This window comes from Dromaius novaehollandiae, chromosome Z (assembly GCF_036370855.1).
Source record: "Dromaius novaehollandiae isolate bDroNov1 chromosome Z, bDroNov1.hap1, whole genome shotgun sequence".
Taxonomy (NCBI): Eukaryota; Metazoa; Chordata; class Aves; order Casuariiformes; family Dromaiidae; genus Dromaius; species Dromaius novaehollandiae.
In genome coordinates this window covers 59,404,269-59,548,447 of record NC_088132.1, presented here as the reverse complement: position 1 = coordinate 59,548,447, position 144,179 = coordinate 59,404,269, and the positions used below count along the sequence as shown (strand labels likewise).

General features: G+C 40.8%; 2 protein-coding genes across 4 annotated transcripts; both read right to left on the bottom strand.

Annotated features, from left to right (window-relative positions):
• Positions 1 to 42,257: 42,257 nt before the first annotated feature.
• On the bottom strand, positions 42,258 to 89,527 carry LOC112987062 (cardiomyopathy-associated protein 5). Its single transcript, XM_064502207.1, has 15 exons — positions 89,367 to 89,527; positions 80,765 to 83,140; positions 79,965 to 80,119; positions 69,223 to 78,515; positions 66,752 to 66,847; positions 65,870 to 66,103; positions 64,144 to 64,166; positions 62,016 to 62,137; positions 57,262 to 57,411; positions 56,132 to 56,278; positions 52,892 to 53,036; positions 45,431 to 45,564; positions 44,523 to 44,622; positions 43,286 to 43,462; positions 42,258 to 42,881 (listed from the first exon to the last, which is right to left on the bottom strand). The coding sequence occupies exons 1-15, from the start codon at positions 89,504 to 89,506 to the stop codon at positions 42,629 to 42,631; spliced, it is 13,545 nt and encodes a 4,514-aa protein (XP_064358277.1). The 5' UTR covers positions 89,507 to 89,527; the 3' UTR covers positions 42,258 to 42,628.
• A 667-nt stretch (positions 89,528 to 90,194) lies between these two features.
• LOC112987040 (poly(A) RNA polymerase GLD2) lies at positions 90,195 to 140,129 on the bottom strand. Of its 3 annotated transcripts, none has more exons than XM_026106696.2 (15): positions 139,889 to 140,129; positions 137,284 to 137,472; positions 136,524 to 136,649; positions 134,034 to 134,283; positions 132,820 to 132,934; positions 132,608 to 132,699; positions 131,523 to 131,589; positions 124,436 to 124,505; positions 120,737 to 120,813; positions 117,222 to 117,350; positions 113,130 to 113,173; positions 106,557 to 106,693; positions 100,654 to 100,745; positions 96,063 to 96,142; positions 90,195 to 94,604 (listed from the first exon to the last, which is right to left on the bottom strand). In XM_026106696.2, the coding sequence occupies exons 2-15, from the start codon at positions 137,436 to 137,438 to the stop codon at positions 94,530 to 94,532; spliced, it is 1,509 nt and encodes a 502-aa protein (XP_025962481.1). In that variant the 5' UTR covers positions 137,439 to 137,472; positions 139,889 to 140,129; the 3' UTR covers positions 90,195 to 94,529. The 3 variants fall into 3 exon arrangements, with proteins under 3 accessions (XP_025962481.1, XP_025962482.1, XP_064358609.1); XM_026106697.2 differs by having other exon boundaries at positions 136,524 to 136,640; XM_064502539.1 differs by lacking the exon at positions 139,889 to 140,129 and adding an exon at positions 139,239 to 139,273.
• Between the last annotated feature and the right edge of the window lie 4,050 nt (positions 140,130 to 144,179).

Genomic DNA, 144,179 nt, shown 5'->3' with positions numbered 1-144,179 from the left:
AGAAATACACATATGGTACATTATTCAGCACAACAGCTTATTTGAGGGTGTAACATATGCCAAGCAAGATGACATCAGATCTCAAGAATCTAGATTACACATTGCTGAGCTGATAAACATGACAGTTCTGAAAAGTGGGAGGAAAAGGATAAATAGAGTTTTGAGCAGAGGGTGGCGAATTAATTCCAACAACTGGAATATAAGAGAAGAAAAAAGTTTACTTGGTGAAATGAGGGAACTCAAGTAGTTGAGAAGGAGTCCCTCCTCTCTGGCTGTCAGGAAAATGCAGGCATCTAGAATAGGGCCTGGCCACTGTAGCAGAAACTAAGCTGTATGTTTCACTGGTTGGTTTGCAGTGAAGAGATACCTCATTTCTTATGCTTAGCGTAAGTCCAAGTAATTTTTCCAAGAACTAAACATTTACTACTAATAAAATCTTGGAGCTGTTATAGATTTCTGCCAGGAGCTGCTGGTATATTGAGTAGGACACTGTAAGCCATGCACTATATTTGACAAATGAAGTATTTTCCAGTTTTGCTGGCTCGTTCCCTTCGGCATGTATTCATTCACATTGCAATCTCAGTAGTGATGGTAATAGCTTCCACTGAGATGGATCCAAGTATATGCTACAAAATATCCTTTCACCCACCACCGGGTGTGAAATAAAGGAATTGTTCAAGTGTGTGAAGTAACTATTTAAATCAGATTTGAACATGAAATGAAAAATCATTCTGTAGCCATCTGAAATGGCATGGAAAATTTGCAGAGGTAGATGGTAACTGCCTGGCTTGGAATCTAGCCAGTAAATCCAAGTCAACATCCTGATGCAAAATCTTTACTAGAGAGAAGGATGCTTCTGAAATAGGAACAGCAATAAAGAGTGAGGACTTCTCTTTCCCATCTCATGTCAAAGCCAGCATCACTTGCAGCACATTCCCATCATGCTCCTTCACATCTGATTGTGCTTAGTCAGCCAGTACCACCACAACCTGTAGCATGCAAGTCATCCTTGGAGATGTCCCATCCAAATACTGTCCTGCTTCTTTTGCAAGAGATGACAAATGATGGATTGGTTAATATTGACATAGAGGCTTACTATCTCATGTAGATGCAGACCAGATGAAATGGTTTGAAAAATCTAACAGGTCCCACTCTGGAGAGAGAGCTTGGATGGAGATGCTGCCTTGGGGGCAGCACAACCTGAGGAAGTCTGTACGCGGCAGATACAGCTGGGCTCACACACGACAAGCTGTCCGAAAGCGGCCACAGAGCTCCTCAGGCAGCCGTGCGCTGCTGCTTACCAAACATTGAGCTTTTCCTTTCTGGAGCATGTGGCATGTGAGAGTGAACCAGTCTGAGAACCATTTACAACTGTGTGCTCCCGCAGAGACTCAACAGGCCAGACCAGCAGGCAGCCTCGGATATCCTTTGACATAACAGTGGTCACGTTACTCCCTGTAAATCGCAAAGGCTGAGACAAACCCAGGCTTTCCTCTCACTGAAACACTGAACGCAGGTATGATCATGCAGTGTTTGCATACTAGCTTCATGACAACAGAGAGACTCCCACACAGAGACTCCCTCTCTCTGGGCCAGCCTGTCTATGCTTCTGCTAATCATGTGGAGCCACAGTGAGCACGCAGCTAAAATCCTTCCTAATATGGGTCTGGATACTGTTGCTTTTTCCTCAGCTTCATCTCATCTCTGTTCTAATTGTCTCCCTACACCGGCAGTGGAGACATCTAAGTGATACCCAGGTCAGCAAACACAGCCAGTATTTGTGGCCCTGGGAAGCCCGTATCAGCTTGTCCATGTGGCTGTGAGCCACGGGAAATACCACATGCCCTGGGGAGCTGAGGGACAGTTAAGCTCTGGACGTTGATCACAGAGAGAAACGTGACCTAGTGGCATATAATCATTTAACACTAGTCAGTGGTCCTAGTAATGCTTTTTCTACAGGCACTGCTGGTCCACAGCATCAGCCCACAGTTCCCACTCTCAGCACATGCTCCCAGGACCCTGGGCTCAAGCGCACTTGAGGCCAGGTAAACAAGACTGCTGGTATGTTTTAGAGGTACCTCGATCTATAAACTTGTAGAGAAAGAAATAAAAGAAAGAAGAGGGTTAAGAAAAGAAATGAGGAAGACTTTATCATCAAGTAGAAAGACAACTTCTCTGGGACAAATAAACCATATCCCTACTGAAATATTTTGGAAACCAGAGCTCATTCAAAGCAAATAGAAGGTTTTTTTTTTTTTTAATGGAAGTAATGCTTTGCTTACACTCATATTAAGAAAAAAGAACAACTGCCATGACACCTGAACTCTGACAATTCCCGGCTCCCCAGGTGGTCCTGAGCAAAGCAAACATTTTGAATTTCCCCTTGTCTACCTGGCCCCTTCTGTACTACCCCACACCGTTGCTGAAAGCTTGGCCGAGAGGCTTGGGAGGCTCTCATGCTCCCAGGGCCCAGTCCTGTGCTTTTTGCAGCTAGCTGAGCTACACAGCCCTGGCCCTGAGAGGAGCCAGTTGGTTACGCCAAGCAGACTTGCATTTCCCCTCCAGATGGGGACAGTGACCAGCTCTGGGGCTTTTCTGTTCTAAGCATCTCTGGGGACAAAATGCTGCTGTTACGACAGCACTTCTGCCAGCCTCTGAAAAAGCAGATGTGCCATCTGAGCAGGGCTGATTGTTGTACAAACACTCAGCATTTTCTGACAAAAACACCCTTTGCTTCCTCCTAAACAAAACCATTCCGCTGTGTCTCTGCCGCAGGCAAGAACATCAAACTTCTCAAACATCAGCAATTTTAGAAATTTTGGAAAGATAAAACTAACTGAAAAGGCATCCATAATGTTTTCATGAGGTGATCTGAAGTATATGCCTTTGCATTGTAAGCCCTTGTCTTCTGTCTCACAGAAACATAGGCCAGATTCATTAGGACTACGCTATCTTCCCAGTCTAGTTAACTTGCTGGGACACTGAACTAAGGAAAGAAAAATACTCTTCTGTCAGGTCAGGATTGCCTTGGACACCATTGCAGGGAGTTCATAAACTGTGGAGCTAGCAACTCGCCCACCAGCAAAGGAAGGTGCGGGCAGACCTGGCGGTGTCCTGCCGTGTCTGCCCGCGACCGTGGAGCCCTGCAGCAGGCCTCGTCCGGTGCCCGGCATGTTCCCTCCTCCCTGCCCCGGATCTCCCAACCCCTCTCGCAGCAGACGTGCTGTCTCCACTGCCTGGAAACATGCTCTGGAAATGGCAGGATTTGTCCCGTTGTTCCTCACTCTGCAGGGAACACTGGGCTTGGGGATCAGCGCTACAGCAATTCGATTGCCTCCTCACGCACACCTTCTACCTAGGACTTTAGGTGTCAGAGCAGAGAGCAAAACCTACTGCAAATCCAGTGTGCGTGGTTTGACCAACTGTGGATTTAAAATAAGAGCAGATGGAGAAAATCTCCATATTTACTTCTAATTACTTCTCATGTTGTTAAAACCCTTCATAGAAAGCTAAATCAGAAAAGATGGTGAGAAACATGAGATTTTAGATTTTATAAGACAAAATGATCGTCTTCAATCAACACCACTATGTGACAATCACTTCCATCTACCTCAGCATTTAGGGAAAATCACCTCTTGAGCTAACCTGCTGCTCCATGACCTACAGTTTGGAAATTAATATAGTAAGAAGACAAAGACATACCTGGCTACTAAAGCTGGCTATGCTGGGCCACTTGCTACTCTCCTTTATACCTGGATTCCTCACTAGCTCTGTGAGCTATATTTCATTTGTCAATACTGTAGCTAAAGAGTTTCACCAGTATGAAATTGGCCAAAAATAATAGCAAGAGAGTGTCTATTGTCAAGTATTGTCATACTGATATAAGTTTCCACATACTTGAGATACCTCAACAAGGGAGTTCATGTCCTGTCAGCTGGCATTTCCTCTTGGAAGTGCTTCTGAAGAGATGAAGACCCAGATAAGCCACTCAGGCAAAGTCAGATCCCCATTTTCTCCTATGTCTTCAAAATACTCATCTGCCTTTTTTTTTCCCCATTTGAGGTCAGGTGCATGCTTTGTGTTGCCCTCAGCAACTCTGAGCTCCTTCCTAGATCGTGTTACAAGGGCTAAAACTGACTTTGTAAACTAACCAAGGCCTTTCCAGACCATCCCTATACTGGTGCCACAGTAAATTAGAAGCAGGTCAGGGGAATCCTCTACCATCTCAGCATTTCACAAAGAGAATGAGAAGTTGGTCATGAGCCCCTGTTTTAACAGTACTAAGGCACTATTGAAATAGCAGTTAATATTGATAATTGCTGGCTGTAGTGATCCCACCCTCTTCTGTCCAACCAATCCTTCTGCTCCAAGCGGTGTAATCTAGAGAAGAGACTCAAACCTGGCAGCTGAAGGTAGCTAGCTCTTGTAGCTCAGTGTTCAGGCTCATCCACGCCAGTCTTGGCTCTTTGAAACAGACCGTCCTTCTCTCCATCTTGCCTTAAAAACTCACTCCTCCTGCAGAAGCTGACTGTCCTTCATACAGTGAGCCGATCTCCCTTTTGCTTTTCCTAAAAATCCCTGCTTTTCTCAGATCCAGACATATTTCCTGGCTCTGCACCAGAGTGGGCGTAGCAGGACCACACTGATGCTATGGTGCTCAGGGGGAATGATTCCCACATGGCCAAGTACCTCTGACATGGCACCTGCTGATGGCTCAGGTCTGGACTAACGCGCTTTCAACCACCTCACTCAGCCGGGACTGGGCACTCAGGATGCCCGTCCCTTTTGTTGGACGCAGCCAGCTGATAGCACAGGAGGCAATTTAATAAGAGCCTTCCTCACTCCTACACAGCTCCTTGGTGTTTCAACAGTCCAGTAGCTGTGGAAGATATTTGTTTTTCTTAGAATTAATCCAGCTGAGAGCTGGATTAACTGACACAGAGGCCCCTGATCACCACCAGATGTTTGTACGGTTCCCAACTGGCAATACGTATCTGCTTTTAAATCTGGTCTACATTCCTGGGGAAGAGGAAAGGGGCAAACAATTTGACCAGTGTTGGATTTGTGCTGTTTAGATGACGGGTAACAAATTTTTGTTTGTGCAGCACACATCCAGAAAGCTGGTCCTTATAATATATGGCTTCTTGAGGTTTTATTTTTTTAACGTGATAGACAAATCAGGGTCAGAGTCTTTACTGATGGAAATCTCACACAGTCTTAAGTAATGCAAAAGCCCTGGTACTGGTTTAAGCTCTGGCAAAGTCCTGCACGTCTTCGGATGCCTACCACTGCTTCTCCTGCCCTTTAGCTGGTTATTTTACCTTAGCACAGCCACTGATTCCGTTATTTCTGATCGCAGGTTTTTGCCTACCTTACTGAGATCAGTCCCTGGCAATGTATTATTACTTGTAAGCTGTACCACAGAGGACACGCATGGGTTGATATGGAAAGATATGATACAGTTCCTACTGACACCAGAGGGAAAGTTCCCCTTGAGTGCAGTGGGAGAGGATCAGAGTCATAAATCCCAGGGACTATAATTTACTGTAGCTTTGTGTAAAGCCTAGTGCGCAAGGACCCCAACCTAGCAGATGCTTAAGGCATTATTGCCATGAATAATGTTGTAACAGCAGGAGTTTCTGATTAAATGAAACAAATCCCAAAATAGACAGGAGCTTATAATGGAGCTAGAGTCTTTACGTGGCAATGCTTCACCCTCCCACTGCTGATGCCAAGCAGCCCAGCCTGTCTCAGGACACCTCTTTCGAAACACCCCCCGCCTTGCAGTCCAGCTAGGGGAGAGCAGGGAAGGCCTGCTCCAGTCACAACAGTTGCTCTCAGAGCTAGGAAGAGGAATGGGATTTTCTTTGCATTGGCCTCCCTTAATCCATCTCTCATTATCTGTTCACTTTGGATTTACAGGATTACCTGGCAAACCTGTACCACTGCTGTATGTTCTTAAATAGCAAAGGTTGTCCACTTTGGGATGCCAACGTCCTTAGCTATTTGAGATTATCATTGAAAAAATTTCCCCATTAGCTTGCTTTGGAAAAAACTCACTTTCATTCTCCACCCGTAACTACTGTCAATATACACAGTGTAAAAGCCATGTGGTTTAACACCGTTATTTTAATATTGATTCAACATATGTCAGCTGGGACTGGATCTCTATCCAATTCATTTATTTGCCTGTCTTATCCATCTGTCTATATCTCTAATTTGTTACGCAGACATTTCATTCCAATATGATTTTAATGTATACTATGAGAACAGCCTTTGCTGATCCGTGCTCCAAGCAGAGAATAGCACTTTTCAGAAGAGGTTACAGACAGCAGGGCAAATAATAGAGAACAATTGCTAGAGGATCATAGATGGACCAATACCTATACACAACAGTGGTTAAAAAGTTTTCTTAAATCTTAACAGAAATGGGGCTGTGCAACATTCCAAGTTTGGCTGTTAAAAGTCTTACATGTATTTCCATTCACTCTAATACAGTCTTCCTTTAATATGTTATGATGGTAGTGATAGCAATAAAAAATGGGAATAGTCCATACAGTAACACTTTCCAGACTAGATCTCTGAGACATTTTATTAGCTCTTTTAGTAGACCATTACACAGAATACAGAGTGAGTTTTCAAAGCCATGGATTTAGTTAAGCAGTTGTTGGAAATTTTAAAGGAAGAGAAACAGTAAATGCCTAGCTAGCATTCTTCAGACATAATCCCAAGAGATTTTAAAAATAAGAGCTATACCAAAAGCTGGCCAAAGATTACTTGAAAGAGTCAATAAAACACATGGTAACATTAAGCTATCCAATATTACCATTTTATGAGACTGAAACAAATTTAAAAGCTGGGAATGTAATGTGTTCCTTCTTCCCCCTCCCTGGAATTAAAATGATTAGGTTATTTCTAAAAAATCATAATAAAAACAACTCTTAAAATCAGATTTGTAATAAATACCAGTTCAGCTCTATCTCTTTTATCACAAATATAGTTCTCACAATATAACCCCCAAATCTATCACACATCTTTGTGCATACAGCCTCTCCAGCACTTGTTGACAGAAAAAGGAGCAAAACGTGCCTGTTAGTCTAGCTTTAATTAGCTTAGGTGAACAACACATCCACAGGATCATTTTAAACAGTTAGGGATAGCAGCTTTTTGAAAGAAGTAAAGCAAGGATGACATTTGAAAGAATAACAGCCCCTAACTCTCTGGAAACTGAACAGGCACAAGCAAGTTCATATAACTAGTTCTGCTTTCCATAATTCTTATGCTCATGGCTGATAATAATTAATTCCTTTGGTTGTCAAAAGGCAAATGAGAAATGAAATTGATATACATTATACAAGCTCTAATTCTGCAAAGTGTTTAGTACCTTTCAGAATAAAACATTACCAACCTGGAACGGCCTTTGAATATATAACATACAATTGAGAATGTGCTAGCTGCAGAGACAAGCCAGGATATTGTTAGTACAGCAGTCATGGCAACCTAGAACTTGCTAAAGAGCCTGGCGAGCATTGCAGTGGTTAACTGCCATGGCTAACCTGCTAGCTAGCTTAAAACTAGCTCAGGTGTTTCTATGCAAGATGCAGCTGCTGCAGCACAAAAGAATCAAGCCCAAATTCTTCAGCTGGGCGGAGCAGCCAGCTCTGTGTTCATACAGAGCCTCCCTCATAGACTGCATGGAGGTGAGAGTAGCAGGGACACTCTGGAGCAGATCCCACATGCTTATGTCCAGATTCACTGTAAACCAAAGCACTCTTTTCTCTGTTTGCGTGACTGCACTGTCCTCTTTTGTAACAGTCCTTATGTTCAGTCAAAATGGCAGCAGCTACATTTACATCATGGGAGAGAGAGAAAGAAAGACAGAAAGGAAGGAGCTGAAGAGTAGTCACCCTCCCTGCTGTTCCTGGACTGAATAACTAATATTCTTTTTATATTCTATCACATTGCCTGTTAGCAGCACAGATGGTAAAAAATACCCCCAAATGGAAAGGAGTGCAAAATAAAGATATAACCATGTGGAACCTAGACAGGCTGACTGTGTGGGGTAAGCAAATAAAGTACACTTTAGTACAGCCAAACGGCAAATCATCCATTGAAGAACATAGTCTACAGTGTGTGTTTGCAGGTTAAGGGAATCCATCCCTGTAATTCCAAGAAGGATGCGGGGTCGTGGCAGGTTTTTAGCTGAACATGAGCTCCTTGTGTGACACAGAGCACAAGGACTCTAGCAGGATATGAACACAGGCCTGCATCCAGAAGCAGGGAAGTCACCACATCCCTTTCTTTGACATCCGTGCGACTCCTGCAGTGCCAAGCCTGTTTCTGATGCCTGCAGTTCAAGAAGGACGGTGGTGAATTAGAGGATGACAGAGCAGAGCTGGGGAATGATTGAGAGAGAGAAAATGCCTTCTAGTAAAGAACTGGAGGAGCTCAATCTGTGTAGATTAGCAGAAAAGAGGGGTTCAGATTTGCTTGATGACCATCTAAGAATACTCGCATGGGCACAGAAATAGGATGTTAAGTTTCATAATTCTGGCAGAGAATGGTATAGTCACATTTAATGGCCAGATGTTGAAGTGTGATAAATATGACTAGAAATATGGCACTGTATTCTTAACAGAGAGAATATTTAATTCTTGGGACGTCTTTGCAATGTTGTGGTGGTTCCACCTCCCTGGAAACCGTAAAATTGAGAGGGGTGCTTTCTAACAGATCTGCTCGACCACAAGCAGGAACTAATTCAGGACATTTCTCTGGCATGTGTTTTAGGAGAGCTCAGTCTGGATGGTTACAGCATCTCCTTTGGGTTTTCAATACTGAGACATTTGTATTTTTTGTAGCCTGGCCTAACATCTTCCTTGCAATTATAGCTCTTCTGCATTTGCTAGGCCTACTTTACAGCAATACACTTAGGGCTTGGTCCTGGAAGGTCCTGGAGGCCTTGGGGAGTGGTAGGCAGCTCAAGGGAAGAGGCCTATAAATAAGAGAGGAATCAAAACGTTTCAGTGCCTGAAATCAGGTATTACTGACTGTAGCAGCATGTAGCTTGTTTGGTTATGAGCTCATTAATCCTTCACTCTCTGAAGCTTTTGCCTTTGAGGTTAAATAAAAGCTGTTCTCTGAGGAGAATTCCTCTTCCTTGGCTGCTTTTCTCCCTCAGGAGCGAAGATGGAGCCTGTACAGGAGACAGAGTTTTGAGTCAGGAGTTTTGTTGAAGAGGGCAGCTATGGCATTCCCTAGACATCCCAAGGGGTGATTATCATTGTCTTATTTCTGATCTCAGCTCCTGACAGACCTACGCTGCTTAGGCGGGTGGTCACTGGACTTGCTCAGCAGCTGGAGGGGAGCTGAGTCGCTTCCATGAAACCGCTCTGGTCCTTGCCCGCTAACCCTGCAACCTGGGTGGTTCGCGAAACTGTGAGTGTTATGGCACACTGGGAGCAGGCCACGCAGGAATAAAGCCATGTGCACTGTGGACACCACTGTCGCTCTCTACCATGTCCAGCCTTAAGGGGAATCTGTGTGAATGTCTACAAAGCCCTTGCCGGGATTAGCTTTTGCATGGGGCCCCTTTTTGTGCTGAATGTTCCTTCCTGAGGCACTCCAGAGGCCGGAAGAAGCCATAGGAGTTGGAGTCTAGTCACGGGAGCGAGACTGTGGGCTCTACAGGCCCAAGGACTGCAGAAGGACGGGGTAGATCTACTGAAGATCTGTAGGCTGAGAGCTAAACCCCTTACCTATGTTTCGGTGGGCGAACCCTACATGATGGCTTCACGACTCCCTAACAACATACTCGTGTTTCCCTGAAGGGGAGGTTTCTGGCTCTAGATTTGGGGTGTGGGAAGGAGAACAGTTGCAATGCTGTGATGGGGAACAACTCAGCAGTGAAGACCTGACCTTTACATTGGGGTGGAGGAGGGACTGGGAGGCAGTGGGGGGGAAAAAACCTCAACTATTTTGATACTTTAAAGGTGGCAGGTGCCTATTTTCTGACACTGTTACACAACCATCTTACATATCTTTTTTTTCCCTGGCCCTCAACATATGGAAAGAACATTGTTTCTTCCTTTTTTTAAAACAGATGGAGGCTGCTGGTCGCCACACTTCTATTGAAAGTCAGTTCACTATTTGGAATGTACACGGACTTGGTAAAATATATTCCTCTTATGAACTGGCAAATCTTTGAAATTTAAGTTTCCTGAGTTTCCTGTACCATCTTCAAAGAAAATCAGTTGATGCTTTTTCCCCCTCTTAACATCATAGTACAGAAGTCAAATAACACAGAAAACAGGAAATTAAATGAATTACTGCAAAATCCTGCAGATGATTCTAATTTTGTTTTTACAGCTAATAAAGATAATATGTTTCTATACAAAACCATAAAATAACTACACTGCTAGAATTTTTTTTTTGCATGCAATTTATTTACTTACACTGTACTTAGTGTCAGATATCCTTTTTCCATAACCCTTATCCATAATAAAAGAAAGCAGGTATCAATTATGTAAGGTTTTTGGAGTGCATGCCTCATAAGGACTTTATCATGATGCTCTTTAGAAATTTGGCAAAAATCAGATCTTTTGAACTTAGCGTTCAAGAAGCATGCTTTTACACATATATTGGCAGAAACTGGAGCAGTTTCTTAGATAAAGACAGGCCCAGTGACAATTCCAAAACGACTAAGGCAAGAGACAGAAAAGAGGAATCTTTCTAAAGAATGAAGAAAACTCTGCGAACAGATTGAAAGTATTACCACTGTCTGTACTACTCCTGCGTATCAGTTTGCCAAAAAATGATCAGCATTCCCTCACTGGGCTGGAGGCAGCTTACACCACAGCGTGCCTGTCTTTCCAGGGACTGTTGGCTTAGGTATGCAAAACGAGTTTTGTTGGTCTCAGCCCAAGCAGGTCTCATCTCAAAGGCAGCCATTACTGCTTCGTATCCTGTCTGAAACCTTAGCAGAGAGCCAGTCCTGAATGTACACTGAACCACCCCGAAGTGTGGCTTCCTAACGGCACGCTCATTTAAATTCATTTTTGATTGTTTTTTGATATAGACCAAAATCCTCCGGGCCTTGCACCTTCCACAAGTATCAGGAATGTATGGCTTCTTAAAGAATAAAAGGGGTATTGGCATTAGTGTGTGTTGTGGGTCTAAGTTTAGTTAGTGAGAAAACCCACTGTATGGTATCCTTTGAAAATCACCGCCCCCAAGCTATCCTGATACCTATTGACAGGTGTAGAGATTTTCAACAGAAATATTACAATTTCTAAGATGCAATGTTAATGGAAATATGTGTGTGAAAGCATGAGACAAAGCAATAGAGCAAGGGTCAAAAGAATGGCCTGTATTGATAACCAAGGACGTGACTGTGAGCAATTAAGCTGGTAAATACAAAAAAAGTGTTGTTTACACCAAGAGGGCAGGGACTGTGCTCTGATAAGGCCACAGCACGGATGACTCATCAGCAGAAGATGTGCTCTGGTAACAGGCAGATGACAACAAAATTGCAGTTTAGTGCATGTGCTATTCTTCTTCCACCTTTCCAGCGGGACAACAGACTACAGTCACAAAGACACCCAAAATGGGGAAACAAAATGGGCAGGAGATTTGCCTATGGTTCCTGCAGGCTGAGGAAAGCAAGGTCCTGAGACAAGAGATTGCACCAAAATAGCATCTGAAGAGTACAAAAGACCTGTCCAAAATCCAGCTCATCACTGTCACCAAAAAGAGGAACCTAAGAGATATAGCGAGGAGTCAACGACTGGTGTCCCTTGTCCTCTGCGGGCACAAGTGATCCTGACAAGACTGCCTGGGCGCACACATCTTGCAGCTTGTGTATAAGTCTGGGTGAGTATCAGTGGGCAGAAGCAACTTACGCAGAGATTTGTAAAATAAAATTCCCCTCCCCTCCCATGAGGTCATGTGCTGAGTCTTGATGCACTTATTTCCTACACAGGCAGTAAATAGTGGTTTAATCTGCAGCTGGGAAATTCAGCTAAAAGAGCCCATCCCTGATGTTTTGTGAAGAGGTACTTCCCCTTCTCACCAACATTTCACCAGCAGTTCTCCAAAAATAATAATTGACAACACATTATACCCAGAGGCCACAGGAGCTAGCTCCCACCTGCAAGACATTTTGATTGTCTGTTGCTTGAAAAGGATGACAGAAGATGAGTTAAAAAAAAGCATATTTGCACTTTCAAAATGTCATTAGTCAAATGGCTGTCTAGACCCCAGTGCCCATTTGGGAGCTCAAAGCACACACTCCTCCCTTTTCACCTTGTAGAAAATTGTCAGAAGCAGTCAGAAGGAAAACTCCCTGCTGCTCCTGACCTGGAAAGGATGCTGGGGCTGAAATGCCATTGCCCGAGGCGCATACAAATAGCTCGGGGGAAAAGTCAACCTCACTGCGCGGAGGGGCGGGAAAGGGGACAGGATGCGATAGATTACTGCAATAGCAGAGCAGAGATTCAACAGCACAGATTTCCGTTCCAAAAGTTAAAGGAATTGGTCACTGAAGGAAGCGAGACAATAAAATGCCCCAAATTAAGCTTTGTTCTTGACATGCCTTGCTTGAAGGAACAAAAGGACAGAGGAGATTCTTTTATAAAGAAATGGGAAAAGTGCCATGACTTCAGAAATATAAACACAAAAGTCTTTGCTAACTGTGAGACAGGTGAAGTAAGGAAGTAGCTGCAAGGGGAAGGGATCACTCTGGGAGAAGTGAGCACTGAAACGTATGCAGAGCAAGTGCTCTGCACCTGTGAGCAAGAAAGAGGCAGGTATTACAGAGAAGAGCCCAAGAAAGGCAAGGTCTGCCAAGTGACTGGAAAAACAGGAGTAATCTCACTGGAAGAAGTAGATCAAAGCAGAGGAAATAGATCCCAAGCAAGGTGAGCAACGGATCACTCCTGCGGTCACTGCTGAATCTCAGAATTCCTCAGGAGAGCTGGCTTCCATAGTGCAATATTTGCAATACTGTTTTTATATTCAAAACCAAACTTACGCCAGTTGGATTACAATAGGAAACTTTTCCAGTGACGAGCTTTAACCAATGATTGGAACAGCTTGAGGTCACTTTCCTCAGTAGCTGGAGCGGCAGATAATTCACCTAGGATTATCTGAAAACCTTGATGGCTACGAAGACAAGGAGAATGCTAGCCTTGTATGAAACCCATACAGATTTAAATAAAACCAGCGAAAAAGAATGGAGGCTTACTATTGCCCCTTCAGCATGAATCTCACTGGTGTACAATATTAGTCTTATCGATAATTACAATAGATTTAAGGAAATTCTGCCTCTGCCTGACAGTGCCAGCTGGTTCCACAAGCACCCAGGAAATAGCGTGCATGACCTTTTACTGAGTATCAGGAGGGATCCAGAAATTTTTCAAAGGAAAATGAGTGCAATCTTATAAAGCCAAGAAGGGACTGGAACTGTGTATGTATAACATTTATGTAAGGGAAACCAACGCATCAGTAACGTGTAGTTAGAACACAACTGAGGCTGCTGGACCAGAATTATATGAAAGAAATACACATGATCCAGAAAGGCCAGCTACAATTTTTAGGGCCTATGATTGATATAGGAAAGGAATGGCAGCTCCAAAATGGGTCAAACCTGAAATGGTACCACTGAAAGTATATGTTAGGACTGGCCAAGTCCCCCACTGTGATACACTTTCAGAGCAGTATCATGTCTAACTTCACCTCAGAAGGATAGTTTCTTCAAAGAGGACCCAGAAATGCTCATGAGGATTTTTCCTGACCGCAGCCTGCAGACTATGTTCGATGTCACTTCCAAGTCCACAGGCACTGCAGTGGATGTCAGCAGTTTTGGTATTGGTGAGTACAATACTAGTTGAGCAGAGGTAATTAGAAGTCTGGAGCAAATTGTTCAGCTGGTTATCAGGCACCAAAGCTTAAGCAAAGGATGATTAGTGGGCCCACACCTGTAAGACACTTGCTGAGCAAGTGTAGACTCTCAGTATCTTCATCATCACAGCAGGTCACAAGTACCTTGTGGACTGAATAGACAGGAGGCCTCAGTAAGTTGCCTCTTAGAGCCCAGAAGTGGTGCTTATTTTGTATCACTTTCTTCTAACCTCCTATAAGTAAATGGGCTGCCAGGGAGAGCAATGCACATCCACAGGAAAAGAAAAAAAAATCAACAATCCAGAGACTCTCTGTTGCTTGCCAGAACAATCCCTCCTACCAGCCAGCATTATAGTGCCAGCTCAGGTGCTCATGGGCTCAGAAGATCAGAGCAACACTGAAAGTCTTAGAGGTAAATCCTCATCCTGTAGGTAGCTGTGTTTAAAGGCTGTGAGGCAGAGACACACCAAATCAGTCATTTTTAACTGTCAGACAGCAGAGTGAGACCTACCCAGACTTAAACAGATTCTGATTGGTCATAAAAAAATATCAGTCAAGATTGGTTAGCAGGTAAAACACAGCTGAGTGTGCAGTATGAGAGCTGATGAGGAATTTTCTGAATAAATGTCTTCTCTCAAAACCTGCCCACTTCAGAGTAGCCAACAGCTTGTTGGTCCAAGCTTTTACCCAGTAGGACTTGAAAGATGAGAATTCAGCTGCCCGCTGTTCTTACAATCATAGTGTCATCAAACAATACCGACTGAAAAGGACTGCTGGAGCTCATCTGGTCCAGCACCTTGCTCAAAGCAGGGCTAACTGCTCAACTGTAGCTCAGGTTGAGGGGTGTCCTGTTGAGTTTTAAATATCTCTAAAGTCTTGAAATAGATTTTCCTACCTCTCACTGAGAGCTGTGACAACTCCAACAGTTCAGTCCTCTGGACCTATCAATCATCTTTTCTTAATGCTGTTTAGATTTCTGTAACTAAGTGTCCCAGGGACTAGAATTTCAGACATATGGCTGAGCTAATGAACTCTTGGTTATTCCTAGGGGCATGAGACTCATTTTCATGCAGAAGATCTTGCTTTCACCCCAGTGTGGAACAGGAACACCACTGTAATATTTAAAAAATTTTGTAGGATAAAAAAACTTTGTGTCTTACAAGCAGCACAGGGTATAATAGAAATAGAAGGCATCTTTACCTGGTTCTAAATACAGTTGAATGTAACCCAGCAACAGTCTCACAGACTTAGCTTAGGGAAGATTTTGAGAAGATGCTTATAGACTTTAATCAGACACCTTCATGATTTGATAGTTGAAAGACAAATGAAAATCCTCCTGAGTGCCAAACGATTAGATCAGAATGATGGGTGAAGCTGATGATTCATGGGAATCTATAAACTATTTTAAAATATGGGCTCCTATTAAAGACTGCTCACCCTCTTCACAGGTCTCAGCAAGTAACCAGTCAAAGGGGCAAATGCATGCCCTAATCCTGGAGCAGGGCTCTATTTTTGCTAGATGATGTACAAATGCAGACAAGAAGGCAGCATCAATGTCAGCATCCACTGTCTGTGCCCTTGACTTTGCCACAGTGTGTCCTGTCATACATGAACTCCAGTACCCCATTTGACTAAGACTGCTTTTTTTTCTCTCTCAGCTACAAGTGCATGTAGTGTGTCCATTCCTAAAGACTCTGTCTAAGTTCCACTTCTTCCAAATGAAACTTATTTTTTAAAGGATCAAGGTCCGACTTAGAGGAATTCGTAGAATGGGGGTCAGACAACCTTCCCAGGGACTGTCTTGCTTAAGAGACACAGAACCAATAGTGCATGTCCAAAACATCCAGTGTCCCTTCCCTGAGATGCTGCGAGTTTACATATCATTATTAGTATCAGTTCTGCCCCTTGTGAACGAGAGCAGCACTGGGGTTAAAGTTGTTTAAAAGCAGTAATATTTACATGCCATGAGAGAAGCTGAATCTTTAGTGGTAGTTTTTAAAAATAGCATATTCTGTCCTCCACAACATGACAACTGAAACAAACAAAACAGAATTAAATGCACCCATGGTCTGCAATAATCTCACCGTGCATATCAGACGTCTGCAATCACTACCAAGTAGTGGGCCATGCTATGGCTAAATGTCTCAGCAAAGTTCCAGACTACAGTCATGGCAATCTCCCAATTTTTCCACGAGGTGCCTACCAATAAAACCTCAGCATCTGAAAGACAATCCAGATTTAAAATCAGGTGACACATATTTTTCTAGTATCTTGTAGTACCTGGAACATGCAGTATCTGTGGGACATGCTTTGTTTGCTGCTAGACCGACACAGTTAAACTTCAGCTATATTAGCCTTTTCATACATGTATTACCAGTAAGAAGGCAGAACTCAACCTCTTGGGGAATTCCTGCATATTTATATTACACAGACTATCTTGACCATTTTGGCCTTTTCTCAAGTCTAGTAGAAAAGCTAGCTACTAGACTGGATTGAGTGCAAAAAGCTCATTCTTCCTTGTCTTTCTGATATCTTCTGCAGGTCTTACAAATCTGAACTGCAGAAAATTTCCTGTTTCTCAGTCCTCCCACTTCTCTTTCTCCATAACATCAGTTCAAACTACTTGAATGAAAATTGACACCAATTACTATTGAAGACAAAACCCATTTATCCATACCTTTTAGGCCCAAAATAACTCCCTCTCTGCTTGCCTAGACATGTATCTTTTTACAATACCTTCGCATCTCCTCTCTCTGCTAGGCTCTAAATCCAGGTCATTGATTTCTCCTATGTTACCATCTCTCTGCAGGGGTTTACAAGGCAGCTAGCATACTAGTAGGACAGCACTACATTTTTAAGGTGCACATCCAGATGGAGTTCTACACAGTAAAAAGCAAAAGGCAAAGGCAAGAAATCCAGTCAGAAACCGGCTAATGACTGAGAGAAGGGAATATTCCTGCAGGGAGCAAACTACAGGGATGGCACAGAGCTTGTGCTTGCTGCCACATTCCTATGGAGAAAGCCTTGGTCAAAATGCCCTTGAAAACAAGAAGTAAAAGGTTGAAATGTAGACATAGAATACATTTAGGACTGTATCCTAAATGGGCAACAAATAGAAGATGATGATTTTTAATACTTTTGGGCATGCTCAATTCTAATACAAATTCTACATAACGTGAGTCTGAGCTGGTGCCCGTTCCATGGTACAAAGGTTTGCAGGAAGTTTTAGTTTTCAGGCACTCTCCCCAGCTTGTGCTCAGAAAACAGCTTTCCAGCAGACCATACTACCTGCTGGCCATGGCACAAACAGGTGAAGAGCAGGTCATCATTTTGAACGTTTTGGCTCTGTCAGGCTGGTGTCAGAAGCAACAAGCTATCCAGACAGATGTTCATCCCTGGCTGTTGGAAAAGGTGAAATGAAATTCTACTTTCCTCCTAATTGCAAACTGTGATCAGAATATTTTCCTAGTATGGACTGCAAAGTGAGGTAAAGGAAAACAAAAAAACCAACTGCTTAGTTTAGGCAGATGGGTAACAGCTAAAAGAATCAAGTGACTGCTTCATGCTGACTCAGCAGAGAAAATCTGCGTGCACCCATTCCTCTGTTCCTACTTTTGCTTGGCTTGGGTGGACGTGACAGCAAGGGCAAACCACAGCGGGATCCAAGTCAGAAGGAGGTCTGCGGCAGAACATCTTTCTTGGCATAAATCAGATCCAAGCAAGCAAGAAAAAAAAAATCGGAGCTCACAAGGGGGATTCATTTTTGCAGAAGTAGAAAAGTGAGGAAGCCCCCCCCCCCCCCCCCATTCCATGTGCGCAGGGAGATGTTCCTATCCAGAGGCTCCCTGTTGCCTGCAGAGCTTTGTCAAACCACAGGGGCAAAGAGATGAAGAGCTCTGGATTTTAACAAGGACCCTGGGGCACTCTAATTCAACATTATAGCAGCACAAGGGTTTAGCTAAAACAGGGTACTCATAAGCTGAACAGACTAACCAATCTGTGCTAAGCATCCTTACCATGATACTCTCCCACTCTCTCACCAACTGTTTATCAGGCAGTTCTCTCTGTTGGTTCCCTGCATGGCCTCCAATGTCTCTTCCCGGGGAGCCACAGCGGGAGCTGGTGTGTTCAAGCACATTTGCTCCTCCATCCTTGCTGCAGTCCTGGCTTCACCTATTCAGTCCTTGGTATGTGATACAGAAGCATGGGCATCCAAATTACTTTCCAGAAGTAAAAGCTACCCACCCATTGAGCTGTTGTGCACATGCAAACAATTATCCAGTCATATCAAATATAGTTTAGCATCCAGGTCATTTATGTCTAGACTTCAAAGATTACTCTACTGGGCAGGGGACATTCAGTGGTCTCTAGAACTAGTTATTTAAATGCTTTCCTTTGAATGATCTCATTTGGCTACTACAAAACCATGAACTAAAATGAGACAGCTGTTTGAAGCTGCTACATCCCCACGCTGCTACAGAAGATCCAGCTTTACTTCTCAGCATGAACTCCTAGCTCACATATTTTTTGAAGGTCGGTCATTTGGGAACACATGCAAAGAGGAAGAGCTTTGTAGACTTCTGCAAGCCCAGGAGTATTACCAGACTATGAACATCAGATTTCTCCACTAATGTACAGATCTCCAGCCTGATGGCTCATGGGAAGCCTCAGGTGTTACTTTGGCAAGTACTGGCTTCCATGAAAAAAATCAGAGTTCTTTTCTGCAATGGTTCAGTAATGAACAGCACAAGAAAATACTTGGTAAACACATTATTCATGTGAAGGAAACAGCTCTTTCACATTTCTGGGAAAAGGAATGATTTAGTCTAATTTTGATGTTGGAGTCTGCAGACAATCGCTCTAACATAGTTCCTTTTATCATCATAATAATATGGTTTCCTTTCCTAGTGAGTATTTTTCTCCCTAGAAGATATGACGTATTATGCTCTTGGGTTTTTTTAAGAGCTCTTTTTCTCTCTCAGTGCTGGTTTCTGAGAGCACTCTTTTTTATCCTGTCCTCACTTTACTGTTTAAGCATTTCTAATGGCTTAGTATTCCATCTATTTTAACTGAAAGCTTAGCCAATCCAATAAATGTCATTTTCTTTCTATTTAGACTGATGATGTGGCAGGACTAGAATCTGATCCAGGCTACTATGGGGTAACTGCCCCATCTTGGTGGGAGAGCTGAAACTCAATATTAAATCACCCTTTAATGATAATAGCCCTGCAAGAAGAAAACATTCCAAAGCCACGGCAGATTCTTCACAGTGCTTCCCACTCCAAACATCCTCATTCCCACTGGAAAGAAAAACAGTATGGAAGGGTGACAGTCCTCGTAACCTGTGTGACTAGAGCAGGGGACTCTCAGTGGAGCAGCCCATGAGCGGCCTTTGGCTCCACTGCCTGGCATGTGATATCCTTAATACTAGTGAAGCTAGGTGGAGGCCCTAGCGGCTGTGGGATGAGGACTTCTCCTGCTCCTAGGTAACTGATATGAGATCCCTAATGTAGTGGTGCAGCACTCATAGCCCATGCCAACAGAGGAGCTGCCACTGGCAGTTCTCACTTTTTCTGCCTGTCTCAGAGCTGAAGCAAGCTGGAAAGCTGGTGTCAGAGGAGCAAAGACGGGAACCTGCAGCACCAGCAGGAACGGGAGACAAATAAAAGCCATAAGCAGCTGGTCTTCCCATTTGGAGGCATTACTGCCCCATTAAGCAGTATTCTTTGCTAGAAATAGCACTGGCCTTAAATATCTTCCCTTGGGAGGCATTCCGATTAGGAGCTTTTCCCAATTAAATGAGGAATGCAGTGTATAAAAAGTGCCCAGTCTGGGCAACACTCAAAAAAAAAAAAAAAAAAAAAAAAAAAGAAGTGAAATTGGTGCAATTTGAGCTGGAGCACAACAAATAAATAAGTAAGTACAATGGAGAGCATTTATTCTTTTTTTAAAAAAACTGTTTCTCCAGAATAGCAGCTTTCTGAAAGCAGAACTTTTTAAAAGAGCCTGCTGTATATTGTACCAGTTCAAAGGGAGGAAATGGGTGCTGTGTTAGCTGTGTTACCACCACTCCAGTCAGTGTCCCCAGGGAAGATGGGTACATTAGTAGTTTAGTTGGTATGCTGTGATTCAGTAAGAACAACAGTTTGGAGAGTGCTCGGCATTCGGAAAAGAAAGGTTATTCAAATGCTACTGCACATCTAGCTCCAGAGGCACTCAGTGTTTAAGAGTGTTGTCTGAAGGTGTTCAGACAGACCAGTCTGAGGTTTCACCAGTGCCATGTTGCTCAAGTCAGGTTCTGATCTTCCCCAGAGCGCCCACTGTTCTCACTTGGAGGCTTAGCTTGGCTCTGTGTTGTGGGGTTTATTCTGCCCTTCAGAACTGCCCCAAATCCTAACTCTTTAATCCACTAAAGAAGGTAAAGGAAAATAGCTCTCCTTCAAATATCCCTATTACACTTTAGCTGACTTCTGAACTTCAGTGTGATATTAGGTAACCAAAGTACCTAGCCTCAGGTATCCAACATATTGATGTAGTATCTTTCACCTTTCTCTGATTAAGTTTCCAGATGATCAGACATCCTGGACATAGTAAATTCAAATTCCTAGAAGCCAATCTTCCATTTTCCAGGAGAATTTGAAAAATTACCTTAGGTCACAAGACTTAAGACATTCCTCCTGCATACTGAACTTCATCATTTAGAATAGAATTAAAACATATTTCAAGCCAGATCCTCTTGGACAACAGGCTTGACCTTGGCCTTTTCCCGATGAAGGCTGCTGATAGACAAGCGGTTATGTCAACGCATTATTTTTGTTAACTTGATCATGCCTTAGCTTCCTTTGTCACTCTTCCTTTTTTTTTCTGAGCAGTTTCTCCTCAGTCTGTTTGGGCTCCCCACTTGTCTTGGTACTAAGATGCAAGTTTCTTAAATTACATATGGTGCCTGCATTCCTCCCATCTCTCAAAATGGCCCTCTTGAACAGAAAATGAGTGTTTTTAGTAAACAAAATCTTTTTGCCTTCTGGGGAGAATATACAAAAAAATCTGTTTATTGTTATTCATTCCTAATATTTTTGCAAAAGAAAACCCCAGTAGGATTCCAGGTCCACATCTGTGAAGCATATACACAGAACAGAACTGCGCTACCAAACAGCGAGCTACCGGAATAACTTGCTTGCAACATTTTCTCAGCACATTAACGCATTAGCTGTTATAAAAAGCTTTCCACCTAACCTGGACACAATCAATTGCGCTATCAATTAAAACAAACATCATTTTTCCATTCAAACATAATGAGTTAAGGCAAGTCCACTCACTTCTGCTTAATAAGGATCCTAAGCTGTTTTGCAAGGATGCTGTTTTTGTCTTAAATCCTATCAGTGCAGATAGGCATGAACCAATTAGCAATTTATTAGTGTGCTAAGGTATTAGTAATTCTTATTATATAATGAAACAATGTTCTTGTATTAACCATCAGTCACTGATTAAGTAATTCACTAAAGCACAGACTTAACTCCAATAATGAGAACAGTCTGCTGAAATCAGGCATGGGTTTAAGCATGTAAATTATAAAATGTACGTCATGTTCAGTGTAAGAGCTACAAAATCAAAGGCACTCTGAGGCAAGGATAAAAATTCAGGCTGACACGTTTCCTACTGTTGTAGCATTTTCAAAAGGTACAGATATCACCTTTTCTGCTCCTGCCCCTACTGCCATGTTGTAATTTAATGGTAAGTCGATCCAGACTAGTTTTGCCAGGAGAGCAATGAAGAAAATTGCCAGGGGTCCTAGTACAAGGCTCTAGGTACCAGTGCAAAGCACCCAACTTCACGATGAGAGAAGAGAGGGGCCGAGGCCTCGTGTCTGAGAGCTGAGCTGAGTGGTGCCCCGCGTGTAGTCGTGACTCTGGTCGATGCCAGGCTGGGCCAGGTGCTCTCCCGTGGACCCAACGGGGTTGACCCGCGATGGCAGGGCCGGCCGCCCAGCCCCTTCCGACGCGCGCAGCACGCCTGCTCGGAGGGGCTGCTGCTCTCCCGCACGAGCGGCCTGTCCATAGCAGGGAAGGGGGGAAGCAGCCAGTGATTCAGAGCCCAACACTGCCAGCTTGCAGTTGTCTTTTCCTTGTGAAAGCTGACTGAAGCAGGCAAGTATTACTTTCTTTCAAAAAAGAAGAGACAAAAGATCTCATCTCCCCCCCTTAAGTGATTCGTTTTGGCAGGTGTCAGCCTATATGTAATAAAAGTCCCTTAAAGATAGGTAGCATTTGCTGTATCAGAGACTTTGATTCCCTTCCCTTACGGCACTACCACTTCTTGGAGTGCTCCTTTATTGTACCAACCAGTGGTCTAGTAAATGGTACCAGATTAACGAAGTACAGCAAATTCACTGCTTTAAAAACCCTGAACTTGCCAGAAATCCTTATCATGGAAGCAGAGTAACACATTTTAAACTAAATAACTCATTTTAAGCATGCTTTTCTCATGCCAGTGAAAGGTAGTTCCTGTTAGAAAAAATATATATTTTGATACAATTCTTTTCCAGTACTTTCTCTGTGAGCTGTCTGTGTCAGCTCCATTTGCTCACCTTGGTATTTCTGAGGTGGGAGAACTTGTCTCCACTACTGCATTCACTGGAGAACTTGTGACCTAGCTGATGTTCTCACGAAGAGGGAAAAATGTTGTGTCTAAAATCAAAAGTGATTCCCTCCGTGTTTCTGCTGAAGGCAGTATTTATGGTTTCTCTCATTTTCAGAAGAAGGTGGACAAAAAGAAAGTCTGCTTGTCCCCTTAAGGTGTGGACAGTCTTTTCACTCATCTAGCAAAACATGATACCCAGGACCACAGAGTTCATCATGTCTTACCTTCTCGCTGGACTGTGAAGTCCTTGGGGGGGCTCTCACGGATGCTCCTGCTCCCATGGAGATTAAGTGGTTGAAGCATGCAGTGCCTGTGCTCCCCAGAACCTTGGTGTCAGGCCTGTGCTTCTGAAATTTGTAGGACTCCTTCACAATGGGTCACTAATCCTGCTAAAATACATTTCACAGTTAACATACTCACTGACTTCATCCGTAGGGCTGGCAGTGGCCATAGGCATGCCACAAGCAATCACTGGGATGCCACGTTCTCTTAAACTCAGCTATAATTTCAGTCCATCTATCAATAAACCACAGGTGAATGAGCTTCATAGTAGCATGATGCATCTCTGCCATCACCCACCCCAGAAACATCAGCTGATTAGCTGCAGATCTGTAGTCATTTGGGTCTGTAGTTTTTGAATAGTAGCAACAACATGTGCAGGCATGGGCCGCCTCAGGCATGGGCGGTGCTGTTGGATGCGGGAAGCTGTTCACACAGTCCCTGGAAGCCTGCGCCAGGCAGGAGCTGTGGAGCTGCTGGCTGCTGCCCTGTGTCCGCCAAGCAATGAAATGCTGCCACTTCACGCCCACCCTTGCCCTCCAGAGCTGACACTGACCATGGCAGTGTTGCAATGGAAACACATCTCATCTCAGTCACATCTGCTATGCATCGTCTCAGACCTGTTTGGCTTTTATTCCTTGGTCACCAGCACCCTGTGGTTTGGCAGGACTAGGTGGAGCCAAAAGATCCCCTTCAAAGAATCTTTTTGGTGTGACTGTCCCATGACATGAGTGCTCATGCTCTAATCGCAAGGACCTCCTCACCAGATCCATGCGTCCTTCCTCCTGTCACTATCTCCATCCACTAAGCAGTATGCTACGGAAACAAAGACGTATTATGTGAGGGCACCTGCCGTGCCCACTGCCTCTATTGGCAGCACAGGAAATACTGTTAGTTGTCTGCCTCCCCTTCAGGCCAACATTGCTATAGGCACCTTGTATGCATTTTTTTTTCCAGCCAACTATTTTTCTCTCATGGACTCAAAGCAATTGCTTTTCTTGACAATAAAGCCCAAAGGTGGTAAGATGCTTATTAAATATAGAGCTGGTAACAAGCCTTAGGAGGCTGATGGGCATTGCCATGTGGGATCTGCCACAAAGCCATTCACTCTGTGGCTGTAGCCACCTCAGGATGATCTTTCCAGTCAGCAGTCAGAATACCCTCTGTGGATGTCTACTTCAGTGCCTCAGAGATTTACTAACTACCTCCATTTTAGGAGCCATAATTTTTTCAGGAGTGAGTCTGAGACCCTGGAAGTCGCTCCTCAGCCATGCCAGTAGCTAGAGGGCATCTCAAAGCTCAGTGCTATTTACTCAAAGTGTAAAAAGTATTTTTTAGGATTTGCCTTCTCTAATGTAAAAACACGGCAAAAAAATAAAGCAAAACAACCTTCCCCAAACAAGCCCCAAGAGCTTGCCAGAACATAAACCACCATCATACAAATCTCTCCTTTTGGCAGATAGGGTGACAGCATGAACAATACCCCAAAGCTGATAGTTTTATTTTTCATCAATTCTGGGTGTCAGAGCAGCACAGAGCAGGTTCAGACGCAATGCTGAGTCTGTCTTAACTCCCTAGAGGAAGGTGGTAAGATGGATTTTTGTGCAAGCATTCACATCACGGTGGCCTGAAATTACCATTTGTATTCACATATAAATGATCAATATACTCTGGGAGGAACTTACACAGCCTAACTTCAGCAGCTATTTTAGTGCCTGAATTGGAGACTTAGACTTGGGCTCATCTCCTCCTACCTTTAATTGTCTGGCTAAGGAGGTAAAGATGGAAGTATAGGTACTCTTAGCTCCCCAAAAAGTCACTGGAGAGATGGGGGAAACCTGCAGAGGACAAGTGGGGCCAGCTGAAAGCTGTATAAACCTCTCACCTACCACCTCTCCCCACTCACCCCACATGTGTCTGAGGACAAACACACTTCTACCTTAGGTACCGCAGTTGAGTGGGCTAAATCCAGGCCTTGCATCATCCATATAGCTCTGTATAGACAATAGTGATGTACCTATATCGCAATAGGGATATGCCTTTAAGTGCTTACACTTAGGTTTTGGGATCAACACCACTAATTTATGCCTAAACCTTAACCGTTACTGCACATTAAATCTGACAGATGCAAGTCAATATTCTCTCACTAACAATCTCCTTCTGCTAGTTGTTGATATGCCTTCCCTATGGTCTCCTAAGGCTGGAATAGATTAAATATATACAAACCATTTCCAGATAAGAAGCTCTGTGAGGAAAAAAATTAAAGCCCATAATACTGTGGCAGAACATATATATCAGCTGTGCTTCATGCAAGCAGTGAGCTCATTGCTGTGGGAGGCACAGGACGGCAGCAGCTACTTGCCTTTCATATGAACAAAGTGTAACGAGCGTAGGCTCCCGGGCAGGACCTGGGACAAGACACTCTCTGGAGTGCCGAGCCTCTGCTTCCAGGGACCGCAGCGCTGAACCTGAGATTTAAGAGAACGGCAGTATGAGGACTAGGGGGGTTTAAGGCACTTTTCGAAGCGAGAGAGCAACCAAAGGTTTTGGAAAAATATCCCATAGGTTGATTCAGAGCATCTAATTTGGGATCTCTTCATTGATTCTTCATTGACTTTTTAGGGAACTCTAAGGGTCAAGTCTAATTTTAATCTGGGTGAATGTGCTTCCCTATACATTCACATATCTCTGGAGTATCCATTTCTCATGTGAACTTTTTTTTTCCATCTCATGTTCTATGATCTGTAAAAGATGGAAAGTCCTTGACTGTTGGGCTCCACTTGTGCTATTTCCGCTCCATGGATATATATGGTATGATATTTATGGATGCAAGCTTACGTGGATGGGAAGTCAGCGGCTGGGCTGAGGACACCTGCAAGTTTTCCCTTCTCCAAGCCCATTTCCTGCCTACAACCCTTTCCCCTTCTGGCTCTCCCCTGATGATTTCACTCTGATACTATTTTTGCTTTTTAATATCTTCTCTCCCCTTTCATCCACTCCTTTCCTTTCCTTTCCTTTCCTTCACCTCTGTTTCTTCTCTGAGCTCCTTAAACACCTCTGTTTCCCACACAGAGGTGGCAGTATAGGGGTTGCTTGTCTATTTTTACTTCCTTTTTGATATTTTTTTGCCCTCTCTCCAGTATGTTTTTCTTCTTTTAGTTCCCCCTTCTGAATCATTTTTCTGTTTTGGTGTTTGCAGAACCATTATCCTCTGAATCGTCTTTGCTCTTGACTATTCAACACCCTCTGGGCTGACTCAGCCCAGGCTGTGTGGGAACTGATTGGGAGTGAATCAGCAGCTCAGTGCTCAGAAGGGAATTAACAATCTATTTACTCTCAGATGATTCCTGTCTCTCCACCTCCATCTCCAGTGACCATTTTCCAAATAGAGCTATTTATAATCCTCAAATACATGAACAGGCAGAGTGGAAGAGAGGGGCTGGAAGAGTTGCGTTAAGGCAGTAGGTGGCTGAAACCATTAAAAGTTTCAAGTGGCAGCAGCTAAAATTAGTCCAAGTGGAGAGAAGATTATTAGCTAGGAGACTTAAGGGTCCTACGCAGCAGGTGGTCTGTTTCCAGAAATCGAAATGTTCTAAAAACCAGTAAATATCTTTCACATTCAAGTGTTATTTTTATTTAACTCTAATTACAAAAATGGTCTTTCCTCATGCTTTCCTCATGCAGAAGTATCACAAACAGGAACAGCAATAAGTACATATACAGGGTGGAAACTTTTATAGTATATGGAAACATTTTGTGATAACATTTTGAAGTACAGTTTTTGAACACTTCAATTTGAACACAAAGGCCCTTTTCAAACATGTACTTGGTGCAGCTAAAGAGTGGAAAAACCACAGAACATGCAGAAACTATTCTTCGGCAGAGCCAGACTCCTCTACCTCTACCGCTGGGGAAATGCTCTTGCTAATACGATACTTTCTAATTCTTTTTCATACTTCAGTATTGTTGTACTGCCTGCTGCTCCCAGTGAATTGGATGCCTGAACATGTGGGAATATATTTACTGTTGACAGTGGCTTAAATCAGGAGCTAGCCTATGAACACCACAGTCTTACAGGGGCATAAAGGGAATACAAGTGATCGGAGGACTGATTCTGCGAAAGGGGAGGGAATAGTTTCTGAATGGCCATTTTTCTAACGGCTTCAGGCTGAATTTGGCAGGTGCCGCTAGGTGAAGCTGTGAGGTCTTTCCCTTCTTTCCCTTATTCGTAACGTGACTGACATGAACTTGTTTTGTTCTGCACCCCTCAAAATGACTGTGACCAGTCCAAGTGGCTCAGAAGCGATGAGAGAAAAAGCAGCACTTTGTCATTTCCCTGAGTTTTAAGGCTTCTTCAAAGGTCAAGCAAGACTCTCGTGCTTCACTCTCCATGCTTTGCCCCAGCTGAGCACATGTCCATGGCTGGCCTGTAATTACAGTACTGTGGAGTGAAACAAATTGAAGGGAGACTACAAAACATAATGCTAAAATTGCAACAAAAAGCGCTTGCATTTGAGGAAGCGTCCTTTGATTTGTGAGAGGAAGGGGCAAAGCCCTTATTTAGGAGGAAATGCCTCAAAATAGTCTCCATTTGGGCATCTGGTAAACATTAAACTTTTAACTGATCCAATCTGAAATGGGCTTTGAATGTTGGTTGCAGAAGTAATCCTCCTTGTAAATACGCTGTCATAGGCCTGCCACGGAAGATTGGCAAGAGATCAAAGACAGTATAAATTGCTAATAACCCTATTACTTGCAATAAAAATGTACCACAAGAGGACCGCTTGCTTAGCTTCTACTTTCAAAATGATTCCCAGGTGATTAGAAAACAGCTTAAGAGAGCTATAAATACAGAAGAAAAAGAAAGCAAGATGTTTTGGACGGTTCTCCAATTTCATGTTGCCCACTAGGGCAGGTAATATACTTACTTCAGTAGAAGTTTAGCAGAGAGTTCAAGGCATTACTGGTCCTTCAGTTATCACTTGTGCATCGTTAGAGGCAAGGAAAGAGAAATACTAATTTCTTGAAGCAGACAAATCACTTTCTTACAGCTCAAATCCATTTTAAAAGGTTTTAAATTTAGGAGGCTAAGGATTTATTTAATAACAACTGAGCTCTATAGAGCCACCCCTGGAAAAGAACAAGCCAGCCATTCAGTAGCACACTGCCCTGCTAAGGAAATGTTTGGAGGGCTGGAAATGGAATATATTTTAGCATCAAGAAAACTAGAGAACTTACTCTTTGCCTCTTCTTCCTCTCTAATTTACTTGAGGAGCAAACCCATTACAAACATCATTACAAAGAAATTGTCTAGCTCTTGCACACATAGATTATTAGTGAAGACGAACCCTAAGAAGGCAACCTAAACTTTCCTACTGACAGGACTTTTCAAAATCACATAACATGGGTAGTACAAAGAAGGATGTGATTTTGTCACAAACTGGTTAGTAGGGAAAAAAAAGAAAGAATGAACTCTGAATTAAAAAGCAGAGCTGTTTCCTCTGCAAAGAGAGCTACCAAAGGATGGACATTTCCATTTAACAGAATAACCAACTGCATGAGCCTCTCAGCTGCTCAGGTCCCAGTGCAGCAGGAGCAGGATACAGACTCACTCTAGACTCCTTTCTTCTGCTTGAACTTTTTTTTTCTGGACCATCTGTTCTGCATACCCAATTTGTAAGGAAAAAGTCTTTTCAGTTTTAGAATTTTAAATCATTTTACTTCCCTCTTTCCTTTTCTTAGTCTTCTTGTTAGCTCTGGTTTTAAAGATATATTTGATCCTGGAAGTCAGGGAGTATGTTGAAGTGAGGAGTTGTTTGGCCACTTAGGGAGACCATATACACTTAGGTAAGAGTTTAAGGATACACGTTCAGACCTGAGCCCTGTAGTGCTTGTAGCTGTCCCGTTATGGTTTGCCACGCCCGGAGCCACAGCAGAGGCAGTGTGATGGAGGGCAGGTCACAAAACCCCACACAAGGCTGGGAGGGCTTCTGAGCCCCACTGTCACAGATCCCGGGTGGAAGCAGGGACGTGTGTGTAGGGTACTCTGCATCTGACTAGAAGCAACCCACTAAGAAGCAGAAACTACCTACATGAAGTTTTACTGGGATGAAAGCCGTCAAGCTGGGCAGTGCAAACGTGGATCCCCCATCTCTTCCTTAGGGCTCAGCTTCCGCCAGCACGGCGCCCGGCTTGACTAGAATGTGCGTTTCTGGGGCCATTCAGTGATGAGTGGAATAAGAAAAGAGTCAAGCGGAGAAATAAGTCTGAGCTCTGCTGGTGGGGACTGCCACTGCCTAGAAAGGAAGTGGAGCACAAAAGAAAAGGAGATTTAGGCTGTCCAGAGGGGAAAGGACAACACCATGGAGATCAAAATGTCTTTTTATGCCCCTGCAGCACTGGGGCATAAAAAAGTCAGCTGCTGGGTGATCCATCCCAAGCCCAGGGAATATGTGTTATGATGCATAGCAAGACCCCCAGCCTCTGCAGTGGCAGGGAGTTACTGTGAGATCACTCCTCTCGCATGCTATTTTTCAGCAAGGGAGTGAATTCTTTTTTTCCCAAAGAGATGATCAGGACTGACTCAGACTGCCTGGTATTTGGATAATATTGGGAAGCTGGCCTCTGTAGAAGCTAATGACTTTAGTCATTAGCATAATGAAGGTATTTTTTGCTACTGTTCCTGGCATGCATTTAGAAACATTACGATACCACCAGAACACTTACATAGTACAATTTGGTCCGAGTGGACTTTCAGATGACTGCAGCCAGAATCAACCAAAAACTACTAGATATTCACTTAATAGGTACAGTGCCTGGCCTCCACTGTCACTGCCTCAGCTAAGTAACCCATTTGGATACTCATCCAGACCTTTCAGTCTGTGTCTAACACAAAAGAGGGTGAGACTGCAGGGGTCTCCTCTACTCCATACGTTCTTTCCTTCTGAAACTACTGTTCAGCTTCTTTTCTCGCACACCACACATTATATGCTTTTCTGGATGGGAGAATGATCATTGCTCTAATCTAACAAAGCACAATGTAAACTAATTGTACATCACTGGAACACACAGAGGACCACACTATTACTTTTGCACCAAAAAAAAATTGCAAGCCAGGTCCAGCATTGTCAGAAGCCCTAGGAGCCACATACAGAGGAGTGCTATTGGCAGTACAATGCTGTGTCCCACTCAGAAACTACAGCACAGATAGAGGAAACAAGATATGACCGGCCACTACCCTCTGGCTCCTCCCAGCTGCTGGGTATTAGGGGCACCTGGCTACAGGGCTGCTTTATTTTACAGGAAGGGTCAGGCTGGTCCAAGAATGGCAAGATCACACAGAAGCTGGAAAATTACCTTTCCCTCTCCCATTTCTATACAGAGCACTGCAGTGAGAGTATAAAGCTGTACAAACTTCCAGTGAGCTGGCCTAGACTTCCCCTTCAACACCAGTGAGAGGATATTCCCCTTGTGATCTCCTTCATTTCTGATAAACTTGTTTTTCCAGGATTATATAACTCCACCTGAGCAAGATTTTCATACTAATTCTTCAGTGCAGCACATCAGAAAGGAAAAAAAATGTTGTCTTTTGTTTTCATCAGAATGACTTTTTTCCATCCTCTACAGGAAAAGGAAAGTTTAAAAAAAGAACAACTACCCTAATCAAAGGCCATATACGTACAAAATGAAATCATCTCCTCAACAGCCATCAGGCAGAATACTGTTTTTGAAAACATTAACACTGCAGAGCTGGGATCCTTCAAGTGCCCTAAGAGAAAAGAAGCAGAGATGTTCCAGTGGGAAAAGCAATGAAAACACTTCATCTTGGGTCCTGAAAGCAGTTTCTGCGCAGTTCAGCAGCTCTGGTCTTCTTGCCATATATTGCCCCCTTATGGACAACAGGTGACCAGAAACAAAAACAAAATGGATTCTTAAAAAACCTTGCTATTTGTAAATTACTTATGGGGAAACATATATTTCTCATCTCAGAAATACCCAGACAGAACATAGTTCACGGGCAGAAGTAGGAAGTGAAGGCCTGGAGAGGGACACCGTGAGGCCACTGCTACTCCCAGGCAACTCCAGGGGCTTGGGTGCTGGCGTAGGAGCATACTCCAGCAGTCAGGAGTCAGTCAGGAAGGACAAGAGCCTGTTGGGAGACAGAATCAGAGCTCAAAAGGACCTTAACAGTTGGAAGAGGCTGCAGCTCCTGAAGAACAAATACAAATACTCTGAACTTTGGCAAGAATAAGCTGTTACACGTGCATAGGTTGGGAACAATTCATTTTGCAACAGTATTTCAGGAATGGCTCTGTAGTTCTTGTTGGATCACAAGATGAACAACATTGTGTTGTTGCAAAAAAGGCAAAGATTTTATTGGGCCATGTAAACAGAAGTAAGACCTAAGGAATAAACCCTCTTCTTGACTTAATACTAGATGGCCTCCCTTTCTTGTTTTAGGCAGTAGACATCCAAAAAAAAATGTGGACCAGTTGGAGAGCATCCAAAGAAGGAAAAGGAGATTGTTCAGAGGTGTGGAAAATACCACTTCTGAGAAAATAGAGTAAAAATCGAGGTTAAACAAAAAAAAGACTACACAGAGACATGATAATGTAAAAGGTATCTGCAGACTGGAAAGAAATAAACCTTTCTGCATGTCACTTGTGAGAAAGGTCACTGCTTTTAACATAGCAAGGAACATTTACATTTGGCACAAGAAAAAAAAAAATGGAACCACAAGGAACATCAGGCACTGGGCTGCTTGTCTGGGAGGTGCAGAATTTAAAATCTTATTGGACAAGAGAACCTCCTGTAGCAAAGTGATGATGAATTCTGCACACCAGTCTTCAAGACTATGGGCCTAAATATAGCTTCTTAATGTTGCCACAGAGACCGTATAAGATGCTGGTTAAGACTGCCTTAGTTTTTACAGAAGGAACTCTTCTACGGCAACTTCTTAATATTGACAGAAAGAGCCCTAAGATGTTGCAGAGCCATGTAAATCACACATCAGAATGGACCTACTGAAAAATAACAAAAACCACAGAAAAACTCAGAGGTGTGAGGTAAGTTAGCTAGGATGCTCTCAGAGATTTGGAGTCAGCTTTTACATAGAGAATATTTGAAACACAACTGAGAAGCACATTTTTTCCTTTTGTCTTCTCTCCATATACAGTGTCTTGTTTTCTTGGCAGGGAAGGATGCAGAAAGTTGTAATAAGAGGGAAAGAGAAAGAGCACATATTCTTTATCCTCCAGAAGAGGAATAAAGTATGAATGAGTTCAACCACGGGCTGCTTTGAGTAATCCAGGACAAGAATCTCTTTGCTGGTGATCCTGCAGCTGGAACATACTCTGTACTGTATAGACTGTGTCAGACATCTGCAGACGTGCCCATCACTCACTGAAAAGATAACCATTGGTCCCAGTTTAGCTCAGCAATTGCTCCTTCTGTCTCTCTGCAAGGCCAGTTTTAGAGCTCTGGAAGATCAGTAGATGCTGTTACTTCCAGAGCAAGCCTCCTATGGTAATTTTGAGGGTGACTGGGGAAGATCCTCACTGCACCAAGTAGTTATTGAGCCTCAGCTGGCCCCAACTCCCCCGTAGGTGCTTGGCATGTGTTTCTTAAGGCTGGGATAATGCTACTCAGACTGAGAAAATAAATGCTGAAGCTTATAAAAGATCCCTGGTCTGACTGTATGAAAGGGACATTTCAGAACAGCCTGGGTTCTGGCAGCTGGACTCCTGTCTCAGACCAATAAGCAATAACCTTCCTGAGGAAAGAAGAGAGCCATCGGCATGTGCTCAGAGCACTGGGGAGCCATGTGAGACCAGAGGGTGCACAGTGGCTGGCTCTGAGCTGCACCAGGTTCAGATAAGTGACACAGATCACGGTATGAGGAATAAAGCCATTGGCATTTTCCTGGAGATGAACGTGCTGACAGCCACTCACTTCACACAGTTTCAGCTCTCCTCCTCCTTCCTGGATGGCAGTCACAGCAACCAGCTCCCAGGCTGCAAAGGATTTTCTTTCTCCTGAAGAAGCTCCTGGTTGCTAAGCAGTAACTATGTGGGCATTAGACCTCCACAAAATCTTGGGGATCTGCTTCACCAGAATGTCATGGTGAAGCTCAAACATCCCACTGAGATGTGATTACATGCAAAGTTTCCATTATGAAGCACTAACTCTACCGCAATGGCTTAGAATAGATTTTTTTTTTTTTTTTTTTTTTTTTTTGGTAAAGGGGTTAGGGAGAGGAGTTTTGTTGGACACGGGCAGGTGGATTCAGGTGAAGAGGCCTTTAGACTCATAGACATTTGGAATTCAAGAGGAAAAGACACTATTTTCCAAAGCAGCCACATATAATGAAAAAGATGGACCTATCACATCTGAGTTATTGAGTAACTCAGCAATAGAAAGGAAGTAAAAGTATGTGGCTCAAATATTTTGCCCTATCACCTGGGGTGCTTCCTGGAAGTCTCAAACAGCTAGTCTTTCTGGAAGTGAAGTACCCTTCCTCTCCCCTCAGTCTCAGTTACAAGGACTGGTGTGTTTGGCATGAAGTTGCTTAAAATCATATCGGGGGGGGGGGGGGGGGTATCATTCCAGGAGTGAGATCAGAGAAAAGAGAGTGTTTTCAAAATTTGATCAGTCCTTCTCAAGAAGCCATACTTGTATGATGTACTCCCACACATGCACACTTTGACTCTGTGGACTGAAGTAGGAGAAGTGAGAGAGCGTCGCACATTGGTGCACTTGCTGAATTAGTTGCTTGCAAAAAACAGAATTCAGTGCTGTCATTACAGGCTGCAGGAGAAATGGGAGACAAAATATGCTACTTGCTATGGCTGCTAGTGAACTTGCTTGTAGATGCTACAGCCTCACTTTTAGTGGGTGCAAGCACACTCTGCAAGCAAGATACACACATTTTAAGAGTATAAAGAAATTATATATTGGCTAACACACACAAAAGGTGGATCAGATATGCTACTAGCCATTATTAAGTATTAGTGTGCTTGCCACCCTGATAAGCCACCCAAAGAGCCTTTGCTAGCCAAGCAGGCAGCAGCCAGGAGGGATGGATTGGCCTTTGCAGCTCCCTAAAACAGACCCTCACTGTAGCTGAGCTGACATCTTCCACTGGCTCTGATGACCCCAATGAATGGATGATTCCTGACCAGCATCGCTGGGGGTTTTCTTTTAGGATGTTGTTTCCATAGTGGTGTTTGCACTCCTGAATCCTTTGGTAGTAACCTGTCTGTAACTAATTCTGTTCTTAATAATTCTGCTTCTGTCAGATGTTTACCTTTCTTATTTCTCTACAGATTTTTTTTCAGCAGTCTGAGTCAAGGTAACACAGCCGTACTACTTCAGAGCTGGCCTGGATTTCTAGTACAAAGAAAAGTAAACCCCTTGGAGAAAAGGGGGAAGCTCACAGAGGGGATTACAGAGAGTCACATATAGCAGGTCAGGAATTTCCTGATGAAGCACTTTTTCATTTAAAAAAATGCCTGCTTGTCAAAACTGAAACAATTCACAGAACTGTGCAAATTTCAGTGCGACTTGCACGGCAATAATTCCTCTTTTCTAGAGTTACAGCAAGATACACACAGCTGTGAAATTGCTGTGAGCGGGGTACACATCACGCATAGCTAGCATTTCAATGGTGATGTTCAACACTGACCATTTCAAACCTGAGGTGAAGAATCTCCGATGCTGTGATTCACAGAGAGCATTAGCAAACTGAGAGATTTCTGGACATGACCGACTAGGGCACCTCAGCTAGGAGGAGAAGCAAGGCTCAGGGGATGTGGAGAAAAGGCCTTTTTGCAAAGAAGGGAGAGCCATCCACCAAGAGAAATGCAAGAGGGCTGGTAACACTCCTTAGGAAGCTGTGAAGTCAAGGAGCTGATGGCATCAGATGTTGAACAACCCTCCTGGGAGCACTGGGAAAAAGGAGGACTGGACAGGGACCAGCATACCTCACTGTTAGGGGGTGAATAGGCCGCTTGGGATGATGAAACTCCAGGATGCTCCACTACCAGGTTACCGCAGGGTAATGCAGCCAGAATTGCCTCACTGCAAACCTTGTAGAGCTCTGGTGAGCAATCTGCTAGGCATGCAGCTGGAGCACAGACCCACACCAGGCTCATGGTTAAGCATGACATGAACAGCAAAAGTAGATAGCAGAAAATGATCTAGAAATAGAGACAGGGAGAAAAAAAAATACAGAAGGACTTCGCATTTACTATAAGATGGACTTTACACAGTTTCCTAGGCTGAGGTATTTTATGATCACAGCCTGTGAGACCCTGGGCACCTTGCCTGAGAGTTACGGGAATGCCCCCTCTCCCTGCACCCCACTGCTTACAGGCAGCCAAAAGGGATGGCAGGGTTCACGCTCCCGCAGGTGTCCTGCTGGCTGTGCGCGCAAGCCACAGGCGCTTGGGCAGGGTTGCAGGCTTCAGGCTGCAGCTGTTGATTTGTCAAGACACGCAGTTTCAGGCATTGACCAAAGAAAACATCTTCCGTATTCTTTCTGCCACCTGATCTGAAACTCGTCATTCTGTCATTTCTGGTTTTTCATTCCCATAAGTGTAAAAGCCAGGGGCTGAAAGGGGTGATTTGGCAGCTTACCCTGCTGCGTCTCTGCAGGGTGAAGGCGGCACCGCTACACCACAGCATCACTGCCCTTTTCACTGGTGCCCGGGCAGCAGTCCTGAGGAAGCAGGCACTGCTGGCAGCATCGGTCTTTGCTCTCCCTGCTAGCCTCATTTCTGCAGTTTTATTTTCCTCTGTCTACAAACCAGACTGGAAGACTCAGCTGAAACAAGCCGTGAATTAAGGACTGCTGTTCTACAGCTAAGCTGCACAGAGTATCCAAGGAGCTGGATTACGTCAAACAGTATTGTGGGAGCTGTTGTTCTGGATTTATTTCTCCGTGTTACGAGTCTGACGTACGTAACACTTGTTTTTCCAATGTGTATGCATGTGATCCATTGGATTCATATAAAGTGTAATTAACTATACATTAAAAAAGTTAGATATGCTGTTGCGCATGGCTGACAAAAACAAACTTCTTTGGTCCTAACATGCAGCACATGTCTTTCTTAATTATTCTGCCATTACTGTGTGCAGTAAAAAATCAGCGTTCATGTGTTCCTTGGGTTACGATTCTCCACATTTCCAAGATTTGCTTCCCTGGGTTAACATACTGCCTGCTACACGTGGGTGGTGCTGGTCACGTTCTTGGACCGGCTGCTTTATTAGCATCCTCTGGAGGGTTACAGCTGCAGTGCCTTTTTCGTTAGCCCAGTACTTCATAATCTCTAATGTCCTGCAAAGCCTCTGCACCGCAGCTAACAGAGCTTCCATACTGTTTCAAGAGGAGATATGAGTAGACCACATGTACCATCTTAAAACACAGACACCTATCTATAAAAGGCAGATAACTATTCTAAGCTTGAAAAGTTTAAGCCAAGCTGTTTAACTTAAGATCAATACTGTATTCATTAAGGGAGAATTTCACTAATGTGAAGGACTTGACTTAATTCTAGTGTTGTTTGGAAACAGCAGCATAAAAGCGATGACAGAGCTGTGCATGACTGCTCGAGACTTCCTGTAACTCATTTTGCTTTCAGCAGAGCTCATGCCTTTTTTAAAGATAGATAGAACAATATGGCAAAGTGGCCGGAAAGTGAACATTCAGTTTTTTCTTCTGCTGGGCAAGTAGCAGTACAACGAACATTGCCTTTCAGTGGGCCACACCGCTGTGTTACCCAGGGGGGTAACAGGGGATGAGGCCTGCCTTTTTTGTCTGGTAAATTGAATGCGGTCTTCCAGGAGCAAAGTTTAAGTTCTCAGGCAGTAATTTTTAAACAAAAAGAATGGGGTCCAAACCTTCCTGCCTTTGTCCTGTAACTCCAGAAGATGTATTTCAGGCATGATTAAGGTCCAAAGCAGGCTATTCCAACATGCACATTTTTTCCAGCAGAGATTTTGTTCAGTTGGAGCTGAACTGCTGGGTTTCTTCCTTGGGAATTTCTGAGGTCCAGCAGCCCTGGGAGAAGAGTTACCCCAGTCAGGATTTGGGATGTGAAATTTCCCACCATGGCTGTACAGGTGCCCTGGGAATCCCACACTGAGGAAGTGTCTGATTTATTGCTCTTTAATTGACTGGCTGAGGACCATGTAAGCTCGACTATATGGGCTCCGCTGAACTTACCGAACATACGCAAAAATAACTGCAGTCCCATGTACCAAAGCTGGTTCTTGCTGCATTGCAATCACAAAATGTAGCATAGATTTCTGTTGGAGATGCATTTAACAGATATATAGGGCCCTGAGCTAAAAATATTAATCTGAGCTTGCGCTCAGTGACACAATGGGCATTTTTTTTTTTAGCTCCCAGAAATACCCTGGTTTAACCTGCAAAATGTGCTTTTATACTCCAGAGAGTATCCTTTCTGTACCTCGGTAGACTATTACTATATGTTCCTATGTAATTCTGCTATTGACTGAACCACAGAAAATTATTTATCAGACTTTCTGAATACACATTCCTTGCTTTAAAAGGAAAGAAAAGCCCTGACTCTGTACATTAAATATTGATACATGGTGCTTCCTAAGCACTAGCGGTCATTTAATATGCAATTAGCAGTGTAAATAACTATTTATAAATAATATTTTTATTAATATATGTTTGAGAAGAAAAAAAAACTTTGTAGGTAAGTGAATGACATGACTAGTAGATACTGTGTTGCCAGTATGGGACCCCGACACCAGTGAACGCTGTTGGAGTGGCATATAAAGCTCCCTCCCTTGTTCAAGAGCATGCAGAGTTTATTCATTATTTTTTTCTGAAGGCTGTACTTATTTTACAAACATAATTTTTCAGTAATTTTCCCTTTTTGGGAAAAGTAGCAGGAAACAGATACATACTTAAAACAATTACAGAAGCAGGTAAAATAAATTCTGGTAATTTTACTTCAAAATGTGGTTCTGTTCTTCACCGTGACTATAAAAATACAAGTTGTGGGACTGCATATGCACTGTGCATATGTATATGCATATGGCCTAGGCATATGCGTATGGCCTTCAAAGCCAGGCCTGTGCAGTACCGTGCAATAGAGCCTTGCAACCTCACGACACTGGGCTACGGAAAGTGCCCTCTGGCTCAAGGTCCCCGTTTGCCAGCCCCAGCGTTGAAAGCCCCCGGCTTCTCCCTTGCTCCGCAGAGGCCAGCCGAGCACCGCACCTGCGACGGCCAGGGCAGCTCGCCAGCCCCGTGCTCGGCGGTGGAGGCCGGCCAAGTCCGATAGCAATAGCACAGGATAAGCAAAAGGCAACCTCACTCTCTGCTTGCAGCGTTGTTTCTTCAGGGATGACGAGATTACATTTTAGAAATAGTGTCTCTGTAATACAGGCCCTGAAAAGGAAGGTGTCATTTCTACACAGATATTTTCCAGAACTGCACATGAACTTACACATTTTTCAGCTGTTGGCAAAAATCACTGTGGCATCTGGGTAGAGATCTGCTGCATTTCCTTCCAGGCTGTGCTCGTGTAGGAACTGCGCTGAGGAGTGGTCCCTAATCAACAAACGCTACCTTCCAGTACACAGAATACTGTGCAAACACAACATAAAAATGCAAATATTTTCTAGTTCAGTCCCCCCTTCACGGCATGCTGCTGAGAGCAGAAGAGACACTCCCACTTCTTGCTGGTTATGTAACAATCTGAGGCTATTCAGCTTCTTGAGAGCTAATAATTCCTTTATCAAAAATGACGGAAATGTAATAACGATGCCACTACAGAATGTAGTTTTCCAAATCCAATTCAAGCCTCAACACAGCAGAAGTCCTATTTATTGTTCTGAAATGAGGGCAGTTCGAAAAGATAAGAACTTCATATTATTCTTAAATCTATCTTTATATACCTATTCAAAACCCTGCAGTGCTGATAAGAAAGTGTAATTCACATGTATATCACAGACAATATCACATGTGGATTTAGCAACAATTTATTGATCCTGTGCCTTACTGGGGCTGTCTTACAACAGGCTCAGTGATTACATGTAAGTAAGTTTTATAATAACAGTGTTTGGGGTGGCAGAGTTCTAATGTATGCATTTCTAAAATAAGGTGTCACTAGATCATCTTCAGTAAAAACACAAATTTTAATGAATTTTCCTTTATAAAAAGGGCTAGCAGAAGAGCAAAACTATCGTCCCCTTACACACATGCCTCGCGTGCTCTGTGGCATGCAGACATGTTGCCAAGTTCCTCAGCCTGACACCAAACGGAAGCATTAAACTCTTTCTGGAGCAGAAAGACCGAAGGAAGATTTGTGGATCAATACTACTGATACTAGCAGTATTCCAGTTCAGCACTGTTTTGACAGTAGAAATTAATGTTCCTCTCTTACAGTCAGGCCTGCATTCTCATTTCAGTGCACAAAGGTTTATGAGCCTAATCCAAAACCCACTCAAGTGAAAAGAAATCTTTCCTTTTAATGCAATGTGTTTCAGACCAGTCCAAATATTTATTAATAGTACTTACAGTGTTAGGCATAAATTTCTGTACTTTCAGGACAACAGTACACCTTCAAGCATTGCTGAATCCTGAACTCTTTTACTGTTTTTTTTTTTTAATCTAACTCTTAAAATGTACCTGTGTAATTATAAGCATGGAATGATGATCAGACTGTATACATATACTACATAATCCTGTCAGCATTTGTACAAAGTCTTAGTTACTGTCAGCCAAATTAACAACTTTTGCTGAAAAATAATTCACAGCATTTTTAATGCATTTCTAAATGCTAAAATCATCAAGCACAAGAAAAATGCAATACCAGGAATTTTTTGTCCTTCCTCTTTCTTTCCTAGTGTATAGTTACAAACTACAATATCCAGAAAAAATAGATGCAACAAGCCTCAAAATTTCCATTCATCTGAATGGAAAGTCAGACTGACTGCACTGTGCATTCAAAGCTACACGACAGCTACAGTCTGGAATGTGAATTCCAGAATTTGATTCCACTTTGTGCCCATCAGGCAAATAAAAGGTCACAGCAGATGCACCTCTAGACTTTCCAAGGGCAATAGAACTTGCACCGTATATGGTAAGGCCTAGCAGCTTGATTGTGGCCTTCAGGATCTGCTTTCCTCAGTAACAGAATTTTCTCCCTATACCAAAACTAGTAAGTCTTGTATAAAGCTTTTTGCTTAGTCTGCATTTTGTTCCGTCTGTCCAAACCAGGATAGTCTCTCTAGACATTTCTTCATTCAGCGTGACTTAATGCAGACCAGATTTTGACATTCAAATTGGCACTATTAAGACTGCTTTGATTGATTCTGAATAGTTTATCCAACTTTCATATAAACAGTAAATACACTTTTTGATGCTGCCCAATCTAAAAGCTGAACTTTAAACAAAAACTGGCAAGAAGACATCAGGCAGATCTTCAAAATACACTCAAATATTCCTAAGAATGGGTGCATTTCCAAAAAAACATTTTGCCTAGCTCAAATGTTGCAGTAGGACCTGAGTAATAATGCATTACTATAGATGAGGCTTTAGCTTTTCATGTTAAAGCAGCTATTTACTGACATTCAATTGCCTTGGACAAGGCAATTGCTTCCTGCCATAAATGAAAAAGACACCCAAATAATTTCATGGCATCTGTGCTCTCCTTAGCATTAGCTGTCCCCTTGGCAATACATCATGTCCATGTTAGCGAACCAATCCCGCATGTGGGACAGCAAGGATCAGGGTGAGGAGAACGCAGATAAAATCTCCCCAAAGCTGGGATTTTCACGTTTAATTTAAAGCTGCGCATTACGCTCTCCAGACACCGAATCTCTTGTGAGCTGCTGAGGGAGCCTGAGGAACGGGCACTGCTGACACCGCTGACCTGCCTCACCATCCAGCACCATCTGCTCCGTGCGAGTTTCCAGCCTGCCTGCTGCCTCCTCCTCCTCAGCCTTCATGATAACACTACCCCCAGTACCCTTTCTGTCTTTCTTCTCCAATTAATCTTGGACCTTTTTCTCATCATCCTCCACACCTCTGCAAAATGCTTTCTTGAGCCAATAGGGCACTACCCTACCTTTTTGTTCTCTGCTCGCTTCCCACCAGAGATGCAGAAATGGCACTCTAATTGAAACGCCAGAAAGTGCTCTGGCTTAAAATAAATGGCCACGGGATCTTGTTTATCTTGCCTCCACCGTCCTGCCCTAGCCTGCTGCGACTTGTAAAGAATGCGGCTCCTCTGGGACTCGGAGCGTGCCTTACACAGCAGGCTAACGCAGCAAGCACATGGCTAGGTGGTATTAGGTCATAAATAAAACAGCAGCAGCAGACACCTCCTCTGAGCATAAAAAGCCCTAATTGCAACACATTTAAGTTCTCTATTCAGAAGCAAACCCTCTCCATTAGACTCCCGAAATCTGCTTTACTTCAGGGAGTAAAGCTCTTCAGCTGAGCTCAGCAATCAGTCTGGCAGAGCAATCCCCTTCGGTAGAAACTGCCAGAGCAGACACAGCATGAAAAACATTGCCCATCCTCCTTAAGATTAATTTTTCCCCAGCACTCCCTGGCATTCCTCGGCACCACTGGCATTCCTGAGCTCAGCCCTTGGGGCAGGAGAGCAGGGAGCTGTACCACCAGCTTGTGAAGCGCTTTGAAATACTGTTCCACTGTTTGAACAGGCCAAGGGGAAAATCAGCATCCTATTCCTCTGCTGGCACATATCATGTTTAGCCTGCCTATTTTGATGGCTCTGAAACACTGCACCTTGCTCGTACGGTCCTGGTGCTAGCATAGACAGTGGGACAGAACAGGGCAGCTGCAGAAAAATAGCCATAAGCCTGAAATTAGGAGCATCAAATCCATAAGTTCAAAGGTAAAAGCAGTGAGGGAAAAGGGGTTATCCACAAGAAGGCAAGAGGTGGTAGATGACAATTTGACTGTTCTCTACAGTCCCAGGTGACAACTTTCCTTTCATCATTGAAACATCTACCCAACATTTTGGGATCAAAAGCACAGGGGAAGACTTTTAACACCATGAGGTTTTCTCATACATTTTCTTCGTGAGTACGTGTTTACAGGTATAGATATTTCCTGACACACACAGCCTCTCAGCCCAGCGTGAACAGGGTAGGCAGGTGCTGTACACTCAAATTTTACATGACTGGTATCAAAACTAGTCTAGGACTCACTCATTTTGCAAAAATACAGATTTCTAAGTTTCCGAGTTATCTCGATTTGGGTATTTAAAGAAAAGAGTTGGCAAACAATAGGAGAAGATATATTCACCTTCAGAATGTTTCAACTGTAAAAACTTCTGGACATTTTTCAAACACATCATCTTGGATTTGGGCTCTGACTGTCCTGGCAAATGATGAAGTGATGGCATTTTCTGACAAAAAAAAGTCAAGTATTGCAGTGAGAGATGCATTTATTTCATACACAGGCTCATCATCAACTTAAAAAAGACAGCTAGTACTGTCATTTTTTTCACAGGAAAAGTACATTTCCCCCCCTCTGAATTTTCAGATCTAACAAACCTTTTTTTCCTCTTAAGTATTTCTGTGTATATCATGAGGTGTGCACTCCATCCAAAGGAGTCGATCTTCTCTCCAGGCTCAGGGTGATTATGTGGCTGGGCACTAATTACAATTACTGACACTGTGCGGGGGGGGAGCTGTGCGCATAGTGCTCATTAGTGAAAACTAGACGTCTCTCTCTGACACCCTCTTCCCCTCCCTGCCCTTAATACTGTGATTGTCGGTGTTGCCAAGAGTCTGAGGATTAGCTGTGCTTCACAAACTCGGGCAGCTCCATTCCTGTGCGCAGGGTAAGTACTCCAGCCTTCTCCAGAGCAAAGGCCGGGTGAGCAGCATCCGTAAATTTGTGCCTGATAGCGAACAACACCAGTCCTCTCTCTGCATTGAAGAATAACAGTCTGCCACGGCTATAATCCAACAGGATGCCAATCCTGGCTGGCTGTTCTGTCACCCGGACGTCGCTCATTACACTGGTGTGAAGAAATCTGTAAAGAAAACTGCAGGAAAATGGAAACCAAATTACAGTGAGCATTCTCATTGTCATTTACCAGAAATAACTTATCATTTAATTCCCACCTATTAACAGGTTGTTGCATATAGCAGCGTATCATGTGGCAATAGGGTTTTTCTCAGTACATAACCCTCCTACCTGAGCAAATGCGGCATTACTTCAAAGCTCTTGTTTGAGACCGATGTTGAGGGGTTTTTTTAAGGTGCATTATAAGATTTAATAAGTGCAGGGTGTCTAAAATTCTTCTATAGTTGCTTTTTCCTTGTTACTGAAATTTGCAAAAATGAAGCAGACAAGTCCTCTGTGCTTTCACGATTTTTGAAGCTCACCAATTCTGTTCACATGAAGGGCAAGTAACTTCCCAAGCAGACCAGACTGATTCAGCTTTACCTGGTTTGTGTAGGACAGCAGCGCATGCACCAAGAAGTATCATTCAGCCCCAGGACATTGCTCTGTGAGGTAGCCTCATAGCAAATTCCAATCCTGTAGTTTCTGCAGGCAGAGACAACGGTTTCCCAGTAGTGACGGCCCCGAGCAGGCAGCAGTTCACCCAGAACTGAAGGAAATCTATTTGTGGAAAGGTATACAGCAATGTGAGTCTGGTGGTAGACCGACAGTGTTGTGATATTTCTTATAATCACATCATGCAGCATCATCAAAAATTACTAACAAATTAAACTCTGTTCTTCTATTTGCAGATTTTTATCAAAGATTTGAATGTTTTCCCTGAAAGTCAGGTCATCTTCATACTGAGATGGACTCACCTTGAGGATTGAAAACTATGGAACTTTACCCAAAAGTAGATGAAGCTAGCAAAAGGTGGAAAATGTGACTCTGGAGTCAAATAAGATCTTGGATTTACAGATTACATTTTACCAGGCTTGTTCAAGCTGGAAAGCATGCTATTTTAAGTAGACACAGTGGCTGTCGTCTTATGTGGATTCGCTTCTAACAATAAAAAGGTGCTTAAACCAGTAATACTCCATTCCATTTTAAGAAGACATATGAATATAACGCAACTGCGTACAAGTTGATCTCTGTTTGTAGTCAGACTGATACCAGTATGCCAAAAAAAAAAAAAATCATGTTTCCAATGGACAGAACTAGTCTGGTACAATTAATCTAATATACCCCAGGGGCTCTCCCTGAATTCTCTGAAGCCACAAATGCTTTTGAAAATGTTACCAGTAATGCCCTAAGCAAAAGAGCAAAGTAAAAAGACTGATTACTTCTAGCCACAATCAATTCAAAAATAAACCCACAATTCTGGCCAGCCTGGGAAGCAACAAGTTGCTTCAAGACTAAAGTTTTCTGAAGGATTAAACAGTGACTACGGATTGAAGCAAACCCAGTTGTCCCAGTATGTATCTCCTCTCTGACTACTGCCTTTGACCTTCTGTGGATGTTCCTCAGTGCAACATCAAACTCCTTCCAGCACCTATATCAGTGCTGCAACAGGCATTATTGAGGGGTGTTGAAGGCGGGGGGTCTATCCCATAATGTCCAGGGGCTGCATGATTGAAACAATTTGTTTTTTTAAAAAATTAGTTAGCACCGAGTGAAAGCTACACATAGACAAAGGTGGAAGTTAGGGACTTACGGCTGTGCTTGGCGTGCAGCTACTCACCCAGTGAATCGGGCTTTCTCGGGAAGGCGTATCACGGTGCCATCAGAGGAGATTTGCAAAACGGGATGAGCTGTGCCATTCAGTACATGAAATCTAGTTCCTGGTACAATTCACGACAAAGAAACACTAGTTCTGAGACACTGGCAAAATTGACTTCAGATGAATCACAAAATGTTAAGTAACAATTACTACCATTTTTGTGGGACAGTTGTACTTGCTGGCAGGTAGGAGTGACAGAAAATTGAGTGAGAATGCAAAGACTGTTCCAACTTGTGCCCATCTGAGATGGCAGTCTTCTGGCAACTAGGCCCAGGAATCATAGCAGGTTATATTATTCAGAAAACTAATTAGGTGATAAAGAAGTCTTTGGTATTAAAGAAGACTGAATCATTTTTAATCAATTGCTTTTTCAAAGTAGCAAATATGAATTTTGAGGCTGATTTGGAGTCATACACAATTTAACACTATCTATCTGGAAATCTTAAAGTTTAAATCAGTCATTACATTTTAAAACATGCTCTGCTTGGTTCCTCATCCCTGAACCTCAAAGTCGGTAAGTTTTTTATTGTTTTTTAAAATCATGAAATCTTTTATTAGAATGTGTTCTGCCAAACTCAAACAAACTGAGATCCCTGAAAAATATTTAACCATTTCATATCTCTGACAGCATTCAACAGCTTTGCTTCTGAGCTCACACCAGTTTTTACATTCACATAAATTTACCAATTGCAAATGAAGTAGTCCCAGATTGTGCTAACTTCAAGCAGATTAAATCTGGTCCCTTTTATCTCAATAACACAGTTATTTCTGTATCTGAAAGTTCACTTATAATTTCTGGAGAAAAATGCCATCTCTGACTGCTTTGTCCCTCCATCCCATTGTTTTGATACCAGAAAATGGTGATCTACCTTTAGTTGAGATGAGGGCAGCTTCACTCTGTTCACTTGTCCCAGATGCGTTGACAGCCCTCAAGTAGAAGAAATAGTTCACGTTGGGCTCCAGGGATACTTTCAATTCAGGCTTCTTTATTCCAGCAAAAGATCTGCAAATGGAAAAGATTTTCATACATGAAAATGCATACAGAAATCCAAACTAGGAAAGAATAATTTATGCAAACAGCTAAGCCACCTAACCGCATTGTTGACTACTGAAACAACAGGCACCATAGGGAAACTCCAATTGGGAAAGGTGAGCATTGTTTTCACAAACGATCAGGTTATGTAGGAGCTTTTCCATTTTACCTGCGGCATCCTCCTTAGTCTGATAATTTTTCAGGCCTTTGTTCCTGCACTGCCTTGTCACTCAGTGCAGTCATTTGGTGCAATGCTCACTTTATGTTCATTTTGCAGTATAAGTCATCACGCAAAATGCAAGCAGCACAGAATCAAATTCTCATCCTCCACCTGTAAAATGCCTGCAGTACAAAATGAATAAGCTTATGAAGAAAAAGAGCTCATAGTTAATTCAGCTGCACAGGAGTGAACCTGCTTGCAGTGCTGGTACTGTCTGGGCGCATGTTCCAAATCCACAGAAATGGATGCTCTTATCTGAGACTGCACAGAAGCCGTGCACTTCCTACTATGAACTCCTTGCTCACAAACTGTTCGTTGACACAGTCTTGGCCTTGACTCCCTCACTGTGTCGAGCTCTCCAACAGGCTGGTGTTGCAAGAGGCAGCAGCAGGGGAACTGCCTTTGCACAGTGCCCTGCTTTGACTAAGTCTACTCTTTGCGATGCCTCAAAAGCTGCGGCCTCACATCCTCAGCCACTGATGCCTTGACACACTCCAGGAAAATGAGAGTCAGCACCCACTCAATCTGCTTCACAGGCACTTTGAAGTGACAATGAAAGTACTTTGGATGCCTAGAAATATGCTGAATTTTTTTTTTAATATACGGTTGTGAATATGAAAGACTGGCTTAACAAATTCTTATACACAGGATCCTGGTTGTCCTCATTTTTGCCTCCTATAATAATGGCTAAGTTAAAGAGTATATACCCATTGCACTGTATACGAGTAGGTAAACACGGTTTATCTCTACAGACCAGACAATTTCCCCCCACAAATGCTCATAGGAATCTTCAGGGCAAGTATTTAATTCTCGAGTGTAATGCAGGTCTTTTGAGATAACCCCCTGCCCTCCAGGTTCAAAGAAGATAACCTCAGTGGTACTGGGATGAGCTGAATGCAGGAGTCCTGCTCTGCTCTCCAGCAAATTCACAAAAGGGACACACGTAGATACAGCTGTAGATTTATTCAAACACAGATCCAGACCTAGGGCTGAGGCACAGCACAGCCTCTCGCCGTGAGCCGGCAGGCAGGCTGGTCACAGAAACACCTTCTTGTTTTGCGGGTTTGCTGCGGCAGGCAGAGGAAGACTCCTGCGGCAGACACCCGCAGGGGCGCCCAGCCCCGGGGCCTGGATGCTGAGCAGATGAGGGCCACGTCTTTAGAGAAGGAGAAAGGCAGGGACAGGCGGTCGGAAATGGAGCCCAGGAGGGTCTCCCTCTCGCGGATAATGTCTCTGTGGGAAGCTCGATTAAACAAACCACCTTTTCCACCACTAATTACTGTGACCCCACAGGAGGTAAGGCAGGCAAGTCGGCTAAGATCATTGCTATTCATTTACAGTGACTGTTTTTCCCCAGCTGTCCCACCAGAGAGCAGTACAAACTGGAGAATAGCCTGTGCTCACCCATCAGCATTTTTCACAGGCCTGCCTCTGCTAACAGATGAGGTAAAATCCCACAGCCCTACATATTCCAAATTCCTGTTAACTCCACGTAGGGCGCTGTGTTTAGGAGGATGCCATTCTGGGAAAAGGCTGGGTGCTTCATCTTTCTCATTAGTCTGTAATAGGTATTTTGTAATGACAGCTGTCATTAAAAGTGATTTGAAACACTCAAAAAAAGCGCTAAGTGCTTTTGTGATCTTTCCAATTTGAAAGAATTTCACAGCATTTGTCTGGTGCTAGAATTGATGCAAGTGGGGTTGTCCAAACCTGGTAGCGATTACACTGTTTGTTTCTCTCCTGTGAACAGCAAAAGCCCTGATCAAGAAGCACTTCAGCGAGGCGCTGGGAGTTAGGCAGGCTGGTCCATTCTCACTGAGAGGTTCAGGGAAGAGGGGCAACCAGAGAGGTGATCTCCAGACATATAAGAGGAAAAAGGCTTGTCTGAGTATAGAGGGCATGAGAAAAAGGAAAAATGAGAGCAGAAGAAAAATATAAGATGGACACTGAGCAAGGAGGCAAATAAAAAGGAAGTAAGAGAAAGGACAATGGGGATGGAAGCAGAGACATGGGAAAAGAAGAGGGCAACCAAGCTTTGAAGAAAATTACCCATACTTCCTAGATAAGTCTGGGTCATTCTACTGTTTAATAGCACCACTCTGACATCTTTGGGTGAATCTGAAGCAGAGAACACTGCAAAGGGGTTTTGAGCAAAAAAGTGAGATAAAATAAAGATATACTAAGCTATACATGCAAAACGACTTGTGTCAACAGGTAGATTAATATATCTTAAGCACAATAGTGTTCTCTATGTAGAATCCTCTTCTGTGTCTTCTGGAAAATGCCACACAAGTCAGTGTCCTCCCAAAGAATTTAGATTTTCTCTTCTCTTTCACTATTGACTATTTAACTGATAACTATTTAATAAAACAGAAAATTGCCTCTAAACTTAAGTAGACAGGTATATATGTTGATGTCTGAGTAGATCTGGGGCAGTCGTATCCTGGAGTCTGGATCACAGAGTCTAGGGATTCAGAAAAGATTTGGGGTCCAGCCAGTTGCAGAATAGGATCAGCCAAAATTCTGACCTGGTTCTCTTCCAAAACTGAAATTCTTCAAATCAGAATTTGGTTGTCAATTTAAATCTGAGAGCAACAGCATACCTCTTTTCAGCTTTAATAGCAACACAAAAAAAGTCTGGACTTTAAGCAGATCCGGTCAGTAAAACAGTGATCAGATTTTCCAATAACGTTCTCTGCTTGGTAATCTGTTTTAGTCAGCTTTAAGCTTCCTAAGAATAAGAGCCCATCAATTTTAGCTACAATTAAGGCTTAAAAAATAGTCCTGCTGCTGCCAACTAATGAAACAGAATATGCCAACAAGAAGGAATTTCATTCGCAACAGTCGGTTTCTCTGAGCCAGCTCCAAGCTCACAAGAGGCTGAGTGCAAAGAAGAAACAGGTCTTGCTATTGCCTCTCTTTCTGTCTAGAGAATACGGTGAGGGGGAAAAGTGAACACCGAGGGCTCCCCAGGCTCTCAGCAATCACTGTAGTTGGTCATGCTCCAGGTTACTGCTGCAATCAGTAATAAAAACTTAAGAATGAAGAGAAAGCATAAATAGAGCCTTATAGATTGCTTAAAGCAATACAGGACAAGCATGTGAGAAGGGAAGGGAAGATGCATTTATGAATTCCTGACTGTGTTGGGGAAAAGCCTGTTTCATTTCCAAGTTCTTGTAAGAAGCATTACATCTAGATCTTCCTTGAGTTAGCCTGAAACAGTTAACCATGTAATTTCCATCACGGAAGGAAGAGAAATCCAACTGCAATTTTTTTTCACCTATTTCCTACTTAAAATACACCTGCCTACTTTATAGATGAATGGAAATGCAGTAACATTACTGTCAAAGCACAATGCATCCTGGCCCTTAGCCAGAATGTTAAGGTTTTCACACTGTTCCCACAATATCTTGGTATCATTATAGGAAGTTCAGAGCATAAAGATTCAAGAAACATTTGAAGATGAAAGTTTTATGTATTTCCTCTTAATCCTTCACTTTATGGAGAGCTCAGAGAGGAATCTGTAAGTCTCAAAACCCAGTCTCCAAAGTTCAGATACTTTTCTGTTTAAACCAGAGCAGGAAGAAGGTGCCTGTTCCCTCACCTTTAAATTGCCAAGCAATATTATATCAGCAATTGTCTGTAAGACTTGCGATTTACCTGGTTTCAGGGAAATCTGATGCTATGTTTTGATGTACCTTTCTCTCATCAGCATTCCCATCTAACGTCAAGAAAACAACACCTAGAGAATATTTTTTAGTATTGCATGAACCCAGCAAATGATATATAGTGTTTCAAAATGTCCTCTGCGTTGTAATTGTTATTCCTTCTCTCCACTATCCCACTGAAACCACACCTCTAGACCTGTACTGATACCACTGATGTCAAGTTAGAAGTGAAAGCATGCAGGCTTTTCCAGATATGTGTGGAAGTACACAGAAGGGCTGGAAAAAGCTCTTGAAGCTAAAAATAAAGAACAAGCTGCTCCAAGTTCCCTTCCAGCTGTGCCACATCATTCCTTTCCTCTGCCTGTCCCAGGCACGTAATTCTGCCTGCTATGGGGTTAGAGCACCAAAGCACCGCCTACAGTAGCCCTTGTTGCTATCTTACATGGCAAACTCAGCCGAACAGAGAGGATGAGCAGTTCCTATTTTCCTCACATTGCTTCCTGAGCTGGAAGGACATATGGGCAAAGCAATGTGAGGGAGGTTTTCTCTCCTGTTTCAGGAGTCAGACCTGTTCCATGGGTAGATGGAAAATTTCAGTCGCAAGTGGTGCCAATCTCACATTGATGGGGAGGATGACACTCAGTCGGAAGAACCCACACTTCCACTTTTATGAATTCACCTCACACTGTACTAATTTCTGCCTCCCTGAGTCTTACAGATTTCTCATGCTGTGATACATGGTTTCCATCTGAGCAGCCCACACAGCTAATCCCTGGACTACATTTCTCTCAGTTTTCCATCTTCCTCCCACAGCTCCATTGACTTCTCAACACAAAGAGGCTGAACAGCAAGCACACAGCAGAGCTCTGGAAACTGAAAGAAATATTTCAAAGACTCCTAACCTGGAAAAAGAATCAAGCTGTGAAGGAGCTTTAAAATCACAGCAGCAGGCAAGGGATTCATTGTTGCAGAAGAACTAAAATGATCTTATGCCGAAACCATGTCCCTCACGTGGCAGGCTGAAAGAAGGAGAAAATCCAGAAGGAAATCCAGAAAATCTAGAAAGGTGGTTTTTTAGATTTTTAGATGGTATCGGAAAGGCAAATCTTCATGAGGATTTATTTCCAGAGATTCCTCAAATTCTCTCTCTGGGGAACTGGGACTGCTCCAGGATATGCAAAAGGGTACAGATGCCTGACCCACACCAGGGGCTCCTCAAACAGGCCCAGCTGTTCCCTGGGGGGACACTTCTCTCTGCCTGGTCCCTTGGCACTGTCCCCTTGCCATTGGTGGGCTCCCAGCATGATAGGTGCAGAAGAAGCTGTGCAGTTTGGGATGGCGCTACTTTCTCCAGGCAAATTTGAGGAGGTGACTGATCATCTTTGCCAGTACTTCCCTCAATCTCCTTCCCCAATCTCTGCTTTCCGCTGTGGGATCTGTGTTTGGCTGGTCTCCAAGACTAGCTCAGGAAATCTGCTCCCAGTCTCTCTTCTGGGAGGACAGATCCAGGCTTTCAAGGAAAGTGGCTAGAAGAAACTGTAGTGTTTCCAGGCCCAAGTGCTCCTAGGTGGTTATAAAGACACAGCTTTATTCTACATAATATAGGTACTCAGCATGGTGAGTCTAGGCTCTTTCCATACCAAAAAAGACATTCAGGCAGTTCCAGAAAGCAACGCAGCCTAAGATCTCACTCACCATCTGGAGCTATTTGTCTCACTTTATCAGCTACATACGGAATTGATTTCTAGTCCTAACTTCCACTTCAGGGGCGTTACATGGGGGAATACAGGCAGTATGCTCCATCCACCAGTGGTCTTTTTTTCCCTTGGCTTTGTGCAAAAATTAAAGACAAATCTTAAAAAACCTCTCTCCTCTCATCCTGTGCTATTACAGCATGCATTAAAGGTTAATCTTAGGCAGGTTGCTTTCGGAAAAGGAGAGAATCATTGTTTTGAGGGAAAATAAGTGGTAAAAGGAGGTCTTTGACACTGAGAAAAGAGGTGAGAGACCTTCTACAAATACGGAGATTTCAACTGAAGCAATTCTGAGAAAATTCGTAATTTTGTCCTGTCTGAGTTTTTCACACTTGTCACAGCAAAAGGCCAGCTTCTGCCCACAGAAAAGTCAAACGTGTCTCAGTATAGTTATAAACATTTTTGATTTTGCACAGGCTCCCTTGGAAAAGGGAAAGGGTCAGTTCTGACAGCTTGTTGCCACAGTTTTTTCCACACAAGCAAACTGCCTGGTGTTAATGCCACCTTGCTCACAGATTACAGAAAGCAGCACATTTTCTGTTTCAGATTTGGGAAGAAGCAGCAATCCCAATTAACAGCAAATAAACTTAAGTGCTAACACACAGCACAGGGTTTGGGAGCAGCTACATTATCCCTGACTAACAGCAACTTTGGCAGCTTGACAGGGACCTGATGGCCTCATAAAATATGCATGAAAAGGAGCAGATCAGAAAGCAGGAGAGCTGTACAAGACCCCCCTCCTCTTGTTTGCTTTATCATAGCATGCTGATGCTGGGTGGAAAAAAGCTCTCCCAATACTGCAGAAGTCCTTTATTTCAATTTCTCACCTACTTTTGTAAGGAGCAAAGCTCACACAATTGCACTGTCACAGGTATCTACTACAAGCTTGTGAACCCTTTAGTCTCTCGTAACTAATTTTGATCACAAGGGGTAAAGCTCTTCCCCAGCTATCAAGTTTCTGTGAAGTTCATGTGAACTGGCCCTGATGAGGGAAAAAGACCTCTGTTAGTGCCTGCGGGGTGGGAAGGAGAGGCAGAAGTCAGCTAGGCCGATGCTCCCACTGGGGCTCATATGCCAAGACATCTCTGCTCCCTCTTCTCAGACCTCTTCAGCTCTTTTTTTCCTCTTCCAAGGCTCAGCTGTGCCTGGGACGGGCTCTGCTCACAGAGATGGCAGGTGAGTCTCTGCTATCGCTCACATTGCGTCCCAGGCCTGCTCCTGTCTCGGTCCCCAGGAAGCGGAGAGCGAGCAGAGCGCAGGCTCCTCCGTCCTGTCCCGTCCCACTCCGCACTGCAAAGCTCAGCTGCCCTCTGCCCTGCCGGGGGCTGTGGCGGCTGCGGAGGGGGGATTTCTCTTCTGGTGAGCACAACTCTGCAACTTTCGGTTGATCACAGACTGCACAAAGTCTTGAGGGCTTTGGCCCCAAGCGCAAGGCACTGTTCAGTTATGCAAAATAAAAAGAAAGTATTTTTATGTCTCTCAGCCTAATCTCATAGATTAGTATCTGGCCTCTGAACTCCTCAGCACACAGAAGCTGATTTTGTCTTTGCCTGGCTGAAGACAGAGTAATCTCTTACGTAACAACCCGCTATCTGGAGAGTGCTCCTTAACGTCCGCCTAATCTCCCCGGGCTGCGGGCCGCGCTCGGCACTGACCTGAGGCCCTCGCTTTCGGGCGAATACTGTCGGCAGTACTCCAGGGTGAAGGACTCGGGCGCCTGCGAGCCGGCGCGCCAGCGGACGGTGGCCGTGTCCCAGCACACGGTGCAGTCCTCTGCCCTTATCACGGGGGCTGCGGGTGCTGCGGACACAAGGACATGTTAGTGGCACTGCGAGGAGCGTGCCGGCAGCCGTCTCACAACAAAAACAGTCGCTCCCACAAAAACAGTAGACAAAGCTGGCACGGAAGGTCATCCTTTCTCACAGCTCGGGGTAGTTATTTTTGCCTGTCCAACAATAGTCTGTCGCTTATTTGTGGTTCAATATTATTTTCCTCTGTAGTTCAATGGCAGAGGGCAACATTAGAGAAGAAAAAACACACCGGGAAAGTCATTGTGTGTATTTGTGCAATTCTGCCCATACTTAGAATATCCATGCAGATTTTTCTGCCCCTCCTCAAGCGCGTTTGCCCATTTCTGCCATGCTTCAAGGAACAGAGCACAGAGGCAGGACTGGGGCAGCTCTCCCCAGATTAGCCCCCTCCTGCCCTCGGCAGTCCCTGCGTGAACTGCAGCAGAAGCAAACAGGATGCTGCAGAACCGAGGCTGAAATGGTGACTTGTCTGCTTAATTATGCCCCGCTTATTTTTGCAAAGCAGCTACTAAAATTTGGACCTATAATTTCTCCTTTCTAAAGCCTCAGTTTAAGAACTACAGGCCCAACTGCAAAGATAGAAAATGAATGTAAAACAGCACACTGAATGCAAGTAATCAAAGCTATTGTGTGAAATAGTACATCAGACACTGAAGCCTGAAAATGGATTCGTTATATTCACATGCTTTATCTCTTTCCAGGGAAGAGCAACATACATGAACTTCTTATAATGTGTTGTTGATACTCATATAGACAGCCTTAACATCAATCCCTAAAATAAATGTGATGGATTAAAATAAAAAGCCATAGGAAGTTATTTTGTTTTTAAAGAAATCAGGTTTCAAATAGGATGCCTAAAACAAAAACAGAAATTAGACTAGAGAATCTTACAGAGCTGCAACCAACCTTCAAATTACATTCTGTTTTGTAGCACAAATAATTTGTTATTATTAGAAAAGAAAACACGCATAAGCTCATATGCACTTTCCCGGTTTAGTGAAAATCAAGAGGTTAGCAGTTCAGGTTAAATTGTACTTGATATTTTACTATAGGAACAGCCAATCTAGATATTCACCAGAACAAAGAACCCATGGGACAGATTTTCATCTAGTAATAAATCTGTGTAGCTCCCTTGGCAATAATTCTTTAACTCTCTTTTGACGTATTTGATTATTGTCCGTTTTTAAATGCATCTGTTTCTAGAGAATGAAGAATTAGTACCTAAATCCACTAATACCTGCACTCAGAAACTGACACCCATACACCTAATTATGTATGTACAAACAATACATCACATTTGGATATTCCAGCAAGAGTACAAGTATTTTATTTATTTGAAATTATCTGTCTAAGGAGTAGATGAAGTCAGGATGAGAGCGCCCGCGGTGAGTTTGGAGGGGTGACCAACACGGCCCCCAAGCGCCGGTGGCGCTGAGGGAGCACCACGTCCGCTCAGTGGCATTCCTAGGGGAAACGCTATGGGGTGCATTTTTCCCAACACGAGGAAAAGATCCAGCTTCAATCCACTAATAATGTATATATGCCCATAACTGCATATATCAGCAAAGTATTTTCTTGTATGTGCTACGTTTTCAGTGAATTACTGAAAATAAACTCTCTAAATTCTTTCTTCTGCATTCTTAAATACTGGTAACTTGGTTACTTGAAGAATCAGAGTATTCCAGCTTAACATCAAAGTAGCTGGACTCCACAGCAACACACTGAAGAACTGGTTTCTGTCACTATTGCTCACTTTTCCACCCTTGGTGTTAAGGGGACATAACAGTTTTGTCAGTGCTTCAACAGTGTTCCCACAAATCTACCTGGCAGCTTGACAGAGGGTGTTTAATGAGTTTAATTTGCACTAGCTTGTTTATTTTCCTAAAGAAAGAGGCCAAAACCAACCAAAGACTCTAAGAAATTAACCTCTTCAGAAGGCTTCAGTTTTGAGGAAAAGAATGGTGAGTCTGATGCCAAAAGGCAAATACAGTTCTTAAAAATAATAGCTTCAGAGAGGTGAGAACCTTTTTTAAACTATGATTTGTATATTAGAAATAACTCATTAATTATTTGACCATTTAAGAGGATTTCTACACTGTGCTCTACATTGTTGATATATAGTAAAATCTGAATTTCTGCTTTGAATTCTTTGGAAAATCATCTTCGCTAAAAATATGAACTACAAATTGAATATCAAAGAATTATCCAAAAATCTGATGTCCAGTGGATTAAGTAAAAGACTTGAAGCTATGGTTGCTGCCAACTGATTTCAATAGTTCACTTGGCGCTGTACAGAGTTACTTCAATATTAAATTGTTAAATATCTTTGTCCATGTTTTGTAAATTCATGAACCTAATGATTGTTTTTACCCTGCAGCACTAAAAAAAATCATCTGGCAAGAGGTCTCAGTCAACGTCTAGAATACAGGATGCTTCACTCTACTCATAATTCAAGAAGCAACAGTTTTGTCAATACAAATTATTTAAGAAATTAAATCTCAGAAAAATTAATCAGTCAAGTGAAGCTCATAAGAAATACTTGTCTAAATACTCATCATAATTTATACCACTTAAACAGCAGCAGAGCCTCTCAGCCACACCTGAGATTTGTGCCCCACTGGGCTGGATGCTGCACGTAACCACTATAAAGCAGGCCTTCCCCTGAAAAGTTCATCATTTAAATCAATGCAACGTAGATGTATTTGGAAGGATGGCAGAGAGGCAAAAAATGCAATGATCTCCCATATTTCCCAAAGGTGAGGCGGCAGCACAGAGCAGGCGGGTGGCTTTCCTGGAGCTGCCTTGAAGCGTTGCGGCACACAAGGGAAATTCATAACGTGCCCTTCCAGTGCTGCCTGCACAAGGCCCAAGATTTAAAACACGTTCAAATCTGAATACTTTCAACTTTCCTCCTAGGAACAATTACGCTGCTATCTTTTCACAAAAAGGCAAACACTGTGAGCTGCCTATGATCTGCCAGATGGACTAGACGAAACAGTTTCTTCTGTTTTAGTAACAGTATGACCTAGAATTTGTTTAAGAACCTGAAACCCATAATAATCAAATGCCAGAATATATACATACCTGTTTTAAAAATGGCTTTTTCACTGGGTAAGCTACATCCTGTGCAGTTCACAGCCATGACCCACACACTATAACAGCGATCTGGCTCCAGGTCCTCCAAAATGCAGTGGCTCTCCTTCACCGTCACTCTGTACTCTTCCACCAAAGCTAGGAGAAACAGACACGCACACAGGCCATGATACTCACGCACTTCATTTGCAGGGCCTCTGATTTCTCCTGTCAACTAATATGTAAAAAAAGAGACAGCTAAAAATTCAGAAGGTGTTACTAGGCAAGATCTCAATGTTTTACTCAAAATCAGTTTGGACAGAAAGTTTTTGACCTGCCCTTGAGTTCAGTGCCCTCAAATCCCATTGAAGGCAAGGGGAGAGTAGTCTTCAATATGATAGGCTGCAAACTTGGGACATACAATCAAGAGCTGTCAACTTTGTTTTCACCTCTCTAGAACATAATTTCTCATGATGGAATTTATGTCCGATGCATCCTTCAGTACACAGACACACACACGCACGCTTTTAAGCAGAACCCAGGTGCTTTAAGTGATTCTATGATTAGCCTAAGCTTTCAAATGAGCAAACATTTCAATCCTCTTTTCTCAATTTCCATATTTAAGAATTAAAATATCTTAATGTCATTTTGAAAAAATCTGTGCCCATACGTGGAAATACTGCATTTCTGATTATCCTTTCTTGTCCTAGTTCATTAGGACACATTTCCAAAGTACATGCAGGGCCCTAAATTCCTAATCAGACCCTTCCTCTTGGGAGCTCTGTCTCCGGTTCCTGTCAGTACCAACAGTGTGATAGGGACACATCCACTCTGACAGTTGGGCCACTTCCATAAAAGTGCCTAAACAGAGATGCTGCTTCCCTGGAAGCAACTGCCCTGCACTTTGTGGACCAAAATATTTACCTTGTATTTTGGGGAAGGAAGGGGAGGACAAGGAATGGCATCCAGCCTGCACTCTCCCGCTCAGTTACCTGTCCTTAGTCCTATGCAGAATTTCTTCACAGCCCCTCCTATCACTGAGCTGTGTGCACCTCCCCTGTACCTCGGCCTCCGCTCTGAACGGAGATCAGTGCAGCAAGGGCTGCTGCAGTCACAAAGGTGGGAGGCAGGTCGTTACACACCACTTTGGTCTTTGTTAGCTTGAGGTTCCTCCATACAATAGACCTGGAAGCAGTCGATGGCATCCCCTTCGCTCACAGTCCAGTAGACCGCGATGGAGGTACTTGTGGCTGAGTTTGGTTCCTGAGCTATCAGAATTGGTGTCTGCGGAACTGAAAGAAAAATCTTTAGCTGTTTGATTCACACGCCAGTATTTTGAGCCAAATTAACTACATGTTAACTGTGAGACAACCAGATCCCTTATTTTCACTCAACTACCAATATTTGAGATGAAAAATAATTTAAGTGAACAAATATGGCAAATATTTGGAATAGGGACAACACTGGTGCAGGTTTAGAGCAGTATCTTCATCTAAAATAGGGAAGAAAAAACTTAATTGTTCAGCATGGGATTCTGATTGCCCACTTCCCTCACAGTATGGCCAAAATAAGAACCATTACTGGGATCACCCAATAAAATAATCTTGAACCACAATACTTCGCCAAGCGCCTAGGCTGGACACTACAGATTGAAGGTAGATGAAGACAAAGGTGGGGCCCAGCGGCGATCTGAGGGGAAAGGAGCTTGCTCCTGCATGAGGAGGGCAGGGAAAATGCCCATGCTTTGCCTGGGGCAGGGTGACCCCAGCCCTCTTGACCTGTCCAGGTCCTTCCTCATGGGGAAGTGCCGCCCCAGCAGCAACCAGGGCTCTCCCACGGCAGAAGGGAGACCTGCTCCTTTCGGTCACAGTTGGAGCTTTCCAACTTAGTGCTCCACTCGGAGGCACACATCCTGATGAAACCTCAGAAGATACCTAGCAATTTCAGGCCATGTCCTCAGAGAGTCCATCTCCTGCAGCACAGTGCAGGCTGCTCTGGGGGACTGTCCTCTCCATTATTTAATCTTACCTTGCAGCACAGACATTAGAGTGAGAGATCACCCTCTGGAAAGGATGTGAGAGAAGAAAGCAAAACGCTTGCTCATAGCAAATAGCATAAGATTGCTCGCTGGTGGGAGGGGAAGCTCGCAGAAGAACAGAGTCTCCTCCAGATGCGGATGTAACTGATCCCCAGAAAGGTGGTCGGGGAAAGGACCCTAGGCACTGGGGGAGAATAGTTTGTCAGACCCACAAAAACCTTGACAACAGCAGGGGTGTGAAAAGAGGTAGGAAAAGGAAGGCACAGACTTCTCACACTTGGACTCTCACAGCTGGGGCAGGGGCTGCTGGGGAGCAGGTCCACCACCTGCAGAGAGGCAGGCTTGTGCTGCAGGTATGGGAACAGGACTCCTGCCAGCACAGCCGTGGTCCCCTGAGACCCAGAGGAGAGAAGGTCCTCTGCGGGCAAGTGAGCCCAAGCTCTGCTTCAGCTAAAGAACCCAAACCTCATCAGGCATCGCACACACATTCCTCACTAAAGTGCCTCAAAGCCCCCCAAGGCCCCCTAAACTTCTCATAAACACCCCAGACTCTGCTGATCTGCACATATCCAACCCAGATAAGACACTATCCCCTGCTAAGGTCATGGCTTAACAGAGAAGGAGTGGAAAGAAGGAAGCAACCCCCACACCCCCCATGTTCATTGTTAAAGTGATTGCAGGGAACAAAAATATGGTTCTCTCGTCGCCCAGTAAATTTCCATATTGCACGCATTCTGGTACGATCTGAGCAGAATGCTTTTGCTTTTTTCAGTTATCTTCACAGTAATGATGATGATCCCCTGTGGCACGAACAAGGCAAATGCAGATGCTGGCTGTTTCCTTATGATTTATACAGAGAGCTTCAAGTACAGCAGGATTGCATCTGCTTCCCATTGAAAAAGTTTTCCTTTTCATTGCTAAAAACAATCTACATTTTGTCTCTTGACTGCATCTAGATTTGACCAATTTAAAAACTGATCATCTTTAGGAAAGGACTTCCTTTCAATGAACCCAGTGGGTAAACCAGTTTTTTTCCTGTGAAGTTGCCTAGAAAGTGTTACTTACGATTACAGAAATCCCACAACTGCAAAAATTATTATTCCAAAACTGAACAGAAGATTTCTTAATGAATGAAACTTCTGAAAAAAAGTTATACATCAAAATTCAGTTTGGAACACTGGAAAACATTTGATTTCTAATTTCTGTTTGCATAATATGAAATAAACTTTTGAAAGGAAGCAATTTATAGCAAGAAGTTGACCTATTTTCTTCAGAAACAGAACATTTCCCTGAACAACAGGCTGGTCCCCTTTTGAAATGAAATTTAGTCAAAGAATGGAAACATTTGCACCTCAGGTTTGTTTGACTAAATGACATTTTCCAAAAGAAAAGTGGGTCATATTTTGATCAGCTTCAGTTTTCACTGAAGTGCTGTGGTATAAGGGAGTTCTTTCCTTGTTGTACCTGATCTCCACAGCCCCCAAGAGAATAAAACAATAATCCCAAATGTTTTATAGAGATATTTACACCTTGCCAGAGAAATGAGGAATAACATTTCCTTGGCTTTGTGGACTTGAAGAAGGAGAGCAGTTACACTCCTCTATGACTTTGACGGAAGATGGTGGCCATCAGCAAAGGTCCTCATCTTCTGGTATAAATGGGCAGGACTCATGGCAAGATTTGGAAATAATAATGTTCTGATTTTGAAATTATTCCCACCCTTCCTGACAGAGCCTAAGTTCTATTATGTTTAAGAGTGTGCTGCAAGGGTTTTTGATGCTTATGAATTTGTTAACAGGGCTGCTTATAGGTGAAAAGAGGAAGGATTTGAGGGAAAAGGACTTTTTTGTGTGTGTATGGAACACTGTTGGAAATGGAAAGTATTTTGACGAAAGCTGTTTCTGAAGTGGTAAAAATAAAGTTCTATGAAATTGTTCAAAGAGTGTTCCTTCTGAAGGAAAAATGTGTGGACTGGGGAAGCATGGAAAATTCACATCTATTTCATCAAATGCTTTCAGTCAAAACAAATTCTGAGAAAGGTTGACATTTGCCTCCAGTATTTGATAAATGATGTACTCAAGGTTTTCAATTCCAGATAAAGTTTTATGTATGCATTTACCTCTTTTCCTTCAGGAAAATAGGCAGGAAAAGGACAGAAACTTGAAAAATTGTGTATTTTTGATTTACTGCTCACCGAAGTAAAAATAAAAACCACAAGAGCAATTAAAGTACTTAGTAGTGGAAGAGAAGGATGAAAATCAGGCATTTTAAAAAGAAAAGAGAAGAACGTATAAAGGATGAGGAGTTTTGAAGGTCAGTTGCTAGTGGACAAACTCATTCATCTACAGTTTGTCAAAGCAAACCCAGTCTGGAGCCATGTGGTGTTCAAACACAGCAGCTAATGCAAATCAAACTGGAAAGCATGATCTCAGCAGCATGGGGAAAAATATCTTGAACTGACCTGTGGGAAAAGGAAATACAGAATGACAAAATGTGTCTCTCAGGTATGACCTTACCAGGAGGTAACAGCACAGAAGGAAAGATTGGGACTCACAGGACCCATAAGACTGCAAGAGGGAATCAAACCATAATATGTAGCACTTTTTCACCACTCCATTTACAGAGGCTGAGAGCAGGTTACGAAGTTCTTTAGGAAATCGGACTAAGAGACATGAGACTGAGATGACGCTGTATGCATGAGCATCTATGCAACCTCACCTGCTAAGTTCTGAAGCCCTCATGGAAATTCAAACAAATTTGACAAGGAACCAAAGGTCTGAGAGATATTCAGTACCTGTAAATCTAATAAAACTAAATGACTGTGTGGAGGAGAGAGACTCCAGACGGAGATACTGCTGCATCCCCTCAGGTCGTATTAGACTGCAGCGAATCTGCACAGGGTGGTGCTATTCCCAGCACCCTGCTAGGCACTAGGCAATCCAAACAAGAGGCAAAAGCCCGTATGGAAACAGATGTTGTAGGTCCTCTGCTCATGCACCAAACTTGTCGGAGGTATTGCTTCAAAGCCAGGAGAGGGACAGCGACAACAGGGCATGTGTGAAGGTGAGTGGGAGGCCATGAGCATGGCAGTGTGATGCAAGTTCCCCAAGCAAAACATCTCTTGAGAAACACTGAAGTGAGACCTTGCCATAAGGAAAAGCCATCCACAGCTTAGTGTTTACAAACTCTTCCTTGACAGCTGTCCGGATCCAAATGATTTCTAAAGCTACATGCACGGGCATAACAAAGTCCACGCAAATAGGCTTTTTACAGGAAATGAAATACGAGATAAAGACATGAACATGGCCCTTTAGTGGTAACTTTTATCACTGGCTGCCAGAGTAGAGACTCTTTCCAGCTACAGTAATTGCTCCCCCCTCCTGTGGCCGCGTGGAGGGGTTTGAAGGTGCCTGTGCTCATCCAGCAGAAATGCCATGAGCTCCTCCGCCAGCCCCAGCTCTGCTGCCCACACCAGCTCGACGGGGCTGCCTCCCTCCAGCAAGCAGCTCAGCAGACCCCTTCATTACCTCATCTCTTCCTGCCCACAAGCAAACAGCAACTTCTTTAGCCTCCAGAGGTTTACAGCTAGAGACCTGCTGTCAGTCTGAGGTATAGGTATTTTAAACGATGCAAGAATCCCACATTTTAGCACTTTCCCCTCTGCTACTCATCTTAATGTCCTACTATAAGCCAAACACTTGTGCACAATTAGACTTCATTTTACATTCAACTCTGATTGCTAATTATATGGTTTGCAAATTTATACTTCTCAAATAGATTCTGTTTTTAGCTTTCTAAAATTTCCAAAGCATTGCCGAAACGTTAGCTTTAACAAAGAAGATATTCAGATATTCTTACCAGCCACATGATTTAAGGAGTGCTGGTTGCTTTTTCCTGGACTGTCTGCATAGTGTTCAAAAAGTGAAAATGCACTGGGCACCTTTTCTAAAGACAGAGTAGTATCCATTGCGGAAAGTAACCTATTTGGAAAAAACACATAGCCATATAAATCTCCTGTGGTACTGCATAGTTTCCAAAGGCCAGAAGCAAAGAACATGTGACATACACATCTCTAAATACTTCTCATGAACTTGAGGACAACATGCAAGGAGAAGCTGTTTTCCTAATTTTGAATATTTAGCACATATTATGATTTTACATAAGGAGCACAGTGAGAATGAACACAATCTGCATATGCTTGATCCATGAGAACGTGAGGATTTGAAGTTCATAGCAAAATTCCCAAGAATACAGTGGCTGGACTTACTAACACAGTGCCTTTAAAGGTTACAAACGTTAGAGCTAAACTAAGGCAGCTGACTCCAGAGACATAATGTAAAGCAGCTGCTTCTGACAAGCAAAAAAACAAGAAGGGAAATGGATTCCACCTAATTAGCCCACATTTTCTGAGTTCATTATAGGAAAAAACCAACATATTTTTAACTTTGAGGCAGAAGCATCTTCAAGGAAATGAAAGATTATCTTTTCAAAGCAACTGAATTTCACCCCCTGCCTTTTTTCAATCACTGAAGTAGTTAATTGTGTACAATCTTAACAAAGCACAACAGATACAGAATATATTTTCTTTAGAAAAACATGCATTGCTATAGAGATCATCATCTTAACCTTTTTTAGAAAATCAGGTATTATCAAAATAAAGTAATATCCAAAACCATGCGCAAAACAGAATAAACACTAAGTTTAGTGTGTAAGTTAATAAATAAAGATCAAGTATACAGAAAGTCTTGAAAATTTGTTTTGTCATATTATACCTGTTCTAACATTTTATTATGCAGTAAACTACATGCAGATATGTGGCCAGACTGTCACATCTTGGCATACAACAGGGAAATCCAGCTTTATAGCCCTGATTCTGCAAATTAATGGGAACCATAAAGGGGTGTTTGGCACAGGCTCTTCAGACCACTCTCCTGGAGTTGTAATTTGACCACAGACTGGAACCCTACTGTCATTTCTATACCCCCATCCATCAGCACACGTAAGCAGGCATGCGCTGTGATGAGGGAGTCAGCGCTGGCAGGGGTACGTTTGTTATGCACCGTGCAACGCCTGGGCCCCGCTGGCGAGGTCAGCAGGCGTTTCGGCAAACGGAGGGGACTGGGCAGGATTTCCCGCAGTGTGGGTGCTTGCACAGGAGGAGCCTGGAGCCAGCCGGTCTGAGCATTCACAGGTCACCCCAGAAAATTTATTGGGAGAAAATGAGCTTGTAAGTGAGCACTTCCCTCATAAAGGTTGGGTCTCACCAAAAAGACTGTTTGGAGGCAAACCACGCATGGCAGAGAGCTGTGTGCAAGCGCCTCTCTGTGCCGGTCAGTGCAGGTGGGGCAAGATGCAGCTGCAACAAGGCACAAGCCCTGCGACACGTCCTGAATCAGGTGGTGCTAATGGGGGGGGACAGGGACAAGGGGAGGTCCTGCCCCTTGATATCCTGGTAAGCTCCTGAAGAGAGCAATGATGGAAATTGTGGTTAAAATAGCTATTTAATTTCAAATTTTTCTGGAGCTGTGTTCAGAATATAGTCTGGCAACCTAGTCCAGCCATGTGAATAATAATTTGCATTATGATCTTTCATGGAAACCACATAATACAGAATCAGGCTAGTGAAAACAGGACATAACAGTGATGTCTGAGAGATGCAAGCATGGTCAAAATGTTCTACAGTATATGTTTGTGTATTAACTACAAAGAACACCTGTTTAAGAATGTCTGTGTAGAATTTTAAGGTGAGCCGCCATTTTAAAATGCTCTTTAATTGATGCACTACAGAACACATGCAAAACACTTCAAACTAGTCAGTTACAGTAAAAAGTATAAAACTTCGTCCCTTAATTTTATTATTTGCAAGGTTTGTATAAGTAGCTACCATACTAGCAGTGTGTTTCCAAAGCTCGAAAACAGTAAACAAAGCATACAGCATGCTAGGCCTAGTACTCACTACAGTGCACTTAATGACTACTTCATATACCTTTTATTCAATTCTTTAGATGACTAAGGAAGGAAAAAAAGAAATGTATTAACAGTTTTTAAAAGCCTGAAAATATTGAAGAGCCACTCATCTAACAATTCTCCATAGACATAAAATACACACAGCTTTATTGACTCAGTGTTGGCTGGGATTCTGCTCATTCACACCAGCAGAGAATTTGGTTCCTTAAGAATATTCCACTTCAAAGCTCTGACTCAGCAGGCTATTAAAGTCTATATTTGGCTTTAAACTCCTGAGGGGGCAATATTCAATATCTAGGTATAAAGATTCGCGCACAGTCAAATGCTTCTCTAAATCAAGGCTTTTACAGAAGGAAATAATTTGTGCATTAAGAATACTTTTAAATCCAAATTCTGTCTGAAATCTTCTTTATAACTTCTGATTACCAGATGCTGGGTGAGATTTGCAGCCATGGAGTCAAAGTTTCTCCCATACTCTAAATCTTCACCTAACATTTGCTGGCTCATAGAAAGAAAGGCTCCCATACTGTATCACTAACAGAAAGTCTTCAAGGTTGTGGGAAGTCATTCTTCTCATCCTTTCCCCCCTCCCCCCAAAATAATTACAGATTACAAAGATTTCATTTTGCTAAAGGACTGCTCCAGTACCTAGTGAAGTACAGGAAAATATGATGTATTTTTCATCCCTCTCAAAATAGCCCATCTCCCAAGGCATTCACTTGGTTACAGGACACTAAGTCCTCGAGTAACTTGTAAGAGTGGGGAATGCCAAAGACGGCCCACTGCTTCTGTAACTGCTGGTATATGAGCTGGGAACTTCTGCTTGGGGAGCTGTTTTGCATGAATGATTAGTCTTTAAACAGTAACATGAACTTTTTGTTTCTTACAACCCAGGAGAATTTCTGCAGCTTCCAAACTACTGTCTAACTCCATAATGGGAGAAGACTGTTGTCCCAGAAATCCCATCCCCTTCAAAACTGCTGATACACTTCTATGGAGAAGGAAGTGCCACAGCTGAATTAGAGACAATTCCTGCAGCGCAAGAATAATCTTGGAGGCCTCAGGCCATTAATGTTTAACCTACAAGACTGTGAAACCAAGCTCAGGATAAGACTGACTGAGGATTGTATCAGCCAGGTAACTCGAGTCATGTAGATTCACAAGAGATGTTTTCTAAATCCAGAAAAGACCATTACAGACATGCATGCTACCTGCACGTTCCTAAATCTAGCCCATTTAGAAATTTTTCGGTAGTAAACTTTTAGTTTAGCCTCAATAATTTGAGTGCATAACTACACTTAGTGTCTGCTCATTTAAAACAAAAAACAAAAACACCCACAAAAAACTCATCTTCCAATTTTGATAATTTTCAAGTACACTTTCTTGTTTCACCTTTCTTTCCTACAGTAAAGTACCTTCTACTATGACATTTCCTACTCTTGAATGGCTAATTCTAGCTGAATTATCAAGCTGTCTCCTAGCCCTCTCTTCACTGGGCAGAACAGAACCCTTCTGAAGGCACAATGCATGTTCTCACCCTATGCATCACCTTTGCAGTCCTCTGAGCATTCACATGACAAAAGCAAACAATGTAGTGGTTTCAGAGTGGAATAACTGAGCTTGCAGGATTTAGCTGTCTTCAAAAAACCCCAAAGATAAGTAACTTGTTAGCAGCTTAGGTCCTGTATAAATGCTTTCCTAACTAGTATTATAAAAGCTGCAGTGTTACAGTCACTTATACTTACGTTTAGGAAAACAAATCCATCAAGTTCTTCCATTTCCTTTACTGTCGTCTCCAAGGTTTCCTTTGCTGAATCAATAGTTTGTTGAAAATTAACCATCTGTTCATACAGGTATTCCATTTTCATCTTTTTCACTTCCTCCAAGTTCTCTGATTTCTCATCATATTGCGCAACCACTTTCTTTATCATGTCTTCATTCTGCTTTTCCAATAACTCTGCATTTTGCTTACAGTTTTCCTAGAAAATAAAAGCAGATGTAAACTGATCTGTAGAATAAAATTACAGCAGTTAATGAATACACAGAAACTCTCAACTGCCCATACATGAGCCATCCACCAGACTCCTACTGGCATCCTGACAATAAGAGAATTTTATTTCTGTGAGCAAGCTCATCTAGGAGAAATAATGCTAGAGAAATACATTAAAAACAATGGCAGATTTTTTTGTATTGTGTTTAAAATCAAACTTCTATAGCTAAGCATAGAGACGGGAAGTCTGATTACAAAATACCTACAAATCCATACATCTAACTGAAGTTAATACAGTCCTCGAGGCTTAAGAACTTCTGGACATTGGGTAACATTCAGGTTTAACACAGGACTCTAGATATAGACACAAAGAGTGTAAGCTTTTTATAAATGCAAACCAAATTAAGGGAACTTTCTCCTCCAGTCACATATTCCATGTTGCAATAACATACAAAAAAGCAAATGTTTGCATCTTTATTCCCCTCAGTTAACTACTTCAGACAGGAGAAGTCAGTTTGAGGACTGGAGAAACAGCCCATTTTAGTGGAAAAAATGACACTACAAAACAAAGGAAACATATCTTAGAAGCAATTTTGTGGAGGGAAAGAAAACTAGCATGATAAAACACTGGACTTACCTCAACAGAGTTAAATAGAGATTCAATTTCACTCACGAACCCTTCAATCTTCATTGACTTTTCTTCCAATGCTATTAGCAATTCATCTAACTGATCCTGAAATTTTAAAAGTTTCAGTAACTATGTTATTTTATAAAGTTTTTCTACAAAACATATTTTAGATGAATACTTTTGTTTTGCCATGAGCTGCCATTGGAATAATTGCTAAATTAAGTTCAAGCGTCTCCCTGGCTACAAAGACATGCACAGAAATAGCAACAGAAACAGTCACAAAACTGTTTCCAAACCAAAAAAAAAAAAGAAAAAAGAAAAGGAAAAAAAAAGAAAAAAGCTCAGTTTAACAAGGTGCTAAGTGCTTACGCAAGTTGTTGAACACTATGACTTTCAAAATAGCTATGCTGGAAGTCAAGGGTACTCAGAGCCTTATGAGGGTCCTCAAGAGATTGTAGAAACAGGCACATAAAAAGGAAGAAAATGCAGGTAATTATCAGGTTAACAGCTTATGCAGTAAAATCCCCTGCAGCAAACTGAACATAAGTCATGATTTTTTTTTAATTATAATTTTAAAGATACTTCTTATAAACCAGAATCCTGAACTGGCAATGCTGACAGCCAAATCTCCCATCGAAATCACCGGTTGAATTAGAACTGCAAACAAAAGAAGTCCTAGGAACAAAAGGCACCAGAGATGACACAGAAATCGCTCTTAGGCAGTAGTCCTTCTTGACCTTTCATGAAAGCAAGCTGGCCATCTGCTCAGATGCAATTTATAAAAATACTTCATTTTAATTAGCTGGCATAAATCTAAAAGGAAGGCTAACTTGCTTTGGTAACACCTTCCTATTAGGGCAAACTTCTACAGCTAGAGCTGCTTGAAAACTAGCATATGACTTTCCCTTAATTATAAATGTCATATTGGACTGTAAAATTGAAGGTTGCATTTATAAATATTTAGGGTCAATCACTGAGATTCAGAGACAAACTTCTGTTTGTCAAGATAACCGACATAATCTGACAGATGCCATCCATAGCTCATTTCTCTTATGGTGAAACTGTGCTCCTAAAGTTAAAATTCAGGTGACAAGCGTTTTGCTGTCTTAATGTTTTCTCAGTAATTATACAAAGGTAATAAGAAACATACGAATGCCGTCTTAAAGTAACTGGAGCCTCGAGTGCTAGAAATCATGTGAAGCCAAGCCTGCGTTGTGGCCAGATTTAATTACTGGCTCCATGTCCAAGTTCCACAGCCAGCGAATGATATCATAGGACATTTATTTGTGGTTTAACTGGACTCGCTGCAATGGGGTTACATTCGAGGGATGGCTGGTATCTGTGACTTTATTACTGATTTACTGTTGGCTAATTACCACTTCTGAGTGAAATATGAATGGCCATATACAAAACGTGATAACATTGTCATACCTCTGCACACCATGGAGATATTTTGTAAATATTGATGTTTGAAACTGGTACCTTAACTTCTCCTACTTGTAATGTTTGTTTCTTACCTATGAGTTAACATAAAAATAACTTAAAAATCAGTGACGTAAGCCCTTCCAGAATTTTAATGAAATTATAAAATCTCCATTATCGGTAACTGTATGTGTGCCAGAAGAGAGCTCACCTTTCAGACACTGGGGTGAGATTAAATAGCTGATAATCAAGGAAGAAACATCTGTTCTTGGACATGAACAAATCTGATGTGGCAGAATTGAGATGTCACAAACATGCCCTTTTTGCAAGCAGAACAGCATTTTAATGAAGAATGAGCTTCTACAGAAATGAAAGCATTTTCACCAGGCATAATCCAATGAAATGGATGGCATGTCTATCTTTTAGAATGGTACAGCTTAGAAATAGTGGGGAGAAGTAGGAATTGCTAAACCCTTACCTGCACTACACTTGAAATGCTACCAGGGGAAGCTGAACATGAACTGAACAGAAAATGAGGACACAGTTATAACAAAACTGTGTAGTGTAAACTGTGTAAATACTCTGATATCTCCAAGCAACCAACACATGTAACTGGGACGGGAAACACTTTATGGTGATGTTGGTACCAGCATATGGAGGTTTCTGTATTTTGTCAGGTGAAATGAGCTGCTCTTCCTAAAACTCTCTCTTTTCATACAAACATCACTCCTCCCATTTCTCCCTCTATGCATACAAACCAGACAAACTTACACAAACTAGAAGGCTAAAAAATGGGAAGTCTATAAAAGCCACATACAAATAAAGTCATTCAAACATCCGAATAAATAAAAACATAATCTTAGCAAGCTTATGACTCTAGAAAATACCTTAATGATAAGAAACTCTCTCTTCCAGCTCTCTCACAGGTTTTTAGGGAAAGCTTTCATTTTATATACTATGACTTAGTCTCTACACTACTCTCTGAAGGCCACTTCACAGAAGAGGTCTAGAGAAATTAGCCTCAGTACCTCCTTCCCCTTACCCAAATGACTTCTTACCTTCATCTTGCTTGCAGCAGCATCTAGTGTTGAGACTTCATGGTCTTTATGTTCTCCAAAAAGCTTATCAATAGCAGATATCGGGTACTTGCAGTGGTAACAATATGTATCTATTTGCGCTTTCTTCGATTCTCTTTGTGGACTCTCAACTTGAGGTATGTTTGTCGATGACTTTTCAGGATACATCACCACAAAGCCTGAATCTTCAAGTTCAACAGGTGTTCTTTGCTCTGGCTCATCTACGAATTCATAACTCTCACCAATATGCTCAAAAGAGTCCCTATCTTCAAATAACAGCTCCTCATGTGTCAGTTCAGAGGACATTTCATCTTGTAGAAGTTCTTCTTGTGTAATCACATCATAGTCCATTGCCTCAGTGAGATCTTCACAAATATCAGGGTGCTGCTCCTCTCTTTGCACATCTGGCTTCTCTGTTGGCTGAATGGTTGGGACATGTGAAAGATATGCCTGGGCATATTGATTGTCTTCACTATCTTCAACTGGTGTCCTGACATATGGGATATATTTTTCCATTTGATGAACTGCCGCTATTTCATGTTGTTCTTCCTGCTTATTGGCTGCTTCTTGAGGTGCAGCTCCCTGATAATCCATTCTTTGCCTACACTCTGGGTGACTTGTTTGCTCTGGTAATTCTTCAGTTGTTTCTACAGGTAAGTTTTCTTCTTCTCTTTGTTCACTGGTAGCACTTCTTGCACTTGAAAGATTTACTTTGCTTCCAAAAGGAATGGCATGCATTGGTTTACATATTGTTGCTTTAATGTCACTATCGACCTGGACTTTCTCTCTCTCCACAACCGCCCTTTCTGGAAGAACCTTAGTTCTGACAACTGAAACATCACTAGACCACTGCTTGTGTTTGTCCCTTGAGCTCTGAACTGAAATATCTCCACTAACAGGCTGATCTTCTGGTATCTGATCCTTCTGAGGATGGCCTACAGCCTTACCAGGAATTTCATCTTTAAGAATGTATTTTTCAAAATATATTCCCGTTCCATCATCTGTGTCTGAATTTCTACTAGGAAATGATGCATTAGAATTACCACTTTCCTCATCAGAAGGAGTCTCCTCCTTTGTCTTTGCTCCCACTGCTTCTGCATAGAGGTCCTTGTATAAAAATGACAGAGCAGGTGGCTCCTCTAGAAGCTCTGGATTAATTGCAGCAACAGTGGTAGGAAATAATAGAGATCGTTCTAACACTCCTTCTTCTGAATCAAACAGCGGGGTCCCTGGTGACTTCTGTTCATCTTCTACATTCATAACTTTTTTACTGCTAATGTCAATTGATTTTTGTACAGGAAAAAGTTTTGAAACACTTGCACAGGATTCCATGCTTTCTCCTTTTACGGTACCGTAAAAGACTTCATCCAGATCCTCAAGCAAGGAAAACTCCTCTTCCAAAGTATTTACCTCAGAGCTTTCTTTAAAAGATGGGGCTTCTTCCACAGGTTCCTTAGGATTTGCTGTCATAGAAACCAATGAACTTGGTCTTTCAAAAGTTGGCTTAATTGGAGATTTGTCATCAATCAAGGTATATTTTTCAAAATAATCCATATCAGCCATGCCATTATTAGGGTCCAACACTGTGTCATCATTATTTTCTGGCAACACCGACTTTTCCTTTTCTGTTTCTCCAGTTTCCACAGCAGCAGTATCTTTGACTAATTCTTTTAGTTCATGATTTCCAGGGTTTTCCAGCACTGAGCTTTCTGAAATTTCAATGGTTGTTCCAGAAGCTAAGGCTCTATGACCATCATCTGCTAATTTTCTCTTAAAGGAAGGATTTGTTTCCAGGTATTCCAGTTTATCTGGCATGTGTTTACTTTCTTCTTGATCCACAGAAGAAATATGTGTAGGAGCGTGAATATTCAGGATTTCATAACCTTCTGAAATTATATTAAATAGATCTTTTTGTTCAGTAGGTTCTGGAGCATGTTGACTATCTTCTACAGCTCTCACATGCTCTATTTCTTCCTCTTTTCCTCTTGGGTGATGTTCAGGTACTTTGTCTACACCTGGCTGTTGCGTTGCTTCCATTTTTGTAGGGTTTCCAATGCTAGTTTCATTCTTTGGAACTTTTTCTGGACCTGGATTATCTCTTCCCAAAGATTGTAAATCATGCCTTTGAATTCTGTGACTAGTTTCTGAGGACAATCTGTAGGAAATTTCACTTGATACTACATCAGAAACTCCAAATATACCTGGTTTATTCTTTAAAGTTCTATGAACTGTAAGTTCTTTGCAACTTCCAGCTGGGAATTGTTTTGCTCCAAAATCAGAAGCTTCATTTGGAGAAAGCTGAATTCCTTGCTTGTCTACATCTGTAGCTCTTATTGGAGTAACTGAGCGAGCTTTCACCTCTTCTGCCAGCCAGCTAGCTAGCCCAAAAGAAGATGGAATATCTGGATTCTGCTTTTCATCAGAAGAAATGCAGCAAATGGACTTTGACTCTGCTGAAGAAAGGCTGCCCCCTTCACCAGAATAATGCTGAGGTTTGTGTGTCACAGTTTCATAAATAAGATCTGATGAAATAGCTTCTGGTTGCTCTGAGGGTGTGCATTTTTGCTCTGTAAAATATGGTTGCATTTCATGTCTATCCTTTCCTTCATTATAACTGCTTGAAACGATGTTTGATCGCTTTCCAAGCATGCCTACTATGCCTGATAAAGATGATGGAATATTTTGTTTCTCTTCATCATCAGTGAAAACCACTGACATTGACTTTTCAGGCAATGCATGAAAAGGTACAAATGAATCTGATGACACTGCTTGGTCTGCTACAGCAGCTGCCTTTGACTCCATGGTCACCAACCTTGTCACTTGCTGCACATCAGGTTGCATTGCTTGCTCATGCTGCTCAGCAGTGAATTTGAAGGGAATTCTTAGCTGCTCTGACAACAAATATTCTGTGTCCAATGACTGATCTTGAGATCCTTGCTTGCCTTGGTCTGGTGTGTGCATTAGACACATACTCTCTGACAGTGCAGTCTTCGATCTTGCTGTTTTAGATGAATATAGCTGAATTTGTTGCGGTTCTGTTTCATCATTTGGTGTAATTATATGTTTACACTCTGATTGTGCTGTTTGGGGAATATATGGCTGCATGCTTTGCTTTTCTTCTTCAGCAAGGGAGTATGTAGGAACCAAATATTCAGAGGCAGGTTTTGAATAAGATGGAATTTCTTGCTGATATGTTTCATCAACTGAATAAAATGTAACTGAGGGTTCGGACTCCAGTTTTGAAGGTACAGTTAAATAATCTTGACTTTCTAGGGCTTCTGCTTTATCTATAGGATATAATAGATTTAATTGTTCAGATTCTAATTGTGTAGTTGCGTGAAAGAAATGTGGAGGTTGCTCTCTCCCTGTCTCAGGTAAAATTGCATGTTCAGTCTCTGACTGTACAGCCACAGGTGAATGTAGATCAATTTTTGTATCCCTTGCAAAAAAGAAACCTGACTCAGGTTGTATCATTTCTGACTGCTGTGTTTTACAGGGGGTGTAAGACAAATCTGAGTGCTCAGGAGACAGGCCTGCAGTTGCAGGTGAAGACTTCTGACTTCCTCCCATTTTTGTTTCAGAAACAGAGTGTGAGGCACCTAAAGGTACAGACACTGATTGTTCAGGAAGAGATGAATAAGGTTGAATTTTTTGACTCTCTGCTTCCTCAGCAGGAAAGGATAAATCTTGTTGTTCAGTTTCCAACTGAGTAGTTAGAGATGAAGTAATCTCAGAGTCTTGCTTCTCTGAACATCCTGCTCTCAGCGGGGCAGTTTCACGCTGTTCTACTTTGTCAGTAGAACTTGATAAATCTGATTGTTCAAGCTCCACTTGTGCAGTTTCCTGCTCCTCAGTCCTGCCAAAGGCACATGATACAGAAGGCGTTTCTGGTTGCTCTGTTTCACTAACAGAGTACTGCAAATTAACATATTGCAGTTTGGGTTGGGCACCCTCCCTCCGCTCCATTTCTCCTGCAAAGAATGATGTCTCTGTATGCTCCAACTCCAGCTGAGCAATCTGTGGCTGCTCTGTTTCACCGTTGGAATACAATAACTCTGGTTGTTTCTTTCCATGAGTCTCTACTTTGTCAAGAGAATATGACAAATCTGCACATTTTGATTTTGGTTGTTCAGTTTGCAATTGTTCTGCTTTCCCCATGGAATATGAAACATCGGAATGCATGAACGCTGTTTGTGCACTTGCCTGTTGTTCTGCTTTGTCAAGGGAACATAATAAACCTGGTTGCTCCAAGCCCACCTGTGCCTGTTTCTGCTTTTCTTCACCAAGGGAATGCAAAAAGCCAGGATGGGCCATTTTCTTTTCCTCTAGATTGCCAAAAGCCTCCAAAAACTCTGGTTGTTCCAGTACTACTTGGGCAGGTTGTGAATGCTCTGATTCACTAGCTGGATACGATAAATCCATTTCTTCCACCTCCAGTTGTACGATTTCATGGTGCTCCAATCTGCCAAGAGAATATGACAAATCTTGACAATTTGATTTCTGATGGCCAGCTTCCTGTTCTACTTCACTAACAAAATAAGATAGCTGTGGATGTCCCAACTCCGGTAATACCCTTTCTTGTTCTGTTTTGTCAGAAGAATACAACGAATGTTCCAATTCCCCTCGCACAGTTTGTATTTCACCTGTCTTAGCAAGGGCATAGGATAAATCTGGTTGTCCTAATTCCAGTTGTGTAGTTTCTTCTGGCTGTGTTTTGCTAATGGAATATGATAAATCAGGAAGTTCCCACTCTGGATGTGCCATTCCTTGTTGCTCTGTTTTTTCAATGGGATGTGGTGTTACAGGCTGTCCTGATTTCAGCTGCAGAGCCTGTGGCTGCTCTACTTTGCCAGTGGAATGCAGCAAACCAGGATGTTCAAATTCTGGTTGTGCCACTCCTTGCTGTTTTGTTTTGCTAGTGAAATGTAGCAAGTCCAGATGTTCTGCTTCCACTTGAGCAGTTTGTGGTTGCTCTGTTTTGCCAAGGTAAGATGATAAATCCGGTTGTCCTAACTCCAGTTGTGTAGTTTCTTCTTGCTGTGTTTTATCAGTGGAATATGATAAATTGGGATGCTCCAACATCTGTTTTACCATTTCTTGTTGCTCTGTTCTGCCAGAGGAATACAAGAATTCCTGGACTTCCACTTCCATTTGGGCACTTCTGGGCTGCTCTGCTTTGCCACGGGAGCGTGATAACATTGCTTGCTCTGGGTGTAATTTGTAATTTCCTCTTTCTTGTTGTTTGAACTCCAGTTGTGCAGTTTGCTTTTCTTTACTAATGGAAGAGGACAAATCAGGAGGCTCTACTTTGCCCAAGGAATTTGAGACGTCTGGATATTCAGACTCCAGTGGGACAGCCTGTGATCCCTTTGTTTTGACAAAAGAATGCAACAAATCATATTCTTTCAACTCTGATTGTGCTATTTCATGAGGTCCTACTGTGTCAATAGAAAATGACAAGTCTGCAGATTCTGATTTCACTTGTGAAGTTTGCAAGCCTTCTATTTCCCCAATGGAGCGCTGCAACTCAGGCTGATCTGACTGCATTCTTGCACTTTCTCTTTGTTCTTCTTTGCCATGAGATGACGAAAAATCACCTGGCTGTTCCAGTTCTGGTTGAACCTTTTTCTGTTGCTGTACTGTGACAATGGAATATGATAAATCTGGATATTCCAAATCCAGCTGAGCAATTTGTGGTTGCTGCGTTTTGCCAATTGGCCGTGATAAATCCATTTGTTCTGCCTCTGTTTGTATGATCTCATGGTGCTCTAATCTGCCAACAGCATACGATAAATCTGAATGGTTTGATTTTTCATGTGCAGTTTCTTGTTCTGCTTCATGAACAGAATAAGATAACTGTGGATGTTCCAGTTCTGGCTGGGCTTTCTCTCGTTGTCTGGCTTTGTTGAAAGAATGCACGAAGCCCGATTGCTCCAGGTCCTCCTGAGCAGTATGTGGTTGCTCTGCTTTGCCAGGCAAAGATGAGAGATCTGGTTTTCCTAACCCCAGTTGTGTAGTTTCTTGTGGCTGTGTTTTATCAAAGGAATATGACAAATCAGGATGTTTTGACTCTAGTTTTGACATTCCTTTTTGCTCTGCTTTTTCACTATGAGATGAAACATCTGGACCTCCTAGTATTGCAGCTTGTGGATGTTCTGCTCTACTGACAGAGTACCTTGCATCAGGGTGCCCCAAGGCTCTGTGCGCCATCCCTGGCTGTCCTGCTTTGTCAGCAGAGGATGACAAGTCTGCATGGCCCAGTTCCAGATGGGCGGGCGGGCACTGTTCTGTTTTGTCATGGGCATATGATGCATCTGGTTGTGCCACCCTCAGCTCTGCAGTTTCCTGCACTTTGTCAGTAAAATATGCTAGACCTGGGTGTTTGGGTTTCAACTGTGCAGTTTGCAGTTCTCCTGTTTCGAAAAGAGGGTAAGACATATCAGGATGTCCCAGCTCTGTCTGTGCCACGTCCTCTTGTTCTACTACACCCACAGAACCTGCCAAATCAGGATGTTCCATTTCTGGCTGCACTGTTTTCTGTTCTGTTTTTCCAAAGGAGTAAGTTAAACCTGTTTGCTCTAATTCTAGTTGTACTCTTTGTTGCACCTCTGTTTTGTCAAGAGGATATATCACATCAACATGTTCCATTTCTGGCTGGGCCATTTCGTAGTTTGGCTTGTCAATGGGAAGTGATAAATCTGTTTGTTCCAAGTCCTGTTGGGCATGTTTTAATTGCTCTGTTCTGCCAGCAGAATATGAAAACGTCGTTTGCTCTAACTGCTGTTTTGTGTTTTGCTGCTGTGTTCCTTTGTCAATAGAAAATTTGCTATGTTTCTGATCCAACGGTACTATTTCTTGTTGGTTTCTTTCATCAGTGGAATGTGACAAATCAGGGCATTTCATTTCCCATGGTGCAATTTCTGGTTCTTCTGCTTTGCCAAGGGAATATGCCAAATCTGGATATTTTGATTCTATTTTTGCAGTTGCTGGTGGAACGCTTTTTCTGGTCACTTTAGGCAAGTCTTGATGTTTTGACTCACACTCTAGAGTTGCTCGTTCTTTGGCACTACCCAAGAAACATGATAAATCTGGATATTTGGCACCTAATTGTGAAGTTTCTTGTTGGTCTTTTTGACCAACAGAACACGGCAAATTTGGATATTTAGATTCCACTTGCATAGTTTCATCTTGTGCTGCTTCAACCAGGGTTTCTAATGAACCTAAATATTCTGATTCTTGTTGTGATTTTCCTATGGAATATGCCAGCTCTGGGTGTTCTGACTCCCTCTGTACAGTGTCTCCTGGTTTTGTTTCACTGATTTCAGGTGAAATATCTGGATGTTCTATTGCCAAAGGTTCAGTTTCTCGTTGCTTTGAGCTAAATGGTAAAGTTGGATGTTTCAACGTCTCCTGCTGTTCTGCTTTGTCAAACGAATATGACAAATCTGGATAGTCTGACCTCATTTCTATTTCCTGTGGTGCTGTTCTTTCAGTGGAAGATGGCAAAAATGTTTGCTCCAGCTCTGGAGGTATTATTTCTTGTTGCTCTATTTTGCCAGCAGAGCGTGAAAAATCCGGTTGCTTTGATTTCTGTTCTATCATTTCCTGCTGCATTTCTGTACTTATGGAAAATGCCCATTCTGGATATGCTGGCTCCATTTCTATTTCTTCTCCTTGCACGTGTTCCCCACAAGAATATGACAAAGGCAGATGTGCTAACTCTGGTTGAGCCATTTCTTGCTGTCCTTCTTTGTCACAGTAATATGAGTGGTCTGACTGGGCCAAATCCGTTTGTTGCATTTCCTGTGGCTCTGCTTTCCCACAGGTTTCTGACAAATCTGAATGCTCCAGTTCCATTTCTGTAGCTTTTTGTTGGGTTGTTTCCTGTTGTTCCAACTCTCGTCGTACTACTTCTCGTTGTTCCATTTTGCCAAAGGAGTACAGTGTATCTGGCTGTGCCAAATCCAGTGGTGTACTTTCTTGTTGCTGACTGTCAGCAATGGAGTAGAAGGGAAGTGAATGCTTCTGCTCTGATGGTGCCTCTTCCCGGGGCTTTGCTTTGTCAGTAGGACATGAGGGGTCTGAAGATCCCGACTCCATTCCTTCTTGCATTGCTTCTCCAGTAGTAAATGAGAAATCAAGATTTTCTGAAGCTAATGGTACATTTTCATGTTGCTCTGCTTTGCTAATGAAGCATGTCAGTCCAGGACCTTCTAAATCTTTTTGTACAGCTTCTTGTGTTGCTTCTCCACAGGAATATGGTGAATCTGCTTGTTCTAACTTTGGTTGTAACATTTCTTGTTCTGTTTTGCCTGTGGAATATGATGCATCTGTTTGTTGCAAATTCAGCTGTGAAGTTTTATGTTGCCTTTCTTTCACAGGAGAATATGATAAAACTGCATGCTCTGACTGCAGTTGAGTAGTTTGTCCTTCCCCTGCTTTGTCAAGGGAATACAGCTTATCTCTCTGCTGTGAATCCTGCTGCACTTCTACTTTGACACCAAAATACGACAAACGAGGATTGTCCAAATCTACTTCGGCCATTTGTTGCTGCTTTCTTTTATTTGTACGATATGGTAAATCTGAATGTTCTGATTGCAGGTACTCCGTTTGCTGTGTCTCAGCTCTTCCAGTGGAATCAGATACATCAGATGCATACACCAATTCAAGTTCTGTACTGTTTTCTTTCTCACCTTCTTCCATTGAACATGATAAATCTGAAGGATTCAACATGAGCTGTGCCATTTCTTGTTGCTCAGCTTCTCTGTGAGAATAAGAGAACTTTGGGTGTTCCAATTCCAAAGGAATAGACTTCTGTTTTCCTGTTTCTTCCCTGGAGAAACAGAGTTCCAGATGCTTGGTTTCCACCTGTATATTCCTCGATTCCAACATTTCTTCCCTGGAATATGAGAAATCTGGATGCTCCTTCTCTAGCTGTGCACTGTCCGATTCCTCTGTTTCTTCCCTGGAATATGAGAAAGCTGGATGCTCCATGTCCAGCTGTGCACTCACCAATTCCACTATTTCTTCCCTGGGATGTGAGAAATTTCGATGCTCTGTGTCCAGCTGTGCACCCTCTGATGGCACCATTTCTTCCCTGGAATACAAGAAGTCTGTGTGCTCCATCCCCAGTGGTGCACTCTCCAAATCTTCTCTTTCTTCTCTGGAATATGAAGAATCTGGATGCTCCTTTTCCAGCTGTCCACCCTCTGATTCTACCATTTCTTCCTTGGAATATGAGAAATATGGATGCTCCGTGTCCAGCTGTGCACCCTCTGATTCCACTGTTTCTTTCCTGGAATACAAGAAATCTGGACGCTCCGTGTCCAGCTGCGCAGTTTCCAATTCCAGTGTTTCTTTCCTGGAATATGAGAAATCTGGACATACTATCTCCAGCTGCACACCCTCTGATTCCCCTATTTCTTCTCTGGAAGATGAGAAACCTGGACACACTGTCTCCAGCTGTGCACCCTGTGATTCCACCATTGCTTCTCTCACATATGAGAAATCTGGATGCTCCATGTGCAGCTGTGCACTCTCTGATTCTACCATTTCTTCCTTGGAATGCAGGAAATCTGGATGCTCTTTCCCCAGCGGTGCACTCTGCAATTCTTCTCTTTTTTCCCTGGGAACAGAAAAGTCTGGATGCTCCGTGTCCAGCTGTGCCCCCTCTGATGCCACTATTTCTTTCCTGGAATATGAAAAAGCTGGATGCTTCTTCTCCAGTGGAGCACTCTGCGTTTCTTCTGTTTCTTTCCCTGTATATGAGAAATCTGGATGCTCTGTGTGCAGCTGTGCCCCCTCTGATGCCACCATTTCTTCCCTGGAATGCGAGAAGTCTGCATGCTCCATCCCCAGTGGTGCACTCTGCGATTCCTCTGTTTCCTTCCTTGAAAAGGAGAAGTCCAGATGCTCTGTCCCCAGTTGTGCACTCTCCAACTCCTCTCTTTCTTCTCTGGAATATGAAGAATCTGGATGCTCCATCTCTGGCTGTGCACCCTCTGATGCCACCGTTTCTTCCCTGGAATACGAGAAATCTGGATGGTCTGTGTCCAGCTGTGCACCCTCTGATTCCACTGTTTCTTTCCTGGAATACAAGAAATCTGGACGCTCCGTGTCCAGCTGCGCAGTTTCCAATTCCAGTGTTTCTTTCCTGGAATATGAGAAATCTGGACATACTATCTCCAGCTGCACACCCTCTGATTCCCCTATTTCTTCTCTGGAAGATGAGAAACCTGGACACACTGTCTCCAGCTGTGCACCCTGTGATTCCACCATTGCTTCTCTCACATATGAGAAATCTGGATGCTCCATGTGCAGCTGTGCACTCTCTGATTCTACCATTTCTTCCTTGGAATGCAGGAAATCTGGATGCTCTTTCCCCAGCGGTGCACTCTGCAATTCTTCTCTTTTTTCCCTGGGAACAGAAAAGTCTGGATGCTCCGTGTCCAGCTGTGCCCCCTCTGATGCCACTATTTCTTTCCTGGAATATGAAAAAGCTGGATGCTTCTTCTCCAGTGGAGCACTCTGCGTTTCTTCTGTTTCTTTCCCTGTATATGAGAAATCTGGATGCTCTGTGTGCAGCTGTGCCCCCTCTGATGCCACCATTTCTTCCCTGGAATGCGAGAAGTCTGCATGCTCCATCCCCAGTGGTGCACTCTGCGATTCCTCTGTTTCCTTCCTTGAAAAGGAGAAGTCCAGATGCTCTGTCCCCAGTTGTGCACTCTCCAACTCCTCTCTTTCTTCTCTGGAATATGAAGAATCTGGATGCTCCATCTCTGGCTGTGCACCCTCTGATGCCACCGTTTCTTCCCTGGAATACGAGAAATCTGGATGGTCTGTGTCCAGCTGTGCACCCTCTGATTCCACTGTTTCTTTCCTGGAATACAAGAAATCTGGACGCTCCGTGTCCAGCTGCGCAGTTTCCAATTCCAGTGTTTCTTTCCTGGAATATGAGAAATCTGGACATACTATCTCCAGCTGCACACCCTCTGATTCCCCTATTTCTTCTCTGGAAGATGAGAAACCTGGACACACTGTCTCCAGCTGTGCACCCTGTGATTCCACCATTGCTTCTCTCACATATGAGAAATCTGGATGCTCCATGTGCAGCTGTGCACTCTCTGATTCTACCATTTCTTCCTTGGAATGCAGGAAATCTGGATGCTCTTTCCCCAGCGGTGCACTCTGCAATTCTTCTCTTTTTTCCCTGGGAACAGAAAAGTCTGGATGCTCCGTGTCCAGCTGTGCCCCCTCTGATGCCACTATTTCTTTCCTGGAATATGAAAAAGCTGGATGCTTCTTCTCCAGTGGAGCACTCTGCGTTTCTTCTGTTTCTTTCCCTGTATATGAGAAATCTGGATGCTCTGTGTGCAGCTGTGCCCCCTCTGATGCCACCATTTCTTCCCTGGAATGCGAGAAGTCTGCATGCTCCATCCCCAGTGGTGCACTCTGCGATTCCTCTGTTTCCTTCCTTGAAAAGGAGAAGTCCAGATGCTCTGTCCCCAGTTGTGCACTCTCCAACTCCTCTCTTTCTTCTCTGGAATATGAAGAATCTAGATGCTCCATCTCTGGCTGTGCACCCTCTGATGCCACCGTTTCTTCCCTGGAATACGAGAAATCTGGATGGTCTGTGTCCAGCTGTGCACCCTCTGATTCCACTGTTTCTTTCCTGGAATACAAGAAATCTGGACGCTCCGTGTCCAGCTGCGCAGTTTCCAATTCCATCATTTCTTCTGTGGAATATGAGAAATCTGGATGCTCCGTCTCCGGCTGTGCACTCTCCAAGTCCTCCGTCTTCTCCCTGGAATACGAGAAATCTGGACGCTCCGTCTCCGGCTGTGCACTCTCCAAGTCCTCTGTTTCTTCTCTGGAAAAGGAGACATCTGGATACTCTGTCTCCATCTGTGCTCTTTCTGATTCCTCAGTTACTTCATTGGTATATGAGAAATCTGCATGTTCCATTTCCAGTTGCGTACTCTCTGTTTGCTTGCTTTTTTCAGTGGAAATAATGGGGTGATCCAAATCTACTGCTGTATTTACAGGTGAAGATTTCTGAGTTTCCTGTGTTTCTGTGTGAACTGGATATGAAATGCCAAAATACTTAGATTCTATTTTTTCAGGAATATGTAAATACGGTTTAATTTCTTGCTCCTCTACTTCCTGAATGAAGGGGGGAAAGTCTTGTTTTTCAGACTCTGGCTGAGTAGTTACAGAATGAGTCTGAATACTTTGCTTCTCTAAATGAACTTTTGGGGGATCTGGTACTGGGGTCTTTTGTTTCTCTGTTTTTTTAACACAATACAGTAAAGCTGAATGCTCAGTTTCTGACTGCGCAGTTGCTGATGAGTGACACTCAGTTTCTTGCTTCTCTGCTTCATCTACAGAATGTGATAAAAACACATGTTCAGGTTCTGACTGTGCAGTTTTAGATGGATGCAGAATCACATCCTCCTGTCTTGTTTCTGATGGAGTGGAATATTTGGATTCAGCTGATGGAGCACTCGGTAAGTAAGACTGAATTGCTGACTTCTGCACTTCTTTCTCAGGATGTTCTGACAGAGGTGCTGTAGACATAGGGAAAACAGTTTGGGGAGCTTGTCTGTCTAATTCATTAATAGAATCTGCTGGAACAGACTGTGGCTGAATTTCCTGCTCCTTCAGTTCATCCAGAAGACCAGGCGCAGTCAGCAGTGATCGGTCTGGTTTCTGGTTTGGAGTCTCAGCTGAAAGAAGTGACATTTTTTTCTCTGGTTTATCACCAGAATCTAGTGGAACAGACGCTGACTGCTGTGTTATTGCTCTTTTGGCCACAGGTGAGTGTGCATAACTTCGCTGCTTCATTGCCTCTTCAGGAAGGCAGGACTCCAGTGACCGTCCCAATACCTGACCTGGAGTCTCAGATAGAGATTGCCTTTCTTTTCTTTCTTCACACTGAAGAGTTATTTCTGCACCAGAGTTTGAAAATGTGCTAGGTTTATCTTTCGTCTGAACAGGTTTAATATTTTGAGATGAAACGTCATCTTTATTAAGAAGCCGTTTCTCAAGAGGCACTGTAGGTGACGAATAGCTTTGATCTGTTTGTGATGCGAGCTGCCGTCTTTGCTCTCTTCTTCTCTCTGATGGTGTTTCAAGATTTCTACTTCTTGCTTTCTGAAAAGGTTTTGGATGTGTTCCTTCTGGAAATGAAGTGAACTTCTGTGATCTTTCTCTTACTGATGTTTCAGGAAAATGTTCAGATTCTCCTGAAATTGAACTAGATCTCTGGATTCTAGTTTTTTCTAGTGTTTCAGGGAAGGGCCCAGTTCCTCCAAAAATTGAATTGAACAGCTGGATTCTAGCTTTTACTGGTCCTCCAAGGATTGGCCCTACTTTTCTCAGTTTGCTTTCTCGAAAAATTGATCTTATTGGAGCACGTTTTACTGGTTCTTCTGCAATGTTTTCCAGATCTTCTCTGTCTTCTAACATTTCCTCATCTGTATCTTGTGCTTCCATTTGCTCAACATTTAACACTGAGCCCTGCACATCTGCTAGAACAGTTCTTGTTTCTTGCCTCTGCATTCCAGTAAAGTCACGTTTTTTATTGCCCTGGCCTCCCTTCAGATTTGTAGGCATCATCGCCCTACTTGAAGGTTTACGCTTCCTTTTCCGAATAATCTTACCTTCATCCATAATAAAAATAACTTTTCCTGGAGGAGAACCTACTGGTGAACTTTCCATACTATAAAGATCAGAAGTTGTACTAGTTTCTGAGGTCCAGGGAGTAGAACATCTGCTTGAGCTGGTTTCCCAGGTTATTCCACTATCTTCACTTTGAACTGTTACCATAGAAAAGGAAGGGTTATTCATGATGTACTGCAGCTTGGGTTTCACATCTTCGTTCTGGATAAGAGCCTTTAAACTTTAAAAAAAAAAAAAACAAAACAAAAAACCTGCAGTAAAATCCAATGCATTAAAGTGAAAATAGTTTTCAAACTTGCAAAACTAATGCATATGCATGAATTAAGAAATATGAGCATAAACAATATTATATTTCATCTGACAAATATATTTTAGGTAAATTTTTGTAAGACTTCATGTTGCAAGGTTATTTCAATTAAGTGGAGATGTGTAAATGCTCTTGAGAATGCAGGAAAAACAGTCTTTGATCTGACCTTGCTTTACCACTGTGAGACTGAACTGATTCTGGGGCCCTATTCTCCAGTGCCTGGTTATCTCACAGTATAATTTAAACCTTGCACTAAACACACATAAGATACTGTCAGCGTTTTAACAACACTCACACTTGCTTTGCCAAAGTGTAAGCAATTATACAATGCGCAAAGCAGTAGAGTATCCACTACTTTGATATTTTCCCTGTGTATGTTTCATTCTCAAAGCACCCCACATATTTAACAAAGTAATTTATAGTACACTCAACAACGAAAATATACTAAGCCCCCCACAATGAAATAACCATATTTTATGAAGATAACTTTAAACCTTATAATATGCAACCAGTATGCTATCATATGCTGCAATTGGATCTGCTCTCAATTAAAAAAAGCTGGAGAAACATTTCTTGGGAAGCTTTAGAAAAAAAGTCTTAGAAATAAGAGAGTAAAAGAACGGTAAAAGCAATTAAAAGACAGTAAAAACACAGGATCACTTTTAAAATAATACTATTATAGTTAAAATACTTATTTCAAAAAACATAGAAAGGGTAACCCGTAACAGGCTGAAGCCCCATATTCCTTGAGTAGATAGTAGTTCATTTAGGGAAGCCACGTTAGCAGCTGACAGAGGGAAAAGCAGGGTATCTGCCGGCAAAGGCAGAGGCTTCAGCAGAGGGGAGCCAGCGGCGCAGAGGCGACGCCTTGGCCGCTCTCACGAGGGCTGCAAACCTGCGGCCGCACAAGGTCCCGCTGGTCCCACTAACCAGAGGGAGGGGTCGCTTTCTATGTGATTAAGGTAAAGCACTTCCTTAAAGAAAGGCGAAGAAACGCGGGCTCCTGCCTACGGGATCCGAGAAGCCGAACCGGCCTGACGGACCGCCGCAGGCCGGCGCTCCGCTCGGCGAGGGCGCTGCGGACACCCGGCCTGCAGAGGTGGGGCAGACCCCGACGGGGCGCTCGGAGCCGCTGCGAAGGGCGCCGAACACGCGGTGTGGGACAGAGGCCTCCCACAGAGGAGAACAGGAAACTGAGCAGAGCCGCAATGTCTAGATCCAGCAAATTCGTCAAACTGTGAGACTCTGTGAAGAGCAAAAACTGCTTGGTGTCTATCGGAAGAAAAAAGCACTTCTAATGCCAACGCTTCGAGCGCTGCGAAGGCTACGTTTCTGCGCCCGGGGGACTTTGCTCGCAGGAGTGCAGCAGGCAGGAGCTGCGCGGGCCTGGGCCAGGCTGAGGTCCCACAGCCCGTCCCCGACGGCCTGGCCGGCCGCGTGAGGACAACGCGCTCTCCACAGCCCAGCGACGGGACTGGAAGCCAGCTCTGCTGACCAGGCTGGCCCGAAGACTGTGCCTGGCGGGACGGCCTGGGCTACAGCCCACAATTCAAGGCAGGTCTGACAGTGCAATACCAAATAATGATGTCTTAGCCAAAACGACCCCCTACCTCCAAACAAAACCAAAGCCAAAAAGCCTTGCTAGCTCCAGAAGGGAAGATAATACAAAGCAAATAAATCTATCTCAACTTTGCTGCTAGTTCTTCCTTAGCCAGTGTCATGGCTTGAGATTAGCTTGACTTGTGCGTACCAAAGAAAAAAAAAACAAACCAAAACACCAATAGCATTAGTACTGAGGAAGCTATCAAGGTTTATTTGAGTCCACTCTAAGAGATGCCTGATATACATATACTTTTTTTTTCTTTTTTTTTTAGGTTCTTTAACACATAGATAGCCTTCACTTTTTTTAACCTACTTTTCCACGCTACCTGGTATAACTTAAAAAAAACCAAAACCACAAACCCATGCAGAGCAGGGCTCCTACTTCAACTGATCTAACTATTTAACCTTCCTCTGTACCCTCTGATAGAGAACAAAAAACACAGCCAGGCTTTTCACATGTTTCATTCATATATATAGTGCAAAACATCTCTGCTACCTGTGATTACAGGTATACATTCGGCCTCTTTGCTTGAGATGACTGAAAATTATTACGTGCGTAAAGTTCAGTCCTTCATAAACAGTTATGGCGAGAAATACATACTTGACCTGCTTTTTCTTCAGGAAGCACGCAGAGCTTCAAAGTATAGAGTGGAGGGTTTTTCCCAAGTGTTTCAGCTGGTGAGTTTAACTAATCTGTGTGATAGAGCATACAAAAACCATCGCTACCTCAGCAGCACCCAGCCTGCCAAACGACACGTGTTCCCGTGCGACATGCTACTTCATTCCTCATCTTTGCAAAGATGCTGCTTTAACCCAGTTCAGGGTCTAGGAGAGAAAACTGAAGTTAGACACCCTTTCCCCACATCTTTCTTACTTCACTTTGGGGAGGGTACAGCAAACTTTTCCTTGTAAACGTGAGTCACCAGCATGGCCCTTCCCACCCCGTTCATCCCCACCACCCACCTGCTAGCGTGCGTCTCCTTCGCTCGCTCGGACGCTGCAGCTTCCCACGCAGTGTGGGCAGCCCGCTTCTCCGCTCGGCCTCCCCTTCCATCCATTTCACTGCTTATCCCAAGCCAGACCTGACTCTAAAGCCTCCACACCTCGGATCCTCCTACGGTTCCTTTGAAAGGACTGCTTCATTTAAAAAAACAAAACAAAAGACAATTTCCAGAGCTCCTGGTTTTTCTCCCCATTTCCTGGTAGGAGATTATCTCTAAATGAATAGATAAAAGCAGCCCCATATCCACTCCAGGCCAGCCAGCTACAGGGAAGTGCATATAAACTGGCTGCAGTGCCATTTTAATACAAGCCCTGTATACAGACAGGTCCTGACACTTTCTCACTGAAAAGGAAATCAGTTTGGAAAGGTATAAAAGACAGAATCATTTAACATGAGCTGTCTTGTAATGCAAATCAGCTAAATTTGAGAGAGAGAGATATTCTAGTGGATAGGTAAATCAGTTCGGCGTTATCCTTCTACAGTTGGACTTTAATCTCACAGTTAACAATACAAAAATTAAAACCTGTTAACTTCATACTCATGTCTGCTATTTTCCTTAAAATATACAACACTTCCTTCCAAAATATTTTCACTATTTAAACTACTAACGCTACGTGGCACTAGAAACAATAGACATCTGTCAAGATGATCATCTCCCACAGCAAAGTACCCAAAGGCCAGAACAGGCTGCACAAACCCTCCGAACATCGGAGGGGGGTTATTTATGCAGACAAGGACACGATGCCTTATTCCATCCTCATAACCCATCCTGACACCACATGGTAGTCTGTTTGTAAGAAAAACTGTATTAGAAAACGCACAATGATTTAAAGATTACATTGAAAAGACTGATAAAGACATAAATACCCAACTTTTCCACTCTTTATGGGCAATTACTCTCATAATTATTGGGCAAGTCATAAGCTCTGCTGCTGCTTTTTTTTTTTTCCCTCCCCCCATACACTCAGAAGAAACTTCTGGACTGTGGGAGGTTTCCTAGAGGAACGCACTTTCTCAGCTGGAAGTGCCCTGCGTGGGGGGCATTGCAGCCCCAGCTGCAGCAGAGGGATGGGAGTAGCAGCAGCGCAGGCCAGCCCGGGGTCTGGCAGTGACACAGAGGGAGCAGGGTCTCGGGGGCCTCTCTGGGAGGCTCCTCTGACCCTGCCCCGCAAGCACTTTCTCACCTTGGGCCTGCCACTTTGCAGCGTAATGCTTTTAGAAAATAAGAATGGGAATATTTAGCATGCTTGAGAGAGATTATATCCATTTCAATGGAAATAGAGGGAGGCAGCGAGCAGTTTCCTGCTGGTCGCAGCGTTGCAGAATCAGATGTTATTCAGCTGCGCGGAGAACAGAAACAGCAAAGCAGCAGGCAGCTCAGAGGTCTTAAAAATAAACCAGTGACATCAGGGTCCAGCACAGACTGTCTTTAGCCAAGTTTAGGTACTGGTCACATCTCCTCTGATATGTATTTTCAAACCACTAAAGAAGTTCTGTTCTGCAATAGGGGTTTTAAAACACGTTTATAAACTAATAATTAAGTTACAGACTGAACGAGTACATCTTCTGGGCTTGGCCCTGTATCCTTACTTAGCCAACACTTCCTTGGAGTTCTTCATGGACAGCAAGCATCAGAGAAGACCTAAAGCTCAATAACCATACTGACATTTGCAAAATTTAAGCATTAAAGAATCGGTTTTATTTAACATTAATAGGCTATTTCTGAGCTCTCAGTACTGCTACTATATCTGTGCCAAAACTCAAAATTTTACATCTTCATTAGACTAATTAAACTAATCAAAGTTCAATAGTATGGTTAAATATACTCGGTTACCACAGAGCACAGCTGTTTAGAAGCCTCTCTAGCAAACCCTGACCTATCTTATTATCAAACTGAGTATGGACAGATAATGAACAGTATGCAATTCTTAGCAATACCGAGAGCTAAAGGGAACGACTGCTATGATTTGGTCAAACACCAAATTTAACATCCCTGCGATGCAAGGCTTGAGTTTGCGCTGCAGAGGCTCCCAGCCAGAAGGTCTGCAGACAGGCCCCAAAGAAAAGCCACCGTCCCAGGAGTGGCAGGGAGCTAACTGCGATGGTGAGCACACCCTGTAAGGGAGATGTCAAACACTCCTACCTGTGTTCTAATTTTGAATAGCAGTATTTGCTATTTAATTGTAGACAGCATTAAAAATACCCAGTTGATTAACTGTGTTTTAAGTGTCTGCAATGAGTAACTCCTTTCCGTTGGCTGCAGTTGGTTTTCATTTATGGTTATAGTTACACACATGTGCAATTAACCTTTTTAGTTATGTGGTCCATCCTCTGCCAGGATGCAGCTGAAAAGCGAAACAACCCTCAGAAGAAAATCAGCTTTTGCTTTTGGGAGCGTCCACCCATTTCTCTGGAAAACTAGCTCTTCCTTCTCGCTGCAAGGATGTTCTCCTAGTGTCCTGGCCTCCGCTTTCCTCCCCACAACTCTCAGGATGGTTTAGGATGTGCAGAGTCCCACCACCTCTTTTCTGCCCCCTTACTCTTCCAACAAAGATCGGTAAAGCTAGAAACAGCTTCGGAGTGTCACATACTCAGAAGGGCTGTAAATAAAGGATGGCTCCACAGCACTTAGGTTTTAGGAATTGCATGACTCAAATTTCTTAAGAAAAACATTAATGTTATTGGTTTTGGCTCTTTCTATGGTATCCACTTAAAACTGACAGGCTTTGCTCAAGATATGGAAGAAGTCCTGCAACATGATACACCCAGGTGCACTTTCAGGCCTCCCTGTCTCTTCTGGACGCCGGCACCGCTTGTGCAGCCAAGGGCACCTGCCTGCCGGGATCGAGTTGCAGGCGGCTCCGCGCAGCACGGAGCCCGATCCTGCGTCCTGCAGCCAGCCAGGCTCTCGCCACGCATTTTCCTTACGGTAGGACAACAAATGGTTTCTGCGCAAGACTTATTAAAAATCAAAGCAGTGTAATATGCCTCATTCCAGCCCCCAAATCAGCCACACACATCCCAATCTGTGGCAGAGGACTTTTAGAACATTTTTTTCCTTTTTTGGGAAAGGGGAAGAGGGAGGGACAAGCGGGAAGGAAGAAAGGACAGTAGAAGGAACAAATTAAAACGCACCATTCCAATATTCGACTATTTTCTCACTGACAGGCAACTCTCCAGAGTATTTAAGACCAATATGTGACAGGGAACCAGCCAGAAAGGGAGGAGCAGAGGGCGATGCCACTTGAGCTGGCATGCTGAAGGCTCTTTAAATAGAAAGGCTTTTGGAGAGCCAAGGGCAGGCATTTATTGCACAAAACTTAATTACAGCAGTATTCATCAGAAACACCCCCCATTAACACCACCCACGCATTTTAGTGGTTGCAGTCAAAAAGAGGGAAAAGGAAAAAGGGGGGGGGGAGGGAGGCAAGAAACCCAAACCAGGCCCAAACGCGAGCACTCGCCCAGGGTCGCGCTTTGTGCCGAAGCAGTTGGCTCCATCCGAGGCCACGCACCTCTCCGGGGAGGCCGTACCTGTTAGCCAGCTCCTCTGCTTCCTCGGGATCTACAGCTTCCTCCTCTTCCTCCTCCTCCTCCTCTTCCTCCTCTTCATCCTCTAGGACGGACGAGGTCTCGGACGCCCTGTCGCACTCGGCGCCGTGGTAGCCCTCCATGCCGCTCGTAGCTCAGGCCCTCGCCGGTGATCTTTACCCCCGACCCTGTCCTCCCCAGGGTTGCCTGAAGCAACTGTCATGCCCCGCAGCGCCCGCTCCTCCTGACTCGGGGCAGGCTTTAAATAGCAGGCGGCAAAGTTACAGCACCGAGGCGCTGCTGCGACGACCCTGGGTCCTAGCACCAACCGGGTGCCCGCGTGGGTGGCAGAGCCCACGGCCAGCGCTCCAGGGGCCCCCCGGGGCCGCCCGCGCCGCTCACCGACCCGCGGAGCTGCCCTGCAGCAGCGAAGGAGCACGGCCCCGGCGGACCTGCCCCCACCGGCTGCGAGGGGCTCGGGCTGCAACACACGCGGTTATCCCACGTCCCCACAAAAAGGTGGATGTAGTACGCTCGAAAGCACGCTGCAGCCCCGAGCCCACGCGGGGATCCAGGCGGCTTCGGCTGCTTAGAAAGGTCAGGTACAGGTGCTGGCGGATGAGCCCAGCACACACGTTTAATAATTCATACAGCAGTGTAAGAGCTATCAGATGCACTGTAATTTTTAATGACATGCAGGGAATGTATCTGAACTCCTAAATTTGCTGAGGCATTAATTCACAGGGCATTTTGAATTTCCCCTCCTCCCCTTCCAACGGGCTGGAAACAATATTAATTGGAAGCAAAGACAAACAATATCACTATCCAGAGTTGACAATAAGTCACCTTTGTCCTTTATTGTTCTCCATTTTCATACAAAATTCAGTGCTTTTCACAGATGAAATGGAAACATTTCCAAACTGTACTAACCAAAGAAATCCCCCCCCCTTTTTATTTTTTATTTTTAAATAACAGACACAGACTCAGATTATAAATAAAGAACTTCCAAATGTTTTCAGGTATAAAATATTGTATACACAGTATAACCCTATTCCCATTTTTCCTCTTTTGGATCTTCAAATAAATGGCTGATTGTAAGTCAATCAGCAAACCCATCCTGGAATTCTAAGAACGGAAATACCCGAGCTGTTATTTCCAAGCACAAGCTTTCCCTGCAATGCAAAATTAAAATTCTACTGACAAATTTACATGTTGTAAAATATTTCCTAAACAGCATGTACAGAAAGAAAACATTTTTCCCCAACCTACCCACTGGGGCCTATAGCACACAATTTACAAGGCGTACTCTACACCAAAACATAATTTCTTAAACAAGTGTGCTAGAAATGGATACTAAAATTAAACTCCAGATTTTATCATGAGCACAGCGACAGGGAACACAGCACAATGGAGATTTTGCATTTAAGGTATTCCTTACATATGGAAGACAACAGTAGTGCAGTCTTGCAGAAATGCTTAAAGAGGAAGAATATGTACATGACACAAGTTTTGATTCAATCTTCAACACAAGAGGAAGGTGACAACCCTTTTACCAGGATGCATTCAAGTTATTTTCAGAGCTGGTGTATTTCTCACAACTTAATTTGTCTTGTAAGTAGACCAAAATAGCATGCTCTTTCATGCTCTTCTTACATTTATTATACAGAAAATATGATGCTTGTAAGAGTGGAAGATGCATATCGGTACATACAAGGATTAACAGATCAACAGGATTCCTAGTGAAAACAAGAACTCTACAGAATATACATGAGATCCCCAAAGCAAGAAGAACAGCCCATTGGATCAAGAGTGACATTCTCTGATAGACTTAATTTAACACCAAATATACCATGAATTGCGTCCAGAAACCTATGTTCAAGTAAAGCATCGCTTCTAAACAGGCATCCAGAATGCTTTTCACAAAGGCTACTTTAACTTAACTACAGTTCCCCTTCTATCTATTTACTATGGCTGCTGGATAAACGTTTCACCCTATATCTTCCAAATCACCATGTTAGCCTTCAGTTTCTCAAAACCATTATACATTGAATTCTTTGTAAAGGATTTCTTAAAAACAACCTCTCATAACATCAAAACACCTTTACATACAGACTACATTATGTATGCTTCATTTGATGCTATTTTTTTCCCCAAGTTGGTTCAAAACACATCTAAGGAGAACTAAGAGCAAGAAATTGGTAAGATAAACTAGGTTTCACAATACACAGCCTATGCCAATTCTGGTACTACAGTTATTAAATGGGATGCTCTTGCTCCCAAAGTCATTTGGTTCCCCCATACAAATCTGGGCCTCTATTAAAAGCACAGCTAGAGGACAAAAGAGAGTTCTTAAAATCCTATATGAGACATTAGCAAGTTCTGACATCATATAAAGTGAGAAACAGCACATGAAACAGATGCCAAAGCTGCTCCTAAAAAATAACAGAGCTGAACTAAAGCATTTTTCTTCAAGTCAGTGAGAAGCCTCAGAGATGCTGTCATCTTACACAGACACTGAGACCTCGGTCAGCCATGAAAAAAACAGAGCTTTTACAGAAGGTCTTCCAGAAAACTATTCCTAAGTCTCTATATGGAGTACACCAAGGTTTTTATTTTGAAGTTGAGGAGAAAGGGAAAACTTTGCATTAACACTAAGATTTTATGATAGCCATTAGTGGATTTCCTCACTCTGGTTACCTGCCCAGAGTAGATAAAAACCTAGATCATTAAATTTTCTTTCAACATCTTCAGCCTATGTAGAACCTCCACCCCCATCCCAAAACAATTCATTTTGTGATATTCTATCTGATATTTTCTGTCAAAAGTTACAGCCCACTATGTAACAAGTCTCAGGAATATGGCAGTACTCTGGTGGCCACTCAGCTAAACCAAGACACATCACCTTGCATTCGTCATTGGATAGTACCTGCAGCTTAGCTAACACACTGTGAATTACCAGGAGGTTTTCTGTCCTTAGACAGGATATGATGAACACGCCTGTCCCCCTACATTTGGGAAAATCACCATCTGCACTTCATGTTTCTGATTATAGAGCTTATCAAAAGTACAAGAATTTAAGAACAAAATTGCAATAAGATTCTTTTTAAATGCACAGGCCATTGTAGTTACAGATCTTGGCTTGTATTAAAAGGAACACCAAGTTGGTGGGTCTATAGGCCAACTTATCACGTTACAGGAAAATGAGAGAATTATTTTAAAACAGATGTTAAGAAGCAATTTCAAACATAGCACAATAATTTAAAGTGTGGGATATGTTAACTCCTTAGGTGGCATTTATTTTTCTTTCTGCTGCGAAGTTCTCAGATGCAAAGTCTTGTGGGATACACATACATATACAGTTTCATACCTCACATCCGGCTTGCTCAAAATGCAGTTTTTCCAAGTTTGAATATGCATGTCCCTGCCTAGTTATCTTATTTAGAGAGCGTTTTGTAGACAAAGAGCCACCACCTTTTAAAGAGAGCATATTATAAAAATCCATCTAGGGCTTGCAGAGCATGTTAGAAGCCAGGCATCATTCTGTACTAAAAACTTTGGTTACATTTTACATAAAACAGGTCATTTATAAAGTGAATGTTTCATTGAGACCAAGACTACCACCTTACTAAGAGGGGTGGGTAGAGGGGGGAACATATATACAGAATGAGAACATTTTTGTGAATTGCCAGAGTCCGATAAAACCAAGACGACTGTTTAAAGTGTAGAAGGAAGCTGTTTTCCAAAAGCAAGCCAGAATACTAGATAGACTAGATCACAATCAAGTGCGAGTGCTAAGTAACCTCACAGTAGGCAAAAAGTTTACAGTTTCTAAACTTTAAATTCAAAAATTTGAAAAAAATTAAAACTTAAAATCTGCACAAGAAAAAACATTGCTTGTTATTTTACATTGTTATAAGGGCTTTCAGAATTTCATTAGAAAGAGCAGTGGATGAAACGTCTACCTGTACTCAGGTGCAGTGCAAAACAGCCATACAGAAGTTTGAGTTTTAACAAGGACCTTGACTTATACGTAGCATTTCCTTTTCTACACAGTTATAGGAAATAGCAAATATTTAAAATATCCAATACAAAGTAACATCAAGCTAGAAAAAAAGAGCTGTATTTTCCATATAAACTTTATTCCACTGGACACCATACAAAATATTAAACTTAAAAAAATGAAAATATGAATTTGACATCAATGATAAGTACAGTTTTAACAATGAATTGGTCTTCAATAACAAATACATGAGAGGCACAAACTGTGCTACAGCAGGTCTAAAAGAAGTTTCACAACTTTTTTTGGAAAAGCTAAAATTCTCAAGATTATTTAAATTTAATTTACAGTAGCTGACCAATTTACAAATATTTACACAAAATTAAAACAAAAGCCCGGCTTATTGTAGCGGGGGGGAGTGTTTGTTTGCAGACATTACTATTTCAAATATGTAAAAGGAAGCACTAAAAGTTATCTGGACAACTCTGTGTGAATACGAAGTATTTACATATATTGATTTGTCATTTTTTATTTCAACTTCTTTGTAGTAGATCTGCTGCTTGAAAATTCCAGTTTAGATTACAGTTCCTGGTATCCAGAACACTACCAAATATAATCTAGTTTAATTTTCATAAACTGTTGCTTGTTGTTCCATGTAAAAGGGAAATAAAATTGGAAGGTGCCAAGTTGAGCAAAAGTGCATACTGCGTTAAGCAGATGTAAAGCACAGGCTGTCTGTTCACTAAAGTGTGTATTGTGTGCAATGCCTTAAGGATACAGTCAGACTCGCACATTGTTTAGCTCTGAATTCCTTTATTTCATGGTTAAATGTGTCTGAATTACTGATTACACAGATTATGGAAACAACTAGTCAATATATTCCAATATTTTCCTTAAAATGGATTTATTCCTGTGGGCTGCTTTTTGAGTCACAACGGTCTCTTCTAGAAGTCAACAATGTAAGCATTTTCAGAAAACGTATCTTTGAATGAACAGCTGTATTAACAAATGTCAATAATAAAATATGCAATCTTTCTTATAAAGATTTCCTTAACAAAAGTTTAAAGAGAAAAACACGTCATAAAAAAACCATGGGGTAACTGCATCTTGATTTTGATACTGTTCTTTATTTCAGCAGGATCCAATAAGGAGGAAATGAAAGAAGTCGGTTATCTTTTCTGTATTGTTGTTCTTAAAGGTAATACACAGTTCAAGTCTTTCTTGTCTCGTAATATCTGCCAAGACTGGGAAAAAAGTAGAAGGTTTTAAAAGGCTAAATCATCTTCTTTCCCATTAATGTTTAAATACCATTGTAAGCATTAAGCCCCACAGAGCCACCAAAAACAAAACAAAACAAACAAAAGTTGGTACTTTTTCCCGCTTGAAAAGAGATTTCTTTCCTAGGAAAGAAGAATCCAAAGATGCACAAAATGGAATGAACTGTTGAGAAATGTATATCCTTTCAAGAAGGCAGAGGATTTGTGGAGACTGATGTTAACATTCTTTAAACATTACACTGATATTCTGACTGAAAAATGATTGTCTCAAATTCACACATGTGAAAGTGCCCGACATAAGAAGTTATCCTCTGACATTTCCTGAGCTTATGTCTTTAAAATAGGTTATTCCCACTTTTTTCTGTATTCTGTCCTGGAATCGAGGACAACTGTCATATCTGTTAGGCCATGAACCTGCAAATAATTGCACTGAACCTCCTGTCTTTATGCAGAGCCCATTTTAACTACAATGTGTAATAAAATCCCCTCAGGGAAAATAATCTCTCAATGGCAATGAGACAAAGATTCCTTAGGGTTTAAAAAAAAAAAAAAGAGGGGGGGGCAGACACATTCACAAGTACTTCTTTTAAGCAACTGTCATTTCTTATGGTTCCGAATAAGGAGGAAGTGTTTTCATGGCCATAACATTCTAGTACACAGGTTTCCAGATATTTTGAACCAAACCACCGCTAGGACATTTTTTCAGAAAGCCACACAGCTTTAAAACCATTTTAAATTGAGAACTCTGAAAAGAAAGTTCACACTGATTTCACAATGTGTGAGCCCAAACTACTTTGTAAACCACTGCTGTAACAAATTCACAAAATCAAATATTTTGTGTAAAGTAGTGTGAACAGTTCAGTATTTTATACGCTTAAATAACTAAATACAAGGTAACTGACTTTTCTGAACAGAATTGCAAAGCAAAAAGTCACCCTTTTCTGACTATATAAAGACAACACCTTAAAATACTTATTTTATTGCAAATATCTGGCATTCATTTCCTTCTTTTTGCCAGAAATAGGAATGTTTCCAACAAATTATGGGATAGACATACATATACAGTTTTGAAATAATGAATGCAGATAAAGTTGTGATTCTAAAGCTATCAGCTATCATTAAAATATTTTCAGGTGTAAAATTTATAATTCTAAGACAAGGTTTACTATTTTAGGCACCCATTTCAACTTAAGCCAGATCCTTAATGTCTGTATGCCATTAATAAATACTTTTACATGATTTCCCTCCCAAATTTTTCAGAATAAGTTTATACACACACACACACACACACACACACACACTTATAAAAAACAAAATATAAAAGCAATCATAACATCAGAAACAGGCAGGTTCACTGACCACCATTTGCACAAATATCTTGAAGACCAAAGTGCCTGGAAAAATTAAATTGGATGCAATTTTTACCTTCATAAATTCGTCTTTGATAATGTCAAACTTCTGTTTTTCATGTACAGCTCTGGCGGTGTTTGTCCCATCAAAAGGCTCTGCAAGATCAAACACAAACATTAAAAGTGTTAAGAACACGAGCGTTAAGCTGTCTTCACTAAGCAAGTAATCAGGCAAAAAAAGCAGAGGAGACAACATACCATTACATCCCAAGAAGGTTTTTAGTAGCTGAGTCCACTTTGCTTCTGCATCTCTATGTATACATACTATTCATTCCTCCCCCCAAACCCGCAGACACTCTAATATTGGAGCAATAAGTAATTCACAATAAAATCAGACTATTTCCAAAGTATGCTATGGCTGTGCTGAATTCATGCATCTGTAATTACTTATGACTGCTTAATAGTTTGAGATGACCTATTAGAATATGATTTGGCATATTAAAACACTTTGAAACTTACTGCACATATCCCCTCCTGGAACTGTCCACTTTAGATTCATGTCATTCAATAGCTTTTCAGTGAAATACATGAAGTACAGTAAAATATTTACAACTTTTTATGTAAAAACTACTAACTAGTCATAAAAATATATTTTATTAGTTAAAATCTATTCTATGTTATCTATTCATAAGTTGACGATTTGAGGCTTTCCTCTTCTGTTTCCAATAGACTAAAAATTTATGTGATGCTTACTGGTTTCTTGCCAGCATAATCAGTAGTTGGGATTTTTTTTTTTTTATTGACAGATTTAAAAGTACTCCTTGCTACTGATATGGTTGCCTACATTACAGTAAACAAACAGATACTAATGAATAGTATTTGCATCATAATTCTTTACAATGCACTGCAAGCAGACTTAATACAGTTTTTTCTTGCCTTACCAGAGAAATGCTTAAATAACATGTGGCATATTTCACACTGGCAGAATGCATGAAACTCCTTAAGGGCCAAGGAACGACGGAAGTCTTTGCTAAATCAGGTAACACATTTAGTTGGTTATGAATTGCTTTTATTTCGATAGAGACATATAGAGTGAAATAACACATCAAGCACACATCAGAAGGGATTCTGACATTACGGAGACTGGGACTTCAAATCTGGAAAACATTCCATGGCATTGAGCTCTTAATACTGAAAGCTATTTAAACTCTCAATCAAGGAGATTGTTCCAAGCAATAAATGTTGCATTTAGCATATTCCTAGAAGGTTTTTCTTCAAACTACCTACGAAGTATTTTAATGGATGTTTACAGGTAGATTTTACTCTAGAAGGCATCGTACATTGGAGCATCCTATCAGAGCAGAATACTGGCAATCAAATAATAATAATAAAAAAGTATCTAGCCCTCTAAATCTAGTCACATAATTTGATACAGTGACTTACTGCTACTAAGAATTCCATATCCCTTACCACGTGAAGCAGTAGAGCATTTCTTCTACATTTCTTATATTTGATGCTGACTGTTTCTTTAATGGTAGGATGTTTATGTATTTAATGTTGTACGAAAGAAATACTTTTTAAAAGTAACAAGAGCAAAGCTGTACAGTCTTCTAAAACTGACGGGGGGGGGGGGGGTGGGGGGGTGGGCAAGGCACTCCTAGCCACAAAAGCTGACTCACATCTTCCCTTTAGTCTTCTTGCATATTTACCAACTGTTAAAAGACAAGTTCATTCCCTGGAACACAGCAAGAATAATTTAGCAATCAGCAACTATTTACACCACTAACATTTTCTAAGGATCAGGACAGTGAGAATCCGTTGTGAATTATTTTGGTCACACAGAATTAAAAGAAAAATGAAACAACTTCAACATTGTGATACTGGAGGGAAGGGGATCACCTTCCCCAACAAAAAAAACCAAGAAACCATAAAACTTCAAAACTGCAGCAAAAGAAGCTCTGAAGAATTATTTTTAGAAAGGAATTTAACATGTGGATTAAATGCTCCTGGAGCCGAAAGATTTATAAATACAGGCATGAATCAGGCACAGCATAGACAGTTTTCCCTAAATGACTGTCAATTAATGGTCTTACAGAACTGCCAAGTTCCTAGTTTTTCCAAACTATATCTTTTTCAAAAGGAGAATATATGATATTATTTGATATAGACAAGAGTTAAACTAGACCAGAATAGTCACTAGCATTTTAGAGCTTCTGACAAGGAATGTTCCCAAATGTTCACTAAAAACAATGTTCTTGGTATTGCCATTAATGGCGGTAGCTTGCCGTATCTTAAAGTAACTGAGAAAAGCACCCATACTACATTCATTCTTCAAACTGCAGAAATGCAAGTAAGAATCAGTATTAAGGTACATTAAAAGAAATTAAAACAGAACACAACTTTTTCTTTTAAAAAGCTTAAATACAGTGCTACATGTAGAATTATGGCAACTTGCAGGCAGATTTCTACAATCTATGATATATTTTAAAAAATACATTTTTAAAAAATAATATGCAACAAGTAATAACAGTTACTGAGATTTTAGTCCACTAAATGGAAAATCTGACAAAGACTTGGAAACTAGAATACGTCAAGCCGTTTATCTAGCTTTTAAAAGCTTCTCCTCCTCACAGTACAGAGAAGTTTAACTACTTATTTTCTGTTAAACTAGTTCACTTTAACAGGTGTTACAGATATGGAACCTACTCTGAGTTGAAGTAAGAAATCTAATTTTTCCTTCAAAATTATTAATAAAAACTTGATATGTGAGGATTAAGCTCACTAATAAAGTCTTGAAGCACTTGGTAACAAAAAGGAATCAGATGCACCAGCTATAGATATTTGCTTCTTCAATAGTTCAAATGCAAAATGCACTCTTAAGAAAAAGCTATACGTAATCAAGCACATTTAATACAAATTCTAAAATGCCCAATTTCTGTGCTGAGATTCTATTTTCCAACCAAATGGAAGAAAACACCAACTATTCAGGTACTTTCTGATGTCCAGGAGAGTGAGCGAGCCTGAGACAGCCCCGCGCACCACCCCGGCTCAGCAGCACTTGAGAACAGCAGACACAGCTGCAGAGCATTCCCACCTCCCACATTCAGAATGGCAATGCCTTGGCAATATCTGCACTACACTATCCCAATTCATTTCAGCTGTGCAGATACTCTTTAATTCTCACATTTCTTAACTCTGCATGCTTGACTTTGCCATCTCAATCTTTTTAAACAGCTTTCAGTGTACTTTTCCCTATGACTGGTAGTCGATTTCTTCCAGAAGACAAAGAACAGAAATTGTACCATGTGGCTTCGCACCCTCACCCATATGGTTACAGCTAAGTTGGATAGCTCTACTCCACAGAACAACTAACTTCACCAGTAGGTAATTATTCTCTGCAAAGCGCAGCACTAATAGAGGTAATCGCGTGCGCGCACCCCCCCCCCCCCCCCCGCAAGACCTCTGAGGAATGTTTACGTCTAACCACTGGACTTCTGCCTTATTCCCCTCTAAATTTTCCCAGTCTCTAACAATTCTTTCCATTTCATTTGGCTCCTCTCAAAATTCCATTCCTCATTTATCCTAAAACTTTACTCAATCTCCTGATCCTAATTGAGTCTCCCATTGAAACCCAGGGCCCAGGCACCCTCCCTCCTCATTTCAGACCTTTCCTCCTCACCCCAGTGTCCTAAGCCACTGGATCCAACTCTGCTCCTACTCCACCTTGGGTCCTTATTCATGATCTCTCGTCCAACCAATTTCCCTTCACTTGCTGTCTTCCGATTCTCACTTCCCTTTCTTATTTGCTTGTGTTAACTGTTTCTGGTTTACACTGCAGCTCCCAGTCCCCTTCCTGATTCTTTTTTCCTCTCCATTCTCCCTGCTAATATCATAATCCTGCTCTTAATTTATTATTTTTTCTTTCCCTGGTCCAAGCTTCATCTCCTATGCATGCAAACTGTTCATTTTCCTTCTCCCTGGAGTCTCCCTGTGGCAGCTCTAAGACCTCAAGAGGACACAAAACAGGTTCCATAGATAGTGCCAGTGCCTGACTACACCTGAGCTAAGATGTCTGAGAGCTGCAGCTCCAAAAGGAAGCCTGGGTTTACCCCTCCAGTTCTGGAGAACTTCATACAGTTACAGTGGAGACATTCCACAGTCAAAAGCCAGTCAAAAATAGTAGCCACAAAGGAATCAACATACGCACAATCGGTCACTGTTAGAACTTGAGATGTCAGAGCATTACTAGAACAAAGAATATTCTTAGAGAGGAATCTGATGATGTGCCCACTGTGTTTTCGCAGAAGCTCAAACTTGGCAAAACTGAAGACTATTTTTATAGAACAGCAATACACACATTACTGTCATAAGGGCCACTCCTTCTCAAAGTCCTGATCCCTGTTCCAAAAGTAACAGGGCAATAAGTCCTCTTGAAGAAAAGGTCAGGAGAACTATTTTTAAACACTACAGAACTTAAAGCTTCCTTCTCAAATTTTTGTAGAGAGACTGTTACATAACTACAAAACAATCTACATTGGTAACACTGTTTTCTACTAAAATGTCACATGTATGCATTATTAAAATATGACTGAGGTAAAGTCCAAGTGACAGATTTAGGTATTTAAGGTCTTAACAGTTAAAAATGATAATGCAGCTTTACATTTTACCTTCCACACAAATAAATTTGTTTCTCCACTCAATACCATCAGGTCTTGGAATAGCTTTGGCCTCACGAACCGAAATCATTTGATGGCTCCAACTAGGAAAAAGGAAAACAGTTTACAGATGTCAAACTGCTATGTCATAATCCTGGATAGCACAGTACTTTATAATGACCTGTAAGAGTGCAAGAGTTTCATCTTCACAATATGAGTAAGGAATGACAGGTAGGAAACAAGAAACATTTTTCCACAGAGACATTTATTTATGAAAACATTTGCAAAACAGAATACCATAGGTTTCCATGAGTAGCATGCATTCATGACAATTTTTTCAGAAACCATTGTCAACTTGAATGCTGAAACCTACAGTTTTTCTAAATTCAAAAGAAATTAAACTTTGTAAATCTATCTTTCAGAATTTTCTCTTGGGAGAACGGAAGGTAATGAATTTAAGCACAGATGAAGTTACATACTGGATTTGATTACAAAGTATTCCATGAGTCAATATAAAGATGCACACCTACAGGTCAGCATTCCTGGTGCAAGGAACCTATTAGAAAGCATTTACGCTTTGTATAGGATGAATTTTAGATCCTCTATAGCTGTAATGTCAGTGCAACAACTACACATTTGACGATAACCTACTTCCTGCGCACAATTTTATAACAGCAAAAACATTGGAAACGATCTTACCAAAGAGGGAACAGCAGTACAGTTTAGAGGGAAATCTTTGATAAATGTGCTTGGCATGACTATATGTCAAACACAATGGCAACCAAATCGAACCATTTGCAGTTTTATGATCTTAACCAATCCTACACAGCCAGTTCCCAGCTGCTCTTAACTAAACCAGGAAACTACCATATCAGCAAAGGCCAGGAATGCCAACAGTGGGTCACCACCACCCCCCGCCATTAGATGAGGACTAGAAATAGGCAGGTAGCATGCTGCCAGCAGCACTGGATTTATGTACAGCTGACTGGAGCTGCTGGCAGTATGGATCTTTTGCCATATCGCAAAGAGAGAGGAACCTGGCTGAGTGTAATTAGCATTCTGCAGTTACACAAATACCAACTGTAAATCAAAACACAATCTGTAAATCATCAGTTAAATTTGGAAGAATTCTGTGCTTCTTAGGTCATAGCTCAGCTGTCGTAACTCCATTGAGTCAACAGTGATAAGAGTTTACACCAGCTAATAATCTGCCCCCACAGATTCTACAAATTAGTTTGGAAACAACTCATGATTAAAGCCACTTATGAAAGTCAGCTGTTTGAACAAGTGTACTTCCACAGCAGAACATACACATTCTTCTTCTTCTATTTAAGAATATGAACAGGGTTGGGGTTTTTTTTGATATTCAAAAGGTTGCAGGACAGAGCACATGAAGCATACTTTAGGATACCTTGGATTATTTATTCACACATGTCTGTGTATATTTAGATTCCTCTTGATCATCTACATCTGTACTGATTTTTTTAACAGATAGGTCATTTCTAGCATTCAAAGATTCAAAGCAAAGGAAGCTTTCATTCTAATCCATCACTCTTCCTAATTCCCAAAGTAGACCACATTTGTGAGAATCAGAAATATTGTGAAGTAGCAACTACTTTGCTGTACATCAAGCCATCAGGTCTTTTTAAAAACCTGCCATCAAGACAAGTTTAACAAGAAATTAAGATGAATCGCTTAAAAGAAATAAACAAACGACTTGAGCACTGAAGAAACTTGGACTGCACTTCCAGAACATTGGTCATGAGCAGAAGCAGCTGACTGTTCACATCCTCTGCTTTGTCCAAAAGCTTAGTTTAAGAAATCAGAAACACCCAGGCCAGTAAAAAAGTATGCAACAGAGTATTTGATCTATGTTTGGCTAAAACAAGTAGTATTTGAGCATTCTTATGAGCTCGAATTACTTGCATAAATACCCTCATTAAACTGGGTACAAATTGCAATTTTTTTTTTTCTAAAAAATATGATCACTTTACTACATGACCAATCCTGCCCTGAGGAGAGCTAAGAGCAGCAATATATTTTGTCAAGATAATAAAACTGATCTTCTATCACATCCAAACAAATACATCTTCATCAGTGAATGAACTTAAACAACTGTTACATAACTTGAAACAATAAATAGAAAAGAAGTAGGGTCCCAAATGATAATCTCTAGTGCCCAGCAATATCTTCAGGATAGAGAAGCAAGGCCTTGCTTCAAGGTCTCACTTTGTGAAAAGCCAGCCAAGCAAAAACCTGCTGCCTTCACTCACAGCTGCACAACTGAAATCAGACACTTGTGAGAGGGCCTGGTAAACATGGGACAAGCTTCCAAATACTTTCTTTTGAGAACACCTCCACACATTTTTATACTTTATCAGATTAGCTGCATAATCAGCAGAGCTCTGATAACATGAAATACTGAAAGCTAAAACAGCACTAAAAGCATACTTTCAGCCTGCTGAATCGTGTGAAGTGTTATGCAGACTCTGAGACTTGTGTAGCTGTATGGCAGGCGAGTTACACAACCGTGCTAGCAGATTGTTTAAGCTTTGCCAGATGTGGTGTCTGAGTCCAACACGTGCAGCGATTTCCAAATAACATTGCTGATAACTTATGAAGGGGAGAAAAGTTACTTTCTATACAGACAGCCAAAAGACCCAGAGTAGGACTGTGGGATGGGCACTGTGCAAGCACATGGCAATCAGTCTCCTCTGAAAGAGCTTACAGTCTAAATAAATGAAGCAGATAAAACAGCAAAAGGTGAAAACACAGCACAAGGAGATAAACTTGTTTAAGGCCGCACAGCATTAAAGGCTCTTGTTTCTTCCTTTGTGCCCCACTCATTGGTCCCATCCTGCCATTAAGTATTACTCACTACCTCATGTAAAATAACAAAGATTTTAATGGAAATACCTACTGGCCTTTGTCGGACTGAGGGGGAAATTTAAAATAACATGTCTCCATCTTCCCAGCCAATACATGCAAATAGGTGATCAGTTAAGCATTGCAGGCAGGTAACTTCAGTGACTCATTCTGTCCAAAACGATGATGATCACACATTATCTGATCATTCTTGACTGCAAGTTGTTCTTTCAGCAAAACACATCCTGTGTATCAAACCTTGTAGTTCTGTGTCCTACTTCATAGATAGGAATCTACTAAAGTCACTTGTATGAATATTGTAGTAGTATTTTCTTTAGGAATCTTTTTATCAAACATATTACAGTTCAAAAGCAAAAGTTCACTGGCACAGTACAGGTCATTTAGATGTGACCTAACTTAACAGTCATGTTATCTGGAATATAAACTCAAAAATTCTGCACATAAAAAAGGCACTAGTAAATGTCTTACAGGAAAAGCAAAGAATGACAAAATTATTCATTACAACAATGAAAATATTTTACATGTTTAGGAGTAAAACACTAGTTCCGCGAAACGCAAAAGTAACAGAGCCCTGTGTTGTGTGTATTTAACTGTCATCCTCATTCCCACCTCTAATAATAATTCTATCCTCCCCAGCATGTTCCCAGCAGCAACCTCAAAGCAAAGATAACATACACTACGGATAGCTTGGAGCTACATTGGTTCTCAGTGGCTGGCTATCAGGTGCAAGAAAATATTTAAACACCATGTTCTGCTTGCTTTCTCCTGATCAGGGGCACTAATTTGGGTTTCTCTCCTCCATCCAATTACCAATTTTCCTAAGACTTTAAGGAAGTCTAATACCTTTAAGACCTGCACCCTGCTCCTTTCAAACCATGTTTAAAAGTTATCAGGGGTACACAGAGGGTCATGGCCAAGTGAACAGAACAACTCATTTAGTTTTATTTCCATAGGAAAAATAGCTAAAAATAACATAGGTTGCTGCATTATGTGTGTCATTTCCTTATATGACTTCTCAGCTATATAACATTCTCAACATAGGAATTTTTATGAATATTTTCTATAGCTTTTTTAGCATACCATCACTAGTCAAAGTTTAAATATTTAACAGATAGTTAATGCTGAAAAAACTGGCAAAATGTTCATCACAGGTTTGGGGGGTTTTTTTTGGGGGGGGGGGGGGATATTTTCTTCTCTTGACTTCAGCAACTATCCTATTGTCATTCTCTACTTATCCTAACTTTTCCTCTAGTGAGTTTTCATATCGATGCCCTCAAATCTTCATTTGCATTCCAGTCTTCTTTAGAGGGTCCAAAGGCCTTTTGATTCCCTTTTCTTCTGCTTCTATACCTACACTAAGCCCCTCAATCTTTTCAGCCTTTTTTTTTAAACCAGAAGCTCCTCCATGCCTCTGAGATTAAATTTAGGTAACATCTTTTCCTTAGATGATGATCATTGCTAAAAATAATAATCAGGGATTATCATCAGTTCAAGTAATGATATTGCAGTGTTGACATTTTTCATACTTCCTAGTGCATCCTCAATGTCTTACAGCAGACCAAAAAAAAAAAAAAATCCTTTAAGCAACAGAAACAGGGACCAGCTCCCAACTTGCACAGAAATCTGCTCCTGGCTGTATGTTGACAGGCACATGAACAAGGAGAGTAAAATTAGATATTTTTCCCAGATTTGGACAAGATTTTTCCTGCTAGTTTGCACAGGCAAACCAGGAACTTCTTCCCCAGTGGAAAAATATTTACTAAATAGATCACTTCCTGATAGGATGAGATTAACAACTCATTATACATATGAGTAGCAAAGGATGCATCTAGTGTCCTACACAAATTAGGAACTTAAGGATGTTCTTTTAAGGACCACACAGCAATATCCTATAATTTATGCATTTAGCAAACAGCACCTGGGCAGCTGAAGAGACAGCAACCCAATGAAATCTTTTAGAACAAAAGACAATTCTCTTCTCTGCAGAACTTGTTAAAGGAAAGCCCTTTATATGAACATCTCTCAAGATCAGGTTTAAGCACGCACAAAGTGCAATTAGCTCATGAATTGCCACAGGCCATATGGATTTAAGTTACAAATTCCACACGCAGTGCACACCCCAGTGATATTTGCTTTGAAGGATTTCATGATGATTAATTTCTTGCACTGATGTAGGATATGAACACTACAAAAAATGATAACAAATATCATCAGCAGTCATACACTTTGTTCCCCTTCCAGAGAACAGTTATGATAGACATATACAAAATAGACAGTAACATGTATGAATCAATGGCCTGAACAAAGTCTTTAAATGATCTTTAAGCTTATTTAAATACAACAATCTAATGTTTCATATGCACAAGCAATCTTTAAGAGATTCTCAACTAATAATTTGTTAAAACATTCATAATCTATGTTTTTTCAGATTCTCTCACAACTTTGTCTGTCTTCTATTTCTCTTTCACAGGAAAGTCCAGATGACAAAATTAAACTCAGATTCTAGCAAACCAACAAGGTTAGTGAACCACCTAGATATGGGAGAATTCCTCAGTAAAAATGGCCTATATTCATGTCTGTTATGGTTAAAGTAATGAGTCATCTGGTCAATAACCTCCATTGCCTTGGGGTGACAGAAAACAAGTGCAGCTATTAGGGTTCAAGTAATTCCAGATCATAAGCAATACCTTTAACTAAAACTAAGAGTAGATCTTTCTTGCACAGGCATATGCAGTTTTAAAACAGTGTAATATAAAAAAGAAATCCAGCTATTTTAGAAGGACAGAGCTATCTAACTTTTGGCAGCTATTTTACAAAATAAGTAGCTTCACTAATCAAAAAACTTTAGACAACACTATTTATATCAGCATTCCCACCGTCCTCAGTTCCTTTCACTTGTTTCCTCTCTGTCAGTTATCACTTCTGCATTGCTGTTATTCTTTCCTCTTTAAGGGACTTAAGATGTTGATGTATCAGAAGAAAGCAAAATTTTACATGTTTCAAAATGCTAAGATGAGTTTAATACTTACTCAAATTCTGTGGCATAATATTTAAAGAAGCCTATTAGCAGATCTCCAAGACTTGATCCATTTTTTGAGAGGTAAGGAGGAATGGTACATGGGGCTTGATGAACAAGGTGCAACTGCATAGTAGGATCAAAAGAGTCCTGTCAAAATAAAATCAGAGAGTATATATACACACACACAGCTTTAATCTTGGCATGTATTTTTACTTACAACAACAACAATAAAAGTCTGCCTCTCATTTGCTTATTGGAATTTCAAGTACAAATTAAAATGAAAAAGCTCTATTTCTCCTGTGCTGCTGTGCTGCATACTAGTTACTCCCACTGAGCTCAGGTAGAATCACCTTGCCCATGAGAGTGAGACCATCCCTTATCTTCTGTTTGCTTAAGAATTTTAACACAGAAACACCTCTGAACTGAGCTTGTGCTTGCATACTAGTAAAACCACATGAGCAGAAGCAGAGTAAGGCAGCCTGCACTGAGCTGGCTGCAGCTGAGCTGAGATAGGGTGTGTGAAGCTAATGCAGGTATCACTAAGTTTCCATACCTGCAGTATAGAAACACTCACTCCAAAAGGAGGGCCTGACTTATTTCCCACAGCACAGAATTCAATTTGCATGTCAACCCCACTAGCTCTAACAAACTTGCATCTTCCCACATAATGAGTCCAAAGATTGTGGCAGCACCTCCTCTATCCAAGCTATCTGAAAGAATAAAAGGTGAGTTATACAACAGACCTGAATACACAGACCCTACCATTTAAGCTGAAGTATGCTTCTCTTTCAGAAATACTGCAGGTTTGCTAAAAAGGAAAATCACCATTACCAGTGTAGAAAGTTCCTTGCTCAAGACTAAACTAACATTGCTTTAAGTTTGCTACACTGCTTAAATGTCCATTATATCATTTAGGTTCCTCTGACAGACTGTAAGTTCAAGAAGAGAACATATCTTCTGCTTTGAAAAGTTGATAATACCAGGATGCTACATTTTACCACAATGCCTTGTGTATTTCAAGGAAAATAAACCCAACACACACACAAATTTAGGAACCTATTCTGTCTTCTTAGTGCATCTCCCCCTCCCCTACTTTCTTGTTTTAAAGAGTAACATCAGGCATGACTTTCTAACTTTATAGTACTACAGTATTACTGAAAACACTACACACTGTAATACTATTTCCATGTTCACACCAGGCAATGCTTCCTCCGAGTCAAATGTAGTTAGTGATCAAACCAGTAGGGTTTGAAAGTTTGGGACTCTTGTCCTTTTTGCCAATTCCAGCAAAATTTTCTGTGACCTTGAACAACACATCTTCCATTAAAAAAAGGCCATGTTTCCAGCTGTAAAAAATTTGGGCTTTTGTTCTCACATCATAGAATTTTGTGTATAAAATGCTATGACAGTTACCAGAGCTCAGAATTTAACACCTTACAATCCAGCAGAACACACCAAAAGCATGGAGGGGGACATAAAAAGTAGATACACGGCATATACTTAAAGATCTAAAAGGGGAACAGAAGCTTTCCATAGATTGTACATTATATATGATTTTGACCCTAAGGTAAATCAGATACCTACTGGAGTGAAAGCCACTCCTTGCCCATGCCCACAGAAAGTTGCAGAAGAGTCATAACAAATAGACCTAGTATGAGCATTATAACAGCTCATGAGGAAACGGACATGGGGAAAAAGAGGAACGAGAACAAGGGCTGTTGACTCTTAACGATAAAAACAGAAATGCAGGGAAGTTACCATGACAGATGTCTACTGCCACCAAACATTTACTTACTAGCATTAGTAGACATTTTTGAAAAGCTGAACGAGTTTTCCTTTATGCTCTATATATTCAAATTACTGAAAACCTCTCAGCTGCAAGAAAAATCTGCCACTGCAATGAGGTTAGTATACTGAGCAGCTAAAACACAAGACTATGGGTTATTATTTTTCAGAATAATAAATAACCTATTTTCTTTAGTACTATTACTAACTTGCAGAGGATGTTGCTTTTTCTTAGCTATCTTGGCATTAAATGTGACTGAAACACGGAAACAAGGATATTGTCTATGTTTTATTTACATTTTTATATATTAATCAAGATTAATTTGTATTAATGTTGTATTAATTTAAATTTGAATAAAGAAAGCAATGAACTAGTAACTGCCGTAACAACAGCAAAAACCAATATATCAGCTATTATTGTAATAAAGCTTATGGCAAAAAAGAGATGTACTTGCATTCTTGTGCATGTATATGCTTAAATCCAGAAAATGGAGAAGAGCAAATGGATAGGAAGGACCATTTTATCCAAACATTTTATCAATTTGATTTGTTGCCAGTTGATACAACATGAAGTTAGGAAAACTTGCAGTTTTATAATCAGAAAACTGTATTTTGAAAATGGTGATTATGACAGAAGTATAGTCCAAATGAAGGCATTTTTCAGAATATTCAGTTTGCCTGTTTCTTCACTGAATTTACAGTTGATCAAAAGTTGTGTAAGCACCACTGCAGCAAATCTGAAGGACTCATTTGAGGAGCAGGAAACAGACCACATCCAAAGATTCCCACTTTTGGCAGAAAAGATGCAATTCCTAAATTTTCTATTTTTTTTTTTTAAATAAAAAACATTGAGGGCTGCTGATCACCACTTGTAGAGAGGAAAAAGAAAGAAGTGTTTTGTCCTTCTGATATACAGCAAGCCTGCTACGGAGGAAATTGCTATTAGCAGATTAGAAATTTTTACATATAAGACCAAATTAATTATTGCTTTAACCTGAGAAAGGGTATAGGGAAGATTTAATGAAAATTTCTGTCAAAATACATCAATAACCTACAATACAGCCTGTTTAAGGTCATTTCTTAACAGTGCAATCACTCAGTGTCCAGGGAATAAGACAGACTGGCCACAGGAAATCTGGGCTCATTTTTCTGCTTTGCCACAGACAACCCATGAAACCTTATTAGCCTCTCCCCACCTTCATTCACCTATTGTAAAACAAAGATAACAGTTCTTTTCTTCCTGCTAGATGGACTCCAGGAATAACTAGATAAATGGAGCAAGGTACAGATTACAGATAATCTACCTAAGGGAGGCTGGTAATGAGAGAAAATTTCAAAGCATCCTTAAAATTAGCTCAGTTTCAAGTCGGCTTTTCCTGCAAGTTTTCCCTTCTTAACTTGCTCTAGAAGGCAACAAGGCAAGAAATTCAATGTCTTTGAGAACTAGTCCCTCATTTGCTTGCTGTACTTTTGCCTCATAACGTCTTAAGAAATGTAAAAGAAACTCAGGAGCTAATTGAGGGGGGTGGGGGGGAAAACAAACAAACAAAAAAATCAATGAGCTATTCATCATTTCAAAATATTCCAGAAAAAAGGAATGCAAAGCTTTTCCTCCCCCCCCCCCTTTTTTTTTGCCAGACCTCTCCTCTAGCTTGGTTGGCTGCATATTCTGTATGCTGAATGACTAGCATTCAGCAAAATGCATCATATTCAAGCTACAATAATGCTGACGCATGTTCTCTTTCCCCCTTACACACTGGAAAAGAATACAAGTGTACATCCAAAAAATCTATACATCAAGATACTCAGATGTAAAATGAGCTTAACTGACTGTACAAGATTCTTCCTCCAAAAGAAGTTTATAATGGTAACATCAGCATAATATTTTGCCTTTTTTGATAGGTACCTGTATTCATATATACACATGCATATATATTTACAAAAATTACCTTTCTCCAGTCTGACAAGTTAACATTTCACTAGTATTTATCAAAAAAAAAAAAAAAAAAAAGTGCAATTCTAAGTGGGGAGCAAACTGCACCTAACTAAGGACTGACTCCCAATGTTTGAAGTAGCTACAGTAGCTTAAGCATCATCCCATCTCCTGCACCATCCTTTAGCAAGACACTACTGCTTGTGAAACTGAGACAGCAGAAACAAAAGCATGCTCACGCTAGAGTCACTGAAGTTCCCAATCCAGCGTACTAGTGGAAACCCACCTCCATCTGGATTTAACCCATGTGCCAGACTGTAACCTGGCACATGAGACACTCTGGCATGTACTGCCTTCTGACACCCAGTCAGTTACCGCAACATTTACCTCTGGCAGATGTTCAGGCAAAACAACCAGAACAAGCAGTGCCTTAAGCCACTACAGATTCCCCTGGGCTCACCTGTCAAAGTCCTAATTCAGAGGTAAGTTCTCGATAAGCTTTGGGACCGATCAAACGATTTTGTGGGCTACTCTAGTCTAAGCGGTCAGGCTGGAGAAGAAGGGGCTACCTGCCAGCCAGGAAGACCCAGAGCTGGGCTCCCACCTCTGCTGCACCCCAGTGCTCCCGCTAAACTCGCAGCTGCAAGACATCAGCTCTGTGCCAGCCGGAGACTCCCCACGGCAACCCAACCCGCGGGTGGGCAGAGCTGGGAGCCCTTCAGCACTTCGCACTCGCACAGGTCTGTGGAAGAGATATACTGAATCGGAGAATCTGCCTCTTGTTTCCTATTTGAGGCACATACGCCTTTTTTGCGGGACACCTGCAATTCAGAACAGGCAGTTTTTCAAAGCCCAGAAGTCTTTTCAAGCTGCAGTTAAAGCTGCAAATTTGATTTTGCAAAAAAGCTGATTTTAAGTTCAAAGGTTGTGTCTCAGAAGGGGAGACATAGTATTTGTGTAGCATTAGAATGGGTACACTGCTTTGACCAGCTACAGCCACAAGTAAAATATATCATTTCTTAGGACACTGACATTTTCCCATGCTTTGTAATTATCACCGTAAGCTAAAAGTAAAACCAGAATTGTTCTAGTGTATTTCTTATTTTAAATTTAAAATTTACTTGTAATATCAGTAATTTAAAATTGTAACTTTTACAGCACTTATTTAAACACTTAATTATATCCTTAACAGAGACAGCAGACCAAAAATATATTTGCAAATTTCTAGCGTAATTTAAGTATCTTAATCAATCCATAGGTTTGATTTGGTTTCATAGTAAGCAGGTATAGAATATATAAAATATTTTTATTAGTAATCTTAGAATATTTAGTCTGTCCTCCCAAACACAAGATAACTAACACAAATCTATGTTAAAACAAAATAAAATGTTACTCCTATCTCAGTGTTCTAGAAAGCACACAGCAACCTGCAAGTTTTACCACTTTCATAGGGTGCAAGAACCACCCTTGCACTTTGTACAAATTCAAAATTTTCAGTTTGCTTTAATCATTTAAACCGTTAGTATTTGTGAAGTACTCTAAAAGCATTTACACAGTTCAAACTCTATAAACATAAATGTTTGAATAATTGTTATAAAGAGATCAGAAGCTACTGATTCTTACAGTTTTCTTTAAATCGCAAGCCACACAAAACTTAAAATACTGCAGCATGAGCTTTAGCCAAGTATAATTAGCAAATCTGGTAATTAAAAAAAGAGATTTAGATACATGTGCAAGAAATGAAAAACAGTTTCAAATGCTTTTAGCATTAACAATGAAGAAATTAGAAGGTGCATAGCAGAAAAAAAATCAAAATAAAAAAGATCAAAAAGATTTAACAAAGGTACACATAAACAGGATTACAAAATAGGGATAAAACTGCAGTTTACTGTAGTTCAAAGCCTTTTGTATCTTAGTTATCTTAATTATCCAAGCTGGCTGACATCACGGTCTTTCTCCTGGATACACAGTGACATCAATTCTTCCCATTTCAGCATAATAGGAAGTGTATGCAAAAAGAAAGAAAGGCTTTCGGAGACTAACTCAGCACAATTATCAGCAATATTAAACACACACATAGTTGCTATAATTTGGTCTCTCTGTCTATGAAAAAGAATAAATTTGAAGTGATACATGAGAAGGCGGCGAGGAGGAAGGAACAAGGACTTCCTCTAAGCAAATTGTTGCTTAGAACTATTCAGCAATAGCTCCTTTGTCCCAGACAAGTATTTAAGAGGGTAGCTGTTATTTGTAGGTAATCTTCCTTAGATTAAGGATCACTAGTTATGGCCTTGATTTTGCCAAGGATCAAAGCATACAGACCCACACAGTTCTCTGGAAATCAGCAGAGTATAATCTGGACATAACAGCAAAGTCTGAAAAAGGGATTTTCACGTATGAACTGAAGCCCAATTTTGTGAGGTCGCAAGAGCCTCCTTAGGAAACATATACCATTAATCCTCTGAATCAAGAAATATCAGCTGGATGACACAAGCAACTCAACAGCTGTTGGAAGTTATGAAATTCTGATATAGCACAATCAGATGGAAACAACAGTAGTTAATGTACTAAGAAATAACAGTCAGAAAGTTACAGATGACACCGGAGCATTTGCAGCCTAGCAAAGAGAGAATTTGGTGAACAGCACTAGTTATCAAGCGAGTGTAAAGTTCTCATATATTAAAAAACTGTTTTCACTAAAGAAATGATCAAAAGTAGCAACCAACCGTTCACACTCAGCATATTAATGACTATTTTAACAGACTATGCTTAGCTTAACCCATTATAGATGCTTAAGAATTCATATATTTTAGACAATCTTCATACACATATATGATGTAGTAATAATTCATAAGAAACACTTACTGGGTAATTTTTTTGGAGGGATGGAAGGATGGGTTCAGGTAGGGCTATAAAAAAAAGTTTAAAGTTGCTGTGATTCATGTAATTCAGAGGAAACAATATCATATCAGCTACACCAAAGGGTTGGTCTGAAATTCCATGTTAGAAACATCTACTCAAAACTTCACTTTCATGCATTTTGTAAAATAAAACTTATTCCACAAATCTTTATTACTACATTTTATCTATGGTAGAGTAAGAAGTTAATTCAGTTAAGGGAAGCTATTACTAAGATATTGCTATTTGTAGAAGACAAGAAAAATTCTACAGTAGCTGGGTACCACTTGCCTTTTAAAATTCATGTTAATTCAAGGCCATAGGAAACTCACCTAGACTCTCTAAAGAGCAGTCAATCATTTCTTCACACTCTCTCTCTTTTTTTTTAACCATGTAATATAGTCTGATTATATCAAAGCATGGGAAGTCTCCAGATTCTGAATAAGTACACATTCTTCACCTGCAAAGTTTTTTTTTTTTTTTTTTTTTTTTTTTTTTTTTAAATGTTGAGTCTTCAAAAGTAACTTGAACTACAGCTAAAACACCCAACATATTTAGCAGCCATTGCTGGCAAAATCCCCAATAAAAAAATAGATACAATCTAATGCTGTTAGCTGGTCTACTAAACAGCAAGCAAGATAAAGGTTATAAAGACACTAGTGATACAAAAGAAACTAAATAATTCATCTTTTATGAAACTCATGGGCAGGTAAAACATATTGCATACTAAAAATAACAAGATAAAAAAAATCATCTCCCAGGTCAGGTGGTGCTACAGATACACAGGGACAGAAAAAAAATCCCAAAGCATTCACACCTCACTCAACCCTTACAGCAGCTACAGAACTGTTAGATCACCCTTGGTAGTAAGGTTTGAATGTCACTTCATTGGCATGTTTTTTTTGAACAAAACTGGTCTATATCATTCACTAGGGAAAATGATAATTATGTTCAACACACAGGACTTTGACTTGGGATTTAATTCACCCTTGAAACAAGATCTCACAAGGGAAGAGATGTTCAAGCATCTTTTTTCTATAGGGACGAAAAAAACTAGAATAGCAGAATTCTCAAAGCATGCTTGGGATATTTTCAAAGAGTATACTATATTCTTAGCAGTCCTGCTAGTTAATATGATCATAGCTGCTTTAATAATCATTTTATTTTGTTTGTGGGCATTTGGAAATATGAAAGAGTCTTATTTCTACAACATCTTGGATATTTTCCAATTCTCTCCTATACTGAAAGAACAGGCAACAAAATCTGAGCAGTATGAGTAATCAAGATACTTCATGTTAATTTCTGAGTCTGCATGATGCATTAAGATGACAGGGTTAAGGGGAAAAGCTACCCACTTACCACTAGCGTTTGCCACCCGAGTTTTTCTTTTCCTACTGTACAAGATAATTGGACCTGTTACCTGGAGGAAAGTTCATGCACAAAACATTGATGTACCTACGAAATAAACTCAAGCCACACTAACCTTAGGTCAAAAGACTTCCACACTAGTATGATAAGAAAATGGAAATAGATTAAGTAGTACAGGAAAGCAATTTGCCTAATGAAGAGAGACCATATTTATTGCTAAAAGAAAGCTTTTATTCTTGACTGTTTTCCTGCCCAGTACCATCAATAAAAGCCCTACTAGCAAATTCTGAGGACACAAGCTGCTTTCAATAGTACCATATACACGCAGTAGAAATGAGAAAAAGTTGTTAAAACTTGAAGGAATAAAACATTAGGATTCAAACAGCTGGCACCAGATATATGCTTAGAGCCACGGCCCTTTTAGCAGAAAGGGCTCATGGAGCACAGGTTAGAAATCCCCACCTCTGGCCTCAGACTGCTGATACTTCATCGGCAGCTGACTGATCCCACAGTTCTGCATGAAAAGAATTATTCAAATCTTCTTCTTCCCCAGACAGCTGTGGCAGCTGCCACAGATGACTACAGCAAATGCCCTCATGCTTGCAGTCATTAACATTACTGCAAGCCTACACATTTATATTTGCTTGCAACTCCCACTCTCTTCCCTTTTGTGCATTACTTTTATGCACAGCTCAGTAATTGGCTATTCATGACTGCACACAGCACCTAAGAAATTCCACACTCCCGGTCTCCAGAGTTACTGTAATATTCTCAAAGTATATTTTCAGGGTAAGTTTCCAAGTGAAAAGGCCTGCTTCCACTAAAAGCCTAATACCAGCAGCATCAAATGCTTACCAAGTCACAGTTAAGATGGTCACTAATTGCTAGACAGTGTAAGGATACTTCTCCTCATCTCTTGCACATGCTTCACCTTTGCATAGCAATCTTTGCACCCAGTAGCGCTCACCAGTTTCACTTCTGTATCTAATCATCAGTGTGGCCATTTTATTTTTAAGTCGATTTGTCATTTCAACTCTTCCGATAAACAATTCATTTTTTTTATAGTTGTTAAGAACCTATATTAAAGATCTATCACCTACAATATTGTTTCAGAGCTGTGGTAACAGACTTTGCAGGATTTTCTTTTTCTTTTCACAGAAACAAACCTATGGAATACCACCACAGCTAACGTAGAGAAAAGGCCATAGGCACAGTATAGACTGACTTACATCCTACTATCCTGATGATTGGTACATTAGTAATATGCACACACTACAGGGATCAAAGAATTCAAAAGTAACCCTACTGGATCTCAAACAGACAAAATGCCTTCCTAGGTCCTACACTACAGATACTGTACAGCTGAAAGAAAACTACCAGCTTGAGTCAACTGTCATAAAAAGCTTCCAGGCCTAGCACAGAGTGGGTGTAGCACGGCCTTGGAACTACTAAACCCTTGGCCACCCACTCTACAGTGGGTATCTATATTCCAGGCCAAATGAGCTGTCAAAGGAACTAAACAGAATCATTGTCTCTTTTTATCCAATTAACAAAAACAAACAAAAAAAGCACTACACAGATTGACAAAGGGAAAAATCTAAAATGAAAATGTACACAGTTTATCTACAGCTGTGATCATAAAATGTTAAGAATACACTTATTAAAATAAATACAATGAACAATCAGCATGTTACAAAAATATTAAAGCAAAGAATGAATATAAGCAGCAAAATACAAAGTCCATATATGAACTGACAGGAATTAAGAAAATACTTCTACATTCATGTTACTCCACAAGACGTATGTCCTACCCCTGGCCTACCCTTCTGAAATCACTTGTCTCCCAATAAATGAGAATCTCATACTGACCTAAATGATTTCTTATGCAAGTCTTAAGCAAGAATTGCAACTTACAAAATTACAAACATGGATTTCTCTAATAACCGAAACTAATAGGGAGATGAGCTCATTTCAATCTATTCTTTAGGAACACTACTGGACTACATAGCTTCCTTGAATTGTCAACAGGGATCCTTAATTCCACAAGTAAGGCTTCTCAGCTCCAGACAAAAGTTCAGTGTTTTGATATATTAGTCACAGTCGATATATTAAAGTCACAAAAAAAAAAAAAAAGATGCTGCCACTGGCAGTCCCAACTTCTCATGAGACAGCAGTCACCTCACAGAAGACAGTAATCAGAAAATCCCCTAACTATATGTGCATTCTTGCATATATATGCTCCCATGTTAAGTCCTTGGTTTATCAAAACAGAGAAAAGTCACCTCACAGCATTTGTTGTCCCTTCAATTTTCTTGGAATTTCCCAAATACAAGAAATTTGAAATTGTGACGTTAAGCTTTTTCTCTTGGAATTACTAAATAATTCGCTACCCACTGCACAGTGGATTATCTAAAAAGGGCAGGTTTTTGCTAACAAGAGCTTGAGTTTATTTTATAGTTACACAACATCCTGCAGGTACATTGATTTTTTTTAAGCTGGTAACTCTGACTCCAGAGAAGAGGTCCACTTCTTAGATAAAAATGCAGCACTACGGAAAGGGAGTAAAAACACCACCTTGTTTTCAGATTTTTCCTTGTGGAAAATGATTGCTGTTGATGTTTAAAATTAAAGAGGAAAACTACACAAATACAAACTTTAAAGGAACAGTTTCAAAAGGCAAAAAATACTTACTCTGTAAATAGTGCAAAACCATCAATACAAGACTATAGCTGCTTAAAGTACCACGACTGGCATCATTTATGTCATGAAAACTCGCCCACTTCTTAACAACCAGTACTAATGGACGAACTCGATTCTCAACTGTAAGTAAAATAAATACTTATCAAAAAAGCACAATAACTAGACAGTGATCAATTAATTTTTATTGCCACCTGATCAATATGACACTTGTTTTGCACTCTAAAGTTACCTCTTGTAAGCCATTTATAGACTTTACTTAGTTATCCTACAACTACTGTCCATCTTAAAAAAAAAAAAAAAAAAAAAAAAAAAGGAAAAAAAATTGCATTTGAAAATATCTTTTGGGTAGTAAGATCCACAGATGCATTACAAGGGCCATGCCAGGTAACTTGCAGATGAGACAAAACTGGATGTGCCAGTCAATGCAGCAGTTCCCTCCAGTTCTCAGTACAAATTTCCTGAATTAAGAAACATTCCAGGACAGACCAAATGTAAATTTTTTATTTAGATTATATAAGCTTCGAGGACAGAGAAAAAAAAATTCTTCTGACTGCAGGACACAGAACTTATTTTTAATTTTTCCTCAGGGTCCATGAAAGCAGTAAACACTGCATCCAAACACTAATTCTAAAATTACCTGGTCCTCAGCAGTTTTTCATAGATGAGATCTATTAGATAAAATATCACATTAAATCAAGTTATCCTTTTCATCAGGAAAGACACCAATATTATAGTCACATTCCAGTTCTGAACTTCCGAATTGCAGGAGAATGTAGGTAGCCTTCTGTATGAAGGTTACAACACATTTTAGGGAGATGTTACTAACCAACATATCATAGGGAGCTCACAGCATACTTCATTTATTATTTGCAGATATGTGGAATTTGATCATCAGCCCAGTGAACCACCTTACAATGGACCAGATAATCACGTGTTTTGGAATATCTTTCTTACCCTGACATCTTTGTGCAAAGTTTGGTATGCTGAACATCAGGACATGAATACATAACTCACAACTGCTTCATCCAGGACAAGAGAGACTTTCTGTAACAGCGCCAGTTGTGTTCTGTGTTATTCTGAAAAATCCTGTCAAACCAACTGCCTCTTACAACTTATTCACAATGGTTCAGCAGACATGCTCCTGAACATGGCACTCTTCTTGAAATGAATGTCCTGAATTACGTCTGGAAGACTTCTTAAAAACAAAAACCCTTTCCACCAGTCACCTGATCCTCTACATCATTCACTAGTGGTTGGATTAAAAATTCTGACTGTTACTAAATAAGATGCAGAAGAATTAGTATACAGACAATAACAACAACATTCTCAATAACAGAAACATGATTTTTCATGAGACAAATGCAAATAGGCTCAAATTCTAAACTGGACTTTTCTTTGAGCATCACAATGGAAAGGATTTCACTTTAGTTAACTTCATTTTGAGATCAGGTTTTGTGTTTGCTAGTATTCGTCGTTAATATATAATGAAATCAGTGTGTAACACTACCAGTAAGTTTTTCCTGACATTCTTACATCAGTTAACAATCTATTACGGTGTATTTTCTTGAGGGAATGTCATTTGCTCAAAACTAAAAGGTCTGGCTTCCACTCTAATTGAAAAATCCCACCCATGAATTGCAGACTTACTCCAGACAGGCCTCCTTAGGTGACCAACTGATAACACAAAAGCAATACATTCCAGTTACTAGCTCTACTTAATCTACCTACATTTTCTCCTTCTGTGGACCTTCTGCTCCACTTAGTCATATAATCTTTGATCTCTTCTACAGCACCTGATGCACCAACATAGAAGGGCTGGTTTGGAAAAGACAGAAGAGCATCCACAGAAATATTTATAAATATTTTTTATCATGCTCACTAAGTTAACCAGCCCCTTGTTTGCTTGAGTATCTAACTCCATGGAACAAAAATATCCATATATCTTACATAATAGAGGTATTTTTTTTTTCTTGCAAGCAGGTTGAAGATCTTCAGCCATGCATATTTTAAGTGAGCAGGCTAATACTTTTAGTGCTACCCACCCTGGTTGATATGACTTCTAAAAGTATGTAAAGGGACTAGATGTCTGATAATAGTTTTCGTTTGTTTTTGTTTGCCTGAAGCCACATGAGAGTTGTCTTATCCCAAGAAGAGAGGACTATGCTTGACAAAGACTGCCTCTTTATGAAGGTCTTGCACATTATCTTTTCAGTCAAAAGCCTCCCTTAGTAACTCACTCCTTGACCTCAAGAAAATAGTAATATTTATCACTATCATCAGGAGACATTAAGTTAATTTTGACTGAGCATATTAAGGAGCCTGCAGTCCTTATAAAGGTGGACACCATGGCAGAAAGAAAGAAAAAAAGTTGGGCCACATAGACCCCTTCCACTGCTTTTTACCATCTGGATTCCTGCCTGTACCTATAGTGATTTGCTGAGAGGAGTAAGTGGTGAGACATAGAAACCAGTGGCAGAAACTGGGAACAACAATGTTAACATTAGACTTAGTGAAGTGACCCCATACCTATAGCTGTAACAAAGATTACTTTTCTAAACTATTTAAGCTTAGAAGGAAATCTCTTTCTAGGTGGATGCCTTCCTGGGTACATGAGGAAGTTACAGTTAAATAACTTTTCCAGGATGAGATCCCCTCTGAATATGCAACACTGTGAAACTACTCTGCTCTAAGTATTAGTCAAAAGTAGTTAGTAAGCATAGCTTGTACTGATAACTTCCTACCCTAAAAAGAAAGGAACTCATGTATGCAAAAACTGAACAAGGTGGTAAAGGGAGAAATGCAGGTGACCTAGAGGCATTAGCCCAAGGTCTGCTCCTTATGCATTTATCTGCCAAATGACATCATAGTGCTAAACAACAAAAGCTTAGCTTAGCACTAAGAGTGCTGTTTTTATTACTTCCCCTTTAGATGTGTGTTCCACAGTCTCCCACTGAAATGCAAACTACTGAGGAGACACAACCCAGTTGTGTTTTGGGGTTAGTCTAAAAACTGAAGTAACATTTCAGATTTCCCAAGGAAAGACTCTGTATTGTAAGACATAGCCTCAGCTAGCTATCAGTCACACATACCTATCAGTGGCTGCAGGGAAATAAAAGAAACAGAAAATGGTATCACACTATAATCACTGGTACAAAGGGAATAATACAATAATGTATTTGGTTCTGCTCCTCTTCCCCCACCCCATTATCTGCAGAAGACTGAAGCAGCCGTTGTAATAAATATGTGGACCTTAATATGAAGATATTTTATCATCTTCTGAATATTATAATATTCAATTAAAAACATAGCTAGCTGATGTTTTTCTCCATACATTTAGAGCAACAAAAAATTACATTAAAGCTATCTAATGCAGCTAATTAAGTAATTATACATGGTAACTTAATATAATACATTCAACTGAATTTTATTAGTTTATCAAGACTAAAATACAAACTAAAACTGCAGGCAAAAATTCACAGAAATAAGAAAATATATCAAAAACTTACTGTATGCATAGGTTCTCAGAAGGAATGTATTTCTTATTCCTACAACATTGTTTACATTCAAGTCAAACTCCACACAGCTATGGAAAAGGAGAAAAAGAAAAGAATTAAATGTTACGGCATTCAGTTTCAGAATATTTATTACCACTAGTGAAAGAGGTAAAGAAGTACAACTTTAAGACAATGTTCTAGGATTTTTCTTCTTCAAACAGTAAGAGTTTTAAGGCTATGATTTCCATTTTGTATTTGTGTATGGTACAATTATAGACTTGAATTCCATAGTTATCAAAATGTGGCTGTTGTGGGGAAGATGCAGGTAGAACTAAGTTTAGACCTTAGGACAACTTAATATATCAAATAATTGTTGGATTTTTAACAAATCTTTTTCCCAGCTAGGCTTCAAATACATGATTTTACTACAGATAGTGGGTTTGATAAAACATCTTTTGATGCCAGGCAGGATTCTCTGAGGTTTTAGTTTATCATAGCCCACCAATGAACTGAGAAGGAGAACTAACTATAGTAGCTCAGAAGGTAAGAATCTCCTTACACATTTCAAATTTAACTACTCTTATTCCTGAGACATTCCAATTTAACACGACATTTCAGTACCCCACTGTTGCTCGACTCTGTTACAGATAAGCAACAAGCACTTTGAAATGAAATTTATCAGTAAACAGTGCATGTTTTGTGAAAATCATCTTAACAGTTTCAGAGCATGCAATTTTTAGTAACTGTTTCATATGGTTAACAGCAAATAAGAGCACAACAAACAAGTATTACCTGCTTTATTTTACCACTCCAAATAATCTGAATTTCATACTGCATATGCAGCCTAAATACAGTGCTCAAGATACAATATCCAAATTTATGATCAACAAGCTATAACAACATTTTAACTTGCAACAAGAAGGGCCTCATATTGACAAAACAGTAGGTATCTGCAATATACAACTATTCATATTCATATTCATAAATATACGGAACAGATTTTTGAGATTAACTACATTAAAACATCCTTTGTATCAAAAATATTACACGATTAAAAAAATTAAACATGATTTTTTAGATGTTCTGAGAGGGTAGTAAACAATAACACAACAGGAAATAAACAAGCTTGAGCTACTGCTTGATAGTTGTTAAAATAAGCACAAACACCAATAAGACCATTATTTATAGGTGCAAATATAGTAAAGAATTGTCAGGCAGCATATGTAATTCCAGTTAATTCCAGTTGGCAAGATCACTTATTACCAGATGTTGATTAAACAAATTCTATTGTAGCTCTATTGTACTTTAATACACGCATTTAATAAATGTTGCAGTTACAGCAACTGAAAAGGGATTTGTACTGTTTTGACTCAAGTTCTACCAAAAGCACTAAAGGAGGGGAGAAAAAAAAGTCAAGTGCACATCAAATGCAGTAGAACAGAAAGCTTTTGCATCCTCTGCAGTACAGAAATGTTAATTAATCAAAGGCCTGACTGGTAACAGAGCTGGTATTATAATTATTTCCTGCAAAAGACAACAAAAAATAGAGATAATAAGTCTTTATGTGCAAGTGACCTTCCCTTACTGTTAGGACATTAAGAAGCCTCCAAGATCAAAAAGTAGAACAAACAAAACCAAACTGATTCCTTTTTCTTCTTTTGCCAAATCAAATCAAGCAGGCAAGGTGTAATTTTCAGGCATTTATGGACAACACATACACTACAATCTGGCTCTGGCTGCAGAGATGGCATCCATTGCATTCTACCGCCTTCCCCAGCAGCTGGGCTTCAAGAAAATTGGCTTTGACAGGAAGCTTCTCACATTTAGTTTCTGGTTTTGGCTAAAACAGGTTTAGTCCCCTGGATACAGAGTATCCAATCCATTTTTCAAGATCTCTTGGAAAGAGTGAATGAGTGTGTATATGAACAGATGGAAAACACAGGGAAGAGGCTGGTAAGAGACTGGAAAGAGACAGATAGTTAGACAAAACATGGGTGGAAGCGAAAAGATACATAAGGGAAAGATATGGGGATGAGGAGGGAAAAAAAACCAAATGGTGAACTGTACTGTTTTTATTCTCCCCCCAGAATGTAATGGGCAGCTTCTAGTCTGAGAAGATATCCTTTGAGTTAGTAGGAAGGAAAGAATTCTTCGAATCCTGTCTGTAAGTATATGAATATTATGACTGTCACTTTTTTTGCAAATGACTATAGTATGGACTATAAATGCCTACAAAGAATGTCCATTTTCTCACCTAATCACTTCCATAATTTAAGTTTCTTTTTAAAGCCCAATTTAAAATTGGAAAAAAATATTTTTCTATACCTCCGTCATTTCTGCAAGATTTTTACCAGGAATTTATCATTTAAAGTATCCATAGAAAGACTAGCATTGTTGTGTGTAGGCAAGCTGTATACCCAAATTTTAACTTGACAAGTTTAATACTTTCAGAAAGTATAGGAGAAACAAGCTACTGTACTGTGTAAAAGAAAAAGTTATTAGACAAACGTTATTTGTATCTTTAAAAGGTAGGCAACCACACAGAGGTAAATATGGGATTATGGGTAAATGAAAAAAGTATGTAGCAAAACCCTAAAAAGCATTATATAATCTCAAATGCAAGAGCTTAACTGGAAGGTGTTTATTAGTTCAAATTGTGAACAAAACAGATTCAGTTCTATCACAGCAGAGTTTTTGCTTCAATAAAAGGATACCACACAAAGAGAGACCAGAGAAGTGGGTTGGTTTGTTTTTTAAAGGTCAGAGAGACAGCGTTGCAGAATTTTAGAAGTGTGTGGGCAGGATAAGACAGTTACACACAAAAAAGTTGTTCAAAGTCCTATTTACTAAGAATAGTGAAATTATGCTATTGCATGAAGGCAATATACATAATTCTTATGCAATGTAGTCCTATAAATATAGGAAAATTTGAACATTATTCAGATTCCGAAAGTGCTTTGTACTTTTTTTTAAACTCAGTGTCAGATACTCTTATCACCAAGATAACGACGGCATGGTTCTCTATTCCAGTGCACCCCTCAATTGTTTTCATGTCTTCGTAAACAAAGTACAATGAATACAATAACATACAACACATCCAGTTCTTTCCAATTACTTCCCTCTTTTAAAAAAGGCCACCAAATCAGCACCTAACGCTGTGAATAGAGCATGTTATACTACACATTGTTAAAATACAGAATACCTCCCTAGAAAAGAGCAGAATATAATCTCCTAAAATGAATAGTTTGCACATTTTTAATGAAGAAAACAATGTCATTACAAGAGCTAAGGCTTGTTTTATAGTGTTTATACAAAAAACTGTGAATTACTCCCTAAGTAGCTCAATATTTAAGATGTCTGTACAGAAAGCTAAACCATCTTTCACAGCAGTTTTCTTCCCACCTTTATCTTCCTGTGAGGAAGCATCTGTTAACTGGAGTCTACCACACACAAGTTGACTATAGAAATACACCAAATAATGTTATTAGTTCACATCACAGAAACTAAGCAGCATCCCAACCACAGAAACTGCTGTAGGCTATCAAGGAGGTAAGCTGATTACCACTGCACATTAGCTGTACAAATTTGCAATCTTACTACAGTACAACGTAAACAAACAAAGCGTGACTTCAGCGGAACTACTCACATGCACAATACATAAATACTTTCCTGTATCAGAGTCTAAGAAATGATCTTGAACAGAGTACTTGCCTGACTTTATCCCTGAACTTCACTATTGGCACTTTTGCTCGAATCAGCTGAGGTCGCTCAATGTAGCTTGCTGAAAGGGAGAAAACATCCAATTAAAGTCTCATGCAAAATGCTGATGTTAAAACAAAAAACAAAAACAACCCCCCCCCCAAAAAAAACTGCCTATTGAGCTATGCGAGTAACAGCTTATTAAACGTAGCAAAAATATTCTCATAAATGTTGTGATAAACTAAGTAACCTTTAGCAACTGGCAGCAAAAATACAATCTAGCAAACTGTAAAAAGAACAACAAAAAAGCATTAGAGGAAGATTTTTATGTATATTCAGGAAATTTAAACATACAGAGCCCAGTTCTACAATGCCTTTACTGAGCAGTACTTATAATACAAATCCTGAGTAATTACAATCACAGTTCAAAAAGAAAGGGAGGAAGAACAGACCCATCCTAGATGGCCAGATGCCTAAAGCTGGCACTATGTTGTGGAGGTGACACATGATCATCTGCTTGCTTTTTAATCATGTCGTGTGCTTACAGTTGAAGTGATGCATTTTACTGTAAAACAGTTAACCTTACTGTATCTTCACTACACATAGCTTAGGCTTAAAGCTTCCTTTACAAACTCCTCCTTTGACAAAATACGTACCAAGAAAGATGTTTCCTACTGTATTAATACTGAAAATAAGGCATCAGATTTGCAGCTATGACACCACTTTCCACCAAAGATGGGATAAACTCTATTTGCCTTTTGCTTTAATAGAGATAGGACATGCAAGAGATACAATCACGGGACTGCATCTCAGCTGATTATCCACACAGTACGGACATGCAGGCTTAGCGCCAGGCCATCCAAACCTACAGTTATTAAGCCCTGCCACCAAGTGCGTCTTTGCACTTTGCTCCCCAAAACTCCTGTAGCAGCCACATTATCTGTGATTTCCTAACATCTCTGATTTCCCAATTCAGATAAAAGGCAGTTGACCATAATCCTTAACAAGAAATGTGCCCAAGAAGGTAGTGGAAAAGGAAGAGAGAGAAAAGCAGCGTCCCTAGTTTAACAGTATGCATCTGGCCAAACAACACAGTTTCAGTAATTTATCTTATGTCGCAAAACATAGGACCACTTGAATTTGACCACATTTAACATTATATATTTCCTCCTTATTTGAATAAATTAAGCTAAAATTAGTATGATTAAGCATGACCAAAGTAGGAGCAGTGTAGATTACAAAATGACCTTAAAGAAAAGCTAATCTTCACTTTTGGGGAGAAAAAGGGCATTTCTTTCTGTCAGTTTGGATAGCAACCGTGATTAAAGAGTATCAGCTATATATTGCATTTGGGTGACAACTTCAGGTTTGAAGTAAAACCCTACAGTATAATACTCAATTAAAAACAAATTTTATTTTTATTTATTTTTGAGGCTTTCTGGAAGTAGTTTAATGGAGCTGCATGTTTGGACAGGTCTGCCCTTTTGTAACCCTTTATCTGAATTGGAATTCATTGTTTGATCCTAAGTAACACACAGACTGGCAATCAAAAAAGAGATAATGTTACCAGCTTACTAATTTTAAAGGAAGAATATTACAACTGGCATTTGAGAAGAATTCCAATCCATGTTCACTGACTGCACAATCCAGTACAACTCAGTACAAGTGTCCCCTCTCCCTACCTGTACCCACAGGCACATCTAAGCATCCCTCCTCCAGCATCCCAGAACACTCTGAATGTGAGGCTATAAAGCATGCAGAGCTCTCTGGCTCTTGCCTTGCACTGCAAGATTTAAGACAAAGGTGGCCAACACGCTGCCTATGGCAGATAAGTGCACATGTGCACACACATAAACACATGCTATAATAATTTCATTTTCCTTGCTATGATCTTTCTAAAGATCCCTGCAGAACTTCACTGGATTCATTCTAGTGGCAATCCCCTTCCAAGCGATATGCTTGTCTGCAAGCGATATGCTTGTCTGCAAGCACCTCCCAACCCTTGACGGTACTCATGCCACATTGGCAAACCAGGCAAAGAGGGAAGAAAAAGGAGAGAAGAAGAAAACCCACCCACCCCATCCAATCCAGTCTGTTCTCCAAGGGTGGAACAGAGCAAAGAGGATGTTAGAAGGCAGTGACTTGCTGCTGAGTACCTCCGTTTTGGCTCACGCTGATGGTGCCATTACCAGAATCTCTACTGTGCACGAGCATTACTTTTCATAAATACCAGGGAAGAGCCACATACACAGACTGTGGAATTCTAAGATACATTCAGATTGAATAAACGCCTTAGTAAACTAAATATCTGATCTTGCTGCTATGACGAGAAGGGCCAAAAACCACCATGCAAAGAATTCCACATAGCTGCTCCACAATTTTCAACAACTGGTATGTCTACAAAAAAATCACAGATGCCACTTCAGTTGTAGTGAAAAAGAACACAGTCACTTAAAAAAGTGTTTAGTCTTCTTTGATGTGTAACCCATTCATGCATAATTTCAGAAGAAACAGCTTAAATCTCTTCTTTCTTTTGCAGAAAAAAGTGCAACTGTGCAAAATATTAATCTCAAACATGGTACATACCAGAAAGATTTTTAGCATCCTGCACATGTAGTCTAGTCTTATAGGTATGATTATACTATAGAAAGAACCTGGGTGGCATAGAAGTTCAGATGTAGAATCATGAAGGCTATAGGAGGGTACAACTCAGGGTAAGATGAATTAGTTGTTGACACTTAGAATTCACTTACTTTTCTTTCAAACTGACAACTTTTTGTAAAACCATGCTTGTGACTAAATAGAAATGGTTTTCTTCCACTGGTATCAGAAAACATTTTATAAACTGAATGAGGACCATATACAGGCCTAGGGAACTATATACCTTTAATAAAAGAATACAGAATAAAACTTAAACAGTAACAACAGTGTAGTGCCAACTTATTACTAATAATACATATTGATCATATGATATTTTTTTATTAATCACAACAGGATACCAAGAGTTCCAGATAGAGCAGCTACTCCAAAACAGTCTGAATGGGAGCAATACTTTTTTTTTGGGGGGGGGGGGGAGTGGGGGGGGTGTTTGGGGCTTTTTTTTTAAAATCTATTTTCAGCTGAGAAGAATATTTGCACTTGAGTATTCTTCTAGGTAAGACAGACATTTTAAATTCTTACATGATGTCATTTTAAACCCATTAACTTTTACCATCTGTACAATGCAGCAAAGCAAGTTAGTCTAATTAATAAGTTAACATTTGTTTTTACAGCAGGAAGTTTAGAGATACTGTACAGTTGCAAAGAATATGCCAGGGAGACATAGCAAGTTTGAGAAATACTGTTTCCAGGTCACATTTATTAAGACACTGACTGCTTTACCTCATTTACAATCTTACCATGAGCAAGAAAGAGAGAAATGCTTTAAGATCTTAATCCTAATCAGGTAGGAATGCACAGAGAATGAAGAGTCTTTTTCAAGGGAACATTTTGCTTTCCACCCAGTGTTTAGGGAAAATTAAAGACAGACTTATACCTATACCATCATGCAGTATTTTATGTTCTCACCTATCAGTAAGTTTTTCAAGGCTGTTCACTCATCGATTTTGAGTTCGAGTTACATTGATTCCCCTCATTGTTGCGCTTTGCCCACCAGACAACTGTTGGGTGGATTCCATCCTGATATCTAGTCCCGACACTACTGCGCCTCTTTGTATAACTAAGAGAAAATGAGCTCCTCCTTATTTATTCAGATATTAAGCACCAGTCAACCCAGTACTGCTCGATTGATGTTCAAATGAATTCAATTCTGAATCTGCAGAAACACAGCACCTAAATTTGAGACTAGTATGTCCCCTAGAACACCGAGAGCTGAATAGATACTAGAAGCTTCCTCCCACTTTACACTGTGACCAGGCTATTCAAAAAAAGAGCACATCTTGATTTTAGTTAGTGTTCTAGATGCAGAGACTGACAACAAAGAAAAGCCTCTGCTATAAGTCTTTAAATTCAATGGCCTCAAATTCCTTACTCACGCTTGTTACCTTTTGCAAACTTGAAATCAAAAGAATCTGGAGTTTATCTAAACTTTGAATCCACTTCCCAGTCTTCCCAGAATCAAACAATTACCTAACAATCACAGTTAACCATATACAAAGGTAAAAGAGATGGCATATAAAGTTTATAAGATGATTTGCCTAAAAGAAAGGCAAACTGTGAAACAGAAACGAAGCTGAACTCGGAATGCTTCCCAATTTATCAATCAATCATGAAATTAAGGTGGGATAAGCAAAGAATCACTTTCTTTGTATTGCCTTCCTTTTGGTATGTACAGAAACACCACAGAGTACAGGAAGAAAGAAAAATGACGCTTTTAAGAAGTACATCTAGAAAAATTTCTCCCAAGTTTCTAAACTGAAGTTTCGCTCATTCTACAACTGAGGAAGGGCTAAAAATGCTTGGAACACTATCTATTCTGCAGATATCCTCTTTATCAAAAATTATTTCTGTTTACCCCTTTAACTCTTTTATAAAACCTGGCAGTCCAAGAATTCAGCTTTAAGTAGTATCAAATGACTTCTCCCTCCTCCCCCTTCTGGTCTCTCACACATCCTAGCACATGTTTACTTCACTTCATGCTTGGCCTAAACTATGTTTATTTTTATTCTCTTATATGAGGCAAGGAATACGTATAACAACAACTCACACACTTGCTGGGAATGTGAATACAGCTGCAGTCTTTCTATCCCAAAACTGAAGAAACTGTTTAAACAGTATGGTCAAAAAAGGATTTCTTTAACATTACAGGATACCATCACATGTATTAACTGGACAGCACAAAACTTAAGAATAATGATTAGAAGAGGTTTCATACCATTTTTGTCATTAAAAAGAGGAACACATGCAACAAGCTTGCTTAATGAAACTGCAGTTCTTAAAGCAGTTCTGTACAGACCAATCTTACACTTGCTTTTATATACAGTAGCAGCATACATGTACTCATGCTCTGCCTTTAAAGGCCACAAGTGTGGCCCTCGTGACCACTGCACCTGAAATTCTGATTCAAGTTTCTAAGCAACAAAAAGGCGAATTACAGCCCTAGATTCCATTTGTATTTAATGTCTCAAAAGAATTACAATTGCCACACACTTCCTCTAAGTATCTGTACTTGTAGATCCCACTTTTGGTGATTAAGCAGCAGATGACTTCTGAAGACAGGAGGAGGTAGGAAATCATTTAAACAAAAATTGCAGTGCTATAATAAAAAAACAAAAACAAAAAAACAAAAAAACCACACACACACACAACCACTAAACTTAACAGCCAGTCTGGAGCTGACAATGAACAGCCATACAAACAGAGTACCACTGAAGCATACTACTAAGACTGTCTACCCAAGAGTAGAGAAAAACCACATGAACCTATCTGACAGCTTTCAAAGTCTATCTTCAAAAGAAAAGTTATTCTGAACAAGTGGATGACAGCAATTGTATTTGCCTAAGTATGCTTTAATCAAAGTAACTGGCACACTTACTTGTTTCAGAGGTATTAGACTTCAGCATAGTTGAGCTATAGCTTGTAAATGGAGTAAGCCAAATGGAAAGACCCATATGGAAAAGCATTTCTATTTTGAACCATGTGAAAGTAAAACAATTTTCAACAACTTCTGTCTATAAATTCTAGCCCTGAGCATCCATACTATAAGAAAAAAAGATAAAGGGCTAGGTATAAGACAGAGCATCATGCCCATAGAGATGTTAGAATTAAGAAAAGATGATCTAAGAGTTCTAGATAACACAACTGACAGAGTCACGCAGGAGCTGTAAGATGAGCAGTGTTTTGTCCTGCCTCACCTTCCAAAGAACATTTGACTAAATGAAGCTCAAGAAAGGTACTTGCTTTCCTAGCTCCCTCTTGCCTTGCATCAGACATGGGCCATGACATAATAAAAACCTTCAGGGATCACTCCCACATGACAGCGATGTCTTTCTGTGACTGGTATTCCCCAGCACACAAACTTGATTTTGTCTAAAGCCATCTCACAGAACACAGCCTCTTGAAAAAAGAAAAGAGGGTCACAAGTTATTTAAACGCTCCCTTTCAGGTCCCTGAAAACACAACTATTTTATCACTGTGCTTCCTAGAAAGCACTGGAATAACTTGTATCCTAGCCATACCAGACTAAGCTCCAGACCGCTTATGCAAACATCAGCATATAATAGCAATAAGCCATTAAACATCAGATGCCTATACTGAGATAGATACATCAGGCTCTCCTCAAGTGAGCTGCTGAAATCCAGGTACAGACACCTCCCAGTGAAGATGTTTTGAAGTCTGCAATGAAATTTATGGTTTGTTCCTCTTACCATTGCAGGACGATTCAGAACAGCAACATAAGGAACGGCATCAAAGAACATATCACAAGTTTGAGAACTGAGTGGACAGTCACTGATATCAAAGATCCTGTTGTCTATTAATAATTCAAAGGATGGTACAGAAACCTCTTTGAAGCAGGAGGTTTTCACTTCTAAGTGAAGAACTGCCCCTGTGAATTCTTCATCTAAAGGGAATCTAAACAACAACTTACAAGAACTATGAGTTGACCTGTTTCTCCTATACATGCAGATACTGTCAACACTTAATATCTCCTTCACTAGACACCTAGGATAACTATTTCACTAGTATCAAGGTCCGTAAGAAATTTCTACATGGTCTATTGTGAGTGACATCTTACTTTACAACTTTTTAGAGTACTGTCTTGAGGAAAGCACTGCAATCTAAAAGAGAAATAATAGTTCACTAACAGAGGTTTCCAAACAGAAATCCACTTTTGAATCATGGACCACAATTAGAAAAAGTCATTTTAAATGCTACCCATTCTCGAAATCTACTAGTTTGGAGGGTAGCCCTTCGGTTGTTCTGATTACTATCCATCAATTCCGTCATACAAAATAAGAAAGTCTGTTTCGCTTTTCTGCAAAAAAAATGCTATGATTAGAAACTAGACAACATGCAAGTACACAAGTAGTTATAACTGTACATCAACACTACTTCCAGAATTGCCAATAATCTTACCACCTCGCTGTAGCCTGGAACTTACAAAGCTTAGAACTGAAGAGTTTTTGGACTAAGCTGAGTATATGTCTTGCTTCAGTCTTCTGATTTACCTGAAACATGATATTAAAATTAAAGAATAAAAATGTTATAACCCATTTAGGTTTTTTTATCCTTATATAACTAGCATGCTTTACTTTTCAAATAAAGGGAAAGTCTATTAAGTCTCATAATAAAAAGCAAACATGTACACATGCATACCAATACATTCCTCAGTCTACATATATATTTAATTTGGGAAAAGCCACACAAACTAATTTAGATCTGAAGTAACTAGCAGACATTCAGAAATCTTAGAACTCTGAAGGAAAGCTAGCCCCACTTAAATAAAAATGTAATTCCTTTCATTCACGATGTTTCAATTCTTCCAAAAATATCCTCTGTTTACCTTTTTGGTTATGTCTTTTCTTTCAAACTCCACATATAAAAGTTTTCTCTCAACAAAAATGCTTAAGATAGTTTGTATTATCAAGTTCATTTTTGTGACTGCACACTAAAACTTTTGTTGTTACTACCTCTCTAAAAAAGCCTTCACATTATCTTATAGGATTTTATCTCAGTGGGAAGGTTGCCCTAGCTTTTCATATGACAATTTCACCACAGAAACAGTTCTAAAAAGGAGGAAAGTTATTTAACATACACTTATGGAAATGTCTGGTTTTGTTTTTTCAATGTGTTAGCTAAGAATCTAAACAATTAAATAAAACACAAAAGCACTTAATAAAAGTTGTTCCTGTCTCTAAAAGAATCAGAGCTCTTTAATCAACACTTCTCTGTTACTCTGTACTTTGTCCATTTGTGAAATTACGGTAATGCTTAATTTTCAAAGATTTTGCAGGATTAAAATGTTTTTAAGGTCAAATTCATACTTGCAACATTACAGGAGCTACAGTTCATAGCTACTATTAGTGCAAAAATATATTATTAAATCAAAAGATTTGACCATGTTTCTCATTTTAGAATCAAGCTTACTAAAAGCACATACATTTTTAAAATATTTACTGAATTTAAAGTGCTCTGGTTCCAGAAAGTGCACCAAACAGACTTTAATTATATTTTTAAATTACTTACTGGCTCTTCTTTAATCACGAGGCACAAGTCACCATCACTGCTACGAGTGCCAAAGCCATTCAGTGAGGATCCAACCAAAAAGAGTCTGCTCTCTGTAACAAGAGGATCACAGAAGAAAAACTGATGGGACATGTCCTTGTTTGGGAAGAAGGGAGAACTGTGAATGTGAAGAACATTCAAACTGATACTGAATGGTCAGATTTGAGACATACGTGGAAAAATTCGCTGAATTTCCCTCTGGAGTTCTGTTCTGCAGAGTTCTTTTCTGTTCAAATCACAGGTCTGTTGCTGACACGCTTGAAACAGCTCCAAAACCTGCTGACTTAACTTGACACACACATTCAAAAAGTAAAGGTAAAGGGCAGTAAAACATTCTTTCCTATCAGATGCGACTATATGAAAAATAGAAAACAGAAAAGATTGCACTAACAAGCAAATAAATTAAATGCCAGCATTGTTTCCCATAATCTATTCCTTTGTTTGGAGTTTTATCCTGCTTAAATTCATATTGAACACCTCTCCACAAGAAGTTTCTGCAGTTTTTAATATAAAGTTTGTCCAGTCTTAGAAAAGATGTCTATCCAAAGAAAATAAGTTTTGCTCCATCAGTATCTGCAGCTTTTCAGAGATCAAGCAGTGAAAGACCACAGATACCTTCTGCTGACTTTAAAGTCACTAGTTTGACCTATAATAAGGAGAAAAATGAAGATAAAAAACTGATTTAAGTTAGCTTTTTTAATTTCAACCCCACTCAAACTATCAAAGAAGTAGTCATCTTTGGTGGAAGCAGGTGTTAATTGTTTCTTTAATGACAATATTGCTATACACTATAATCAACAGACAAATATTTATACTAAAAAACCTTCCATTGTGCTGATGCAAGATGAAATACAAAGAATGATTAGCTGCAAGGTTTTTTTTTTTTAAAAAAAAGAAACAGTTCCGACTCCATTGTCCACTTGAAGATGACATTCTCTCCTACATATATACAAATGAACAGTAACTTTTATCTCCTTCTGAAGAGAAGCAGAGGGCATCTTTACAGGCCCCATATCATATTTATTCAAAACAGGCTTCTCCCACGTTACTGGCTTATTTCACCAGCATTTCCCTCCTCTCCTTTCTTAATCATGCAACACATGGACCATCCCTCCAATTCCTACTATGCCTAGATCAGATAGGCTGATTTCAGGAAATCAACAACAAACAAAAAACCCTCCAAAACCAAACACACAAACAAAGAGGCTATACAGAACTGGGAGGACTATAGCAGCAGCTACATTTACTGACACACTGCTATTCCTTATAAATAAAGCTCAGCAGCAGAGAGATCATGACACTATCAAAGAACCCTGCGGAAGTTTTTGTTGTCTCCCACAGCATCACAGAGTCTCACCTTCTCACCAGGACAACATAAAGGTATTACCTTATCTTTGGCTACAGGGAGCGTGGTCTCTATAGGGTCTGAAAATGAAGCGTCACGTAATGGAGGAACACATCCAGTTAAATCTGGTACGTAATGTGCATGAAACAGTTGAGATGGAATTGATCCTGGGAAGGAGTATCTACGTTCTTCTGGTAAAGGCACTGTTTGGTTAACTACAGTTGTTTCGCGATGAGGCGAATGAAACCGCTGCCGTTTAACATCATATGGAACATTTTGTTCACTTAGTCTCCTACAAAAAACAAGACAGTAATTCCTCTAGCTTGCAAGCTCCAACATATAATTAAAGTATACTTGCTACAAAGTACAAATACTTATGATTAATTACTGTGGCTATTTCACTAAGACCAAGAAGCATTCTACAGAATCGAAAGGCGTGCCCATCCTAGATATCAGGTGAAATAAACCTGGAATGGGAAATGCAAGAGAACACACAACTGCAAAAGTGCAGCTACCCTTGAAGTGGATTGATGCAACTGCTTAACAAGAGCACTTATATTAACCAGCTGAAACCAAATGGCAATTCAGTCAAGCAGGATAACTAGAAAAGATGAATGCTGGTCATACTATATTTGTGACCATATATTTTTTTCTTTTTCTTTTTCCCCAAAAGATACATACAGACTATGTAAGTGTATTTTTTTAAAATAAAAATCAACAGAAGTGCAGTGAGAAGTTTTGTGAGTTCTGAATACCCAGTGATTAATAAGAAATCCAACAGTGGGGAAGGGAGGAAAAAAATAAAAACTTACCACAATAGCCATTCAAAATGTAGCATTTGTCTGTGTAGGCTTAGATTGTACAGACAGTAAAATGTGTAATCTGGGCAAAAAAGAACCACTATTCATTTGACAAATCAAACTAATGATTGTATTAAGCTATGTAGGTCATAAACCTAATGTCTCATTTTGCAACATAAACTTTTATCTCCACATTAACTCATTAGTCACAGAAATTCATATGTACTTAAAAAGAAATCGTGATCTTATGTATAGCCCCTTGGCATCTGAACTCTTTATTAAGAAAAAGTTGTACTGACAGGTGAAGTGGTTGAATATCACATTCTACCACATTAAAGAATATAAAAGACGACATTCATGTTTTGTTTATACATTAAGTGCCTGCATATAAGCTAACCATTATGGGGATATTCACATGCTTAAAAAAGCATGACATTCAAGTGTTCATATTATGTATGAACAAATTGACTATCAATAAAACTACAGTTATCCCTTGTAGTTAGAAAGGTTGGCATCAGAACTGTTTGAGGACCCAGACAGATAATATTAATTAAAGATTTAACTGACAAGACCTCAAGTCATCATTTCAGTTTTCAAGTTTTCAGCTTCTGTCTGATAGAAGTTACTGATAACAGTACCTACGACAGTCTTAAAGGAACTCATAATGTAACATTAAATCAAAATATGAAGTTATTTCAGTATATTTTAGCTGAGAAGAACTTACATGAACTGATCTTCAGGGAAAATACCTTAAGAAGAGTTGATTCAAGATCTAAAGAACTACTTGACTGCAAATCCCTTAACACAGCATAGCTTTCCATAAGTCAGACTGCTCAAGGGAAAAATATGCATGCAGCATGTGAAACCAGGACTTTCTTTAGTTAATGAGATACCTATATAACCAACTATAGCTTAACACTATGTATTTAACTATTTGTATCCTCTCAACTGTTAAATCAAGAGGAATAGTGTACAGGCAAGAGTTTCAAAGATGGGATTACTTAAGGCTTCCTCCCTACCACCTGATTCACAGAATTATTAAAAATTCTACAAACATTTATCAACTATTATTTCTGAACTGATAAGCAGGATAGGAAAATCATTTTTCTAAAACGTTAGGAAAAAATAGAGTCGCACTCATCTGGAATTTCTCTTATTGTTGCACAAAGGAAGTTATCTAAATAAGTAAAGTTTTTCCAAAAAGGAGAAAAATTATGTTTTCATAAAATCCCCCCCCTCCAAGTGCTTGATTTTAGAACTTTGCATTTGAAAAATAAAACTTCACGTAATTAAGAAAAGCAGGAGAAATATGTAGTGCATCATCGGAAGAACATCATGATTCCCAGAAAACACTGAAGGAACAATTTTATTCTCAACTTGATAAATCAACAAGAAAACATTCAACGTATTGACACAAGCCTTCTAACAGTCAAGCACACATAGACTAGGATCTACTGCAATATTAAAATAAAAGAAAAAAGTCAGTTCTGTTAGGTCACAACTGTAAGAGAAAAACTACACATATTAAATCACTAATGTTGAATAAAGTTCTCAAAAGCAAGTACATGAATGCTTTAAATTGCCATGACATGTGAATGTGGCCTACTTCATCAGAAAGGCTTTATTCACTATTAGAAGTTCCACAGAGATTATATAATGTATGTGCAACCTGAATTCATGTTATACACTGTAATCAGAATTAATTAATTATACACACATATGAAGAACTTACTTTCTTCCTCGGAATGACGTAGGGGCAGCAGATGTATGTATTGGACTGCCATTTCCATAAGTCAATGGCTGAGGCGTAACAGCTGGAAGAGTTGCAAGGTTCCCACTCAACAGAGCCCTAGAAAGACTACAGTCCATAATTATTATTCATACAACACCTAAGATACCTTTTTTGTTTGATTGCTTTTCTTCAGTAAATACAAAACTCTGCAAGTCCTGCCCTTTTTTTCTTAGAAACAATACACCTGTCCTTTCTATTCAAAAAGAAAGTTTCAGTATATAGCATATATTTCATTGAAAAATGGAAGGTGGTCATTCTTCAGAGCGCATATGTGAGAGCTTTCCAAACAAACTAGCTTAAGGCGGCATTAAAGTTAAGAGGCTAAAAGCACTAGTATTTTTCAAATTTCACCCCAAGCATAAATGTTTCTTCCCCTTCTCATCTCCTTCCTGGATTCCCCAGTGAACATACACAATTGAATACACATTTGTTAAAACTGAACTGTAGATTAACTGTAACTAGTGAAGTGATATCTCATGTATTACACACAGGAGAGCATTAAAACTTGCAGGTCACCAACAGAAGTGATACAGTTATATTTTTACACAAGAGACCTTTTTTATATTTCAAGTTTTATGCAGTACAATATTAAAAATACTGACAACCATCCTCCATAAACAGAAATACTTCTTTCAAAAGACAGTTAACTGTCTTTTACAGATCCATCCTCCCACCCCCAATCAAATCTTATTGTACTTACGCTGCATTCTGAAAGTTAAACTGAGCATCAATAATTTGCTGGTGAGAGAGAAGAGTAGGTGGTATGTTTAGAGGAAGCTTATTGAAGAAGTTACTGTGTTGTTGATGTTTTGGAGGGAAGGGTGGACGACCCAAGTTGGAGGAATTTGGGAACATGCTCTTTACTGAAAGCAAACATGTATCCTTTTACCTACCAAAAAAATAAAAAATAAAGAAATCAGGCAACAAAATAACACTAGTTATCTTTTAAACTTTGGGTTAAAAACCTGCAATAATCTAAAATTTATTTCTACAAATTTGCTTAAAAGAATAGTGATTGTGGATGAGTTTATCACCTTTCAGGAGAATATGCTGAACAAAAATACTATGTTCTCCAAGCTTCACTATTACTACTTTATTTATTTATTTTCAAAAAGTGAATTTTTATTAACTTCCCTCAATTTCAGCTTTTACTTTAGAAAGTTACAGAAAATAAAGCTGTCCACTGTCTCAAAGAAAATTAATGTATTTTAATGGAGTATGTTTTATACTTCAAAAACTCCCCCAAGATGCTCACAATATATAGGAAGAAACAGTTGACTACAACACAAGAACATGAAGATACAGCTGATCACAAACTATAAGCAAAATTAGTTTATTTTCATAACATGATACACAAATAGGCAGCCAAATGATGAAAGCAATGTGAAAGTAATCTATTCGCATTTTAAGAATATCACGTACATAATGTAGTTTTGTGTGTGTGCCTGCAGAATGGATTCTTTGATAGTAAGTATGCATTTTTATATCTTTTAAATTTAAAATGGATTCTGGCACAACTGACTGCTTGATCTTGCATCATTATATGCAAGATATTAGCATCATTATATGCAATACATTAGCAGAGGAGTTAGATGAAAAAGAAAATCTTTGCCTACACAACAGGTTAAACTGTGTGCGCACACTCTCTCGTTCTCACTCTACATATCATTTTGCAAATTACCAGTATTTCAGACCTAAAGCTCAACTTACATGCAGGAAACAAGTTTCACATCTTATCTGGCAAGACCACATTAGAAGTTTTTTAAAACCCAGTTACCCATACTGTATACATCTCTTAGCTGCAAAGAATACCCATCATTATTTTCAAGTTTCATCAACCAGTTTTATCTCAGTCTTAAATCAGAATTCTGCAAACAAACAAGTTGTGTCACTAACATAGCTGTTCATGCTTGATTTTAAAACTTTGCACATAAATATTTACCCATTCACAGCAATACTGTAACTCAAATACAAAGGAGGAAGTTTGATCAAATTGCTGTTTTAATTAGAACATTCTGAAGTCACAAGACCAATGGCACTGTTTCCCTAATTATTGTATAAAAACCTTTTATAAACCCAATGCTGCAGTAATATAATTGAAAAAGTACTGGTAGATCCATGCACTGGCATGGAAATCCACTTACCACATCCAAGGCTAAGTTTGGAATAAACTTAATTTCATTTTAGGATCTTCCAATTACCAAACAAAGAACTTAAATAAATAAATAAAAGTATTAACAGCTGCATTAATGGGTGTTCTCTCATACATTTTCTCACTGTTATCACCTTAAAGCCTTTTTTTACTTGTAACTGGGAACCGTTGCCATATTTCTACCTCCTTGGACAGCTCCTACTATGACTTCATGCAGCATCAACATGGAACCTAGGTTAAGTTATCTGAGATGTTTACCTTCAATTCTACTGAAGGGAGAAAATGAAACTGCACAATGAAAAAGTAACCTGATATTTTCATGTAGTCTGAGTGACATTTATGTGCAATTTGAACAACATAAAACAGCACAAAAAAACCCCATACATATGCAGAAACACTAATTAGCTCACAGCAAAGATGACAGTGGACAGAATAAGGACTCCACTGATAAATTCATAATTTGTTAGAGAAAGCATTTCACAGAAACAAGTCTCTTACATTACCTTTGTAGTACTAGAAATGGAAAAGTGCAACTGTTGACACCTCATTCAACTCTGAGCATTCTGGAGGAACATTCCATAAAGTTACATAAAGTTTACATAAGGATTTGACAGATATCATTTATTGGTAGGAGAACTGTGCATTGGAATTCAGGATTTAGCTTTGAAAGTAACAGGTTTTTGGCCTTTATAGTAGTAAATACCAGGGCAAAAAAAGCAATTAAGTTACTTTCCCTAAATTAAAATCCAAAATAATGCAAGGTAGCAATGCTATTGTCTCAGAGAAACAGCAAGAACATTTATGGCGACTTTCAGTACTGCTTATCATGATGGGAAGCGGAAAGTACGGACTCCTCTCCAAAAAGGGGCTCAACAGCACCACAGTCCAGGCACGCCCTCCTGCGCGGGCCCTTATCCCGAGCCGGGGCGCTCTCGGGGCAGAGCGACAGAGGCGCAAACAAGTGAAGGCTGATGCGTTTCCCTGCACGGGAGCCGAGGACACACGACTGCGGCGCTCCTGCGCCCGCCGTTCCCCGAGCACTGCCCCTGCGGCCCCGCCGCCGCCCCGCCACAGCCGCGGAGCCCCGGCCCCGCCGGGGGGAGCCCCCGCCCCAGGCCCCGCGGCGCGGCCCCGCGCCCGCCGCGACACTCACTCCAGGCCTGGGGCTCGCCAGCGGTGCCAAGCAGCCCCCCCTCTCCGCTCGGCTCCGCCCGCCGCTCGCAGGAGCCGGGGCCTTGCGGCCGGGGCGGCGGCGCGGTGCTACCCCAGCCTCCGCTCGGCTCCGCCGTCCCCGCGGGCAGCGCGGGCCGGAAGCAAACAAACGCTCCTCCAGCTGAGCGCTGCCCTCTGACCCGGATCCAAAAACGCGCCGGCAGGAAGTGGCCGCTCCGCGGAGCCGTCTCGCTGCCTCCCCCCCTCGGCCGTGCGCCGGGGCCGCCTTGCGCATGCGCCCCAGGGGGAACGCGCGGAGGGCGGCGGGGCAGCCGTTGGGCGACGGGCGACCGTTGCGCGGCCGTTCCTCCTTCCCTTCCCCCACCCCCGGCACTGGCCGCGCGGCGGGGGGCGGGGGGCGGGGGGGGGCAGCGCGGCGGGCGGCCCGTTGGGACCGCGGCCGTTACCGGCGGGGACCCGGCCGCGCGAACGGGTAGGCTGCTGGCGGAGCAGGGGCCGAGAGCCGGTGGCGCAGCGCAAGGCGGCGCTGGCGTCTCCTACACGGTGCCCCGGCCGTGGGCACGCGTGGGTCGGCGCGCCGCGGGCAGCGACCCGGCTGAGGCGCCGCGGCGCTGACGGACGCGGGCGGTGTGGGAGGACGCCCCCCCCGCCTGCGTCCGCCCCTTTTCTGCTCGGCGCTGCTAGGCTCGGGGGTTTGGGCTCCCTCCTTAGATTGGGGCTGCGACAGCATCACATCCCTGTGAAGGAGCACGCCAAAACCCAACCCGGCCTCACAGCACCTCTCTTCTCTATCCCCAGCTGTCATTATTTGCAAGTGTCTTGTCTGACAAATGGCTGATAGCCTTTCTGTGTTGAAGAAGGAATAAAAGGAAGAGGTTACAGCTGACAGTGTTCCACTGACAAGCAGTACTGACTAAAGCCAAAAGATAGGAACAACAGTACAGGTATTTTGCCGTTTAAACTTACTGGTGGTTTGTAATTGAACTACAGTGCAGAAGTGTGTCAAAACGTTAATATTTGAGTAAATAAGTTAGAATTTGGCCACCAGAGATGGTAGATGTGCTAGGACAAATCTCAAGGGCTGGTGTCAAGAATTCCTTAAGATGACTGTACTCTGAAAAATTCAGATCAGAATTCAGAGTTCTGAAGATATGAGACAAATCAAGACTAAATTCCTTCCTGGGAAGAAGGACAATTATCACAGTGAACTCAGCACTCAGTAGGTACTGAAATAATGAGTTTATTCATATACATGGAAACTGTTGAAGCTTCCTTCCTTGAGAAGGAAGGGTTAGGTTGAGAGCTTGTTCACATGAGAGCCTGTTCCTTAGTTAGAAGAGAGGTAAAGCTTAGGGGGACTGCTGGGGTGAGTCTGTGAAGGGCAGCTTTGTACAACCAAAAGAGTTCTCCCTTGAGAACTTTTCCATCTTGGCCATGATTTGGGGTCTTTGGCTAAGATCAGCCCACAGTTAAGCTTAGGGATAGGGTAAGAGCTATGGCTTAGAAGGCATGAGTTGTTTGGGTGTTGGGAAGAGTTTGCAATGGGATGGAAAATGAATTATGCCCTGTGAAGGAATTCAGTCCCAAGGGAGCTTAAACAGAGGATGAGTAGTATAATCTTTATTTTCATGCAAATCCTACCAATGTGCAGTTACACAAGATTTTAACTTGATTTTCATCTGGAACTCAGCCCTCTTTATATTCTATTATATTTATTTGGAATCAAAACGTAACATGCCGTTCTTCAAGGCTTTTCACATTTGCCATGGCCCTACAATAAATTGTGTATTGATAATAGGCAGTGTTTGTAGTAGTGTATTAACTACCACATTTGTTGTACAGCTAAAAGTGAAAAAGAGAGAGGCTTAGAACTCTTAACACCTAACTTGTGTTGCTGCTTTTTTACTTGTCTGCTTTTCCTCCACTCCACTAGCAGGCACAACCTGCTATTTGTTTGCTTTAATCTAGATATTAAACCTAACCATTTTGGGCATAGCCTGCCCACACTTAAAGGTTCTTTCACATGTCATACCTGCTATCTATTTGTCAAAATAGCCTCACATTTCACTGAGGCACCTAAATAACCTGACATTTTATAAATCACCAACAGCCTTCTGAGACAAATCTCTGTGCCTTGGCATGCTGAGAGGTTTTGTTCTGATTTTTTCAATATGTGCATTGTTTCTTGCTTCCTGATCCTGACTGCGAACTCCGAAAGTTATAGCAGTAATAATGGTAATAGATAGCTTAGATCCTCTTTTGCCAGAAAAGACCTACAAGCCTTATTGCTACTTTTACTCATTCATGACAAAGAATCACAATGCTGGTCAAGAGACACTTTACTGAACAACCTAAGCAACAGGGAATTTGAGAACTAGCACTTGAGATTTCACCAGATCTCCCCAAATAGAATATGATTAGAAATGATCTTGTGTTTATACCTCCAAAGAGATTGTAGATATGGTACATTTATTGTAACAAAACAGTTTGTAGGACAAATTTATTAGAACAACAACAACGAGTCTGAATGAACAGTGAAAGAAGTTTGTGATCTATAATAGCAGCAGAGGCTGACTTCAGCCTTTAAAAACTATGAACAATATTTAGTCCTGAAGGATAGAGAAGAAAATGGCATGCAACATTAGAGTTTCTGTTTGGTATTACTCATAATTTTCTGAAACTTTTTTTGCACTAAAATGTTCCAGGTTTAGTTGCTCTCTGAAGGTGAATAGTGCTGGAAAGTTTGGTCAGAGTAGTTCAACGTTCAATAGCTCAAATAGAAGAAGTGGAGAAAAGCCTAATCTACGGAAACCTGTGACTGATCTTAAAAAGTCTACAGGCTTCTTTCTTTATGTTTTGCACCAGACAAGACCTATGGGAACTGGTCCAGGAGAATGTTTAGAATATGCTTTACCGTAGGAAGCTGAGCATTATGAAAGAGCATTGGATACTACAGCTTTTAAAAGTGTTATCTCATTGAGAATGATTAAAAGCATGTACTCAGTTAACTGTGATGTTTCCCTACTGGGAAACTGTTCAACTTTCTTGAAACATTCTTCAGTCTGGGATGCAGCTACAATGTATCATTTATTTTTTACTAGTCTCCAGGACCAGATCTGGAATAATGAAAGTTGTATCAGCACAGTGTTTCATTTTACATATATCCATTTTCATATTTTGCACTGAGACAGAACATGGCAAGTATATTAAAATAAGAAATGTAACCGCCAATGAAATAAATGGAGCTGTAACGGGGATTAATATGGCTCAGGATCCACAGTGAAGAGTGTAGCTTTTTAATCATTATATCCATATGATACACTTTGCAGTTTGTTTAGAAATCAGGATATTCTGGGATTGAAGCCAAACCAGAGACTTAAGTCTAAAATAAATTTTCTGTACCAGGCAAAAGCGGCTTTACTCATGAAAACAATATAGGATTTTAATAATAATGCAAAGAACTTAGATCAGATGTACATTAAGAAACAATATTAAAAAAGCACAAATCAGTTGCTAGGCGCTGGCAGATGTCCATATAAGTATCCACCTTAACTGCAAGATTCACAAGCTTAGCCAGAAAATACTGAAGGTAAAATTCATAGTTTTCTTCACTAAACAAATGCAAAAGATTTTATGTCAATATACAACAGCCTGTTTCTGACTTAGCAATGATTTTTATTTTATGCCTGTATCCACTTTCTCTAGTGCTTTTTAAGTGAGAAATCAGTTAATATAGTTATTACAATAAGTTAATTTATTTAAGTATATATACCTATCACATAACATACAATGCACTATTTATAAAATTCAATTAATGTGTCATAGATGTATGTATGCCAATGTACATTAACTATACAAATAGGTATATTACATTTATGAATTACAGCTTAAAATTATAAAATATAGATTTTATAAATCTATTATGCTGATCTATAGCAAAATATGTATGTATGATGATTTTTATTTGGGATGACCTAAAAATATGTCTACCCATGAATGATCCCCTGTCTCTTTTTCAGATGAGTTAAATTTGTACTATGCCATTTTAGATTATTGTTGAAAATACAGTATTTGTTTTTGATGAGAATTAAAGCTGTTGGGATAAATGGTCAATGCTGTGCACCAGTTAGATTTATGATTGTCTTAGATAGTAATTTCATGACTTCAGTGCTTTTGTTTTGTAAATTTTGTAATTAAATGCCTTTAGATTTAACTCTTTTTCAAGGAAATGCTAGATTCTGGATTTTCCTAAATTTTAATATATTCTCTTT

What these genes read in the sequence shown, in the direction of transcription:
- LOC112987062 (XM_064502207.1), bottom strand. Translation starts at nt 89,506, where the DNA reads ATGGAGGGCTACCACGGCGCCGAGTGCGACAGGGCGTCCGAGACCTCG. An exon ending in GCAGAGGAGCTGGCTAACAG is followed by an intron (nt 83,141 to 89,366) that starts GTACGGCCTCCC and finishes TTTTTTTTAAAG; the next exon opens with TTTAAAGGCTCTTATCCAGA. An exon ending in TCTAAAGAATTGAATAAAAG is followed by an intron (nt 62,138 to 64,143) that starts GTATATGAAGTA and finishes TTTTCCAAATAG; the next exon opens with GTTACTTTCCGCAATGGATA.
- LOC112987040 (XM_026106696.2), bottom strand. Translation starts at nt 137,438, where the DNA reads ATGTTCCCAAATTCCTCCAACTTGGGTCGTCCACCCTTCCCTCCAAAA. An exon ending in TCCCTGTAGCCAAAGATAAG is followed by an intron (nt 132,935 to 134,033) that starts GTAATACCTTTA and finishes GTGTGTGTCAAG; the next exon opens with TTAAGTCAGCAGGTTTTGGA. An exon ending in CCCTCCAAAAAAATTACCCA is followed by an intron (nt 106,694 to 113,129) that starts GTAAGTGTTTCT and finishes TTATTTTGACAG; the next exon opens with GACTCTTTTGATCCTACTAT.